Genomic DNA, 144,179 nt, shown 5'->3' with positions numbered 1-144,179 from the left:
CTTGTTTTAAAACTGAATGCAGCATGACCGACTTGATCCTCAGCTGGAGCTTTTCTGTCTGTTTTCTATTTTGATTTTGTGTTCGGCCTGGTCTTCAAATTTACTGATGTTTATTTGTGTTAATCAGTTTGTAATTTGTGCAGATTTTTGTAAATAAACAAAGAAGATGAAGAAATTTTAATCTGGATCACCGTTCACAGACTGCTCCTTTCTAGTTACATTTTACTGTACAAACACCTGCTGCACACAAACAAACTCATTCTCCACTTCAGCAACAACAAGTTCATGTTATTTTCATCACAAAACAGTCACTGCAGACCACTTATGAGCACATATTTCAACATATTGTCAACATGTACAGATGAATCCAGTCTTTTCACAGTGTGTGAAATGTGAGATCATCTTGGTGTTTTCCGTGTCTCTTACCTGGTTGACTTGAGGATCCTGACAACTGCTGATGTTCGCTTTGGATGCTTGAAACAGACATATTTAAATGCCAAAGTGGTTGAATCAACGTAGTCGATTAGCAGATGAACAACGGTGTTGTTGCCTCTGGTGTGATCAGATGAAAGTGAAATGATTTCTGACTGAGACTGTTAAACTTGTTAGCTTCATTCCATTCAGTTCGAACAGTTTGCAGCAAAAAAAAAACAATTTCAAATCAAAACAATGTCAGGCTGGCTGCAGCCAGGCCTATAGTGCTCTCTCCTCTCATGTCCTTATTTGGCGTTTCCTGCAGCAGGGCAGCAGGTGAAACAATTTAAATGAAAACAATGAGAGAAATACATTTTGACATTGAAATATACTCTACCAGGGCTGTCAAACATGTGGCCTGTGGGCCAAAACCGTCCCAGCAGAGGGTCCAATACGGCCCTAAACTGTAAAAATTACAGAGAAGAAATGAACTGCAAATTATGAATTGTAAAACTATAAATTTGAAATAATTTCTAGACCATGACAAGTTGTTTTGATCATAAAGTAAAATACTAGACTACTCATTGTTCTTGTGTCATATTGTGTCTCATTTTTGGAATATTTTGCCTTTTTTTGTTGTTTTTAGTCTTTTTTGTCTGAATGGACGCATGTGCACGCTGCGACCGGCTGTAGGTTTCTCGGCGTCCTAACTTTTGAGCTGTGCAAGACGGGACATCAGCGTTTAGTTTACTTGTGGAAACTGTCCCGTTTTAATATTGATAGATCTATGCTGAACCTGTTTTATCATGCTTTTATTGAGTCGGTATTATCTTTTTGCCCTGTTACCTGTTTGGAAATTTGCCTATACAGGACAAAATTTCCTTCAAACCAAATTATCAAGGGGCTGTCGGTTAATTGGGAAGCCTCAACTCACTATGTCAGCCTTGTATGGCACACAGCTGCAGAGCAAAAGCCAGCTCCATTTTAAAAGACTGCTCACATCCCCTGAATGGGGAGTTCCAGCTCCTTCGTTCAGGCTGCCAGCTTGTGGTCCCTAAGAGACGGACAAAACGCTATAGGTGCAGTTTTGTACCTTCAGCTATTTTAATGCTTAACTGCAAGTCCACCAGGGTGGACACTCTTGTGCAGATTGTTTTTAGGTAGATCAGGATATGTTGGAGCAGTTTCCCCTTCCCTTTTCTGATTTATGATGCTTTTTGTTGTGATTTGTCTGGCATGAATGTTTGTTGGGTGTTTTTGACATTTCATTTGTTGTTGGGATCACTGAGTTCCTTTTTGCACAACAATTTTACCATCTGGTAAAATAAAGAAACCTTCAACCTTCAACCTTCAACCTTGATTTGCTCATTTGTCTCAAGTTTTATTGTTTTGGATTTCCTTGTTGTCTCATTTTTTGTCGTTTGTCCATTTTTTTTTGTGCCATTTTGTGGTTCACTTTATTGTTGTTTTAAGCATCGTTTTTGTTGTTTTGTGTTTTTTGTCTTGCTTGTCTATTTTTTGTTGTTTTGTTTCTCACTTTTTGTCATTTTTTGTCTCATTTGTGTCCTGTATGTAAGTTTTGACTTGTTTTGTCCTTTGTCTCATTTTTTTGTTGCTTTGGAATGTTTTTGTCTCATTTTTTGTCTCATTTTTGTTGTTTCGTGTCATTGTCTTTTTTGTCATTTTGTCTCTCGCTTTTTTCACTTTGTGTATCATTTTTGTAATTTTTTTGTCTTCTTTTAATTGTTTTTTTGTTTTTTGTCTGACTTTTGTCATTTTGATCAAATAGTAAAATACGATATCATTCAGTTCCAAGTACCTGTGACTACATTTTTTATGTCTTTGTAGAAACACTTTGATCTGTAATTTGCAATGTGTAAATGACAAACTGAGGCATAATATTGGTGAAATTGAACTTGTTTTTCTTCAGAAATTCCAGGTTGTTCATAATGTTTTGTAAAAAGATAATTCCTTAAATGTGAACATTTTCAGAATGTGGTTTTTTGCATTAAAACAAAGGGAACATTTGGAGTTGTGGTTATTTATATTTATGCTGTGATTTTACTGGTCCAGCCCACTGGAGATCAGATTGGGCAGAATGTGACCCCTGAACTAAAATGAGTTTGAACCACTGCTTTACCTTCTAAACATCCTTCATTATATCTGTAAACTCATCTCCACCTTCATCGTCACCTGCACATCCAATACACACATCTGCACATTTTGTCAGTCATATTCTGTGGATTTTTTTTACATTATATTTAATACATTTTTATTTTATTTATTTCATTTCATTGTATCTCTTCTTTTAATTTGATCTTCACTTTGTTCCCAAATATTCTGTGTTGTCTTATTGCTTACCCTTTTATTGATGATCAGTGCTGCTGTAACAACTTCATTTCCCTCCGCGGATTACCAAGGAAAGCAAAAATTCAACTTTAAAACTGAGTTTATATTGAGTTCTTATTCCAATATTGTCTTTTTGACTTTGTTAAAGCAACTTTTTATTATCAGATGTTTCTAAAAATCAAACGTCGAGTTTGTCAAGTAAGATGCAGATGTGAGGTCTCAGAGGAGAACTCAGGCTCATTACGGCCCTAAGGTAACAAGGTTTTGAAGCAGACAAATAAAGATCTTAAAGAAGAAACATTATAAGTTAATCATATGATTATGCTTGCTAAATATACACATATATTTTTTGAAGTGTTGATTTAATTAAAGTAATGATTCAGATGATTATTATGTTCAGATTGAGAAGAATGATTTAAGAAGTGATTCTGTGTGGAAGTAATCCTGGTTGGCTCTGTGTGTGCGTACAGGCCTCATAAGCTTGTGTGTCCAGGCCTTAAAAAAGCAGAAATGCAGTAAACAACAGTCACCATGACTCGGCAGCCACAATGACATTGCAGCCTCCTCAGAAAAAAGGGAAGTTTGGGGAAAAACCCAAAAGGGTGGGCTGAAATGTGTGTGTGCTAAACAGAATGTGGACACTGTGTATTTGCTGTAACAACATGACTTCTGTATTACTGCTGTATGTGATGACAAGTTGATTGCATAAGTTAGACGGTGTCAGAGGGCGTACCTAGCCAGTTTGTGTGTCTAGAGAAAGTATAAGAATGGGAGAGCAGAGACATTACGGGGGAGTTGTTCGCCGGAGCCGCCAGAAGAGCAGCAAAGGGAACTTGGCCAGAGTTCTGAAGAATCATTCACCTCCCTCTTTGCCCGGAGACGGGAAGACGACGCGGGACTTAGGCTCCAGAGATCGCTGAGGACATCGTTGGAAGCAAAGTCTTTTTCTGACTTTGTTCAACAAGCGAAGACCACACTCTGCCAAACGGAGAGTCCTAAGAGGTTTCTGCAGTTATCCAGAAGAAACCAATAGAGGGAAGAACCGGACTACACCCGAAGAGGCAAAGGAGGCAACAGCACCGGGCTGTTCCCCTCCCCGGGGCTGGGAGACCCAGTGACCCACTACAGCCTGAACAGACGAGGGTTTTCCATCACCACCATACCACAGAGAAGACAGCTGGGGCGTAAGCACTAACGTTCCAGCCAATTCCAGAGATAACTGCCAGACCACGATTGGCTTACGGGACTCCTCCGCTCTCCCCCCTGCCGAGGGATAAGATCCTTTTGTCCACAAAGAAGACATCGTACCGAGTCCTCCGGACAACTGAGTGCTTTTCACAGACGCAAGACAAGACCGAGTGATACGGTAGTGGCCACGCTGTTCGCTCTCTCTCCTAAATTTAATAATTAGAGAAGATTGTCAGGTACGCTCAATTTATTAACTTTAGTCTCATTTTTAATCAGAAATAATTAATTGTTTTAATCATGAATTGATGCTGTGCTCTTGCTAAAATTTGCTTAATAAAAAGCTGTATTGCATTTAAAGAGAAGCCTAATGAATTATTATAAATCACTGAAAATCTGCATAGTGGTAAAAAGTTAAGTTGATTGTGTGCATTCAAACCAATGGTTCTTAAGGTTACTTAGTCCAAAGTGAGAGTGTTTAAACATTACCCCTGAGGTTAGTTCTTTCCAAACCTCTAAAACGAACCCAGGAATAGCACCAAGTGCAGGCAAGTCCTTATGAGAGAAGCTGACCGATAACGAATGTGAATGATAGATCAATTCTACTACTTAGAAAGGCTGCTTGGTGGGATAGCATTTATCAGATAAGAGGGGTGAGACATTCGGATGTAAGGCAGTTAGAACCTGGGCGAGTGTCTCTCGATTCCAGCTTAATTTATTCTGCTGAAACCTGTTAGGTGAATACTAATAGGCAGATAGAAATCTAACCCTTTAAACGGAGAGCTGGACCAATTTTAACCTGAGGCAAGGGTTAAAAAAGGCTAGACTGGCGAACAAGTTCTACAGTTCCTTTATTAGGTGCTTTTATCCAATGCAACGTATATCTGAGAGTAGATACAACAAAACCAAGGATTCTAAATCAGGAGAAAACAAACCTGGATAAGTGCCATAAAACAAGTAATGGATACAACATCACACCAGAAAAAGAATTAGAAGACAACAGTGAAGCTGACGAATCTTTTCTGTGGCTGTTTCTTCACTATGTGTCATTTAAAATGACTTGAGGACATGGATTTGCATAAATTTGTCTTGTTGATACAAGCAAACATATTGAGGAAGGCCTACAGGTTGAGAAAACCAGGCTCGAAGTGTACACCAAATTTGTTGAAAGTGTTCATGATAAAAAACAAACAAACTGTGTTTTCTGAATTTCTCTCAACAGCAGTGTAAAGACCAATGGAAAAGATGGTTCTGTCCGATGGTCATGACTCAGTAGCTGAAGCTGAGGTGGTTTCTGTTGTTCTAAGTGTCATTTAAATCACTTTGAGGGTGCAACTTACATGGCTGTGTTTTGTTTTCACCATGGTACCATTAAACCAAAGAACAATTTCAATGACTCTCACCAGCACACTTTTTACTTTTATCCAAAGCAATGTACACTACAGTCAAAGTGTGGGGTCACCCAGGAATGTCATGTTTTCCATGAAACTCACACTATTATTGATTGATGGGTTCAAGGTTTTCTAATAATCAATGAGCCTTTTAACACCATTAGCTAATACAATGTAGCATTAGAACACAGGAGTGATGGTTGCTGGAAATGTTCCTCTGTACTCCTATGGAGATATTCCATTAAAAACCAGCTGTTTCCAGCGAGCTAGAACAGTCATTTACACAATACTAATGTTAGACTGTATTTCTGATTCATTTAATATCTTCATTGAAAAAATGCTTTACTTCAAAATCAGGACATTTCTGCGTGACCCAAACTTTTGAACAATATATACCGTCTGAGAGTAGATACGACAAAAGCAAGGATCCAGTCAGGAGAAAACTACCTGGATAAGTGCCATAAAGTAAGTACTGAATATAACATCACACCAGAAAAAGAAACAGAAAACAAAAGTTGAGATTCACCTCTATAGTACATATATCATGGGATCTCTTAAGAATGTGTCAGATACAGAAGAAGTTGAGTTTCTCTTGGCAGTCCCAGTTCTCCCACAGTCCGTCTTTGTTAAAAGCTCCACAGCGTTTCCATATCGGACACTGGTGGTCCTGACCTTCTTCTTTGGACCAAACCTCATATTCCCAGAGGGTCACCGTTCACCCACAGCCAGCGGTCACCCAGGAAACGCAGGCCGATCCACACCCGCTCCGTGATGTTGTTGTGCTGGATCTCAGTCTGGGCCGGAAGCTGATCGGTCTCAGAGAGCAGATTGGGGAGATCAGTTTGTTTCTCTCTGCAGTGGCTCAGAGCGTTTTCCCAGGACATCTTCATCTCGATAGTCACATCGACGCAGTAAAAATCGTGGGAGTCTCCCTCAAAGCGATCAAACCATTTACCATCAGATGCGATGAATCCGCTGTTCTGATTGCCCCCATGATTATCTGGTTGATTATGACCCCAGTTCTGGTATGTAATGTGACTCCCTATTGACCACTTCCAAGCAGAATAGTTGTTGGGATCTCGCTGAAGGCCGATCCATCCATCAGACATCTGTCCACCTGCGGCTTTTCGGAGCTTGTCCATATCACTCTGGCTGTTAAGAAAAGAAAGATCAGTGTGATGTCGCGACAGTAAGCCTGAGCTTCAGTCCAGTTCTTGTCTGACGGATATAAACATGTTTTCCTAAATCTCCTTCAACAGCAGTGAAAAGAAAGACAAAAAGAATGGTTCTTTCCATGGTCACTGCTCTGTAGCTGAACCTTTGAATGTTTTCTGTGGCTGTTTCCTCTGCAAGTGTCATTTAAATAACTTGAGGATATGATTTTGCATGAGTTTGTCTGTGTTCATAGAAGCAAAACATTTTCATAGTCGACTTCTGGGTCGAGAAATCCGGCTTCGAAATGTAAACCGCAATTGTTTAAAATGTACATATTGTGTTTTTCTGTATTTCTCTCAACAGCAGTGTCAAGAAAATTGAAGAAGATGATTCTTTCCATGGTCATGAATCAGTGGCTGAAGCTGAGGTGGTTTTCTGTTCTTCTAAGTGTCATTTAAATCACTTGAGGATGTAACTTTGCATGGCTGTGTTTTGTTTACACCATGGTGACACCACCAAACCAAATAGTCGTACAATGACTCTCACAAGCACAGAGCACTGAAGAAGCTGACAGAACAAACGATGGATACATCTGATTAAATTACAGTTCTACAATTTCATTTAGCAGACACTTTTATCCAAAGTGATGTACATCTAAGAGTAGATACAACAAAAGCAAAGATCTAGTCAGGAGAAAACAACCTGGATATGTCTCATATAATAAATTCAAACAGGAGGCATTCAATGAAGAGCAAGTTTTTAGTCTTTTCTTAATAGATCAGATTTTTACAGCCATAAGTCCTAGTTTAACAAGTCCTAAAAGTAGAAAAGAGAAACCAATTATAAAGAGAAGACAATTATAAAAAACAAAACACCTTGGTCATTTATTTATTGAGGGAAATGACCCTTTATTACATATCCATGAGGGAAAAAAGTATGTGAATCTTTGCGTTAGTATCAGGTGTATTATTACTTCCTCTTGAGATTCAGGTTACAGATGAATGTCTTTACATTTTTCTTGACACTTTGCTGGTTGTGGGCTTTCAGCGATGTCGAGGGAGGATGAGGAGGCAGACACAGAGACACTCTGGAGACTCAGATGGCTTGGTTGACAGTAAGGTTTACTGATATCAGGAGAAGTGAGACAACAAAGCAGCACATTCATGTGAGCATTGCCAGCATCGATTCTGAGGACTCTCTTCGATCTTTGGTTATATTGGGATTGGGTTGGGAGAAATGTCAGATTTACATTACAACCTAACATGGGGACAGCTCGTCTCCTCAGGCATGTCAGATTAGACAATATTCAATCTTGACCAGGTAAGGGAGTCCAGACATATCTTCTTTTTACAGCAGTTGTCTTTGAATCTATCTTCTTCTCTTTCTCATGGCCATATTAAAAGGAGAGAAGGCCTGAAGGTGCTCACAACCTGAGTTCAGGAGAAGTAAATTAGAACAGGGTTCACTTGAAGTGTCTGATAGGATCTACAGGATGATTTGAGGTGACTGCAGTTGACAGATGCAAGCTGTATGATATTCTGAGATGACTTCAGCTAACAGCTGCAAGGAAATTCCTTAGTAGAGGGAAAGAGAGTCGTTTTTCCTTCACACTGGTAAAATTCTAAATTCTTGTTCCATCAATGTAGACAAGTCATTTTGTTCTAGTTGTAGCTAAACAGGCTCAAACCATGAAGCTACCACTACCACGTTTCTCAAAAACTTACACATAATATTTGATCAAATTTGATCTTATTAGTAAAAAATACAACAACCATGTCTTATAGCTATTGTGTCATTTATTTGATTGACTTTAACTGCTTTAATCACTTCTTTTTTTAACAGCTTTTTTTGGCCTTATTGCCTTTATTATATAAAAGGACAGTGAAGAGAGAGATGGGAAGCCCATGTAGAAGAGTGGGGAATGACATGCAGTAAATGGTCATGGGCTGGATTCACATCTCCTGTTAACAGGTCGCCGGCTCAGTCAGCTTTAGTCGTTTGAAATGATTTAATTATTAAACAGTTATTTATTTTCTGTTTGAGGAAGATTCAGTTTCAAGGCACTTGTCCATTGATAGTTTGTGAAGTTGTAAAGTGTCTGTAGTATTTCATGATGCAAAGTTTCACATAAAATCGTTTTCTGTCAGTCAAAACAAGCACAGCAGTGTGGTTGTGTCAAGTTACGTGAAGTTACATGTATTTGTTGTCATTTTTGAGTTTTAAACTTCAACTTAGATTCAGGATGTAAAGTTATTGAGGGCTGAAGGCTGATAAGTGGAACTGTGTCTTATAAAAACAGAGTTCAGTCATGATTTATTCCATTAAAGGTTACTAAGTTGAATATATTTTCCTTTTTCTCTCATTAATTTGAAGATATTCATAACCTGATGACAAAGATGAATGAATCAAGCTTCTTTAAACAAAATTCTAAATCCAATTTGTTTTCTTAAACTGCTGCTGAAACTCCAACTCCACTGCCATTTCTGTGGTTCATACCACTGCTGCTCCTTCTACAGCTGTGATCCCTGCTGAAAGTCTCACTGCTTTCCAGCTGACAGTCAGACCACTGAGGACATTTCATTCAGCTGCTGTTTTTGTTTATTTTGCAAGGAAGTAAAAAATAAATGAAAGGAAAATGAAATAGCAAAAAATAATGAAATAATGAAGAATAAATGAAACAGAAAACAATAAACAAAATGGAAAAATAAAAGAAATAAACAATAAATGAAAAAATAAACAATAAAAGTGAGTTACTCCATAACTTGTACAGAGCAACAACAGCACAGAGATCTGAACACTCTGCCAAAAAATCTCCTCATTCTTTCAGAGGCCTCCTCGGAGCCTTTCTGGTGTCAGGAGCTTCAGCCACCATTTCATCTTTCAGTTCAGCAGTAGTGGGAGTTTCTGCTGGACCTTGATCAGCTGAAACAGCGTCATTCAGGTCAGTCTGAACGGTGATGGGTGAAGCAGAGGAGACTGCAGCCTCATTCAGATCTGCTTCTGGAGACTCTGCTGGATCTTCTTCTGCACGAGTTGTCTCGGTGTCCAGTACGGCAGAGCTCTCTGAAACCTCATCAGGAGGTGAAACAGTGTCACAAGAAGAGGAGGCGGCATCATCTGCCGAAACAGCAGCTTCATCTGAGGCAGAGCTCCCTGAAGTCTCATCAGGAGGTGAAACAGCGTCATCCGAAGAGGAGGCGGCAGCGTCGGCCGAAACAGAGAGAGCTGAGACCATGTCACTGAAAGAAGAACCACAACAAAGAATGAATCAAATATTCAACTAATCCATCAACTAGTGGAACATTCCATCAAAAAAAGCATCCAGCTTCCATCCAGCCATCACTTACTGAGAGCTGTTGTCCTCCTTGCTGAAGCACAGAAACGGGTGTTGCAGAGCCTCACTTGGTGAAATTCGGCTCTCTGGATTCAGATGCAGCATCTTCTTTAGGAGGCTGACGAACAGTTTGATCTCATCAACGTCCACATCTGGATCCAGCTGCATTTGGAAAAAAAGATTTAATGGTTGTTTTAAACAGCACACATGTTTGAAATCAGCATTTCCATGTTCAGACAATCAACAAGAGAATGCATTTGATATGTTAAAAGCAGAAAAACAACTTCATTCATTTTGGCTAAATGTCAAAGAACTCTGTGCAGGACAGGCTTCCATACCATCAGTGTCCATGTGTGCTCCGTGGACCTGAAGTAGAGCTGGTTGTTGGGGCCTTCACTAAGCAGCTCATTCTCTGGGTTAGCCAGAGTCTCCACCAAAATCTTCATCTAAACAGAGAATATCAGCTACATCAGCATAAAAGGCACTCCTGCATCTATTTGACTTCCAACATGAAGCTGTGCTTTTAAATCCTAGAAGACTGGAGGACATACCAGGCGATACCGACACCTCTGAGGGAACAGCGGGCTGCCGAGGAACAAGGTGGACAGAACAGCACCCACTGACCACATATCCACTGCCTCAGAGATGGGTAGACCCACAAGAACATCAGGACACCTGAGGAAGGAAGACAACAGTCAGTGATTGCAGTGACTTCCTGCTCACTTTTACATGTTCATGATTTTTGGTGACATCAGATCAGATGAGTCAAAGAAGAGCAGCAGTACATGATGCTGGAAGACAGATCTTCCAACCTACCTGTATCCAACAAGCTGATTGACGGAGCTGCTCTTCACTTCAGCAACTGGGATGGCTGAGTTGAAGCTAGTAAGTTTCACTGTGAAGGGCTGCTGGTCTTCCTGTTTCATCAACATCACAGTATGTGGGTTGATGCTTCTGTGAACGATGCCAGCAGTCTTCAGAGTGTGGAGAGCTGAGAGCAGCTGCAGGACCAGAAGAAGAAACAAAGACTGAATCTGGTTGTTCAGATGTTGGTGATATGTTGGCTTGATATGTTCTGTAAATCAGTAGACATCGTTTGGTGATGGAATCATCAAATCCACGTACCTGCTGTGTAATGGGTCTGATTGCTCGAATTGAGAGAGGTTCTCCACGTCTCTCTCTCAACAGCTGGTGAAGGCTCTTGTCCAGCGTTTCAAAAACTAGACAAGTTTGTCCTTTATAGTCAAAGTCATCAATTAACTTGACAATGTGGAGGGGGTCAAGTTCTCGGATCCTCTTCAGAACGTCCAGCTGGAGAGGAAACAGAAGACATCAGACAGATGAATCATCTGAGAGACAGTTTGTGTTAACAACGTGATGAAATGTGTGAGACTAAGACTGAGGCTCTACCTCTCTGTTGGTCTGCTGCGAGTCTGTGGCCGTCTTCTTGAAGATCTTGATAAATACTGGGTGTTCGGTATCCAGCCGTCTGCACTGAGCCACGTCACAAAAGACGCCCCGATACTTGAAGCTTCCAAACCGGTAATCAGTGATGCTGCCAGACAGCAGGTCCATGGGATGGAAGTCATCGTTGTCAGATCCTGATCCACAAACATGGAGAGAAAAACGTGTTCAATCAGTGCATTCAGTCAACACATCAGGGACAAACACACAACTAATACTGATGATTTCTAGACCATTTAAATGAGGAGCGTATGTCAGAAAATCACAGATATAACAGTGATGAGTTAAAACAACATTAGATTCAAAGTGCATCATTGACACGTTATCAATATTTAATTAAACTTTGTCTTGTTTTAAAACTGAATGCAGCATGACCGACTTGATCCTCAGCTGGAGCTTTTCTGTCTGTTTTCTATTTTGATTTTGTGTTCGGCCTGGTCTTCAAATTTACTGATGTTTATTTGTGTTAATCAGTTTGTAATTTGTGCAGATTTTTGTAAATAAACAAAGAAGATGAGAAATTTTAATCTGGATCACCGTTCACAGACTGCTCCTTTCTAGTTACATTTTACTGTACAAACACCTGCTGCACACAAACAAACTCATTCTCCACTTCAGCAACAACAAGTTCATGTTATTTTCATCACAAAACAGTCACTGCAGACCACTTATGAGCACATATTTCAACATATTTCAACATGTACAGATGAATCCAGGTCTTTTCACAGTGTGTGAAATGTGAGATCATCTTGGTGTTTTCGTGTCTCTTACCTGGTTGACTTGAGGATCCTGACAACTGCTGATGTTCGCTTTGGATGCTTGAAACAGACATATTTAAATGCCAAAGTGGTTGAAATCAACGTAGTCGATTAGCAGATGAACAACGGTGTTGTTGCCTCTGGTGTGATCAGATGAAAGTGAAATGATTTCTGACTGAGACTGTTAAACTTGTTAGCTTCATTCCATTCAGTTCGAACAGTTGCAGCAAAAAAAAAACAATTTCAAATCAAAACAATGTTAGACTGGCTGCAGCCAGGCCTATAGTGCTCTCTCCTCTCATGTCCTTATTTGGCGTTTCCTGCAGCAGGGCAGCAGGTGAAACAATTTTAAATGAAAACAATGAGAGAAATACATTTTGACATTGAAATATACTCTACCAGGGCTGTCAAACATGTGGCCTGTGGGCCAAAACCGTCCCAGCAGAGGGTCCAATACGGCCCTAAAGTGTAAAAATTACAGAGAAGAAATGAACTGCAAATTATGAATTTGTAAAACTATAAATTTGAAATAATTTCTAGACCATGACAAGTTGTTTTGATCATAAAGTAAAATACTAGACTACTCATTGTTCTTGTGTCATATTGTGTCTCATTTTTGGAATATTTTGCCTTTTTTTGTTGTTTTTAGTCTTTTTTGTCTGAATGGACGCATGTGCACGCTGCGACCGGCTGTAGGTTTCTCGGCGTCCTAACTTTTGAGCTGTGCAAGACGGGACATCAGCGTTTAGTTTACTTGTGGAAACTGTCCCGTTTTAATATTGATAGATCTATGCTGAACCTGTTTTATCATGCTTTTATTGAGTCGGTATTATCTTTTGCCCTGGTTACCTGGTTTGGAAATTTGCCTATACAGGACAAAAATTCCTTCAACCAAATTATCAAGTGGGCTGGTCGGTTAATTGGGAAGCCTCAACTCACTATGTCAGCCTTGTATGGCACACAGCTGCAGAGCAAAGCCAGCTCCATTTTAAAAGACTGCTCACATCCCCTGAATGGGGAGTTCCAGCTCCTTCGTTCAGGCTGCCAGCTTGTGGTCCCTAAGAGACGGACAAAACGCTATAGGTGCAGTTTTGTACCTTCAGCTATTTTAATGCTTAACTGCAAGTCCACCAGGTGGACACTCTTGTGCAGATTGTTTTTAGGTAGATCAGGATATGTTGGAGCAGTTTCCCTTTCCCTTTTTCTGATTTATGATGCTTTTTGTTGTGATTTGTCTGGCATGAATGTTTGTTGGGTGTTTTGACATTTCATTTGTTGTTGGGATCACTGAGTTCCTTGTTGCACAACAATTTTACCATCTGGTAAAATAAAGAAACCTTCAACCTTCAACCTTCAACCTTGATTTGTCTCATTTGTCTCAAGTTTTATTGTTTTGGATTTCCTTGTTGTCTCATTTTTGTCGTTTGTCCATTTTTTTGTGCCATTTTGTGGTTCACTTTATTTGTTGTTTTAAGCATCGTTTTTGTTGTTTTGTGTTTTTTGTCTTGCTTGTCTATTTTTTGTTGTTTTGTTTCTCACTTTTGTCATTTTTTGTCTCATTTGTGTCCTGTATGTAAGTTTTTGACTTGTTTTTGTCCTTTGTCTCATTTTTTTGTTGCTTTGGAATGTTTTTGTCTCATTTTTTGTCTCATTTTGTGTTGTTTCGTGTCATTTGTCTTTTTTGTCATTTTGTCTCTCGCTTTTTTCACTTTGTGTATCATTTTTGTAATTTTTTGTCTTCTTTTAATTGTTTTTTTGTTTTTTGTCTGACTTTTGTCATTTTGATCAAATAGTAAAATACGATATCATTCAGTTCCAAGTACCTGTGACTACATTTTTTATGTCTTTGTAGAAACACTTTGATCTGTAATTTGCAATGTGTAAATGACAAACTGAGGCATAATATTGGTGAAATTGAACTTGTTTTTCTTCAGAAATTCCAGGTTGTTCATAATGTTTTGTAAAAAGATAATTCCTTAAATGTGAACATTTTCAGAATGTGGTTTTTTTGCATTAAAACAAAGGGAACATTTGGAGTTGTGGTTATTTATATTTATGCTGTGATTTTACTGGTCCAGCCCACTGGAGATCAGATTGGGCAGAATGTGACCCCTGAACTAAAATGAGTTTGAACCACTGCTTTACCTTCTAAACATCCTTCATTATATCTGTAAACTCATCTCCACCTTCATCGTCACCTGCACATCCAAGTACACACATCTGCACATTTTGTCAGTCATATTCTGTGGATTTTTTTACATTATATTTAATACATTTTTATTTTATTTTATTTCATTTCATTGTATCTCTTCTTTAATTTGATCTTCACTTTGTTCCCAAATATTCTGTGTTGTCTTATTGCTTACCCTTTTATTGATGATCAGTGCTGCTGTAACAACTTCATTTCCCTCCGCGGATTACCAAGGAAAGCAAAAATTCAACTTAAAACTGAGTTTATATTGAGTTCTTATTCCAATATTGTCTTTTTGACTTTGTTAAAGCAACTTTTTATTATCAGATGTTTCTAAAAATCAAACGTCGAGTTTGTCAAGTAAGATGCAGATGTTGAGGTCTCAGAGAGAACTCAGGCTCATTACGGCCCTAAGGTAACAAAGGTTTTGAAGCAGACAAATAAAGATCTTAAAGAAGAAACATTATAAGTTAATCATATGATTATGCTTGCTAAAATATACACATATATTTTTTTGAAGTGTTGATTTAATTAAAGTAATGATTCAGATGATTTATTATGTTCAGATTGAGAAGAATGATTTAAGAAGTGATTCTGTGTGAAGTAATCCTTGGTTGGGCTCTGTGTGTGCGTACAGGCCTCATAAGCTTGTGTGTCCAGGCCTTAAAAAAGCAGAAATGCAGTAAACAACAGTCACCATGACTCGGCAGCCACAATGACATTGCAGCCTCCTCAGAAAAAAGGGAAGTTTGGGAAAAACCCAAAAGGGTGGGCTGAAATGTGTGTGTGCTAAACAGAATGTGGACACTGTGTATTTGCTGTAACAACATGACTTCTGTATTACTGCTGTATGTGATGACAAGTTGATTGCATAAGTTAGACGGTGTCAGAGGGCGTACCTAGCCAGTTTTGTGTGTCTAGAGAAAGTATAAGAATGGGAGAGCAGAGACATTACGGGGGAGTTGTTCGCCGGAGCCGCCAGAAGAGCAGCAAAGGGAACTTGGCCAGAGTTCTGAAGAATCTTCACCTCCCTCTTTTGCCCGAGAGACGGGAAGACGACGCGGGACTTAGGCTCCAGAGATCGCTGAGGACATCGTTGGAAGCAAAGTCTTTTTCTGACTTTGTTCAACAAGCGAAGACCACACTCTGCCAAACGGAGAGTCCTAAGAGGTTCTGCAGTTATCCAGAAGAAACCAATAGAGGGAAGAACCGACTACACCCGAAGAGGCAAAGGAGGCAACAGCACCGGGCTGTTCCCCTCCCCGGGGCTGGGAGACCCAGTGACCCACTACAGCCTGAACAGACGAGGGTTTTCCATCACCACCATACCACAGAGAAGACAGCTGGGGCGTAAGCACTAACGTTCCAGCCAATTCCAGAGATAACTGCCAGACCACGATTGGCTTACGGGACTCCTCCGCTCCCCCCTGCCGAGGGATAAGATCCTTTTGTCCACAAAGAAGACATCGTACCGAGTCCTCCGGACAACTGAGTGCTTTTCACAGACGCAAGACAAGACCGAGTGATACGGTAGTGGCCACGCTGTTCGCTCTCTCTCCTAAATTTAATAATTAGAGAAGATTGTCAGGTACGCTCAATTTATTAACTTTAGTCTCATTTTTAATCAGAAATAATTAATTGTTTTAATCATGAATTGATGCTGTGCTCTTGCTAAAATTTGCTTAATAAAAAGCTGTATTGCATTTAAAGAGAAGCCTAATGAAATTATTATAAATCACTGAAAATCTGCATAGTGGTAAAAAGTTAAGTTGATTGTGTGCATTCAAACCAATGGTTCTTAAAGGTTACTTAGTCCAAAGTGAGAGTGTTTAAACATTACCCCTGAGGTTAGTTCTTTCCAAACCTCTAAAACGAACCCAGGAATAGCACCAAGTGCAGGCAAGTCCTTATGAGAGAAGCTGACCGATAACGAATGTGAATGATAGATCAATTCTACTACTTAGAAAGGCTGCTTGGTGGGATAGCATTTATCAGATAAGAGGGGTGAGACATTCGGATGTAAGGCAGTTAGAACCTGGGCGAGTGTCTCTCGATTCCAGCTTAATTTATTCTGCTGAAACCTGTTAGGTGAAATACTAATAGGCAGATAGAATCTAACCCTTTAAACGGAGAGCTGGACCAATTTTAACCTGAGGCAAGGGTTAAAAAAGGCTAGACTGGCGAACAAGTTCTACAGTTTCCTTTATTAGGTGCTTTTATCCAATGCAACGTATATCTGAGAGTAGATACAACAAAACCAAGGATCTAATCAGGAGAAAACAACCTGGATAAGTGCCATAAAACAAGTAATGGATACAACATCACACCAGAAAAAGAATTAGAAGACAACAGTGAAGCTGAGAATCTTTTCTGTGGCTGTTTCTTCACTATGTGTCATTTAAATGACTTGAGGACATGGATTTGCATAAATTTGTCTTGTTGATACAAGCAAAACATATTGATGGAAGGCCTACAGGTTGAGAAACCAGGCTTCGAAGTGTACACCAAATTTGTTGAAAGTGTTCATGATAAAAAACAAACAAACTGTGTTTTCTGAATTTCTCTCAACAGCAGTGTAAAGACCAATGGAAAAGATGGTTCTGTCCATGGTCATGACTCAGTAGCTGAAGCTGAGGTGGTTTCTGTTGTTCTAAGTGTCATTTAAATCACTTGAGGGTGCAACTTTACATGGCTGTGTTCTGTTTTCACCATGGTACCATTAAACCAAAGAACAATTCAATGACTCTCACCAGCACACTTTTTACTTTTATCCAAAGCAATGTACACTACCAGTCAAAAGTGTGGGGTCACCCAGGGAATGTCATGTTTTCCATGAAAACTCACACTATTATTGATTGATGGGTTCAAGGGTTTTCTAATAATCAATGAGCCTTTTAACACCATTAGCTAATACAATGTAGCATTAGAACACAGGAGTGATGGTTGCTGGAAATGTTCCTCTGTACTCCTATGGAGATATTCCATTAAAAACCAGCTGTTTCCAGCGAGCTAGAACAGTCATTTAACACAATACTAATGTTTAGACTGTATTTCTGATTCATTTAATATCTTCATTGAAAAAATGCTTTACTTCAAAAATCAGGACATTTCTGCGTGACCCCAAACTTTTGAACAATATTATACGTCTGAGAGTAGATACGACAAAAGCAAGGATCCAGTCAGGAGAAAACTACCTGGATAAGTGCCATAAAGTAAGTACTGAATATAACATCACACCAGAAAAAGAAACAGAAAACAACAGTTGAGATTCACCTCTATAGTACATATATCATGGGATCTCTTAAGAATGTGTCAGATACAGAAGAAGTTGAGTTTCTCTTGGCAGTCCCAGTTCTCCCACAGTCCGTCTTTGTTAAAAGCTCCACAGCGTTTCCATATCGGACACTGGTGGTCCTGACCTTCTTCTTTGGACCAAACCTCATATTCCAGAGGGTCACCGTTCACCCACAGCCAGCGGTCACCCAGGAAACGCAGGCCGATCCACACCCGCTCCGTGAAGTTGTTGTGCTGGATCTCAGTCTGGGCCGGAAGCTGATCGGTCTCAGAGAGCAGATTGGGGAGATCAGTTTGTTTCTCTCTGCAGTGGCTCAGAGCGTCTTCCCAGGACATCTTCATCTCGATAGTCACATCGACGCAGTAAAAATCGTGGGAGTCTCCCTCAAAGCGATCAAACCATTTACCATCAGATGCGATGAATCCGCTCTTCTGATTGCCCCCATGATTATCTGGTTGATTATGACCCCAGTTCTGGTATGTAATGTGACTCCCTATTGACCACTTCCAAGCAGAATAGTTGTTGGGATCTCGCTGAAGGCCGATCCATCCATCAGACATCTGTCCACCTGCGGCTTTTCGGAGCTTGTCCGTATCACTCTGGCTGTTAAGAAAAGAAAGATCAGCGTGATGTCGTCGACAGTAAGCCTGAGCTTCAGTCCAGTTCAGAGTCTGACGGATATAAACGTTTTTTCCTAAATCTCCTTCAACAGCAGTGAAAAGAAAGACAAAAAGAATGGTTCTTTCCATGGTCACTGCTCTGTAGCTGAACCTTTGAATGTTTTCTGTGGCTGTTTCCTCTGCAAGTGTCATTTAAATAACTTGAGGATATGATTTTGCATGAGTTTGTCTGTGTTCATAGAAGCAAAACATTTTCATAGTCAACTTCTGGGTCGAGAAATCCGGCTTCAAAATGTAAACCGCAATTGTTTAAAATGTACATATTGTGTTTTTCTGTATTTCTCTCAACAGCAGTGTCAAGAAAATTGAAGAAGATGATTCTTTCCATGGTCATGACTCAGTGGCTGAAGCTGAGGTGGTTTTCTGTTCTTCTAAGTGTCATTTAAATCACTTGAGGATGTAACTTTGCATGGCTGTGTTTTGTTTACACCATGGTGACACCACCAAACCAAATAGTCGTACAATGACTCTCACAAGCACAGAGCACTGAAGAAGCTGACAGAACAAAACGATGGATACATCTGATTAAATTACAGTTCTACAATTTCATTTAGCAGACACTTTTATCCAAAGTGATGTACATCTAAGAGTAGATACAACAAAAGCAAAGATCTAGTCAGGAGAAAACAACCTGGATATGTCTCATATAATAAATTCAAACAGGAGGCATTCAATGAAGAGCAAGTTTTTAGTCTTTTCTTAATAGATCAGATTTTTACAGCCATAAGTCCTAGTTTAACAAGTCCTAAAAGTAGAAAAGAGAAACCAATTATAAAGAGAAGACAATTATAAAAAACAAAACACCTTGGTCATTTATTTATTGAGGGAAATGACCCTTTATTACATATCCATGAGGGAAAAAAAAGTATGTGAATCTTTGCGTTAGTATCAGGTGTATTATTACTTCCTCTTGAGATTCAGGTTACAGATGAATGTCTTTACATTTTTCTTGACACTTTGCTGGTTGTGGGCTTTCAGCGATGTCGAGGGAGGATGAGGAGGCAGACACAGAGACACTCTGGAGACTCAGATGGCTTAGGTTGACAGTAAGGTTTACTGATATCAGGAGAAGTGAGACAACAAAGCAGCACATTCATGTGAGCATTGCCAGCATCGATTCTGAGGACTCTCTTCGATCTTTGGTTATATTGGGATTGGGTTGGGAGAAATGTCAGATTTACATTACAACCTAACATGGGGACAGCTCGTCTCCTCAGGCATGTCAGATTAGACAATATTCAATCTTGACCAGGTAAGGGAGTCCAGACATATCTTCTTTTTACAGCAGTTGTCTTTGAATCTATCTTCTTCTCTTTCTCATGGCCATATTAAAAGGAGAGAAGGCCTGAAGGTGCTCACAACCTGAGTTCAGGAGAAGTAAATTAGAACAGGGTTCGCTTGAAGTGTCTGATAGGATCTACAGGATGATTTGAGGTGACTGCAGTTGACAGATGCAAGCTGTATGATATTCTGAGATGACTTCAGCTAACAGCTGCAAGGAAATTCCTTAGTAGAGGGAAATAGAGTCGTTTTTCCTTCACACTGGTAAAATTCTAAATTCTTGCTCCATCAATGTAGACAAGTCATTTTGTTCTAGTTGTAGCTAAACAGGCTCAAACCATGAAGCTACCACTACCACGTTTCTCAAAAACTTACACATAATATTTGATCAAATTTGATCTTATTAGTAAAAAATACAACAACCATGTCTTATAGCTATTGTGTCATTTATTTGATTGACTTTAACTGCTTTAATCACTTCTTTTTTTAACAGCTTTTTTTGGCCTTTTTGCCTTTATTATATAAAAGGACAGTGAAGAGAGAGATGGGAAGCCCATGTAGAAGAGTGGGGAATGACATGCAGTAAACGGTCATGGGCTGGATTCACATCCCCTGTTAACAGGTCGCCGGCTCAGTCAGCTTTAGTCGTTTGAAATGATTTAATTATTAAACAGTTATTTATTTTCTGTTTGAGGAAGATTTAGTTTCAAGGCACTTGTCCATTGATAGTTTGTGAAGTTGTAAAGTGTCTGTAGTATTTCATGATGCAAAGTTTCACATAAAATCGTTTTCTGTCAGTCAAAACAAGCACAGCAGTGTGGTTGTGTCAAGTTACGTGAAGTTACATGTATTTGTTGTCATTTTTGAGTTTTAAACTTCAACTTAGATTCAGGATGTAAAGTTATTGAGGGCTGAAGGCTGATAAGTGGAACTGTGTCTTATAAAAACAGAGTTCAGTCATGATTTATTCCATTAAGGTTACTAAGTTGAATATATTTTCCTTTTTCTCTCATTAATTTGAAGATATTCATAACCTGATGACAAAGATGAATGAATCAAGCTTCTTTAAACAAAATTCTAAATCCAATCTGTTTTCTTAAACTGCTGCTGAAACTACAACTCCACTGCCATTTCTGTGGTTCATACCACTGCTGCTCCTTCTACAGCTGTGATCCCTGCTGAAAGTCTCACTGCTGTTCCAGCTGACAGTCAGACCACTGAGGACATTTCATTCAGCTGCTGTTTTTGTTTATTTTGCAAGGAAGTAAAAAATAAATGAAAGGAAAATGAAATAGCAAAAAATAATGAAATAATGAAGAATAAATGAAACAGAAAACAATAAACAAAATGGAAAAAATAAAAGAAATAAACAATAAATGAAAAAATAAACAATAAAAGTGAGTTACTCCATAACTTGTACAGAGCAACAACAGCACAGAGATCTGAACACTCTGCCAAAAAATCTCCTCATTCTTTTCAGAGGCCTCCTCGGAGCCTTTCTGGTGTCAGGAGCTTCAGCCACCATTTCATCTTTCAGTTCAGCAGTAGTGGGAGTTTCTGCTGGACCTTGATCAGCTGAAACAGCGTCATTCAGGTCAGTCTGAACGGTGATGGGTGAAGCAGAGGAGACTGCAGCCTCATTCAGATCTGCTTCTGGAGACTCTGCTGGATCTTCTTCTGCACGAGTTGTCTCGGTGTCCAGTACGGCAGAGCTCTCTGAAACCTCATCAGGAGGTGAAACAGTGTCACAAGAAGAGGAGGCGGCATCATCTGCCGAAACAGCAGCTTCATCTGAGGCAGAGCTCTCTGAAACCTCATCAGGAGGTGAAACAGCGTCATCCGAAGAGGAGGCGGCAGCGTCGGCCGAAACAGCAGCTTCATCTGAGGCAGAGCTCCCTGAAACCTCATCAGGAGGTGAAACAGCGTCATCCGAAGAGGAGGCGGCAGCGTCGGCCGAAACAGAGAGAGCTGAGACCATGTCACTGAAAGAAGAACCACAACAAAGAAATGAATCAAATATTCAACTAATCCATCAACTAGTGGAACATTCCATCAAAAAAGCATCCAGCTTCCATCCAGCCATCACTTACTGAGAGCTGTTGTCCTCCTTGCTGAAGCACAGAAACGGGTGTTGCAGAGCCTCACTTGGTGAAATTCGGCTCTCTGGATTCAGATGCAGCATCTTCTTTAGGAGGCTGACGAACAGTTTGATCTCATCAACGTCCACATCTGGATCCAGCTGCATTTGGAAAAAAAGATTTAATGGTTGTTTTAAACAGCACACATGTTTGAAATCAGCATTTCCATGTTCAGACAATCAACAAGAGAATGCATTTGATATGTTAAAAGCAGAAAAACAACTTCATTCATTTTGGCTAAATGTCAAAGAACTCTGTGCAGGACAGGCTTCCATACCGTCAGTGTCCATGTGTGCTCCGTGGACCTGAAGTAGAGCTGGTTGTTGGGGCCTTCACTAAGCAGCTCATTCTCTGGGTTAGCCAGAGTCTCCACCAAAATCTTCATCTAAACAGAGAATATCAGCTACATCAGCATAAAAGGCACTCCTGCATCTATTTGACTTCCAACATGAAGCTGTGCTTTTAAATCCTAGAAGACTGGAGGACATACCAGGCGATACCGACACCTCTGAGGGAACAGCGGGCTGCCGAGGAACAAGGTGGACAGAACAGCACCCACTGACCACATATCCACTGCCTCAGAGATGGGTAGACCCACAAGAACATCAGGACACCTGAGGAAGGAAGACAACAGTCAGTGATTGCAGTGACTTCCTGCTCACTTTTACATGTTCATGATTTTTGGTGACATCAGATCAGATGAGTCAAAGAAGAGCAGCAGTACGTGATGCTGGAAGACAGATCTTCCAACCTACCTGTATCCAACAAGCTGATTGACGGAGCTGCTCTTCACTTCAGCAACTGGGATGGCTGAGTTGAAGCTAGTAAGTTTCACTGTGAAGGGCTGCTGGTCTTCCTGTTTCATCAACATCACAGTATGTGGGTTGATGTTTCTGTGAACGATGCCAGCAGTCTTCAGAGTGTGGAGAGCTGAGAGCAGCTGCAGGACCAGAAGAAGAAACAAAGACTGAATCTGGTTGTTCAGATGTTGGTGATATGTTGGCTTGATATGTTCAGTAAATCAGTAGACATCGTTTGGTGATGGAATCATCAAATCCACGTACCTGCTGTGTAATGGGTCTGATTGCTCGAATTGAGAGAGGTTCTCCACGTCTCTCTCTCAACAGCTGGTGAAGGCTCTTGTCCAGCGTTTCAAAAACTAGACAAGTTTGTCCTTTATAGTCAAAGTCATCAATTAACTTGACAATGTGGAGGGGGTCAAGTCCTCGGATCCTCTTCAGAACGTCCAGCTGGAGAGGAAACAGAAGACATCAGACAGATGAATCATCTGAGAGACAGTTTGTGTTAACAACGTGATGAAATGTGTGAGACTAAGACTGAGGCTCTACCTCTCTGTTGGGCTGCTGCGAGTCTGTGGCCGTCTTCTTGAAGATCTTGATAAATACTGGGTGTTCGGTATCCAGCCGTCTGCACTGGGCCACGTCACAAAAGACGCCCCGATACTTGAAGCTTCCAAACCGGTAATCAGTGATGCTGCCAGACAGCAGGTCCATGGGATGGAAGTCATCGTTGTCAGATCCTGATCCACAAACATGGAGAGAAAAACGTGTTCAATCAGTGCATTCAGTCAACACATCAGGGACAAACACACAACTAATACTGATGATTTCTAGACCATTTAAAAGGGGAGCGTATGTCAGAAAATCACAGATATAACAGTGATGAGTTAAAACAACATTAGATTCAAAGTGCATCATTGACACGTTATCAATATTTAATTAAACTTTGTCTTGTTTTAAAACTGAATGCAGCATGACCGACTTGATCCTCAGCTGGAGCTTTTCTGTCTGTTTTCTATTTTGATTTTGTGTTTGGCCTGGTCTTCAAATTTACTGATGTTTATTTGTGTTAATCAGTTTGTAATTTGTGCAGATTTTTGTAAATAAACAAAGAAGATGAGAAATTTTAATCTGGATCACCGTTCACAGACTGCTCCTTTCTAGTTACATTTTACTGTACAAACACCTGCTGCACACAAACAAACTCATTCCAATATTGGAATAAGAACTCAATATAAACTCAGTTTTAAGTTGAATTTTTGCTCTCCTTGGTAATCCGCGGAGGGAATTGAAGTTGTTACAGCAGCACTGATCATCAATTAAAGGGTAAGCAATAAGACAACACAGGATATTTGGGAACAAAGTGAAGATCAAATAAAGAGAAAAGATTCAATGAAATGGACTTCAGCAACAACAAGTTCATGTTATTTTCATCACAAAACAGTCACTGCAGACCACTTATGAGCACATATTTCAACATATTTCAACATGTACAGATGAATCCAGGTCTTTTCACAGTGTGTGAAATGTGAGATCATCTTGGTGTTTTCGTGTCTCTTACCTGGTTGACTTGAGGATCCTGACAACTGCTGATGTTCGCTTTGGATGCTTGAAACAGACATATTTAAATGCCAAAGTGGTTGAAATCAACGTAGTCGATTAGCAGATGAACAACGGTGTTGTTGCCTCTGGTGTGATCAGATGAAAGTGAAATGATTTCTGACTGAGACTGTTAAACTTGTTAGCTTCATTCCATTCAGTTCGAACAGTTGCAGCAAAAAAAAAACAATTTCAAATCAAAACAATGTCAGGCTGGCTGCAGCCAGGCCTATAGTGCTCTCTCCTCTCATGTCCTTATTTGGCGTTTCCTGCAGCAGGGCAGCAGGTGAAACAATTTTAAATGAAAACAATGAGAGAAATACATTTTGACTTTGAAATATACTCTACCAGGGCTGTCAAACATGTGGCCTGTGGGCCAAAACCGTCCCAGCAGAGGGTCCAATACGGCCCTAAAGTGTAAAAATTACAGAGAAGAAATGAACTGCAAATTATGAATTTGTAAAACTATAAATTTGAAATAATTTCTAGACCATGACAAGTTGTTTTGATCATAAAGTAAAATACTAGACTACTCATTGTTCTTGTGTCATATTGTGTCTCATTTTTGGAATATTTTGCCTTTTTTTGTTGTTTTTAGTCTTTTTTTGTCTGAATGGACGCATGTGCACGCTGCGACCGGCTGTAGGTTTCTCGGCGTCCTAACTTTTGAGCTGTGCAAGAAGGGACATCAGCGTTTAGTTTACTTGTGGAAACTGTCCCGTTTTAATATTGATAGATCTATGCTGAACCTGTTTTATCATGCTTTTATTGAGTCGGTATTATCTTTTGCCCTGGTTGCCTGGTTTGGAAATTTGCCTATACAGGACAAAAATTCCTTCAACCAAATTATCAAGTGGGCTGGTCGGTTAATTGGGAAGCCTCAACTCACTATGTCAGCCTTGTATGGCACACAGCTGCAGAGCAAAGCCAGCTCCATTTTAAAAGACTGCTCACATCCCCTGAATGGGGAGTTCCAGCTCCTTCGTTCAGGCTGCCGGCTTGTGGTCCCTAAGAGACGGACAAAACGCTGTAGGTGCAGTTTTGTACCTTCAGCTATTTTAATGCTTAACTGCAAGTCCACCAGGTGGACACTCTTGTGCAGATTGTTTTTAGGTAGATCAGGATATGTTGGAGCAGTTTCCCTTTCCCTTTTTCTGATTTATGATGCTTTTTGTTGTGATTTGTCTGGCATGAATGTTTGTTGGGTGTTTTGACATTTCATTTGTTGTTGGGATCACTGAGTTCCTTTTTGCACAACAATTTTACCATCTGGTAAAATAAAGAAACCTTCAACCTTCAACCTTCAACCTTGATTTGTCTCATTTGTCTCAAGTTTTATTGTTTTGGATTTCCTTGTTGTCTCATTTTTGTCGTTTGTCCATTTTTTTTTGTGCCATTTTGTGGTTCACTTTATTTGTTGTTTTAAGCATCATTTTTATTGTTTTGTGTTTTTTGTCTCGCTTGTCTATTTTTTGTTGTTTTGTTTCTCACTTTTGTCATTTTTTGTCTCATTTGTGTCCTGTATGTAAGTTTTTGACTTGTTTTTGTCCTTTGTCTCATTTTATTGTTGCTTTGTAATGTTTTTGTCTCATTTTTTGTCTCATTTTTGTGTTGTTTCGTGTCATTTGTCTTTTTTGTCATTTTGTCTCTCGCTTTTTTCACTTAGTGTATCATTTTTGTAATTTTTTTGTCTTCTTTTAATTGTTTTTTTGTTTTTTGTCTGACTTTTGTCATTTTGATCAAATAGTAAAATACGATATCATTCAGTTCCAAATACCTGTGACTACATTTTTTATGTCTTTGTAGAAACACTTTGATCTGTCATTTGCAATGTGTAAATGATAAAGTGAGGCATAATATTGGTGAAATTGAACTTGTTTTTCTTCAGAAATTCCAGGTTGTTCATAATGTTTTGTAAAAAGATAATTCCTTAAATGTGAACATTTTCAGAATGTGGTTTTTTGCATTAAAACAAAGGGAACATTTGGAGTTGTGGTTATTTATATTTATGCTGTGATTTTACTGGTCCAGCCCACTGGAGATCAGATTGGGCAGAATGTGACCCCTGAACTAAAATGAGTTTGAACCACTGCTTTACCTTCTAAACATCCTTCATTGTATCTGTAAACTCATCTCCACCTTCATCGTCACCTGCACATCCAAGTACACACATCTGCACATTTTGTCAGTCATATTCTGTGGATTTTTTTTACATTATATTTAATACATTTTTATTTTATTTCATTTCATTTCATTGAATCTTTTCTTTTAATTTGATCTTCACTTTGTTCCCAAATATTCTGTGTTGTCTTATTGCTTACCCTTTTATTGATGATCAGTGCTGCTGTAACAACTTCATTTCCCTCCGCGGATTACCAAGGAAAGCAAAAATTCAACTTAAAACTGAGTTTATATTGAGTTCTTATTCCAATATTGTGTTTTTGACTTTGTTAAAGCAACTTTTTATTATCAGATGTTTCTAAAAATCAAACGTCGAGTTCTACAGTTTCCTTTATTACGTGCTTTTATCCAATGCAACGTATATCTGAGAGTAGATAGAACAAAACCAAGGATCTAATCAGGAGAAAACAACCTGGATAAGTGCCATAAAACAAGTAATGGATACAACATCACACCAGAAAAAGAATTAGAAGACAACAGTGAAGCTGAGAATCTTTTCTGTGGCTGTTTCTTCACTATGTGTCATTTAAATGACTTGAGGACATGGATTTGCATAAATTTGTCTTGTTGATACAAGCAAAACATATTGATGGAAGGCCTACAGGTTGAGAAACCAGGCTTCGAAGTGTACACCAAATTTGTTGAAAGTGTTCATGATAAAAAACAAACAAACTGTGTTTTCTGAATTTCTCTCAACAGCAGTGTAAAGACCAATGGAAAAGATGGTTCTGTCCATGGTCATGACTCAGTAGCTGAAGCTGAGGTGGTTTCTGTTGTTCTAAGTGTCATTTAAATCACTTGAGGGTGCAACTTTACATGGCTGTGTTCTGTTTTCACCATGGTACCATTAAACCAAAGAACAATTCAATGACTCTCACCAGCACACTTTTTACTTTTATCCAAAGCAATGTACACTACCAGTCAAAAGTGTGGGGTCACCCAGGGAATGTCATGTTTTCCATGAAAACTCACACTATTATTGATGGGTTCAAGGGTTTTCTAATAATCAATGAGCCTTTCAACACCATTAGCTAATACAATGTAGCATTAGAACACAGGAGTGGTGGTTGCTGGAAATGTTCCTCTGTACTCCTATGGAGATATTCCATTAAAAACCAGCTGTTTCCAGCGAGCTAGAACAGTCATTTAACACAATACTAATGTTTAGACTGTATTTCTGATTCATTTAATATTATCTTCATTGAAAAAATGCTTTACTTCAAAAATCAGGACATTTCTGCGTGACCCCAAACTTTTGAACAATATTATACGTCTGAGAGTAGATACAACAAAAGCAAGGATCCAGTCAGGAGAAAACTACCTGGATAAGTGCCATAAAGTAAGTACTGAATATAACATCACACCAGAAAAAGAAACAGAAAACAAAAGTTGAGATTCACCTCTATAGTACATATATCATGGGATCTCTTAAGAATGTGTCAGATACAGAAGAAGTTGAGTTTCTCTTGGCAGTCCCAGTTCTCCCACAGTCCGTCTTTGGTAAAAGCTCCACAGCGTTTCCATATCGGACACTGGTGGTCCTGACCTTCTTCTTTGGACCAAACCTCATATTCCAGAGGGTCACCGTTCACCCACAGCCAGCGGTCACCCAGGAAACGCAGGCCGATCCACACCCGCTCCGTGATGTTGTTGTGCTGGATCTCAGTCTGGGCCGGAAGCTGATCGGTCTCAGAGAGCAGATTGGGGAGATCAGTTTGTTTCTCTCTGCAGTGGCTCAGAGCGTCTTCCCAGGACATCTTCATCTCGATAGTCACATCGACACAGTAAAAATCGTGGGAGTCTCCCTCAAAGCGATCAAACCATTTACCATCAGATGCGATGAATCCGGTCTTCTGATTGCCCCCATGATTATCTGGTTGATTATGACCCCAGTTCTGGTATGTAATGTGACTCCCTATTGACCACTTCCAAGCACAATAGTTGTTGGGATCTCGCTGAAGGCCGATCCATCCATCAGACATCTGTCCACCTGCGGCTTTTCGGAGCTTGTCCGTATCACTCTGGCTGTTAAGAAAAGAAAGATCAGTGTGATGTCGGCGACAGTAAGCCTGAGCTTCAGTCCAGTTCTTGTTCTGACGGATATAAACGTTTTTTCCTAAATCTCCTTCAACAGCAGTGAAAAGAAAGACAAAAAGAATGGTTCTTTCCATGGTCACTGCTCTGTAGCTGAACCTTTGAATGTTTTCTGTGGCTGTTTCCTCTTCAAGTGTCATTTAAATAACTTGAGGATATGATTTTGCATGAGTTTGTCTGTGTTCATAGAAGCAAAACATTTTCATAGTCGACTTCTGGATCGAGAAATCCGGCTTCAAAATGTAAACCGCAATTGTTGAAAGTGTAGAAATTGTGTTTTTCTGTATTTCTCTCAACAGCAGTGTCAAGAAAATTGAAGAAGATGATTCTTTCCATGGTCATGACTCAGTGGCTGAAGCTGAGGTGGTTTTCTGTTCTTCTAAGTGTCATTTAAGTCACTTGAGGATGTAACTTTGCATGTCTGTGTTTTGTTTTCACCATGGTGACACCACCAAACCGAATAGTCGTACAATGACTCTCACAAGCACAGAGCACTGAAGAAGCTGACAGAACAAAACGATGGATACATCTGATTAAATTACAGTTCTACAATTTCATTTAGCAGACACTTTTATCCAAAGTGATGTACATCTAAGAGGAGATACAACAAAAGCAAAGATCTAGTCAGGAGAAGACAACCTGGATATGTCTCATATAATAAATTCAAACAGGAGGCATTCAATGAAGAGCAAGTTTTTAGTCTTTTCTTAATAGATCAGATTTTTACAGCCATAAGTCCTAGTTTAACAAGTCCTAAAAGTAGAAAAGAGAAACCAATTATAAAGAGAATCCAATTATAAAAAACAAAACACCTTGGTCATTTATTTATTGAGGGAAATGACCCTTTATTACATATCCATGAGGGAAAAAAGTATGTGAATCTTTGCGTTAGTATCGGGTGTATTATTACTTCCTCTTGAGATTCAGGTTACAGATGAATGTCTTTACATTTTTCTTGACACTTTGCTGGTTGTGGGCTTTCAGCGATGTCGAGGGAGGATGAGGAGGCAGACACAGAGACACTCTGGAGACTCAGATGGCTTAGGTTGACAGTAAGGTTTACTGATATCAGGAGAAGTGAGACAACAAAGCAGCACATTCATGTGAGCATTGCCAGCATCGATTCTGAGGACTCTCTTCGATCTTTGGTTATATTGGGATTGGGTTGGGAGAAATGTCAGATTTACATTACAACCTAACATGGGGACAGCTCGTCTCCTCAGGCATGTCAGATTAGACAATATTCAATCTTGACCAGGTAAGGGAGTCCAGACATATCTTCTTTTTACAGCAGTTGTCTTTGAATCTATCTTCTTCTCTTTCTCATGGCCATATTAAAAGGAGAGAAGGCCTGAAGGTGCTCACAACCTGAGTTCAGGAGAAGTAAATTAGAACAGGGTTCACTTGAAGTGTCTGATAGGATCTACAGGATGATTTGAGGTGACTGCAGTTGACAGATGCAAGCTGTATGATATTCTGAGATGACTTCAGCTAACAGCTGCAAGGAAATTCCTTAGTAGAGGGAAAGAGAGTCGTTTTTCCTTCACACTGGTTAAAATTCTAAATTCTTGCTCCATCAATGTAGACAAGTCATTTTGTTCTAGTTGTAGCTAAACAGGCTCAAACCATGAAGCTACCACTACCACGTTTCTGAAAAACTTACACATAATATTTGATCAAATTTGATCTGATTAATCAAAAAAACAACAACCATGTCTTATAGCTATTGTGTCATTTATTTGATTGACTTTAACTGCTTTTATCACTTCTTTTTTTAACAGCTTTTTTGGCCTTATTGCCTTTATTATATAAAAGGACAGTGAAGAGAGAGATGGGAAGCCCATGTAGAAGAGTGGGGAATGACATGCAGTAAATGGTCATGGGCTGGATTCACATCTCCTGTTAACAGGTCGCCGGCTCAGTCAGCTTTAGACGTTTGAAATGATTTAATTATTAAACAGTTATTTATTTTCTGTTTGAGGAAGATTCAGTTTCAAGGCACTTGTCCATTGATAGTTTGTGAAGTTGTAAAGTGTCTGTAGTATTTCATGATGCAAAGTTTCACATAAAATCGTTTTCTGTCAGTCAAAACAAGCACAGCAGTGTGGTTGTGTCAAGTTACATGAAGTTACATGTATTTGTTGTCATTTTTGAGTTTTAAACTTCAACTTAGATTCAGGATGTAAAGTTATTGAGGGCTGAAGGCTGATAAGTGGACCTGTGTCTTATAAAAACAGAGTTCAGTCATTATTTATTCCATTAAAGGTTACTAAGTTGAATATATTTTTCCTTTTTCTCTCATTAATTTGAAGATATTCATAACCTGGTGTCAAAGATGAATGAATCAAGCTTCTTTAAACAAAATTCTAAATACAATCTGTTTTCTTAAACTGCTGCTGAAACTACAACTCCACTGCCATTTCTGTGGTTCATACCACTGCTGCTCCTTCTACAGCTGTGATCCCTGCTGAAAGTCTCACTGCTTTTCCAGCTGACAGTCAGACCACTGAGGACATTTCATTCAGCTGCTGTTTTTGTTTATTTTGCAAGGAAGTAAAAAATAAATGAAAGGAAAATGAAATAGCAAAAAATAATGAAATAATGAAGAATAAATGAAACAGAAAACAATAAACAAAATGGAAAAAATAAAAGAAATAAACAATAAATGAAAAAATAAACAATAAAAGTGAGTTACTCCATAACTTGTACAGAGCAACAACAGCACAGAGATCTGAACACTCTGCCAAAAAATCTCCTCATTCTTTTCAGAGGCCTCCTCGGAGCCTTTCTGGTGTCAGGAGCTTCAGCCACCATTTCATCTTTCAGTTCAGCAGTAGTGGGAGTTTCTGCTGGACCTTGATCAGCTGAAACAGCGTCATTCAGGTCAGTCTGAACGGTGATGGGTGAAGCAGAGGAGACTGCAGCCTCATTCAGATCTGCTTCTGGAGACTCTGCTGGATCTTCTTCTGCACGAGTTGTCTCGGTGTCCAGTACGGCAGAGCTCTCTGAAACCTCATCAGGAGGTGAAACAGTGTCACAAGAAGAGGAGGCGGCATCATCTGCCGAAACAGCAGCTTCATCTGAGGCAGAGCTCTCTGAAACCTCATCAGGAGGTGAAACAGCGTCATCCGAAGAGGAGGCGGCAGCGTCGGCCGAAACAGCAGCTTCATCTGAGGCAGAGCTCCCTGAAACCTCATCAGGAGGTGAAACAGCGTCATCCGAAGAGGAGGCGGCAGCGTCGGCCGAAACAGAGAGAGCTGAGACCATGTCACTGAAAGAAGAACCACAACAAAGAAATGAATCAAATATTCAACTAATCCATCAACTAGTGGAACATTCCATCAAAAAAGCATCCAGCTTCCATCCAGCCATCACTTACTGAGAGCTGTTGTCCTCCTTGCTGAAGCACAGAAACGGGTGTTGCAGAGCCTCACTTGGTGAAATTCGGCTCTCTGGATTCAGATGCAGCATCTTCTTTAGGAGGCTGACGAACAGTTTGATCTCATCAACGTCCACATCTGGATCCAGCTGCATTTGGAAAAAAAGATTTAATGGTTGTTTTAAACAGCACACATGTTTGAAATCAGCATTTCCATGTTCAGACAATCAACAAGAGAATGCATTTGATATGTTAAAAGCAGAAAAACAACTTCATTCATTTTGGCTAAATGTCAAAGAACTCTGTGCAGGACAGGCTTCCATACCGTCAGTGTCCATGTGTGCTCCGTGGACCTGAAGTAGAGCTGGTTGTTGGGGCCTTCACTAAGCAGCTCATTCTCTGGGTTAGCCAGAGTCTCCACCAAAATCTTCATCTAAACAGAGAATATCAGCTACATCAGCATAAAAGGCACTCCTGCATCTATTTGACTTCCAACATGAAGCTGTGCTTTTAAATCCTAGAAGACTGGAGGACATACCAGGCGATACCGACACCTCTGAGGGAACAGCGGGCTGCCGAGGAACAAGGTGGACAGAACAGCACCCACTGACCACATATCCACTGCCTCAGAGATGGGTAGACCCACAAGAACATCAGGACACCTGAGGAAGGAAGACAACAGTCAGTGATTGCAGTGACTTCCTGCTCACTTTTACATGTTCATGATTTTTGGTGACATCAGATCAGATGAGTCAAAGAAGAGCAGCAGTACGTGATGCTGGAAGACAGATCTTCCAACCTACCTGTATCCAACAAGCTGATTGACGGAGCTGCTCTTCACTTCAGCAACTGGGATGGCTGAGTTGAAGCTAGTAAGTTTCACTGTGAAGGGCTGCTGGTCTTCCTGTTTCATCAACATCACAGTATGTGGGTTGATGTTTCTGTGAACGATGCCAGCAGTCTTCAGAGTGTGGAGAGCTGAGAGCAGCTGCAGGACCAGAAGAAGAAACAAAGACTGAATCTGGTTGTTCAGATGTTGGTGATATGTTGGCTTGATATGTTCAGTAAATCAGTAGACATCGTTTGGTGATGGAATCATCAAATCCACGTACCTGCTGTGTAATGGGTCTGATTGCTCGAATTGAGAGAGGTTCTCCACGTCTCTCTCTCAACAGCTGGTGAAGGCTCTTGTCCAGCGTTTCAAAAACTAGACAAGTTTGTCCTTTATAGTCAAAGTCATCAATTAACTTGACAATGTGGAGGGGGTCAAGTCCTCGGATCCTCTTCAGAACGTCCAGCTGGAGAGGAAACAGAAGACATCAGACAGATGAATCATCTGAGAGACAGTTTGTGTTAACAACGTGATGAAATGTGTGAGACTAAGACTGAGGCTCTACCTCTCTGTTGGGCTGCTGCGAGTCTGTGGCCGTCTTCTTGAAGATCTTGATAAATACTGGGTGTTCGGTATCCAGCCGTCTGCACTGGGCCACGTCACAAAAGACGCCCCGATACTTGAAGCTTCCAAACCGGTAATCAGTGATGCTGCCAGACAGCAGGTCCATGGGATGGAAGTCATCGTTGTCAGATCCTGATCCACAAACATGGAGAGAAAAACGTGTTCAATCAGTGCATTCAGTCAACACATCAGGGACAAACACACAACTAATACTGATGATTTCTAGACCATTTAAAAGGGGAGCGTATGTCAGAAAATCACAGATATAACAGTGATGAGTTAAAACAACATTAGATTCAAAGTGCATCATTGACACGTTATCAATATTTAATTAAACTTTGTCTTGTTTTAAAACTGAATGCAGCATGACCGACTTGATCCTCAGCTGGAGCTTTTCTGTCTGTTTTCTATTTTGATTTTGTGTTTGGCCTGGTCTTCAAATTTACTGATGTTTATTTGTGTTAATCAGTTTGTAATTTGTGCAGATTTTTGTAAATAAACAAAGAAGATGAGAAATTTTAATCTGGATCACCGTTCACAGACTGCTCCTTTCTAGTTACATTTTACTGTACAAACACCTGCTGCACACAAACAAACTCATTCCAATATTGGAATAAGAACTCAATATAAACTCAGTTTTAAGTTGAATTTTTGCTCTCCTTGGTAATCCGCGGAGGGAATTGAAGTTGTTACAGCAGCACTGATCATCAATTAAAGGGTAAGCAATAAGACAACACAGGATATTTGGGAACAAAGTGAAGATCAAATAAAGAGAAAAGATTCAATGAAATGGACTTCAGCAACAACAAGTTCATGTTATTTTCATCACAAAACAGTCACTGCAGACCACTTATGAGCACATATTTCAACATATTTCAACATGTACAGATGAATCCAGGTCTTTTCACAGTGTGTGAAATGTGAGATCATCTTGGTGTTTTCGTGTCTCTTACCTGGTTGACTTGAGGATCCTGACAACTGCTGATGTTCGCTTTGGATGCTTGAAACAGACATATTTAAATGCCAAAGTGGTTGAAATCAACGTAGTCGATTAGCAGATGAACAACGGTGTTGTTGCCTCTGGTGTGATCAGATGAAAGTGAAATGATTTCTGACTGAGACTGTTAAACTTGTTAGCTTCATTCCATTCAGTTCGAACAGTTGCAGCAAAAAAAAAAACAATTTCAAATCAAAACAATGTCAGGCTGGCTGCAGCCAGGCCTATAGTGCTCTCTCCTCTCATGTCCTTATTTGGCGTTTCCTGCAGCAGGGCAGCAGGTGAAACAATTTTAAACTAGACAATTCCCGCTCGCGGAAATCGTGGGAGGGGCTCGGGATGTGTGCATGTCCGGAGCAGCATGGGATAGGCATATTTACTCTGAAGGCTGTGTGAAGCTGAGAGGTTTAACTGGCAAATTGTGCTGTAAAGTAATTTTGAAAGGCAGAGACCTGAAGATCTCACCTGGTCAAAATTTGGATTGGAGTTACTCTAAAGGCTGTGTGAAGCTGAGAGGTTTAACTGGCGTTTTCCAGTCTGTCATAGGCTTTTATTTTGAAATTGTGCTGTGCTTTTATTTTGAAAGGCAGAGACAGGAAGATCTCACCTGGTCAACATTTGGATTGGAGTTACTGTAAAGCAGGGGTGTCAAACTCAGTTCCCGGAGGACCACTATCCTCTGTGTTCGAGATGTTTCCTTCTTACAACACACCTGATTCAAATGATTAGCTATCATGAAGCTCAGCAGAAGTCTGATAACGAGCCCGATCATTTGAATCAGGTGTGTTTGAACTGAGTTTGACACCCCTGCTCTAAAGGCTGTGTGAAGCTGAGAGGTTTAACTGGTGTTTTCAGGCCCATCTCAGGCTTTTATTTTGAAATTGTGCTGTGCTTTTATTTTGAAAGGGAAAGACAGGAAGATCTCATCTGGTCAACATTTGGATTGGAGTTACTCTAAAGCAGGGGTGTCAAACTCAGTTCATGGAGGTCCACTATCCTCTATGTTTTAGATGTTTCCCTCTTCCAACACACCTGATTCAAATGATCAGCTCATCATCAAGCTCAGCAGAAGCCTGATAACGAGCCTGATGATTTGAATCAGGTGTGTTGGAACTGAGTTTGACACCCCTGCTGTAAAGGCTGTGTGAAGCTGAGAGGTTGAACTGATTTTCAGGCTGAAATGCAGCTCCTGTGTAGGTATTGGGTGTGAAGGTGGGTGTGGCACTCCAATGAGTCTGTGTGTGTACGTGGGACCATGCCTGCGCGTGTGTAAGAGCGGTTGCTATGGCCCCCATAGCAACGGTGCCTGCCACAGACAGCAAAAAAGTGCTTCTCAGGAGCAGCGCGCAATGTCTCGTTCTGGCGCTAATTGTGGGCTAACCGTGAATGGTAGCTGAAAACTAAAATGACCGTGAGCGAGAGGAAGGCTGTGGCTTTCCATAAATGTAATTATTTTCCACATATTGTGAGAAATGACCGAGTTACAGCGATTTAAAAAACACTGTCCCTCCATAAGGCAGATGATTCAGTTTACATTGGTTCTAATGGGGAGAACGGTGCGACTTTGGTCTAAACTGCTGCCTGCCATTTCCCTTCAGAAAGAGATAGGTCTTCAAACATGGATTCATTTGAATCCCAAGAAATTTGTCTACAATCTGACCAAATTTCATTCCCCTAACATTTATCGTTTGGTCGTGAGGGCGATGCGATCGTGAAATTTTCAGGCGGATTTCTCTCCTCTCCTCCACTCTACCAACTGACATGCCGCACTCTAACCAGAGCAGATTTTGAGAATTTTCACTTTTTTGAGGACTCACTGATCAAAAACTGTAAATCTCAGCCTGACATAAAATACATTCCTGCGGAGACAAGAAAAATCACTGCGTTTTGATGGTTAAATGAAGTTTCTAGGTGAACGTATGGCGAAGCAGTGGCGTTTGGAAAAAAGTGGATTTTTTGAGCCGATTTTTTTCGCTCCCCATTCATTTCCTATGGGACTTTTTTCGCAGTTTTTTGCGAATAATTCTGCGATAAAATGACGAATTTCTTAGAAAAGTCATAGCACACTATTCCCGATGAAGCCGCACGTTTTGATATATAATTTGTTTTGGTTTTCTCAAAGGCCTAGGACGAGTTAGCGACCGAAAAACGGCGGAAACGTGAAGAAAAAAAGACTAGACAATTCCCGCACGCGGAAATCGTGGGAGGGGCTCGGGATGTGTGCATGTCCGGAGCTGGGCAGGAGAGGGGTATTTTTTGGTCCATCACAGGCTTTTATTTTGAAATTGTGCTGTGCTTTTATTTTGAAAGGAAGAGACAGGAAGATCTCACCTGGTCAAAATTTGGATTGGAGTTACTGTAACGGCTGTGTGAAACTGAGAAGTTTACCTGGCAAATTGTGCTGTGCTTTTATTTTGAAAGGCAAAGACAGGAAGATCTCACCTGGTCAAAATTTAGATTGGAGTTACTGTGAAGGCTGTATGAAGCTGAGAGGTTTAACTGGCGTTTCCAGTCCGTCGCAGGCTTTTATTTTGAAATTGTTCTGTGCTTTTATTTTGAAAGGCAAAGACAGGAAGATCTCACCTGGTCAACATTTTAATTGGAGTTACTGTGAAGGCTGTGTGAAGCTGAGCGGTTTAACTGGAGTTTCCAGTGTGTTACAGGCTTTTATTTTTGAAATTGTGCTGTGCTTTTATTTTAAAAGGCAAAGACAGGAAGATCTCAGCTGGTCAATATTTGGATTGGAGTTACTCAAAAGGCTGAGTGAAGCTGAGAGGTTTCACTGGCGTTTCCAGTCTGTCACAGGCTTTTATTTTGCAATTGTGCTGTGCTTTTATTTTGAAAGGCAAAGACAAGAAGATCTCACCTGGTCAAACAACATTTGGATTGGAGTTACCCCAAAGCAGGGATGTCAAACTCAGTTCCTGGAGGTCCACTACCCTCTGTGTTCCAGATGTTTCCGTCTTACAACACACCTGATTCAAATAATCAGCTCATCATCAAGCTCAGCAGAAGCCTGATAACGAGCCTGATCATTTGAATCAGGTGTGTTGGAACTGAGTTTGATACCCCTGCTCTAAAGGCTGTGTGAAGCTGAGAGGTTGAACTGATTTTCAGGCTGAAATGCAGCATCTGTGGAGGTATTGGGCGTGAAGGTGGGTGTGGCACACCAATGAGTCTGTGTGTGTGCGTGCGACCATGCCTGCGCGTGTGTAAGGGCGGTTGCTATGGGCCCCCATAGCAACGGTGCCTGCCACAGACAGCAGAAAAGTGCTTCTCAGTAGCAGCGCGCAACGTCTCGTTCTGGCGCTAACTGTGGGCTAACCGTGAGTGCTAGCTGAAAACCAAAATGACCGTGAGCGAGAGGAAGGCTGTGGCTAACCAGAAATGTAATTATTTTCCAAATATTGTGAGAAATGACCGAGTTACAGCGATTTAAAAAACACTGTCCCTCCATGAGGCAGATGATTCAGTTTACATTGGTTCTTATGGAGAGAACGGTGCGACTTTGGTCTAAACTGCTGCCTGCCATTTCACTTCAGAAAGAGGTAGGTCTTCAAACTTGGATTCATTTGAATCCCAGGAAAATTGTTTACGATCTGACCAAATTTCATTCCCCTAACTTTTATGGTTTGGTCGTGAGGGCGATGCGATTGGGAAATTTTCAGGCGGATTTCTCTCCTCTCCTCCACTCTACCAACTGACATGCCGCACTCTAACCAGAGCAGATTTTGAGAATTTTCACTTTTTTGAGGACTCACTGATCAAAAACTGTAAATCTCAGCCAGACATAAAATACATTCCTGCGGAGACAAGAAAAATCACTGCGTTTTGATGGTTAAATGAAGTTTCTAGGTGAACGTATGGCGAAGCAGTGGCGTTTGGAAAAAAGTGGATTTTTTCAGCCGATTTTTTTCCGTCCCCATTCATTTCCTATGGGAGTTTTTTCACAGTTTTTTGCGAATAATTCTGCGATAAAATGACGAATTTCTTAGAAAAGTCATAGCCCGCTATTCCCGATGAAGCCGCACGTTTTGATGTATAATTTGTTTTGGTTTTCTCAAAGCCCTAGGACGAGTTAGCGACCGAAAAACGGCGGAAACGTGAAGAATAACTAGACAATTCCCGCTCGCGGAAATCGTGGGAGGGGCTCGGGATGTGTGCATGTCCGGAGAGGCGTATTTCCGCGTTTTCCAGCCCATAACAGGCATTTATTTTGAAGTTGTTCCGTGCTTTTATTTTGAAAGCAAGAGACAGCAAGATCTCACCTGGTCAAAATTTGGATTGGAGTTACTGTAAAGGCTGTGTGAAGCTGAGAGGATTAACTGGCGTTTTCCAGTCCGTCCATCGCAGGCTTTTATTTTGAAATTGTGCTGTGCTTTTATTTTGAAAGGAAGAGATGGGAAGATCTCACCTGGTGAACATTTGGATTTAAGTTACTGTAAAGGCTGTGTGAAGCTGAGAGGTTTAACAGGCATTTCCAGTACCTTGCAGGCTTTTATTTTGACATTGTGCTGTGCTTTTATTTTGAACGGCAGAGACAGGAAGATGTCACCTGGTCAAAATTTAGATTGGAGTTACTCAAAAGGCTGTGTGAAGCTGAGAGGTTTAACTGGCGCTTTCAGTCCGTCGAAGGCTTTTATTTTGAAATTGTGCTGTGCTTTTATTTTGAAAGGCAAAGACAGGAAGATCTCACCTGGTCAACATTTGGATTGGAGTTACTCTAAAGCAGGTGTGTCAAAGTCAGTTCCTGGAGGTCCACTATCCTCTATGTTCTAGATGTTTCCTTCTTACAACACACCTGATTCAAATAAGCAGCTCATCATCAAGCTCAGCAGAAGCCTGATAACGAGCCTGATCATTTGAATCAGGTGTGTTGGAACTGAGTTTGACACCCCTGCTCTAAAGGCTGTGTGAAGCTGAGAGGTTTAACTGGTGTTTTCAGGCCCATCGCAGGCTTTTATTTTGAAATTGTGCTGTGCTTTTATTTTGAAAGGGAAAGACAGGAAGATCTCACCTGGTCAACATTTGGATTGGAGTTACTCTAAAGCAGGGGTGTCAAACTCAGTTTCTGGAGGACCACTATCCTCTATGTTTTAGATGTTTCCTTCTTACAACACACCTGATTCAAATGATACACTATCATTAAGCTCAGCAGAAGCCTGATAACGAGCCTGATCATTTGAATCAGGTGTGTTGGAAGTGAGTTTGACACCCCTGCTGTAAAGGCTGTGTGAAGCTGAGAGGTTGAACTGATTTTCAGGCTGAAATGCAGCTCCTGTGGAGGTATTGGGTGTGAAGGTGGGTGTGGCACACCAATGAGTCTGTGTGTGTGCGTGCGACCATGCCTGCGCGTGTGTAAGAGCGGTTGCTATGGGCCCCCATAGCAACGGTGCCTGCCACAGACAGCAAAAAAGTGCTTCTCAGCAGCAGCGCGCAACATCTCGTTCTGGCGCTAATTGTGGGCGAACCGTTAATGGTAGCTGAAAACTAAAATGACCGTGAGCGAGAGGAAGGCTGTGGCTTTCCATAAATGTAATTATTTTCCAAATATTGTGAGAAATGACCGAGTTACAGCGATTTAAAAAACACTGTCCCTCCATGAGGCAGATGATTCAGTTTACATTGGTTCTTATGGAGAGAACGGTGCGACTTTGGTCTAAACTGCTGCCTGCCATTTCACGTCAGAAAGAGCTAGGTCTTCAAACTTGGATTCATTTGAATCCCAGGAAAATTGTTTACAATCTGACCAAATTTCATTCCCCTAACATTTATAGTTTGGTCGTGAGGGCGATGCGATCGTGAAATTTTCAGGCGAATTTTTCACCTCTCCTCCACTCTACCAACTGACATGCCGCACTCTAAACAGAGCAGATTTTGAAAATTTTCACTTTTTTGAGGAGTCACTGATCAAAAACTGTAAATCTCAGCCTGACAGAAAATACATTCCTGCGGAGACAAGAAAAATTACTGCGTTTTGATGGTTAAATGAAGTTTCTAGGTGAACGTATGGCGAAGCAGTGGCGTTTGGAAAAAAGGGGATTTTTTGAGCCGATTTTTTTCGGTCCCCATTCATTTCCTATGGGACTTTTTTGGCAGTTTTTTGCGAATAATTCTGCGAAAAAATGACGAATGTCTTAGAAAAGTCATAGCCCGGGATTCCCGATGAAGCCGCACGTTTTGATATATAATTTGTTTTGATTTTCTCAAAGCCCTAGGACGAGTTAGCGACCGAAAAACGGCGGAAACGTGAAGAAAATATAATAACTAGACAATTCCCGCTGGTGCGGAAATCGTGGGAGGGGCTCGGGATGGGTGCATGTCCGGAGCAGCGCAGGAGAGGCAAGAAGATCTCACCTGGTCAAAATTTGGATTGGAGTTACTGTAAAGGCTGTGTGAAGCTGAGGGGTTTAACTGGTGGTTTCAGGCCCATCGCAGGCTTTATTTTGAAATTGTGCTGTGCTTTTATTTTGAAAGGCACAGACAGGAAGATCTGACCTTGGATTGGAGTTACTGTAAAGCAGGGGTGTGAAACTCAGTTCCTGGAGGTCCACTATACTCTATGTTTTAGATGTTTCCTTCTTACAACACACCTGATTCAAATGATTCGCTATCATTAAGCTCAGCCGAAGCCTGATAACGAGCCTGATCATTCGAATCAGGTGTGTTGGAACTGAGCTTGACACCCCTGCTGTAAAGGCTGTGTGAAGCTGAGAGGTAGAACTGATTTTCAGGCTGAAATGCAGCTTCTGTGTAGGTATTGGGTGTGAAGGTGGGTGTGGCACTCCAATGAGTCTGTGTGTGTGCGTGGGAGCATGCCTGCGCGTGTGTAAGGGCGGTTGCTATGGGCCCCCATAGCAACGGTGCCTGCCACAGACAGCAAAAAAGTGCTTCTCAGCAGCAGCGCGCAACGTCTCGTTCTGGCGCTAACTGTGGGCTAACCGTGAATGCTAACTGAAAACCGACATGATCGTGAGCGAGAGGAAGGCTGTGGCTTTCCATGAATGTAATTATTTTCCAAATATTGTGAGAAATGACCGAGTTACAGCGATTTAAAAAAACACTGTCCCTCCATGAGCCAGATGATTCAGTTTACATTGGTTCTAATGGGGAGAACGGTGCGACTTTGGTCTAAACTGCTGCCTGCCATTTCCCTTCAGAAAGAGATTGGTCTTCAAACTTGGATTCATTTGAATCCCAGGAAAATTGTCTACAATCTGACCAAATTTCATTCCCCTAACATTTATGGTTTGGTCGTGAGGGCGATGCGATCGGGAAATTTTAAGGCGGATTTTTCTCCTCTCCTCCACTCTACCAACAGACATACCGCACTCTAACCAGAGCAGATTTTGAGAATTTTCACTTTTTTGAGGACTCACTGATCAAAAACTGTAAATCTCAGCCTGACATAGAATACATTCCTGCGAAGACAAGAAAAATCACTGCGTTTTGATGGTTAAATGAAGTTTCTAGGTGAATGTATGGCGAAGCAGTGGCGTTTGGAAAACAGTGGATTTTTCAAGCCGATTTTTTTCATTCCCCATTCATTTCCTATGGGACTTTCGTCGTAGTTTTTTGCGAATAATTCTGCGAAAAAATGACGAATTTCTTAGAAAAGTCATAGCACACTATTCCCGAAGAAGCCGCACGTTTTGATGTATAATTTGCTTTGGTTTTCTCAAAGCCCTAGGACGAGTTAGCGACCGAAAATCGGCGGAAACGTGAAGAAAAAATGATATTGGGGTAGTAATGGAAATACTAGACAATTCCCGCTCGCGGAAATCGTGGGAGGGGCTCGGGATGTGTGCATGTCCGGAGCTGGGCAGGAGAGGGGTATTTTTTGGTCCGTCACAGGATTTTATTTTGAAATTGTGCTGTGCTTTTATTTTGAAAGGAAGAGACAAGAAGATCTCACCTGGTCAAAATTTGGATTGGAGTTACTGTAAAGGCTGTGTGAAACTGAGAAGTTTCACTGGAGTTTTCAGTCCGTCGCAGGCCTTTATTTTGAAATTGTGCTGTGCTTTTATTTTGAAAGGGAGAGACAGGAAGATCTCACCTGGTCAAAATTTGGATTGGAGCTACTGTAAAGGCTGTGTGAAACTGACAAGTTTAACTGGCAAATTGTGCTGTGCTTTTATTTTGAAAGGCAGAGACAGGAAGATCTGACCTGGTGAACATTTGGATTGGAGTTACTGTAAAGGCTGTTTCAAGCTGAGAGGTTTAACTGGCGTTTCCAGTACCTTGCAGGCTTTTATTTTGAAATTTTGCTGTGTTTTTATTTTGAAAAGAAGAGACAGGAAGATCTCACCTGGTCAAAATTTGGAATGGAGTTACTGTAAAGCAGTCGTGTCAAATTCAGTTCCTGGAGGACCACTATCCTCTGTGTTCTAGATGTTTCCTTCTTACAACACACCTGCTTTAATCCCAGCAGAAGCCTGATAACGAGCCCGATCATTTGAATCAGGTGTGTTGGAACTGAGTTTGACACCCCTGCTCTAAAGGCTGTGTGAAGCTGGGAGGTTGAACTGATTTTCAGGCTGAAATGCAGCTCCTGTGGAGGTATTGGGTGTGAAGGTGGGTGTGGCACTCCAATGAGTCTGTGTGTGTGCGTGCAGCATGCCTGCGCGTGTGTAAGGGCGGTTGCTATGGGCCTCCATAGCAACGGTGCCTGCCACAGACAGCAGAAAAGCGCTTCTCAGCAGCAGCGCACAACATCTCGTTCTGGCGCTAATTGTGGGCTAACCGTGAATGCTAGCTGAAAACCGAAATGACCGTGAGCGAGAGGAGGGCTGTGGCTTTCCATAAATGTAATTATTTTCCAAATATTGTGAGAAATGACCGAGTTACAGCGATTTAAAAAACACTGTCCCTCCGTGAGGCAGATGATTCAGTTTACATTGGTTCCTATGGAGAGAACGGTGCAACTTTGGTCTAAACTGCTGCCTGCCATTTCACTTCAGAAAGAGGTAGGTCTTCAAACTTGGATTCATTTGAATCCCAGGAAATTTGTTTACAATCTGACCAAATTTCATTCCCCTAACATTTATCGTTTGGTCGTGAGGGCGATGCGATGGGGAAATTTTCAGGCGGATTTTTCTCCTCTCCTCCACTCTACCAACTGACATGCCGCACTCTAACCAGAGCAGATTTTGAGAATTTTCACTTTTTGAGGACTCACTGATCAAAAACTATAAATCTCAGCCTGACATAAAATACATTCCTGCGAAGACAAGAAAAACCACTGCATTTTGATGGTTAAATGAAGTTTCTAGGTGAACGTATGGCGAAGCAGTGGCGTTTGGAAAAAAGTGGATTTTTTAAGCCGATTTTTTTCACTCCCCATTCATTTCCTATGGGACTTTTTTCGCAGTTTTTTGCGAATAATTCTGCGATAAAATGACGAATTTCTTAGAAAAGTCATAGCCCGGGATTCCCGATGAAGCCGCACGTTTTGATATATAATTTGCTTTGGTTTTCTCAAAGGCCTAGGACGAGTTAGCGACCGAAAAACGGCGGAAACGTGAAGAATAATAAAAGAGAATAATAATAAACGCCACAGGAGAACAATAGTGGCTCGTGGCTTCGCCACGAGCCACTCTCCTCCCATTGCTTTGCAATGGAGAGGAGAGTGGCTCGTGTCGAAGCCCGAGCCCCTAACTAGACAATTCCCGCTCGCGGAAATCGTGGGAGGGGCTCGGGATGTGTGCATGTCCGGAGCGGCGTATTTATTCTAAACACTGTGTGAAGCTGAGAGGTTCAACTGGCATTTTCCGGTCCGTCGCAGGCTTTTATTTTAAAATTGTGCTGTGCTTTTATTTTGAAAGATTGAGACAGGAAAATGTCACCTGTTCAAAATTGAGATTGGAGTTACTCTAAAGGCTGTGTGAAGCTGAGAGGTTTAACTGGCATTTTCCGGTCTGTGGCAGGCTTTTATTTAGAAATTTTGCTGTGCTTTTATTTTGAAAGGCAGAGACAGGAGGATCTCACCTGGTCAAAATTTGGATTGAAGTCACTCTTAAGGATGTGTGAAGCTGAGAGGTTTACCTGGCGTTTTCCGGTCTGTCGCACCACTGCCAGGTGAAATGTATGCAGAGTGGGGGAAAATCGTTTCTTCTGGCCATTGAGGGATGATCTTCATTGGTATCCCTTTGAGGATGTGCTGTCCCTCATTCCTCCTCCAGAGAATGTTACCTCACGTCATATGGCCATTGCAAGAGAGGTGTGGGATGCTCTGGCCAGCCACGAAATTTAAACCTGGACATCAGCTTTCTATGACATTGATCAGTTCATGACAACTTTTGACATCCTCATTCATTTTTATAATTTTCTGCCTACAGTACTACTGTTTTCATGTTTGACTATTGAATATTTGATCAGATCCAGTTGTGGTCTTAGTGACATGTTGATGTATCATTCCTACTCACTGATCCTCTATTGAAAATATGTTCATATCATACATTCCAGCTTGTTATAGTTACACCTATATGAAAGAGAAAGCACCAAAACCTAATATTTGAAATATGAGAGAAATTGAATGATAGGCATTGCAGGTTAATACACAGCATAAGATGTTATGAAACAACATTCCTGTGGTCCTGAGTATTTGTCAAATTTATGTTATGATCTATAATAAGAAGTAATGGATCCATTCAACCCTGTTACACTAATTTCAACCGTTACCAAATAATTTTTATCAAAATAATCTTAAATGATTTTCCCAAACTCATGAGGGTTTGACCTATTGTGCTTTTAGTGGTTTGAATGATTTGTGATAGATTTGAGCAAATATTTGCAATTTAATACAAAAAAACAAGCAAATATTGAAAAGTTGGGCATGCCAGAGTTCTTTACTTAATGGTAAAGGATTTATTAAACATTTTTGAAAAAAAAAAAAAACTTTTTCAGGTTCCTGAGTATTCATAACAGGATTGTACTATGCATGGCGCACATCAAATAAAACATTTCATAAAAAGTGTAACTTTAATGCCTGAGCTGGCTGAATCACATTATTTGATGGCTTAGTACCTGGTTTTCCTAAATACATAACAGAAAAATATGAAATAAAGGGTAGATTTTTCAAAGGTTAGGATGCCTAAATTGTCCTCCAATTCTGGAATGACCCATATACATAGAGAGAAAGACCGATATAACAATACAATACAAAATACTGTACATGTAGTACTATTATAGCAACCAAAGAAGACACTTCAGACTTGAAAAATTTTCATATACTATACATTTTTTATTTACAACATTCATGTGAAGTCCCATTCAGCCTTTTCTTTCAGCCTTCTGGAGGTCTTCTGTGTTGTCTGTGGGTGTTAAAAGATCAAAATTAACTGGGAAAATTGAAATGTAAAACAAGTGCAAATCTGTACTGCGGTTTTTACCTGAGGCATGTCCCGTCGTAGCAGGCCGTGGAAGCAGATGTGGAGCTGCAGCCGTTACCGGACCTATACAGGCCGTCGGCCGACACTGCACACTACACACCCCGCTCCCTGGACCACAGGAAGCCAAGTCCAAATTCTAAAAGGTGAACAATCAAGAGTGGCAAATTAAAATCAATTAGTTTGACATTTTTCAACAATTAAGTAAAGTGATGTGCACGATTAGAACGAATATCTATTGAACACTTGTTCCTACCTGAGACATGCCTATGGGGAGGCTGTAGAAGACTTCCAAAAGGAATGGGCGTCCGAGAGGAGGGGACTTGTGGGAGGACGTCTGATCTCACCACTGCACCTCCTGGACCCCCTCAGGCCTGGAACTCAAAGAACAAATCAGAGCAAGAACAAAACACAGCAGAACAATGTGCCACATGAAAAACGTGTGACACAACTGTAAAATCGGACAGCACAACACGCTGATGTGTCACAAAGTGAGTGTGTGACACAAAATCAGTGTTGGCTGGTGAGGCTTTAGCCAGTCAAAATGCAATAGACCGGGCTGTGATAGCTATAATACGTTTGGAGAACACCTGACTGAACACATTTCTCAGGTTGGGAAATGTAAATGTGATCAATCACAGTGTTCTTGTCTGTGGTAGACTCTGTGATCAATTGGTTGTAGCCTCTGGACAGAAGTGCATCTCTTATGCTTTTTTTGCCTCTCGAGAGGAGGTCTTCATTGAAGTCACCACAAACAACAATGGGGTGGTGATTCAACAGTTCCAATGTGTCCAAGAGAGCGTTGAGGTTTGGCAGAAACTTTTGCAAACCAAAATCTGGAGGTCTATACACAGTTGCTATTAGCACTTTGACTGGGACCTCAACCTTCACGACCAGACATTCGAGATCTGTGACACGTCCCATGCAGCTCGGCGCCTCCGCCATCAGAGCGCTCCTGCAGTACACGGCAACTCCACCCCCGGCCTTTGACGCCATGTCCCTGCACGTGGTGTAACACGCCTGTCTGCTGCGGTGAAACACAGTGTATCCCTCCAGATCAAAGGAGGAGGATACAGAGGACCCTGACAGATGTGTCTCGGTGAGACAAAGCACATCTGCCAACCTGAGTTCGTGATGCAACTTCAGGTCCACCATGTGAGATGGAAGCCCTTGGGTGTTATGATGGACGATTGTCACCTCTGCATCTGGTCGCTCCGTCCGGTTGAAGCGGTGCAACAGCGGAGTAACACTCTGGAAACTCGCGCTGCGCATGTCTTCCAAAGCTGTCGTAATGGCAGGGTCAGCATAGATTTTTGTCTCATCAAAATCGGTGATGGTGAGACCCTGAAGCGAAGTGGTGCGACTAAGCGCCACATACGCCATGCCTGGCTGAAACATGCGTTTCAGGCTCACGACAGCCGACGTCACCGTCATTCCCTGAACTTTGTGGGCTGTACACGCAAAGGCCAGCTTGACGGGGAACTGACGTCTCACGACTCCGCCCTTGCGACCGATGCTCTCCTCGGATCTCTCGACGTACACCAAGTCGTCCGAGGGGCCCAGAAGCTTTTTGCGGAGAGTCTGTCCTGCTGTGGTATTATCCAGTTTAAGTCCAAGAAAGCTCACGACTTTAGGGTCACGTCTGTCAGGCAGAATGGTGGAGATGGTCCCAAAGGTTCCATTGACAAGGCCATCCTCCACGTTGAGATTCCTGATCAGCATAACTCTTGCTCCTTCAGCTGCCATTATGCTGTCAGGCAAATCTCTCTTGGTGCCTTTGATGTTGGGCACAGGCACCTTCCTGCCGGTAGCGACATCCTTCCTGTAGTCCTCGGCCGCTATTTTGACGTCCCCTTTAAGCAGGGAGGCCACGGTGGCTGCGTTGTGACCATCTACCTGCTTGTTGGTGGCAAAGACGTGCAGCGTTCCTGGCGGGCAATCTTTGCCGTCAGAGACGGCTCTCATGAGCAAGCCTCTGTCCGCAGCGCACAGAGGATCTTGCTTGCGCTTGACACGCAGTCGATTGAGGAGTTCGGCGAACGCTCGGTCATCCTTCTGGCGCATGATCTCAGTGAGGTTGACCATGGTGAAGCGCTCTCTCCAGAGATCGAACTCTGTCTCCTCGTAGACACAGAGCGGCTTGGCCCTGCCCAGCGGCGGCAGCTGGTAAAAGTCGCCGACTGCAAGAACGGAAATGCCGCCAAAAGGTCTTCGGTTTCCTTTGAGCTGCTGGAATCGCCAGTTGACGTAGGCAAACAGCTTCTTGGAAACCATGGAAATCTCATCGATGATGAGAATTTCCACCGAAGACAAACTTGCTCTAAGTTCATCAAGTGCATTGCCCAGGCCCTGGTACGGCGGTTCCAGGGACCTGGGAAGCTTAAGGACAGAGTGCAACGTTTTGCCCGCGATGTTAAAGGCTGCCGTGCCCGTGAAGGCAGTCAGAAGGACAGTGGGCTGGGACATGTCAGCTGCGTCCCGGAATCTCGGGAGCTGCCGCAGAATCCTCGTTGCTTCCTCATGAATGCACTTGATGACGTGGGACTTACCGCAACCAGCTCCACCAGAGACAAAGTAGTGGAACGGTTCTGGATCTTGGCCCCACACACGCCGAAGGCACCACTGGCGCACAGCGTAGAAGACGCACGCCTGGGTCTCGTTCAGACTCTGAAACATCTTGCGGACAAAGTCTGGACTTAACCGAGGCGCCTCGATTCGGGGAACGGGTTCACCGACATTCAGGTCTTCAAAGTCGGGCACGGCGTCTTCGTCCTGCTCCTCTGGGATCTTTTCACGGAGCTCAAGACACTCCTGCCGTTCCGCCTCAACCTCGGGTGCGAACGTGTTCCAAGCGTTGAGGACCGGACCGAACTGGACGTTCTGGAGTGCCTTATCCATGCCTGCGCCTCGTCCCTCGAATCGCTTCCTGTTGTGCTCCACGATGTCCTTGACGTTGCGTCGGGATTTGTAGAACTCTTCGTACGAGGTGCGACCCCCGTCGTTGAGTTCGTCGTCAGATCGGTGGGGGAGGTACAGCTTTAGCAGTCGTCTGAAATGTTTCTCTGGCGCCTTGGTCTCAGAGAAGCGCGCATATCGAATGACTGCTGGTTTTCCGGCTGTCCTCTTGGCAATATGTCCTTTGTCACACAAAAGGGCAATGGCACTGGGGCCCTGTGCTTGTTCGCCATAGACTACCCGGTAGTCTGATGCAAATTCGGCCAGGCACATCCCCTGAAACTCGGGAGTCTTTGGTCTGAACAGGTACTTCTCAGGTACCCCCAACATCCAGACCTCTTCAGACTCGGGTGCCATGTCCTTCAGGCGACTCATAGGAAGACTCATCTTCATGGCTTCCTCGTCCGTCGAGAGGAAAATCACAGACCGCGAGCACTTTTTCAGGGGCAAGCTGCACGTGCGAGCCACTGCCTCCTGGGCGCTGACCTCTCGGTGCTTCGCATAGGCCTGCATGATCTTTCTCATTTCCTCACTTTGGTTGAAAGCAGACTCTCTGCTGGTCTTCACGACCGAGTTCAGGATCTCGGTCATCTCATGCTCCGGCTTGGTGATGTACGACATCATGTACATGGCACAGCAGTACTCGTCCAGGACGTACTGGATGTCCATGTTTGCGTTCCAAGCGCGGAGAAGGTCTGGGTTATACGCGTTAACCCAACACTCCTTCGGCTGCCGCTTCAGCATGACCACGCTCCCGCTTGTCAGATTTTCGGCACACTTCATATAGGCGTCGTGTTCCAAGTCGCATCGACGGAGGAGATCTGACAAGCTCTCAAAGGAGGCCTTCGGATCCATGAGGAGCTCTCTCAGGTGCCGAAGCTTTTCCTTTGCGTCCCTTTGCTGCCGACGGATCTGCTCCCTCCGTTCCTTCATCACCTCTTCCTGGTCTTGACCATCTTCCATTTCCACATCGGCAGCAAAGGGCTCTGTGATCCAGGTGATATCAAACGGCAGCTTGGGGAAGCCATAACGACACACCACGTTTCCCTTTCGGCAAGAGCCGGTGTGGCTCCTGCTGTGTACCTGAACCTCCGAGACGATTTTGTGGAGCTCCGGGTCCTTCTCGGGGTCAGGCATCTGGCAGGAAATGTGGCGGTCAATGAACCTGCATACGGTGTGGTCCAAGTCCTCGCCGTACACAGGGGCGTCTTTGACCCACACTAGCATGTGAATGTGTGGGCTTCCGCGGGCCTGAAATTCAACGCGGTAAAAATAATCCTCCACCTCGCCGATGGGCCGCGCTGGTGAGAGGATCAACTTTGCCATAAGGGCATCCACGCGTTTTTCAAACATGCGCATTACGGTGACAGGGTTACTGCGCAAAATGTCACACTTGGCTTTCCAGTCCAGTTCGGAAAAGTCACCAAGTGTTTGTCCTTGCTGAGATTTGATGACCCCAATTATTTCAGGCCATCTCATCTCAGCTGCCGAAAAAGTCAAAAAGAACGTCGGTTTGCCGAGTTGCCTGAGCATAGCATGCAAATCTCTCAGGCTTTTATTCCAATATGCGGGCGTGCCTCTCAGAGGCTGCATAAATCGCATGGCCTCTTTGGCCTGAATTAATCTCTCCACCTCCTCTTTGTCCTGGAGCATGGAGTTTTTGATGGCACGCCCGTCTTTTGTGCGCATCTTTCCTTTGCGCATTTGTATCGACATACTTCCTCTCGCGAGGTTCGTCTCCGTTACAAACTGCGCAAAGAAAAGGTAAGTCTGGTCCTCGGCAAACCGCGTGTCTGCCCCGAAAAGCCTGGCGTTAAAGTATCTGCTGGGTGAAAGTTTGATGGGACGGTCTTCATCCAGCGTGTTCTCTCCCGTGGGAAACTGCACAGGGAACGCCATGGCTTCCAGTTTGGGGATTGCAAAAAATCCCACAGGTTTGTTGCCTTGGGCGGGGGCAACGCTGAAAATGCCATCTCCATAGGAAAGTATTTCCTGCGCAATGTCTGGTGGCTGCATGCAGGTGTCCAGAGCAAGTCCAGGTCTTAGCTCCTCCTGCTGTTCGGTGGGTATGTCTGCAGCTAAATTGGTCTGGTAGCTGTCAGACACTTGTAGCAGCTCTTGGTCCAAGATGTCTTCTCCCCACTGGGCAGCATCCATGCTGTCGTGCTGAGAGTCTATGTCATCAGCAGACTCCTCCAAGAGGGTTTCTGTCGTGACATCATTGGACCGGTTTTCCAGCTCAGTGCTTGGTGATGGCATGTCAGTATTGCGTCTTTGGTCGTCTTCTGGCCGACTCGTTCCTGCGGCTGACACAAAATCGGCCAAGACTGGCTCAGTGTAGCTATCAGCCGCCTCCAGCAGCTCCTCGTCGAGCATGCTGTCTTCTCCCCACTGCGCATCATCCGTGCACTCGTTGTCTGAGTCGTGGAGGAGATTTTGGAACGTGGCCTGTTCATCAATGGTCACATCGGAATACTCAGAGTGCTGCTCTCTGAGTTTTTCCAGGGCTACCAGCACATTCTTCATGTTGACAGTGTAGAAGTGCTGGTAACCTTTGAATCGAATGTGACGCTTTAATTTCACCTGCAGTAGCTGTGCTTCTGGGAGGGGACGTGGAAGACTGTTGACAACGCTTTCCACTTCCGATGGAACGCACACAACAGCTCCATGGACTGCTCGCTGCTGTCCTTTCGGTAAGGCGATGATCTTCGCAAACGGGAGGATTTTTGCGATGAGCTGTCTCTCCAGCACGTTGAGTTGGGCCAACTCCGGGGGAATGGGTGCCAACTCTAAATTGTTCGCTACTGCATGTGTTGGCATCCTCCCACGGCTGAGGTGGCTGTCACAGTTGTGGCAGATCCACTCCTGCAGTCTCTCTGGTGGCATTGAGCAAGGGGAGGAGCACTCAGCGTCACAGACATGCACATATGTTCCAGTCAAGCAAGCCTGTGCCACGTCGATGTTGGTGGAGTATTTAACTCTCTTGCATGACTTGACTTGATTTGGAAACATAGTCCTGTGGCAGACGGTACAGACGTATGTTGGTCCATGGCTGATGGTCTCACGGAATGCTGCTATTGCCGCTGCCATCACTGAAGTGAGCACTGGCTGGCGAGAGGTTCCGAGCTGTCGGTATTTCCGCCTGATGCTCAGTGCTCTCCACAACTTCTGACGCATGTCAGGATTGGCAGCCAACCTGCGTCTTCTGAGCAGGCTACAGCGTTGAATATGATGTAGCCTGAACTCTGGATCCTTCCTGTACCTGTGGACAACATACTTTTTCTGCCTGTTCAGAATGGCTGGATCCGTGCTGTACCTCTTGAGAACATTATTTTTTTGCCTGTTCCGAAAGGCTGGATCCATTCTGTACCTCTTGACAACATAATTTTTTTGCCTGCTCCGAAAAGCAGAATCTGTCATGTATTTGTTTTTTAAGCTGTCTCGCATTTTGACATTGAACTTCGCATAGTATTTTTTGGAAGACAAGAGCCGTTGTTCATGGTTCTTTTGCACACACTTACTGTGTGCCTGAATTTTCTTCCTGCGAAATTCAGCACAGCTGGCATACCTGAGTCTCTCACCAGTTTTTTTCCCAAGTTTTTCTTTCACTTTTTCCTTTTTTTCACATGCTCTCCTCTTGGCTTTTCGCCTCCGATCTTTGTCCAATTTAGAGAGCTTTCTTGCTTGTGGGACAGCTGAGGAACCTTTAACGTCCTCCTCAATTTTGACAGCCGTCCCACTGTCTGCCTGCAATGCGAGGAGAGCAGGTTCAGACACTTCATCTTGAACCTCAGTTTCTGGGGATTGTTGAGGATGTTCACTGGGGCTGTCAGTCTGAAAAGAAACCGGGACAAACTCGTAACTTGCAGAGTCTCCACGGTCTCTAAAGAGTGTGTGCAGGTGGTTAGCCAGGTCACTGAGTTCCGCAAAAGTCATGACGATCGCCTTCCCGGAATGAGAGGGTAATCCTCTTGAGTCTCTGGAGTGGGAATCAAACACTCCATACCTCCCGGACTGATCACGGAAAACAGCAATAACCTCGGGTGAAATGATGATTAAAGCCTGATTAACCTCTGCTGAAAGACACTCCAGCTGGGTGGCAAGCGGAAGCCACCACTGCCGTCTTCCAGGGCTCGAGACTTGAGTTTTTAAAAAGCCACACCTGATCTCAGACATGTTGACATTATACAAATGTCTGTCTGTGAGGACTTGTTTTGGCATCTCCTCGACTGCCAGGTGATTGCTCTGGAAGGTCTTGTCGCGAATCAACTGCTGTTTGACTCCGACATACAGCGCGTCTCCCTGAGCCAGGACTCTATCGAGTGTAGTCCTGGTGAACTGACAGCCCTCAGTGTGGTATGCCAGAAATGTCAATGCATTACAGCTACACTGATGGTTGCGGGAAAATACCTTGTACCTCTTATCATTCTGAGAATGACTGGCCCGGACTGACTCCACACGGTGACTCTCGCTCCTGGTTTTATCCTGAAATTATGACAAATTGTGATCAGTAATTATTATATTTTCATTATTTATTCAGACAGCTTAATTTTTTTCCAGTTCGGCATTAGTACTAGCTTCTTCAGTTAAAGGATCATATGATTTAATGTTTCAGTAACAACTTTCATTGTTCCAACATTATGAACATCCTCTCACCAATTTATGGAAATCTTGTATTATTTTAGCGTATTATTGCTTACTATTACCTTAGCTAGTTTAATATACATATTTGTACGTTTATTGCAATCATGCATAATATGTATATGTGTATATGAAATATATATATATATATATATATATATATATATATATATTATATTGTGTGTGTGTACATAGATATGTATGTGTCTGTGTGTTTTGTTGTATTATTGTATTATTTGTAGAATTTCCCTCCGGGATTTTTTTCCAGGGCATTGCAACATATTTTCTTTTTTTCTTGAAATTGCATTTGAATAGATCATAATGACTTACATTTTTTTCTAAAACCATGAACACATAATAACCCTATGTCACCTAATTTAATTTACTGGTTAGCTCCTATTCTGTAGACATCAACATGACATTACTATTTTAATGTAATGGGACTTGCTCCAATGTTTGTGAGGAGGCTTAAGGAGGGTGCTTTGAGCAGACAACTTATGACTGCAGCATCAGAGTTGTTTCATGTAACAGACAGTTGATGGTCATGGAATCAACATTACTGTACAGACTGAAGGCTACTGAAGACTGCCTGGACCACATACTTTTCCTGTTTGTGTGAAATGCAATTACATAGCAAAGTCAGTATTCCATTGACTTTTTTCCACCATGCCAATGGCAAGTGATGTAAATATTTTATTCACCAAAACCTTTTCTACATGAATTTTGCCAGTGGCTAGTGCTAATGTAAAACCCTGATTAGAAGCAAGAGTTACTTTGTGAAAGCAATGGCACACAACACAGCATTACAGGTAGCTTATTGTATTGTGACCAGCGTAATAACAGTTCTCTCAATTGCCAAAAAATATTTTTAACTGCAGTAAACCAAAAAAAACAAACAATCATGACTTTACAAAAAAAAAAATACTTGTGTATTGTCTAACATGTCTATCATAGAGGAATAAACTTACATTGTCTGTTGGTGCATCAGCTGAGGTGGATGCAGCTGTCATGAACCAGGGCCACTTGGTTTGTGATGGAGTCAGTGTTCGGGTCATCTGATAAATGACAATAACAGTGACACGTAAAAAATAAAGCAACACGATAGCTAGATAGTTGGCTAACGACTAAATAGCATCAGTTGTCTAAAAGCTAGCTATCTAGCTATCCAAAAGCTATGTATCTAGCTAACGGCTAGCTAGCCTTTGAATAAGCTAGATTGCTAGCTGCCAGCTAGCTAGCCAGTAGTTTCAGTTGTCCCAAAGCTAGCTACCCGAAAGATAGCAAGCTAACAAATAAGCTAGATTGGTAGCTGATAGCTAGCTAGTAGTTTCAATTTTCCTAATGCTAGCGATTCATTGGAATTGTGATTATACAGTAAATGTGCCAGAAAAAAACAGGAACGACAAAAATGGCCACAAATGGAGATGCCTGCTTTGTAATGTTCTTTTAATTGATTATAGAGAGGTAAATATACCTTCTCAGGAGAAGGAGGCTTGCAGCCCGCATCATCAGCTGTCCAGGCCTGTCCATTCGGTGAGGGGGTCATCATCTTGGCCATCTAAACACAGAACAACAAAACTTCAGTGAAATGACGATGATTTTCAGTCAGATGATACATATTGATGAGAAGAGGACTAATCCTTACCTTTGCAATGGGAGAACAAACAGGGGTTTCTGTCTTGCCCCAACTGCAGGACAATCTGGCCGGGGGTGAGTCAAACAGCTGATGACAGATGAGAAAAAACATAGCAAGTGTCAGTGTGGACAATGTAGATGCCTGTGGAATGGAGTCAGCAGCAACCAAATGAGATACCAATTAAATGGAGTTGAACAGCTATCCAACAATTTACAACTACATTTCTGTGTAGCTGATTCAAGTCTGTTATTATTTGTGGCTGTTGTTATGAACTAGTTTTACTTAATTGCAGATGACACTAAAAAAAAAAAAACATCTGCAGAATTAACTGTCAGGAATTACACGTTTGAGCATTCATACAATCCTTCCGCGGGAGATAAAATTTTAATCAATCAACTTACCTTCTTTGGCTTAGGAGAAGCCTTGAAATCCGCCAGGCAAGACTTATGGGAGGGAGACACTTTCTCCATGGCACTGAAATCCGCCAGGCAAGACATATGTGAGGGAGACACTTTCTCCATGGCACTTAGGGCTGTGCTGCTGAACCAGACGGGGTTCAGTGGAAGAAAGCTCTCCTCCACCTGTAAAACACAAAGCAGACACTACTAATTACAGTTTGTCCTGTCAAAAAACAACCAATAGCATCTGAAAGAAATATCTGAAGAATCACAAACCTGCTGTTGAGCCATCCTGGGCTTTGGTGAACCTCTGGACCGGGGAGGTTCCCGAGGATGGCTCGTCTGCAATCACAGAAAGCGTCACAGTGAATTATAACTAATGTTTTTTACCACAGTACACATATTATTACCATTATTATCACAATACATGATGTCACAGTTGTCTAAAAAAAAAGTCTAAAAAACATAAAGCAATTTATCAATTACCTTGCCGCCCTGACCAATTTTCCTCCGTTCACGGGGTTTCGGGCTGGGTGGAGCAGGGGATCTCTCTCTCACTGTAGCTTTCCGAACTGGAGGCTGAGGAGAGATCCGGGGCGAAGGAGGTGGTGTCACCAGTTGCTCGCTGGCAGCGGACCAGAACAACTGGACGAGGATCCCCATCCCCTCACGATCACTCAGATGGACCTGCATAAATAAGAAATAAAAAAAAAACACACATACAAACAGTTTTAATGTCAGTGAACATCTGCCGTGAACCAAACTTGTCCAATCAACAACTTTTTTTCACAACATACTACACTTACACCATCCTTGCTCCACAGCACCAAATCACTCAGGGGGAAGTGCTCTGCAGTGTTGAAGAACTTTACACCTTGAAAAACAATTGAAAAAAAAAAGTCATCATTGTACCAAAATATCCATTGATACTTGAGAATTGTTAAAATGTAGGTCACGTCTTTCTAGTTTGTTCATTCAGTGAATGGAATGGATGAAAACAATCTTTTTCCTCTTACCCATACGAGCAGCCACACGTCTGTATTCCTGCCGAAGCAGGTCCTGGTGTTGGACGTCAACGACCAGGCGGGGAGGAAAGTCGACCACAAAAACCTTGGACCAGCGGTTGCCACAAGTGGTGAGGAGATTGGCAAAATCCACACCGGCCTTCTCAACAGTGGTGCTGGTCAGGTTGTTGCCAGGGGCCATGACGCAGACGGCATCAGGTGCACGAGGAACTGCAGCGTGCAGAACCTCAGTGCGAATTTCAGAAGCAGACGCCCCCGGGATCGACAGGAAGCCAAAGCTCAGCCGAGACTCTGGCATCCGAATAAAGCCATCTACAAGAGCACGTAGATGGGAGTCCCCGACAAGAAGAATGAACTGCAAAAGAAATACCACAGTTTTAGTATGAAAGTCAAAAGAACTTTTTAAGAAAACGAACAGCAACAATTAATAATTATACCTTCTTTCCAGGGAGCTCAGGAGGAATGACCAACTTGTGGTTGCGCCCAGTAAAGGGTGAAGTTGGCCATTTTTAAACCTTGTGGCGGTAACCGGTGCCACGGCCTGTTCACAAGAAGACAGAGCAAAAGAGGATTTAAAACGGATTTCAAACAAAGAGAGCTCATACAACAATCACCATTTTCTATTATTGTATGAGAACAGCAGAATCTGTGTTCAACGGGTAATTGTTGGTGGTACACTAAATATGATTTGTGAAGATATTTCATGATAAAAACAGCTGAGTACTTACGTGCAATAAAGTTTGCACGCGCCTGCCGCTCTTCCCAGAACCGTCCGGCTGGCAAGGTGGAACCAACCTTCTGTGAGCAAATAATACACTTATTTAATTCAACATCGTGCGGATGCCATGAATGTGTCCAACTTAGCACATTCTGTATTGCACAAGTGAGCATGTCAGTTCAGGTGTAAACATACCTTGTACTGGGGAGAGCGGGAGCAGTGGGGTGCGTCGACAGGAGGGGTGGGCATCTCAGACGCGTCCAGCTTCCTCCAGCGCTGCTTCTGGGCCTGGGAGCGTCTCCCCTTCCGAGGCATCCTGGAAGACAGCACAAGAGCACAACAGAGACAGACAAACACAGGAGAGAGAGAGAAGAGAGAGAGAGAGAAACAAGGCACACAAAACGGATGGATGGATGAAGGATGGATGGATGGATGGATGAAAGGATACGAGGTGATGCAGAGGTGGTTGACCAAAGGATGTCCAAGGGCAATCCAGAGGCTCTCCAAAAGGCTGTCCAAAGGCTGGTGAAAAAAAAAACCCAGTTATCTAAAAGCACTGCTATGAAACAGTAAGCACCAATATGAGCAGCAAAACATGCATGTACAAGACACATCTAATGTCCTCACTATGTATTTTTCATCAGAGGGAAAAATCTACTTACACTGCTGACTCAAACTGAAACAACTAATTCAAAACACAAAAGGGCTAAAGACCAGACAATGGCTACTAAATTAAAGCACTACTGCATGTTTTCTCAGAAAGAAGAAGAATCTCAACATGTCTGCAGCAAAAGTAGCTGAACTGGTCTTTAACACAGCACAGAGAATTAATATGACACTGTAATTAATGGTATGTTAACATTTCCTCATGCAACATGTCTTAAATAAACGATATTATACTCATCATGATGTCCTAATTGACTGATAGAACTGATTGTAAGATAATGGAACAAAGCACTAACACCTTAATTAATTTTAACATCAAAATTGCTAGAAAATGTAGTCAATGTTACATTTAACCACACTACTTTTTAAGCAAACACTACAAGGTACAAGAGATATTTCATCTGTCAGAGCACTATTTTACAGAGACAAATGTATAAACACAGTATAAACTAAGGCTTCAACATAGTGAAGAAATGATAAATCCTTTGTGTATTTTCTGTGTTTTAAAAAGCTGAAAAGGCAGAAATAATCCCACATCAGCAGATGCATGTACTGCTGCTGCTGCTACTATAACTGCCTGTATACAATTATTCAGCTGGAGTGGCAGTACTTTTAAACAGATTTAATGGTGATATTCTGGAAACCAAAGCTTCAAACAAAGGCTGCTGGATCATTTAGTTTTGAAGGTGGATGATTTGATGTCTATCATTTGTAATGTTTATGGACCAAACAGAGCATCGCAAGCAAAGGACATGTTTACTGAACTCTCTTCAGCTTTGGACGATTTAAAGGAAAAATACAAAGATTCTACTATTATCATAGGAGGAGACTTTAATGATGCTCCAGATGATTACATGGACAGACATCCTCCAAGATCTGCATCATTACTGGGCTTTAAACCCACCTCATTTATAAGTGATCATCTTTTGTTAACAGATGTGTGGAGATTTATGAACCCCAATGTCACAGACTGCACGTGGTCTAACACCAGCAGAAGTTTACAGTCAAGAACTGACCTTTGGTTCATCTCATCACAGAGTTTACAGTTTGTTTTAGACATTTCTCATACTCATGCTCCACTGTCTGATCATAAATTAATAAGTTTAAGATTAACAGGATCAAAAGAGAATTCTAACATAAGAGGCTATTGGAAATTAAACAATAATATATTAGATGATAAACAATTTAAAGAAGGGGTACAATTACTTGCTAAGGATATATTCAGTAATAGAGAAATGAATCCAATTCAAAAATGGGAATACTTTAAATTTAAAATTAGAGAAGTTGCAATTAAACGTAGTAAAGAAATAAAAAAGTAAAAGATGAAAAAATGAATTTTCTAATAAACCAGCTACAGTTAAGTTCCAAACATGATCTATCTGAAGAAGACCTAAGCACACTAAAAAACCTCAGAGAAGAGCTTGACAGAATGTACGTGAACTTAGCGAAAGGCGCTTTCATCAGATCTAGAGCTAAGTGGTTAGAAGAAGGCGAGAAAAACTCAAGTTACTTTTTTTGCATTAGAGAAAAGAAACAGAAAAAGAAATAATATTACATCTGAACTCCTATTCTTAAATATTTCCTGCAACCCAAATATTCAAGGTTTAGTCAGTTTTCAATCGTGAGATAAAGATTTCACAGCTAGCTAATGACACAGTTTTATTCCTCAAAGATAAATCACAGATACAAACTGCACTGCAAGTAACTGGTGAATTTTCTGAAGCCTCAGGGAGTACAACATGGCTCACAAAAATTCATTTTTTCCTGTTCTCTTCCTGTTCCTGTATACAGTTGTGCCATTTATTCTGAATTTACAGACTTTGTCATTTATTTTTGGGCCGAGTTAATAAGTTATTCATTCATTTAGTCCTGGGTTTAGTCCATGATACCCTGCTCCTGTGACGTCTAGTCAGACCTGGTTTGGTTCTGATATTAGTCCATGTAACCCTGCTCCTGTGGGACAGAGTTTAGTGTCTGATTGTAATTCTGTTCAGTGAATAGATAATGTAAGTTATAAAGAGGTTTTGTTTTTGCTTAAGCACTTTTCATTCTTTCGTTGGCTGATGTGGTCAACTTGAAGCTGTTGAGTGCATTAGAATCCTATAAAGACAAATGTTACAAAGTGGTTGATGGAGTTATTTCAATTATGCATATATTTATGGAAAATACTGAAATGTGTTGTGTACATCCAGCCACAGAACCTTCATCCATATTTTACATGAAGAAACATTTTCAATATTGCCTGCTGTTGCTCTGTTTTTTTTCAGTTTTTTAAATCTCAATGTTTTTTTTTTTTATTTGTCTCTATAATAAGATTTTAACAAAATGCTATTAAAATACACCAGAATGCAGGAAATAGGACAAATAATTTTCAAAATTTTCTGGGGGAGGGACCCCAGACCCCCCATCAGCATCTCACATAAACCAAATCTCACTCTGAGGTCTGATCACAAGTTGGCAGCCCTGAATTATTGTGTTGTGAGCAAAAGTCATGGCCACTGTGGCCTAAAACATTTACACAGTAAAGTATCTCTGAAAAAAATCTAAATCGGTCCAAAAAGTGGAAAAGCAATTTCTCATGGGGGCTAAGCCTACCCTGTCCTTAAAACCTAGTGACACCCCTGTGTGAGCCTGGCAGCTGGTCGCCATGGTGACCGCACCAGCTGAAGATAAGTTAGCAGTATAAAGTACATTTTACAAGACTAAGACACTTACAGCATAGTGAAAATCTTAAAAGAAAAACAAACAAACACTGTGACTTGTCTGAAACCACTGCTATAAAACATTTATCACCAATATGAGCAGAAAAACATGTACACACAACACATCGAATGTCCTCGCAATGTATTTTTTTAATCAAAGAAAAAAAAATCTACTGTCACTGCTGACTGAGAAACTGAAACAACGATTTTAAAACACAACAAGGGTAAAGATCAGACAATGGCTGCTGAATGGAAGCACTGAAACATTTAATCATGCAACATGCCATAAATAAATGATATTATACCATCATGATGTCCTAAATGACTGATAGAACTGATTCTAACATGATGGAACAAAGCACTGGCACCTTAATTAATTTAAACATCAAAATTCCTGGGAAGGTGCACACAGCACCATTTTGCAAGACTAAAACACTTATAGCAAAGCTCCTGTTTAACCACACTATTTTACAGAAAACACAATGAGGTAGAAGAGATATCACAGCACCATTTTACTAAGACAACCGTTGTACATAGATGCAAATTAAAACGTCTCAAAGCACATATAGGAACTTGAACATGACCAAAGCAAATACTGCTACATCTTCTTTAATCATCATTTCTACACATCAGTGTGAAGTTTACATTTTTCTGCTCTGACCGTCAGCATCCCTATTCATTTAGAGCACAAAACTGAACTGTGCAACTCAAGTTTACAGTCAAACAAAGCTAGAAGAAGTTGAGGGAGAAAGGCGCTTCACACTCCCTCACCAAAAGACTGGAAAAATGCATAAACTCTCCAGTTTAACCACGCTATTTTCCAAACAAACATTATGAGGCAGAAAAGGCTATTTTCTCCGTTGCAGCAACATTTTACAAAGCCAAAGACAAAGCTATCTAGCTATCCAAAAGCTATCTATCTAGCTAACGGCTAGCTAGCCTTTGAATAAGCTAATAATAGCAACTTGAACATGACCAATGCAGACATTGAAATATACCAAAAGTATTGTCGTTTGTTTTTCAACTTCAGCATTCAGTATGCATTTCTACTGTTACCCTTAGCATTTAGATTCAGTTGGAGCATAATATTTAATAGGATATAGTGCAGAATCAGCCTATGCTAAAGCTAGCAGGGAGGAGAAAAGTACGCAGCCTTACCTCTGAATGGAACCGAAGAAAGGGCGTTGGCGGCCAGCGGCCAGCGGCTTTATTTGAAAGAAGTGCCAATGAACGTGCACCGGAGCCTCAATGCCATCGCTGATTGGTGTTGCCAGGCTGTTGCCGTGCGCCCGTTGGGAGAGGCGTTTTTTCCAGAAGGTTCTGTCTGCAGTGTGTGTGTGTCAGTCGATAGCCGTACTTCCGGTTTTTGTCTTGGAGGTTTGAAATGCATTATGGGAAACGTAGTATTATGCTCCAGTGTGAACGGTTGGCATTCTAATCATACTTAGAGTACTTAGTATACAGTATATACTCATTGAGTCTGTAGCATGTAGTATGTTAGTATGCCATTTCGGACACAGCCAAAGAGTCATAGAAAGAGAGTATTACAACCATGTGTGAACAGAAGAGGATAAAATTAACTAATGACTAATAATAGGAACATGTTTATATCTGGTCTCTGTGGTGCAATTGGTTAATGTGTTTGGCTACTCATCAAAAGGTTGGTGGTTCAAGGATGACAGCTTTGCTTTTCATAGTCTTATTTGTAACTTGCATGCTCTCATGTTTTTTGTTTTTGTTTTTTTTTCTTCTTACCTTTCATGCTGCTGGAACTGTGAATTTCTCTTTGGAGATTAATAAAGTATCTATCTATCTATCTATTAATAATATGAATAATATGTTCAAAATTAATTGGTTATGTTGCCTCATCAGAGAAAATGTTAAAATGTGGAATGCAATACCAAATTATGTATTCAAAAAAATAGGAGGAATTCATTTTTTACTTAAATGTAATTATAAAATTGACAAAAATACCAATTCAATCATCAAACTTCCATAAACAGGGGTTGCTCTCCTGGGGGCTGATCTAACACATTTAACTTCACCTTTTGTTTTCAGATTTACTTTATTATTATTTTAATTAAGTGTATTTTTATTTATTAATGTTATTATTTTGATACATTTTATTTACTTTACCATTTTTGTTGTTTTATTTAATGATTAATTTAATTACATTTTTAAAAATATTTAATTAATATTTAGCATTTATATTTTTTGCTTTAATTTTACTCTTTACATTTTTCATTTTATTTTTTGTGATTTAATATTTGACTTTTGGATTTTTAATTTTACTATTTTTTATTTTATTGTGAATATTTTATTGTTGTTATTTTTAATTACAAAAGTAATTAGTATTTTTATTTTGCACTATTGTGTTTTTTAAAGTGTTTCTTACTTTAATTTTGTGTATTGTTGTGATTTTTATAAAACTTATTTTATTTTCAGCTTTATTTTATTTCATTTCTGTTATATGCATTTTGGATTTGTTTTATCATTTTAATATATTTTATTTATTTATGTATTTTGTGATTGTATTTATGATGGAAATTAATATTTAGCATTTATATTTCAGTTTTATTCATTAGATTTATTTTTCTTTGCAGTTTAACATTTTTGTGTTTCAGATTTTTATTTAATTCTTTTTTATTTTATCATGAATATTTTGTTGTTTTTTTAAGTTTTAAAATAATTTTCGTTTTGTTTTGCATTATTGTTATTTTTATGTCATTTTAATGATATTTCTAATGAAGAACATTAAATTTAGCATTTTTACTTTTAAATTATTTTTGAATTTTTCACTTAGTTTGCCTGAATTATATTTTGTTTATCATTGTTTTCATTTACTTATTTTAAGCATTATTATATTATTATTTTTAACTACAAGTATTTTTGATTCATTAAATATATTTTATTTACTTATTTTATTGTATTTTACAATTATTTCGATCAATTAATATTCATTTATTTGACAAACAGGCAAAGACAGAGGTAACAGTCTTCAAGATTGCATTACTTCATCAGAAGATACAACTGCATTTATGGGAATCAAGTGTCCTCTGTTGCTGTGTCCCAAAAAGACGGTGGCCTGCAGTGAATATTGTAACTATTTTGCTCAAACCTTTTTTAGTGTTAATATACACCCCCATATAAACTGACTTGGCCCATCAAAGCAATATCATGATACCATGCTTTTTAAAATGAATTGTATTAGATACATTTTGATATTTGTTCTACTATCGTGGTGCAGGGGCTTCCGAGACAGACACATGCAAATGACTGTGGCATTTTTATGATAATGGTAAGCTTTCAAACATGGAACTTTCAAATTAGCTGAACATATTTTCAGTACCTTAACCTGTTTAATGTTTCTGACACAGTACGCCTGGTACCTCATTCTTGGTGCTCCATTTGACTTCACTGTTGTAAGTTGAACCGATAATTTGATCGTTACAGTTCCTGTAAGTTTGACAAACTAGTGTGGATATTTAAAGTAACAGCAACATACATGTACATGAAGTTAATCATTGTGGATTTGTGGATTGTGCTCTTCCTATAAGGACGACATCCCAGTTCTGCGTAGATGGTGGTGTTCTGTTATTATGGAAAACCTAATCCTGGAAGGGTATGATTGATTTAACCTTTGTTAGATCAAAGAGATCAAACAAAGGAGAATAGATTTCTTTGTTAGATAAAAAATATTGTTATATTGTATCCCTAGCTAGCCCTTTCAGCATTATGACTATTTTTCTGATTGCTGGCCGTCTTTCACCTGTTTTCTGACAGAAGTGGAAAAGAACAGATGATGAAGACACAGATGTAAGAATATGTGACCACAACACAATGAGTGATATAATATGGCGACTTTACATGTATGTGTAATTAAGACCTTCTTCAAGGACAGTGTTGTCACCAATAACCCTAACAGGCAGCCTTGGTTTAAGGCCCACTGAATGGTCTCACTAGGAAGTACATCATAGTATTTGTCATGTTTGTCCTTTGTTTCATTTTATTAGTAAGTTTGAACCGTACATCGGCATTGCATATCAGAGACCAAGGGCTATCTAGAAATAATATCAGAACTAACTGAGATCTAGATTTTGATAAAAGAAAATCCCCACAGTTGAACAGAGACAGAGATGCATATTATAATAGATGATATTTGAAGAGATATTAAGTGTTTTCTTTTTCCAAATTTCACTTATTATCACCATGAACTTGTGAAACTCTTGCTGCTTGCATCAGCAGCATCCTTTACAAACTGACAAAAAATGGACATTTGGAAGACCACCGACTATATCAATAAACATTTAGTGTAGTTTTGATATGTTTATCTTGGGACGTTCCATGTATTTAGAATCATGACTGGGAAGACAATGAGGTGCTGAAGGTTGGTGAAAAGCCACCCAAGATATATTGACCCACATTTTGTAGAATTATTTGTGAAAAACGAATTTAGAAATTACAGGAGGAAGTGAAAGAGGTACAGAGGGTGCGCCAGCTTCACTGTGCTGATCTAATTGACTGCATGAAGGGAAGATCTCACCTGGTCAAAATTTGGATTGGAGTTACTCTAAAGGCTGTGTGAAGCTGAGAGGTTTAACTGGCAAATTGTGCTGTGCTTTTATTTTGAAAGGCAGAGACAGGAAGATCTCACCTGGTCAAAATTTGGATTGGAGTTACTCAAAAGGCTGTGTGAAGCTGAGAGGTTTAACTGGCGTTTCCAGTCCGTCGCAGGCTTTTATTTTGAAATTGTGCTGTGAATTGGAGTTACTCTAAAGCAGGGGTGTCAAACTCAGTTCCTGGAGGTCCACTATCCTCTGTGTTCTAGATGTTTCCCTCTTCCAACACACCTGATTCAAACAATCAGCTCATCATCAAGCTCAGCAGAAGCCTGATAACGAACCTGATCATTTGAATCAGGTGTGTTGGAACTGAGTTTGACACCCCTGCTGTAAAGGCTGTGTGAAGCTGAGAGGTTGAACTGATTTTCAGGCTGAAATGCAGCTCCTGTGGAGGTATTGGGTGTGAAGGTGGGTGTGGCACACCAATGAGTCTGTGTGTGTGCGTGGGAGCGTGCCTGCGCGTGTGTAAGGGCGGTTGCTATGGGCCCCCATAGCAACGGTGCCTGCCACAGACAGCAGAAAAGTGCTTCTCAGCAGCAGCGCGCAACGTCTCATTCTGGCGCTAATTGTGGGCTAACCGTGAATGCTAGCTGAAAACCGAAATGACCGTGAGAGAGAGGAGGGCTGTGGCTTTCCATGAATGTAATTATTTTCCAAATATTGTGAGAAATGACCGAGTTACAGCGATTTAAAAAACACTGTCCCTCCATGAGGCAGATGATTCAGTTTACATTGGTTCTTATGGAGAGAACGGTGCGACTTTGGTCTAAACTGCTGCCTGCCATTTCACTTCAGAAAGAGGTAGGTCTTCAAACTTGGATTCATTTGAATCCCAGGAAAATTGTTTACAATCTGACCAAATTTCATTCCCCTAACTTTTATGGTTTGGTCGTGAGGGCGATGCGATCGGGAAATTTTCAGGCGGATTTCTCTCCTCTCCTCCACTCTACCAACTGACATGCCGCACTCTAACCAGAGCAGATTTTGAGAATTTTCACTTTTTTGAGGACTCACTGATCAAAAGCTGTAAATGTCAGCCTGACATAAACTACATTCCTGCGGAGACAAGAAAAATCACTGCGTTTTGATGGTTAAATGAAGTTTCTAGGTGAACGTATGGCGACGCAGTGGCGTTTGGAAAAAAGTGGATTTTTTGAGCCGATTTTTTTCACTCCCCATTCATTTTCAATGGGACTTTTTTCGCAGTTTTTTGCGAATAATTCTGCGATAAAATGACGAACTTCTTAGAAAAGTCATAGCACACTATTCCCGATGAAGCCGCACGTTTTGATATATAATTTATTTTGGTTTTCTCAAAGCCCTAGGACTAGTTAGCGACCGAAAAACGGCGGAAACGTGAAGAAAAAGAAAAGACTAGACAATTCCCGCTGGTGCGGAAATCGTGGGAGGGGCTCGGGATGTGTGCATGTCCGGAGCAGCGCAGGAGAGGCAAGAAGATCTCACCTGGTCAAAATTTGGATTGGAGTTACTGTAAAGGCTGTGTGTGTGTGTGTCAGTACCTGATCAGCAATTCTTCTTTTTTTAATTTAACACAAAGAGGTTATACAGGGTATTAACTTAGAATGATCATAGAAAATAACACAAAATGGTGACAAGAACTTATTGATATTACAGTATAAACACAAAGAGCCATAGAAAGAGATTATTACAACCATATGTGAACAGAAGAGGATGAAATTAACTCATAACTAATAAAATAAACAAATTTATATAAATAATATGAATAATATGTTCAAAATTAATTGGTTATGTCGCCTCATAAGAGAAAATGTTAAAATGTGGAATGCAATACCAAATTATGTATTCAAAAAATTAGGAGGAATTCATTTTTTACTGAAATGCAATTATAAAATTGACAAAAATACCAATTCAATTATCAAACTTCCATAAACAGGCGTTGCTCTCCTGGGGGCTGATCTACAAATGCAGCTTCTCACCAACCAGCTGCGACATATGGAACAACCAAAATATACAGCACAGAAACAAAACCATATTTTACAAATCTTGGTTTGATCAGGGAGTATTATGGGTCAATCAGTTAATGGATGAACAAGTACAAATCTTACCGTACAACCAATTCATTAACAAATACCATCTCACAATCTCACAAACAGAATACAATTTCCAACGCAATACCAATAGAAGTTCTGCAGCTCCTGAAAAGTTTCCAATTCCACCCTCTTATTTGTGACTTATATTTTATTTGTGAAAACGTTAAAGGGGATATTTCACCGTTTTTGCTTTATAACCAGTCCTTATTAGACCAGGTCCAGATTGAAAACCAATGTACCTAGACTCCTCAAATCTGTACTCAACTGTTCTACAGAGCCTGAACATTCATAAAAACATAGTCTCTGATTTGTGAAAACTTTATTCTATGTATGAAAATGCAATAAAGGCACATTTTACTGTTTTTTTCTCATCCAGACCACATTAGACCAGGTCCAGGTCAAAAACCGCTACACTTAGACTGCTGAAATCTGGACTGAATTATTCTACAGAGCCTGTAGATTCATAAAAACATAGTCTCTGATTTGTGAAACCTTTATTATATTTGTGAAAAAGCAATTTAGGCACATTTTACTGTTTTTTTGTCATCCAGACCACATTAGACCAGGTCCAGGTCGAGAACCACCACACTTAGACTCTTCAAATCTGGACTGAATTATTCTACAGAGCCTGTAGATTCATAAAAACATCGTCTCTGATTTGTGAAACTTTTATTGTATTTGTGAAAATGTGATAAATGCACATTTTACTGTTTTTTTTCCTCATCCAGACCACATTAGACCAGGTCCAGGTCGAGAACCGCTACACTTAGACTCTTCAAATCTGGACTGAATTATTCTAAAGAGCCTGTAGATTCATAAAAACATAGTCTCTGATTTGTGAAACTTTTATTCTATTTTCAAAAAAGCAATTTATGCACATTTTACTGTTTTTTTTGTCATCCAGACCACATTAGACCAGGTCCAGGTCGAGAACCGCTACACTTAGACTCTTCAAATCTGGACTGAAGTATTCTACAGTGCCTGTAGATTCATAAAAACATAGTCTCTGATTAGTGAAACCTTTATTCTATTTGTGAAAATGTGATAAATGCACATTTTACCGTTTTTTTCTCATCCAGACCACATTAGACCAGGTCCAGGTCGAGAACTTCTGCACTTAGACTCTTCAAATCTGGACTGAATTATTCTACAGAGCCTGTAGATTCATAAAAACATAGTCTCTGATTTGTGAAGCCTTTATACTTTCTTTTATTCATTCATTCATTTCAACCTTCATTCTTTCTTCCAACACACCTGATTCAAATGATCATCAAGCTCAGCAGAAGCCTGATCATTTGAATCAGGTGTGTTGGAACTGAGTTTGACACCCCTGCTCTAAAGGCTGTGTGAAGCTGAGAGGTTGAACTGATTTTCAGGCTGAAATGCAGCTCCTGTGGAGGTATTGGGTGTGAAGGTGGGTGTGGCACACCAATGAGTCTGTGTGTGTGCGTGCGACCATGCCTGCGCGTGTGTAAGGGCGGTTGCTATGGGCCCCATAGCAACGGTGCCTGCCACAGACAGCAGAAAAGTGCTTCTCAGCAGCAGCGCGCAACGTCTCGTTCTGGCGCTAATTGTGGGCTAACCGTGAATGCTAGCTGAAAACTAAAATGACCGTGAGCGAGAGGAAGGCCGTGGCTATCCATAGATATGATTATTTTCCAAATATTGAGAGAAATGACCGAGTTACAGCGATTTAAAAAACACTGTCCCTCCATGAGGCAGATGATTCAGTTTACATTGGTTCTTATGGAGAGAACGGTGCGACTTTGGTCTAAACTGCTGCCTGCCATTTCACGTCAGAAAGAGCAAGATCTTCAAACTTGGATTCATTTGAATTCCAGGAAAATTGTTTACAATCTGACCAAATTTCAATCTCCTATCTCTTATCGTTTGGTCATGAGGGCGATGCGATCGGGAAATTTTCAGGCGGATTTTTCTCCTCTCCTCCACTCTACCAACTGACATGCCACACTCTAACCAGAGCAGATTTGGAGAATTTTCACTTTTTTGAGGACTCACTGATGAAAAACTATAAATCTCAGCCTGACATAAAATACATTCCTGCGGAGACAAGAAAAATCCCTGCGTTTTGATGGTTAAATGAAGTTTCTAGGTGAACGTATGGCGAAGCAGTGGCGTTTGGAAAAAAGTGGATTTTTTCAGCCGATTTTTTTCACTCCCCATTCATTTTCTATGGGACTTTTTTCGCAGTTTTTTGCGAATAATTCTGCGATAAAATGACGAATGTCTTAGAAAAGTCATAGCACACTATTCCCGATGAAGCCGCACGTTTTGATGTATAATTTGCTTTGGTTTTCTCAAAGGCCTAGGACGAGAAGCGAATCGAAAAACGGCGGAATGTTGAAGAAAATATAAAAGATAAACGCCTTTTTCACAGGAGAACAATAGTGGCTCGTGGCTTCGCCACGAGCCACTCTCCTCCCATTGCTTTGCAATGGAGAGGAGAGTGGCTCGTGTCGAAGCCCGAGCCCCTAATAAACGCAGCAGGAGAACAATAGTGGCTCGTGGCTTCGCCACGAGCCACTCTCCTCCCATTGCTTTGCAATGGAGAGGAGAGTGGCTCGTGTCGAAGCCCGAGCCCCTAACTAGACAATTCCCGCTCGCGGAAATCGTGGGAGGGGCTCGGGATGTGTGCATGTCCGGAGAGGCGTATTTATTCTAACGGCTGTGTGAAGCTGAGAGGTTTTGGTGATATTTTCTGGTCCGTCACAGACTTTTATTTTAAAATTGTGCTGTGCTTTTATTTTCAAAGGCAGAGACATGAAGATCTCACCTGGTCAAAATTTGGATTGGAGATACTCTAAAGGCTGTGTGAAGCTGAGAGGTTGAACTGGCAAATTGTGCTGTGCTTTTAATTTGAAAGGCAGAGACAGGAAGATCTCACCTGGTCAAAATTTGGATTGGAGTTACTGTAAAGCTGGGGTGTCAAACTCAGTTCCTGGAGGACCACAATCCTCTGTGTTCTAGATGTTTCCTTCTTACAACACACCTGATTCAAATGATTAGCTATCATTAAGCTCAGCAGAAGCCTGATAACGAGCCTGATCATTTGTATCAGGTGTGTTGGAACTGAGTTTGACACCCCTGTTCTAAAGGCTGTGTGAAGCTGAGATGTTGAACTGGCATTTCCAGTCTGTCGCAGGCTTTTATTTAGAAATTGTGCTGTGCTTGTATTTTGAAAGGCAGAGACAGGAAGATCTCACCTGGTCAAAATTTGGATTGGAGTTATTGTAAAGGCTGTGTGAAGCTGAGAGGTTTAACTGGTGTTTTCAGGCCCATAGCTGGCTTTTATTTTGAAATTGTGCTGTGCTTTTATTTTGAAAGGTAAAGAAAGGAAGATCTCACCTGGTCAACATTTGGATTGGAGTTACTCTAAAGCAGGGGTGTCAAACTCAGTTCCTGGAGGTCAACTATCCTCTATGTTCTAGATCTTTCCCTCTTCCAACACACCTGTTTCAAATAATCAGCTCATCATCAAGCTCAGCAGAAGCCTGATAACGAGCCTGATCATTTGAATCAGGTGTGTTGGAACTGAGTTTGACACCCCTGCTCTAAAGGCTGTGTGAAGCTGAGAGGTTGAACTGATTTTCAGGCTGAAATGCAGCTCCTGTGGAGGTATTGGGTGTGAAGGTGGGTGTGGCACACCAATGAGTCTGTGTGTGTGCGTGGGAGCATGCCTGCGCGTGTGTAAGGGCGGTTGCTATGGGCCACCATAGCAACGGTGCCTGCCACAGACAGCAGAAAAGTGCTTCTCAGCAGCAGCGCGCAACGTCTCGTTCTGGCGCTAATTGTGGGCTAACCGTTAATGCTAGCTGAAAACCGAAATGACCGTGAGCGAGAGGAAGGCCGTGGCTTTCCATAAATGTAATTATTTTCCAAATATTGTGAGAAATGACCGAGTTACAGCGATTTAAAAAACACTGTCCCTCCATGAGGCAGATGATCCAGTTTACATTGGTTCTTATGGAGAGAACGGTGCGACTTTGCTTTAAACTGCTGCCTGCCATTTCCCTTCAGAAAGAGCTTGGTCTTCAAACTTGGATTCATTTGAATCCCAGGAAAATTGTTTACAATCTGACCAAATTTCATTCCCCTAACATTTATCGTTTGGTCGTGAGGGCGATGCGATCGGGAAATTTTCAGGCGGATTTTTCTCCTCTCCTCCACTCTACCAACTGACATGCCGCACTCTAACCAGAGCAGATTTTGAGAATTTTCACTTTTTTGAGGACTCACTGATCAAAAACTGTAAATGTCAGCCTGACATAAAATACATTCCTGCGGAGACAAGAAAAATCACTGCGTTTTGATGGTTAAATGAAGTTTCTAGGTGAACGTATGGCGAAGGAGTGGCGTTTGGAAAAAAGTGGATTTTTTGAGCCGAATTTTTTCACTCCCCATTCATTTTCAATGGGACTTTTTTCGCAGTTTTTTGCGAATAATTCTGCGAATAAATGACGAATTTCTTAGAAAAGTCATAGCACACTATTCCCGATGAAGCCGCACGTTTTGATATATAATTTATTTTGGTTTTCTCAAAGCCCTAGGACAAGAAGCGAATCGAAAAACGGCGGAAACGTGAAGAAAATATAACTAGACAATTCCCGCTCGCGGAAATCGTGGGAGGGGCTCGGGATGTGTGCATGTCCGGAGCTGGGCAGGAGAGGGTTATTTTTTGGTCCATCACAGGCTTTTATTATGAAATTGTGCTGTGCTTTTATTTTGAAAGGCAGAGACAGGAAGATCTCACCTGGTCAAAATTTGGATTGAAGTTACTGTAAAGGCTGTGTGAGGCTGAGATTTTTAACTGGCATTTCCAGCCTTTCGCAGGCTTTTATTTTGAAATTGTGCTGTGCTTTTATTTTGAAAGGCAAAGACAAGAAGATCTCACCTGGTCAAAATTTCAATTGGAGTTACTGTAAAGGCTGTGTGAAGGTGAGAGGTTTAAGTGGTGTTTCCAGTCTGTCGCAGGCCTTTATTTTGAAATTGTGCTGTGCTTTTATTTTGAAAGGCAGAGACAAGAAGATCTCACCTGGTCAAAATTTGGATTGGAGTTACTCAAAAGGCTGTGTGAAGCTGAGAGGTTTAACTGGCATTTTTTGGTCTGTTGCAGGCTTTTATTTTGAAATTGTGCTGTGCTTTTATTTTGAAAGACAGAGACAGGAAGATCAGACCTGGTTAAACTTTGGATTGGAGTAAAGGCTGTGTGAAGCTGAGAGGTTTAACTGGAGTTTTCAGTCCGTCACAGGCTTTTATTTTGAAATTGTGCTGTGCTTTTATTTTGAAAGGCAGAGACAAGAAGATCTCACCTGGTCAAAATTTGGATTGGAGTTACTCTAAAGCAGGGGTGTCTAACTCAGTTCCTGGAGGTCCACTATCCTCTATGTTCCAGATGTTTCCTTCTTACAACACACCTGATTCAAATGATTAGCCATCATTAAGCTCAGCAGAAGCCTGATAACGAGCCTGATCATTTGAATCAGGTGTGTTGGAACTGAGTTTGACACCCCTGCTCTAAAGGCTGTGTGAAGCTGAGAGGTTGAACTGATTTTCAGGCTGAAATGCAGCTCCTGTGGAGGTATTGGGTGTGAAGGTGGGTGTGGCACTCCAATGAGTCTGTGTGTGTGCGTGGGAGCATGCCTGCGCGTGTGTAAGGGCGGTTGCTATGGGCCCCATAGCAACGGTGCCTGCCACAGACAGCAGAAAAGTGCTTCTCAGCAGCAGCGCGCAACGTCTCGTTCTGGCGCTAATTGTGGGCTAACCGTGAATGCTAGCTGAAAACTAAAATGACCGTGAGCGAGAGGAAGGCCGTGGCTTTCCATAAATGTAATTATTTTTCAAATATTGTGAGAAATGACCGAGTTACAGCGATTTAAAAAACACTGTCCCTCCATGAGGCAGATGATTCAGTTTACATTGGTTCTTATGGAGAGAAGGGTGCAACTTTGGTCTAAACTGCTGCTTGCCATTTCACTTCAGAAAGAGCTAGGTCTTCAAACTTGGATTCATTTGAATCCCAGGAAAATTGTCTACAATCTGACCAAATTTCATTCCCCTGACATTTATCGTTTGGTCGTGAGGGCGATGCGATCGGGAAATTTTCAGGCGGATTTTTCTCCTCTCCTCCACTCTACCAACTGACATGCCGCACTCTAACCAGAGCAGATTTTGAGAATTTTCACTTTTTTGAGGACTCACTGACGAAAAACTATAAATCTCAGCCTGACATAAAATACATTCCTGCGGAGACAAGAAAAATCACTGCGTTTTGATGGTTAAATGAAGTTTCTAGGTGAACGTATGGCGAAGCAGTGGCATTTGGAAAAAAGTGGATTTTTGGAGCCGATTTTTTTCGCTCCCCATTCATTTTCAATGGGACTTTTTGCGCAGTTTTTTGCGAATAATTCTGCGATAAAATGACGAATGTCTTAGAAAAGTCATAGCACACTATTCCCGATGAAGCCGCATGTTTTGATGTATAATTTGCTTTGGTTTTCTCAAAGGCCTAGGACGAGAAGCGAATCGAAAAACGGCGGAATGTTGAAGAAAATATAAAAGATAAACGCCTTTTTCACAGGAGAACAATAGTGGCTCGTGGCTTCGCCACGAGCCACTCTCCTCCCATTGCTTTGCAATGGAGAGGAGAGTGGCTCGTGTCGAAGCCCGAGCCCCTAATAATAAACGCAGCAGGAGAACAATAGTGGCTCGTGGCTTCGCCACGAGCCACTCTCCTCCCATTGCTTTGCAATGGAGAGGAGAGTGGCTCGTGTCGAAGCCCGAGCCCCTAACTAGACAATTCCCGCTCGCGGAAATCGTGGGAGGGGCTCGGGATGTGTGCATGTCCGGAGCTGGGCAGGAGAGGGGTATTTTTTGGTCCGTCGCAGGCTTTTATTTTGAAATTGTGCTGTGTTTTTATTTTGAAAGTCAGAGACAGGAAGATCTCACCAGGTCAAAATTTGGATTGGAGTTACTCAAAAGGCTGTGTGAAGCTGAGAGGTTTAACTGGCAAATTGTGCTGTAAAGTAATTTTGAAAGGCAGAGACAGATAGATCTCACCTGGTCAAAATTTGGATTGGAGTTACTCTAAAGGCTGTGTGAAGCTGAGATGTTTAACTGGCATTTCCAGTCTGTTGCAGACTTTTATTTTGAAATTGTGCTGTGCTTTTATTTTGAAAGGCAGAGACAGCAAGATCTCACCTGGTCAAAATTTGGATTGGAGTTACTGTCAAGGCTGTGTGAAACTGAGAAGTTTAACTGGCAAATTGTGCTGTGCTTTTATTTTGAAAGACAGAGACAGGAAGATCTCACCTGGTCAAAATTTGGATTGGAGTTATTGTAAAGGCTGTGTGAAGCTGAGAGGTTTAATAGGTGTTTCATTCCCATCGCAGGCTTTTATTTTGAAATCGTGCAGTGCTTTTATTTTGAAAGGGAAAGACAGGAAGATCTCACCTGGTCAACATTTGGATTGGAGTTACTCTAAAGCAGGGGTGTCAAACTCAGTTCCTGGAGGTCCACTAGCCTCTATATTCTCGATGTTTCCCTCTTCCAACACACCTCATTCAAATGATTAGCTATCATCATGCTCAGCAGAAGCCTGATAACGAGCCTGATCATTTGAATCAGGTGTGTTGGAACTGAGTTTGACACCCCTGCTCTAAAGGCTGTGTGAAGCTGAGAGGTTGAACTGATTTTCAGGCTGAAATGCAGCTCCTGTGGAGGTATTGGGTGTGAAGGTGGGTGTGGCACTCCAATGAGTCTGTGTGTGTGCGTGGGACCATGCCTGCGCGTGTGTAAGGGCGGTTGCTATGGGCCCCATAGCAACGGTGCCTGCCACAGACAGCAAAAAAGTGCTTCTCAGCAGCAGCGCGCAACATCTCGTTCTGGCGCTAATTGTGGGCTAACCGTGAATGGTAGCTGAAAACTAAAATGACCGTGAGCGAGAGGAAGGCCGTGGCTTTCCATAAATGTAATTATTTTCCAAATATTGTGAGAAATGACCGAGTTACAGCGATTTAAAAAACACTGTCCCTCCATGAGGCAGATGATTCAGTTTACATTGGTTCTTATGGAGAGAACGGTGCGACTTTGGTCTAAACTGCTGCCTGCCATTTCACTTCAGAAAGAGCTAGGTCTTCAAACTTGGATTCATTTGAATCCCAGGAAAATTGTTTACAATCTGACCAAATTTCATTCCCCTAACTTTTATGGTTTGGTCGTGAGGGCGATGCGATCGTGAAATTTTCAGGCGGATTTCTCTCCTCTCCTCCACTCTACCAACTGACATGCCGCACTCTAACCAGAGCAGATTTTGAGAATTTTCACTTTTTTGAGGACTCACTGATGAAAAACTGTAAATCTCAGCCTCACATAAAATACATTCCTGCGAAGACAAGAAAATCACTGCGTTTTGATGGTTAAATGAAGTTTCTAGGTGACCGTATGGCGAAGCAGTGGCGTTTGGAAAAAAGTTGATTTTTTGAGCCGATTTTTTTCACTCCCCATTCATTTCCTATGGGACTTTTGTCGCAGTTTTTTGCGAATAATTCTGCGAAAAAATGACGAATTTCTTAGAAAAGTCATAGCCCGGGATTCCCGATGAAGCCGCACGTTTTGATATATAATTTGTTTTGATTTTCTCAAAGCCCTAGGACGAGTTAGCGACCGAAAAATGGCGGAAACGTGAAGAAAATATAATAACTAGACAATTCCCGCACGCGGAAATCGTGGGAGGGGCTCGGGATGTGTGCATGTCCGAAGCTGGGCAGGAGAGGGGTATTTTTTGGTCCGTTATAGGCTTTTATTTTGAAATTGTGCTGTGCTTTTATTTTGAAAGGCAAAGACAGGAAGATCTGACCTGGTCAAAATTTGGATTGGAGTTACTGTAAAGCAGGGGTGTCAAACTCAGGTCCCGGAGGACCACTATCCTCTGTGTTCTAGATGTTTCCTTCTTGCAACACACCTGATTCAAATGATTAGCTGTCATGAAGCTCAGCAGAAGCCTGATAACGAGCCTGATCATTTGAATCAGGTGTGTCGGAATTGAGTTTTACACCCCTGCTATAAAGGCTGTGTGAAGCTGAGAGGTTTAACTGGTGTTTTCAGGCCAATCGCAGGCTTTTATTTTGAAATTGTGCTGTGCTTTTATTTTGAAAGGCAGAGACAGGAAGATCTCATCTGGTCAACATTTGGATTGGAGTTACTGTAAAGCAGGGGAGTCAAACTCAGTTCCTGGAGGTCCACTATCCTCTATGTTCTAGATGTTTCCTTCTTCCAACACACCTGTTTCAAATAATCAGCTCATCATCAAGCTAGACAGAAGCCTGATAACGACCCCAATCATTTGAATCAGGTGTGTTGGAACTGAGTTTGACACCCCTGCTCTAAAGGCTGTGTGAAGCTGAGAGGTTAAACTGGCGTTTTCGGGTTCATCGCAGGCTTTTATTTTGAAATTGTGCTGTGCTTTTATTTTGAAAGGCCGAGACAGAAAGATCTGACCTGGTCAAAATTTGGATTGGAGTTACTCTAAAGCAGGGGTGTCAAACTCAGTTCCTGGAGGACCACTATCCTCTGTGTTCTAGATGTTTCCTTCTTACAACACACCTGATTCAAATGATTAGTTATCATTAAGCTCAGCAGAAGCCTGATAACGAGCCTGATCATTTGAATCAGGTGTGTTGGAACTAAGTTTGACACCCTTGCTCTAAAGGCTGTGTGAAGCTGAGAGGTTGAACTGATTTTCAGGCTGAAATGCAGCTCCTGTGGAGGTATTGGGTGTGAAGGTGGGTCTGGCACACCAATGAGTCTGTGTGTGTGCGTGAGACCATGCCTGCGCGTGTGTAAGGGCGGTTGCTATGGGCCCCCATAGCAACGGTGCCTGCCACAGACAGCAGAAAAGTGCTTCTCAGCAGCAGTGCGCAACGTCTCGTTCTGGCGCTAATTGTGGGTTAACCTTTAATGGTAGCTGAAAACTAAAATGACCGTGAGCGAGAGGAAGGCTGTGGCTATCCATACATATGATTATTTTCCAAATATTGTGAGAAATGACCGAGTTACAGCGATTTAAAAAACACTGTCCCTCCATGAGCCAGATGACTCAGTTTACATTGGTTCTAATGGGGAGAACGGTGCAACTTTGGTCTAAACTGCTGCCTGCCATTTCACTTCAGAAAGAGCTTGGCCTTCAAACTTGGATTCATTTGAATTCCAGGAAATTTGTCTACAATCTGACCAAATTTCATTCCCCTAACATTTATGGTTTGGTCGTGAGGGCGATGCGATCGGGAAATTTTCAGGCGAATTTTTCACCTCTCCTCCACTCTACCAACTGACATGCCGCACTCTAACCAGAGCAGATTTTGAGAATTTTCACTTTTTTGAGGACTCACTGATCAAAAACTATAAATCTCAGCCTGACATAAATACATTCCTACGAAGACAAGAAAAACCACTGCATTTTGATGGTTAAATGAAGTTTCTAGGTGAACGTATGGCGAAGCAGTGGCGTTTGGAAAAAAGTGGATTTTTCAAGCCGATTTTTTTCACTCCCCATTCATTTCCTATGGGACTTTTTTCGCAGTTTTTTGCAAATAATTCTGCGAAAAAATGACGAATTTCTTAGAAAAGTCATAGCACACTATTCCCGATGAAGCCGCACGTTTTGATGTATAATTTGCTTTGGTTTTCTCAAAGCCCTAGGACGAGTTAGCGACCGAAAATCGGCGGAAACGTGAAGAAAAAATGATATTGGGGTAGTAATGGAAATACTAGACAATTCCCGCTGGTGCGGAAATCGTGGGAGGGGCTCGGGATGTGTGCATGTCCGGAGAGGCGTATTTATTCTAACGGCTGTGTGAAGCTGAGAGGTTTTGGTGACATTTTCCGGTCCGTCACAGACTTTTATTTTAAAATTGTGCTGTGCTTTTATTTTCAAAGGCAGAGACAGGAAGATCTCACCTGGTCAAAATTTGGATTGGAGTTACTGTAAAGCTGGGGTGTCAAACTCAGTTCCTGGAGGACCACTATCCTCTGTGTTCTAGATGTTTCCTTCTTACAACACACCTGATTCAAATGATTAGCTATCATTAAGCTCAGCAGAAGCCTGATAACGAGCCTGATCATTTGAATCAGGTGTGTTGGAACTGAGTTTGACACCCCTGCTGTAAAGGCTGTGTGAAGCTGAGAGGTTTAACTGGCATTTCCAGTCTGTCGCAGGCTTTTATTTAGAAATTGTGCTGTGCTTGTATTTTGAAAGGCAGAGACAGGAAGATCTCACCTGGTCAAAATTTGGATTGGAGTTATTGTAAAGGCTGTGTGAAGCTGAGAGGTTTAACTGGTGTTTTAAGGCCCATCGCTGGCTTTTATTTTGAAATTGTGCTGTGCTTTTATTTTGAAAGGGAAAGAAAGGAAGATCTCACCTGGTCAACATTTGGATTGGAGTTACTCTAAAGCAGGGGTGTCAAACTCAGTTCCTGGAGGTCCACTATCCTCTATGTTCTCGATCTTTCCCTCTTCCAACACACCTGATTCAAATGATTAGCTATCATGAAGCTCAGCAGAAGCCTGATAACGAGTCTGATCATTTGAATCAGGTGTGTTGGAACTGAGTTTGACACCCCTGCTCTCAAGGCTGTGTGAAGCTGAGAGGTTGAACTGATTTTCAGGCTGAAATGCAGCTCCTGTGGAAGTATTGGGTGTGAAGGTGGGTGTGGCACACCAATGAGTCTGTGTGTGTGTGGGACCATGCCTGCGTGTGTGTAGGGGCGGTTGCTATGGGCCCCCATAGCAACGGTGCCTGCCACAGACAGCAGAAAAGTGCTGCTCAGCAGCAGCGCGCAACGTCGCGTTCTGGCGCTAATTGTGGGCTAACCGTGAATGCTAGCTAAAAACTGAAATGACCGTGAGTGAGAGGAAGGCTGTGGCTAAACATAAATGTAATTATTTTCCAAATATTCTGAGAAATGACCGAGTTACAGCGATTTAAAAAACACTGTCCCTCCATGAGGCAGATGATTCAGTTTACATTGGTTCTTATGGGGAGAACGGTGCGACTTTGCTCTAAACTGCTGCCTGCCATTTCACTTAAGAAAGAGCTAGGTCTTCAAACTTGGATTCATTTGAATCCCAGGAAAATTGTTTACAATCTGACCAAATTTCATTCCCCTAACATTTATGGTTTGGTCGTGAGGGCGATGCGATCGGGAAATTTTCAGGCGGATTTTTCACCTCTCCTCCACTCTACCAACTGACATGCTGCACTCTAACCAGAGCAGATTTTGAGAATTTTCACTTTTTTGAGAACTTACTGATCAAAAACTGTAAATGTCAGCCTGACATAAACTACATTCCTGCAGAGACAAGAAAAATCACTACGTTTTGATGGTTAAATGAAGTTTCTAGGTGAACGTATGGCGAAGGAGTGGCGTTTGGAAAACAGTGGATTTTTCAAGCCGATTTTTACACTCCCCATTCATTTCCTATGGGACTTTTCTCGCAGTTTTTTGCGAATAATTCTGCGAAAAAATGACGAATTTCTTAGAAAAGTCATAGCACACTATTCCCGATGAAGCCGCACATTTTGATATATAATTTGTTTTGGTTTTCTCAAAGCCCTAGGACGAGTTAGCGACCGAAATTCGGTGGAAACGTGGAGAAAAAATGATATTGGGGTAGTAATGGAAATACTAGACAATTCCCGCTGATGCGGAAATCGTGGGAGGGGCTCGGGATGTGTGCATGTCCGGAGCTGGGCAGGAGAGGGTAATTTTTTGGTCCGTCACAGGCTTTTATTTTGAAATTGTCCTGTGCTTTTATTTTGAAAGGCAGAGACAGGAAGATGTCACCTGGTCAAAATTTGGATTGAAGTTACTGTAAAGGCTGTGTGAAGCTGAGATGTTTAACTGACATTTCCAGTCTGTCGCAGGCTTTTATTTTGAAATTGTTCTGTGCTTTTATTTTGAAAGGCAGAGACAGGAAGATCTCACCTGGTCAAAATTTGGATTGGAGTTATTGTAAAGGCTGTGTGAAGCTGAGAGGTTTAACTGGTGTTTTCAGGCCCATCGCAGGCTTTTATTTTGAAATTGTGCTGTGCTTTTATTTTGAAAGGGAAAGAAAGGAAGATCTCACCTGGTCAACATTTGGATTGGAGTTACTCTAAAGCAGGGGTGTCAAACTCAGTTCCTGGAGGTCCACTATCCTCTGTGTTCTGGATGTTTCCTTCTTGCAACACACCTGATTGAAATAATCAGCTCATCATTAATCCCAGCAGAAGCCTGATAACGAGCCCGATCATTTGAATCAGGTGTGTTTGAACTGAGTTTGACACCCCTGCTGTAAAGGCTGTGTGAAGCTGAGAGGTTGAACTGATTTTCAGGCTGAAATGCAGCTCCTGTGGAGGTATTGGGTGTGAAGGTGGGTGTGGCACACCAATGAGTCTGTGTGTGTGCGTGCGACCATGCCTGCGCGTGTGTAAGGGCGGTTGCTATGGGCCCCCATAGCAACGGTGCCTGCCACAGACAGCAGAAAAGTGCTTCTCAGCAGCAGCGCGCAACATCTCGTTCTGGCGCTAACTGTGGGCTAACCGTGAATGCTAGCTGAAAACTAAAATGACCGTGAGCGAGAGGAGGGCTGTGGCTTTCCATAAATGTAATTATTTTCCAAATATTGTGAGAAATGACAGAGTTACAGCGATTTAAAAACCACTGTCCCTCCATGAGGCAGATGATTCAGTTTACATTGGTTCTAATGGAGAGACCGGGGCGACTTTGGTCTAAACTGCTGCCTGCCATTTCACTTCAGAAAGAGCTAGGTCTTCAAAGTTGGATTCATTTGAATCCCAGGAAATTTGTCTACAATCTGACCAAATTTCATTCCCCTAACATTTATGGTTTGGTCGTGAGGGCGATGCGATCGTGAAATTTTCAGGCGGATTTTTCTCCTCTCCTCCACTCTACCAACTGACATGCCGCACTCTAACCAGAGCAGATTTTGAGAATTTTCACTTTTTTGAGGACTCACTGATGAAAAACTGTAAATCTCAGCCTGACATGAAATACATTCCTGCGGAGATGAGAAAAATCACTGCGTTTTGATGGTTAAATGAAGTTTCTAGGTGACCGTATGGCGAAGCAGTGGCGTTTGGAAAAAAGTGGATTTTTTGAGCCGATTTTTTTCACTCCCCATTCATTTTCAATGGGACTTTTTGCGCAGTTTTTTGCGAATAATTCTGCGATAAAATGACGAATTTCTTAGAAAAGTCATAGCACACTATTCCCGATGAAGCCGCACGTTTTGATATATAATTTGTTTTGGTTTTCTCAAAACCCTAGGACGAGTTAGCGACCGAAAATTGGCGGAAACGTGAAAAAAAGATAATAATAAACGCTTTTTTCACAGGAGAACAATAGTGGCTCGTGGCTTCGCCACGAGCCACTCTCCTCCCATTGCTTTGCAATGGAGAGGAGAGTGGCTCGTGTCGAAGCCCGAGCCCCTAACTAGACAATTCCCGCACGCGGAAATCGTGGGAGGGGCTCGGGATGGGTGCATGTCCGGAGCGGTGCAGGAGAGGGGTATTTTCCGGTCCGTCACAGGCTTTTATTTTGAAATTATGCTGTGCTTTTATTTTGAAAGGCAGAAACAGGAAGATCTCACCTGGTCAAAATTTGAATCGGAGTTACTCTAAAGGCTGTGTGAAGCTGAGAGGTTTAACTGGCAAATTGTGCTGTGCTTTTATTTTGAAAGGCAGAGACAGGAAGATCTCACCTGGTCAAAATTTGGATTGGAGTTATTGTAAAGGCTGTGTGAAGCTGAGAGGTTTAATAGGTGTTTTCAGGCCCATCGCAGGCTTTTATTTTGAAATCGTGCAGTGCTTTTATTTTGAAAGGGAAAGACAGGAAGATCTCACCTGGTCAACATTTGGATTGGAGTTACTCTCAAGCAGGGGTGTCAAACTCAGTTCCTGGAGGTCCACTAGCCTCTATGTTCTCGATGTTTCCCTCTTCCAACACACCTCATTCAAATGATCAGCTCATCATCATGCTCAGCAGAAGCCTGATAACGAGCCTGATCATTTGAATCAGGTGTGTTGGAACTGAGTTTGACACCCCTGCTCTAAAGGCTATGTGAAGCTGAGAGGTTGAACTGGCGTTTCCAGCCTGTCGCAGGCTTTCATTTTGAAATTGTGCTGTGCTTTTATTGTGAGAGGCAGAGACAGGAAGATCTCACCTGGTCAACATTTGGATTGGAGTTACTGTAAAGTCTGTGTGAAGCTGACAGGTTAAACTGGCGTTTTCTGGCCCGTCACAGACTTTTTTTTTGAAATTTTGCTGTGCTTTTATTTTGAAAGGGAAAGACAGGAAGATCTCACCTGGTCAACATTTGGATTGGAGTTACTCTAAAGCAGGGATGTCAAACTCAGTTCCTGGAGGTCCACTATTCTCTATGTTTTAAATGTTTCCCTCTTCCAACACACCTGTTTCAAATAATCAGCTCATCATCAAGCTCAGCAGAAGCCTGATAACGAGCCTGATCATTTGAATCAGGTGTGTTGGAACTGAGTTTGACACCCCTGCTCTAAAGGCTGTGTGAAGCTGAGAGGTTTCAGTGATTTTCAGGCTGAAATGCAGCTCCTGTGGAGGTATTGGGTGTGAAGGTGGGTGTGGCACACCAATGAGTCTGTGTGTGTGCGTGCGAACATGCCTGCGCGTGTGTAAGGGCGGTTGCTATGGGCCCCCATAGCAACGGTGCCTGCCACAGACAGCAAAAAAGTGCTTCTCAGCAGCAGCGCGCAACGTCTCGTTCTGGCGCTAACTGTGGGCTAACCGTGAATGGTAGCTGAAAACTAAAATGACCGTGAGCGAGAGGAAGGCCGTGGCTTTCCATAAATGTAATTATTTTCCAAATATTGTGAGAAATGACCGAGTTACAGCGATTTAAAAAACACTGTCCCTCCATGAGGCAGATGATTCAGTTTACATTGGTTCCTATGGAGAGAACGGTGCGACTTTGGTCTAAACTGCTGCCTGCCATTTCACTTCAGAAAGAGCATGGTCTTCAAACTTGGATTCATTTGAATCCCAGGAAAATTGTTTACAATCTGACCAAATTTCATTCCCCTAACATTTATGGTTTGGTCGTGAGGGCGATGCAATCGGGAAATTTTCAGGCGGATTTTTGACCTCTCCTCCACTCTACCAACTGACATGCCGCACTCTAACCAGAGCAAATTTTGAAAATTTTCACCATTTTGAGGACTCACTGATGAAAAACTGTAAATCTCAGCCTGACATAAACTACATTCCTGCGAAGACAAGAAAAATCACTACGTTTTGATGGTTAAATGAAGTTTCTAGGTGAACGTATGGCGAGGCAGTGGCGTTTGGAAAACAGTGGATTTTTCAAGCCGATTTTTTTCGGTCCCCATTCATTTCTATGGGATTTTTTGCGCTGTTTTTTGCGAATAATTCTGCGAAAAAATGACGAATTTCTTAGAAAAGTCATAGCACACTATTCCCGATGAAGCCGCACGTTTTGATATATAATTTATTTTGGTTTTCTCAAAGCCCTAGGACTAGTTAGCGACCGAAAATGTGAAGAAAAATTGATATTGGGGTAGTAATGGAAATACTAGACAATTCCCGCTCGCGGAAATCGTGGGAGGGGCTCGGGATGTGTGCATGTCCCGAGAGGCATATTTCGGCGTTTTCGTGGTCAAAATTTGGATTGGAGTTATTGTAAAGGCTGTGTGAAGCTGAGAGGTTTAACTGGCGTTTTCTGGTCCGTCGCAGGCTTTTATTTTGAAATTTTGCTGTGCTTTTACTTTGAAAGGCAGAGACAGGAAGATCTCACCTGGTCAAAATTTGGATTGGAGTAAAGGTTGTGTGAAACTGAGCGGTTTCACTGGCCTTTTTCCGGTCTGTCGCAGGCTTTTATTTTGAAATTGTGCTGTGCTTTTATTTTGAAAGGCAGAGACAGGAAGATCTCACCTGGTCAAAATTTGGATTGGAGTTATTGTAAAGCAGGGGTGTCAAATTCAGTTCCTGGAGGACCACTATCCTCTATGTTCTCGATGTTTCCTTCTGACAACACACCTGATTCAAATGATAGGCTATCATAAAGCTCAGCAGAAGCCTGATAACGAGCCTGATCATTTGTATCAGGTGTGTTGGAACTTAGTTTGACACCCCTGCTTTAAAGGCTGTGTGAAGCTGAGAGGTTTAACTGGTGTTTTCAGGCCCATCGCAGGATTTTATTTTGAAATTGTGCTGTGCTTTTATTTTGAAAGGGAAAGACAGGAAGATCTCACCTGGTCAACATTTGGATTGGAGTTACTCTAAAGCAGGGGTGTCAAACTCAGTTCCTGGAGGTCCACTATCCTCTATGTTTTAGATGTTTCCCTCTTCCAACACACCTGTTTCAAATAATCAGCTCATCATCAAGCTCAGCAGAAGCCTGATAACGAGCCTGATCATTTGAATCAGGTGTGTTGGAACTGAGTTTGACACCCCTGCTCTAAAGGCTGTGTGAAGCTGAGAGGTTGAACTGATTTTCAGGCTGAAATGCAGCTCCTGTTGAGGTATTGGGTGTGAAGGTGGGTGTGGCACTCCAGTGAGTCTGTGTGTGTGCTTGGGAGCATGCCTGCGCGTGTGTAAGGGCGGTTGCTATGGGCCCCCATAGCAACGGTGCCTGCCACAGACAGCAGAAAAGTGCTTCTCAGCAGCAGCGCGCAACGTGTCGTTCTGGCGCTAATTGTGGGCTAACCGTTAATGCTAGCTGAAAACCGAAATGACCGTGAGCGAGAGGAAGGCTGTGGCAAACCATCAATGTAATTATTTTCCAAATATTGTGAGAAATGACCGAGTTACAGCGATTTAAAAAACACTATCCCTCCATGAGGCAGATGATCCAGTTTACATTGGTTCTTATGGAGAGAACGGTGCGACTTTGGTCTAAACTGCTGCCTGCCATTTCACTTCAGAAAGAGCTAGGTCTTCAAACTTGGATTCATTTGAATCCCAGGAAAACTGTTTACAATCTGACCAAATTTCAATCTCCTATCTCTTATCGTTTGGTCATGAGGGCGATGCGATCGAGAAATTTTCAGGCGGATTTTTCTCCTCTCCTCCACTCTACCAACTGACATGCCGCACTCTAACCAGAGCAGATTTTGAGAATTTTCACTTTTTTGAGGACTCACTGATCAAAAACTGTAAATCTCAGCCTGACATAAAATACATTCCTGCGGAGACAAGAAAAATCCCTGCGTTTTGATGGTTAAATGAAGTTTCTAGGTGAACGTATGGCGAAGGAGTGGCGTTTGGAAAAAAGTGGATTTTTCAGCCGATTTTTTTCACTCCCCATTCATTTTCAATGGGACTTTTTGCGCAGTTTTTTGCGAATAATTCTGCGATAAAATGACGATTTTCTTAGAAAAGTCATAGCACACTATTCCCGATGAAGCCGCACGTTTTGATATATAATTTGCTTTGGTTTTCTCAAAGCCCTAGGACGAGTTAGCGACCGAAAATTGGCGGAAACGTGAAAAAAAGATAATAATAAACGCTTTTTTCACAGGAGAACAATAGTGGCTCGTGTCGAAGCCCGAGCCCCTAACTAGACAATTCCCGCACGCGGAAATCGTGGGAGGGGCTCGGGATGTGTGCATGTCCGGAGCTGGGCAGGAGAGGGGTATTTTTTGGTCCGTCACAGGCTTTTATTTTGAAATTGTGCTGTGCTTTTATTTTGAAATGAAGAGACAGGAAGATCTCACCTGGTCAAAATTTGGATTGGAGTTACTCAAAAGGCTGTGTGAAGCTGAGAGGTTTAACTGGCAAATTGTGCTGTGCTTTTATTTTGAAAGGCAAAAACAGGAAGATATCACCTGGTCAAAATTTGGATTGGAGTTACTGTAAAGGCTGTGTGAAGCTGAGAGGTTTAACTGGCGTTTTCCACTCCGTCGCAGGCTTTTATTTTGAAATTGTGCTGTGCTTTTATTTTGAAAGGCAAAGACGGGAAGATCTCACCTGGTCAAAATTTGGATTGGAGTTACTACAAAGATGGGGTGTGAAACTGAGTTCCTGGAGGTCCACTATCCTCTATGTCAGGGGTGTCAAGATCCGTTCCTGGAGGGCCACTATCCTGCATGTTTTAGATGTTTCCCTCTTCCAACACAGCTGATTCAAATGATAAGGCTCGTTATCAGGCTTCTGCTGAGCTTGATGATGAGCTGATCATTTGAATCAGGTGTGTTGGAAGAGGGAAACATCTAAAACATGCAGGATAGTGGCCCTCCAGGAACTGAGTTTGACACCCCTGCTCTATGTTCTAGATGTTTCCTTCTTACAACACACCTGATTCAAATGATTAGCTCATCATGAAGCTCAGAGGAAGCCTGATAACGAGCCTGATCATTTGAATCAGGTGTGTTGGAACTGAGTTTTGCACCCCTGCTCTCAAGGCTGTGTGAAGCTGAGAGTTTGAACTGATTTTCAGGCTGAAATGCAGCTCCTGTGTAGATAATGGGTGTGAAGGTGGGTGTGGCACTCCAATGAGTCTGTGTGTGTGCGTGGGAGCATGCCTGCGCGTGTGTAAAGGCGGTTGCTATGGGCCCCCATAGCAACGGTGCCTGCCACAGACAGTAGAAAAGTGCTTCTCAGCAGCAGCGCGCAACGTCTCGTTCTGGCGCTAACTGTGGGCTAACCGTGAATGCTAGCTGAAAACCGAAATGACCGTGAGCGAGAGGAAGGCTGTGGCTAACCATAAATGTAATTATTTTCCAAATATTGTGAGAAATGACCGAGTTACAGCGATTTAAAAAACACTGTCCCTCCGTGAGGCAGATGATTCAGTTTACATTGGTTCCTATGGAGAGAACGGTGCGACTTTGGTCTAAACTGCTGCCTGCCATTTCACTTCAGAAAGAGCTAGGTCTTCAAACTTGGATTCATTTGAATCCCAGGAAATTTGTCTACAATCTGACCAAATTTCATTGTCCTATCTCTTATGGTTTGGTCGTGAGGGCGATGCGATCGTGAAATTTTCAGGCGGATTTTTCTCCTCTCCTCCACTCTACCAACTGACATGCCGCACTCTAACCAGAGCAGATTTTGAGAATTTTCACTTTTTTGAGGACTCACTGATCAAAAACTGTAAATCTCAGCCTGACATAAACTACATTCCTGCGAAGACAAGAAAAATCACTGCATTTTGATGGTTAAATGAAGTTTCTAGGTGAACGTATGGCGAAGCAGTGGCATTTGGAAAAAAGTGGATTTTTTGAGCCGAATTTTTTCACTCCCCATTCATTTTCTATGGGACTTTTTTCGCAGTTTTTTGCGAATAATTCTGCGAAAAAATGACGAATGTCTTAGAAAAGTCATAGCACACTATTCCCGATGAAGCCGCACGTTTTGATATATAATTTGTTTTGGTTTTCTCAAAGCCCTAGGACTAGTTAGCGACCGAAAAACGGCGGAAACGTGAAAAATAAAACGGAATAATAAACGCAACAGGAGAACAATAGTGGCTCGTGGCTTCGCCACGAGCCACTCTCCTCCCATTGCTTTGCAATGGAGAGGAGAGTGGCTCGTGTCGAAGCCCGAGCCCCTAACTAGACAATTCCCGCTGGTGCGGAAATCGTGGGAGGGGCTCGGGATGTGTGCATGTCCGGAGCAGCGCGGGATAGGCATATTTACTCTAAAGGCTGTGTGAAGGTGAGAGGTTTAACTGGCGTTTCCAGTCTGTCGCGGGCTTTTATTTTGAAATTGTGCTGTGCTTTAATTTTGAAAGGCAGAGACAAGAAGATCTCACCTGGTCAAAATTTCGTTTGGAGTTACTCTAAAGGCTGTGTGAAGCTGAGAGGTTTAACTGGCAAATTGTGCTGTAAAGTAATTTTGAAAGGCAGAGACAGGAAGATCTCACCTGGTCAAAATTTGGATTGGAGTTACTCAAAAGGCTGTGTGAAGCTGAGAGGTTCAATTGGCGTTTGTAGTCCGTCACAGGCTTTTATTTTGAAATCGTGCTGTGCTTTTATTGTGAAAGGCAGAGACAGGAAGATCTCACCTGGTGAAAATTTGGATTGGAGTTACTGTAAAGCAGGGGTGTCAAACCCAGTTCCTGGAGGACCACTATACTCTATGTTTTAGATGTGTCCCTCTTCCAACACTCCTGATTAAAATGATCAGCTTATTATTAAGCTCAGCAGAAGCCTGATAACGAGCCTGATCATTTGAATCAGGTGTGTTGGAAGAGGTAAACATGTAAAACATAGAGGATTGGAGTTACTCTAAAGGCTGTGTTAAGCTGAGAGGTTTAACTGGCAAATTGTGCTGTGCTTTCATTTTGAAAGGCAGAGACAGGAAGATTTCACCTGGTCAAAATTTGGATTGGAGTTACTCAAAAGGCTGTGTGAAGCTGAGAGGTCTAACTGGCCTTTCCAGTCCTTCACAGGCTTTTATTTTGAAATTCTGCTGTGCTTTTATTTTGAAAGGCAGAGAAAGGAAGATTTCACCTGGTCAAAATTTGGATTGGAGTTACTCAAAAGGCTGTGTTAAGCTGAGAGGTTAAACTGGCGTTTTCGGGTTCATCGCAGGCTTTTATTTTGAAATTGTGCTGTGCTTTTATTTTGAAAGGCAGAGACAGGAAGATCTCACCTGGTCAAAATTTGGATTGGAGTTACTCTAAAGGCTGTGTCAAGCTGAGAGGTTTAACTGGCATTTTTTGGTCTGTTGCAGGCTTTTATTTTGAAATTTTGCTGTGCTTTTATTTTGAAAGGCAGAGACAGGAAGATCAGACCTGGTTAAAATTTGGATTGGAGTAAAGGCTGTGTGAAGCTGAGAGGTTTAACTGGAGTTTTCAGTCCGTCGCAGGCTTTTATTTTGAAATTGTGCTGTGCTTTTATTTTGATAGGCAAAGACAGGAAGATCTCACCAGGTCAAAATTTGGATTAGAGTTACTCTAAAGCAGGGGTGTCTAACTCAGTTCCTGGAGGTCCACTATCCTCTATGTTCTAGATGTTTCCTTCTTACAACACACCTGATTCAAATAATCAGCTCATCATCAAGCTCAGCAGAAGCCTGATAACGAGCCTCATCATTTGAATCAGGTGTGTTGGAACTGAGTTTGACACCCCTGCTCCTAAAGGCTGTGTGAAGCTGAGAGGTTGAACTGATTTTCAGGCTGAAATGCAGCTCCTGTGGAGGTATTGGGTGTGAAGGTGGGTGTGGCACACCAATGAGTCTGTGTGTGTGCGTGGGAGCATGCCTGCGCGTGTGTAAGGGCGGTTGCTATGGGCCCCCATAGCAACGGTGCCTGCCACAGACAGCAGAAAAGTGCTTCTCAGCAGCAGCGCGCAACGTCTCGTTCTGGCGCTAATTGTGGGCTAACCGTGAATGCTAGCTGAAAACCGAAATGACCGTGAGCGAGAGGAAGGCCGTGGCTTTCCATAAATGTAATTATTTTCCAAATATTGTGAGAAATGACCGAGTTACAGCGATTTAAAAAACACTGTCCCTCCTTGAGCCAGAGGATTCAGTTTACATTGGTTCCTATGGAGAGAACGGTGCGACTTTGGTCTAAACTGCTGCCTGCCATTTCACTTCAGAAAGAGCTTGGTCTTCAAACTTGGATTCATTTGAATCCCAGGAAAATTGTTTACAATCTGACAAAATTTCATTCCCCTAACATTTATGGTTTGGTCGTGAGGGCGATGCGATCGTGAAATTTTCAGGCGGATTTTTCTCCTCTCCTCCACTCTACCAACTGACATGCCGCACTCTAACCAGAGCAGATTTTGAGAATTTTCACTTTTTTGAGGACTCACTGATCAAAAACTGTAAATCTCAGCCTGACATAAAATACATTCCTGCGGAGACAAGAAAAATCCCTGCGTTTTGATGGTTAAATGAAGTTTCTAGGTGAACGTATGGCGAAGGAGTGGCGTTTGGAAAAAAGTGGATTTTTTCAGCCGATTTTTTTCACTCCCCATTCATTTTCAATGGGACTTTTTGCGCAGTTTTTTGCGAATAATTCTGCGATAAAATGACGATTTTCTTAGAAAAGTCATAGCACACTATTCCCGATGAAGCCGCACGTTTTGATATATAATTTGCTTTGGTTTTCTCAAAGCCCTAGGACGAGTTAGCGACCGAAAATTGGCGGAAACGTGAAAAAAAGATAATAATAAACGCTTTTTTCACAGGAGAACAATAGTGGCTCGTGGCTTCGCCACGAGCCACTCTCCTCCCATTGCTTTGCAATGGAGAGGAGAGTGGCTCGTGTCGAAGCCCGAGCCCCTAACTAGACAATTCCCGCTGGTGCGGAAATCGTGGGAGGGGCTCGGGATGTGTGCATGTCCGGAGCAGCGCACGAGAGGCAAGAAGATCTCACCTGGTCAAAATTTGGATTGGAGTTACTGTAAAGGCTGTGTGAAGCTGAGAAGTCTAACAGGCAAATTGTGCTGTGCTTTTATTTTGAGAGGAAGAGAAAAGAAGATCAGACCTGGTCAAAATTTAGATTGGAGTTACTCTACAGGCTGTGTGAAGCTGAGAGGTTGAACTGGCGTTGTCAGCCTGTCGCAGGCTTTTATTTTGAAATTGTGCTGTGCTTTTATTTTGAAAGGCAGAGAGAGGAAGATCTGACCTGGTGAACATTTGGATTGGAGTTACTGTAAAGGCTGTGTGAAGCTGAGAGGTTTAACAGGCGTTTCCAGTACATTGCAGGCTTTTATTTTGACATTGTGCTGTGCTTTTATTTTGAAAGGCAGAGACAGGAAGATGTCACCAGGTCAAAATTTGGATTGGAGTTACTCTGAAGGCTGTGTGAAGCTGACAGGTTTAACAGGCGTTTCCAGTACATTGCAGGCTTTTATTTTGACATTGTGCTGTGCTTTTATTTTGAAAGGCAGAGACAGGAAGATGTCACCAGGTCAAAATTTAGATTGGAGTTATTCAAAAGGCTGTGTGAAGCTGAGAGGTTTAACTGGCGTTTCCATTCCGTCGAAGGCTTTTATTTTGAAATTGTGCTGTGCTTTTATTTTGAAAGGGAAAGACAGGAAGATCTCACCTGGTCAAAATTTGGATTGGAGTTACTCTAAAGCAGGGGTGTCAAACTCAGTTCCTGGAGGTCCACTATACTCTATGTTCCAGATGTTTCAATCTTACAACACACCTGATTCAAATAATCAGCTCATCATTAAGCTCAGCAGAAGCCTGATAACGAGCCTGATCATTTGAATCAGGTGTGTTGGAACTGAGTTTGGCACCCCTGCTCTAAAGGCTGTGTGAAGCTGAGAGGTTGAACTGATTTTCAGGCTGAAATGCAGCTCCTGTGGAGGTATTGGGTGTGAAGGTGGGTGTGGCACTCCAATGAGTCTGTGTGTGTGCGTGGGAGCATGCCTGCGCGTGTGTAAGGGCGGTTGCTATGGGCCCCATAGCAACGGTGCCTGCCACAGACAGCAGAAAAGTGCTTCTCAGCAGCAGCGCGCAACGTCTCGTTCTGGCGCTAATTGTGGGCTAACCGTGAATGCTAGCTGAAAACTAAAATGACCGTGAGTGAGAGGAAGGCCGTGGCTTTCCATAAATGTAATTATTTTCAAATATTGTGAGAAATGACCGAGTTGCAGCGATTTAAAAAACACTGTCCCTCCATGAGGCAGATGATTCAGTTTACATTGGTTCTTATGGAGAGAACGGTGCAACTTTGGTCTAAACTGCTGCCTGCCATTTCACTTCAGAAAGAGCTAGGTCTTCAACTTGGATTCATTTGAATCCCAGGAAAATTGTTTACAATCTGACCAAATTTGATTCCCCTAACATTTATAGTTTGGTCGTGAGGGCGATGCGATCGGGAAATTTTCAGGTAGATTTTTCTCCTCTCCTCCACTCTACTAATTGACATGCCGCACTCTAAACAGAGCAAATTTTGAAAATTTTCACTTTTTTGAGGACTCACTGATCAAAAACTGTAAATCTCAGCCTGACACAAACTACATTCCTGCGGAGACAAGAAAAATCACTGCGTTTTGATGGTTAAATGACGTTTCTAGGTGAACGTATGGCGAAGCAGTGGCGTTTGGAAAACAGTGGATTTTTTGAGCCGATTTTTTTCACTCCCCATTCATTTTCTATGGGACTTTTTTCGGCAGTTTTTTGCGAATAATTCTGCGAAAAAATGACGAATGTCTTAGAAAAGTCATAGCCCGGGATTCCCGATGAAGCCGCACGTTTTGATATATAATTTGTTTTGGTTTTCTCAAAGCCCTAGGACGAGTTAGCGACCGAAAAACGGCGGAAACGTTAATAATAATAAAAGATAAACGCAGCAGGAGAACAATAGTGGCTCGTGGCTTCGCCACGAGCCACTCTCCTCCCATTGCTTTGCAATGGAGAGGAGAGTGGCTCGTGTCGAAGCCCGAGCCCCTAACTAGACAATTCCCGCTCGCGGAAATCGTGGGAGGGGCTCGGGATGTGTGCATGTCCGGAGCTGGGCAGGAGAGGGGTATTTTTGGTCCGTCACAGGATTTTATTTTGAAATTGTGCTGTGCTTTTATTTTGAAAGGGAGAGACAGGAAGATCTGACCTGGTGAACATTTGGATTGGAGTTACTGTAAAGGCTGTTTCAAGCTGAGAGGTTTAACTGGCGTTTCCAGTACCTTGCAGGCTTTTATTTTGAAATCGTGCAGTGCTTTTATTTTGAAAGGGAAAGACAGGAAGATCTCACCTGGTCAACATTTGGATTGGAGTTACTCTCAAGCAGGGGTGTCAAACTCAGTTCCTGGAGGTCCACTAGCCTCTATGTTCTCGATGTTTCCCTCTTCCAACACACCTCATTCAAATAATCAGCTCATCATCATGCTCAGCAGAAGCCTGATAACGAGCCTGATCATTTGAATCAGGTGTGTTGGAACTGAGTTTGACACCCTTGCTCTAAAGGATGTGTGAAGCTGAGAGGTTGAACTGGCGTTTCCAGCCTGTCGCAGGATTTTATTTTGAAATTGTGCTGTGCTTTTATTGTGAGAGGCAGAGACAGGAAGATCTCACCTGGTCAACATTTGGATTGGAGTTACTGTAAAGTCTGTGTGAAGTTGACAGGTTAAACTGGCGTTTTCTGGTCCGTCACAGACTTTTATTTTGAAATTTTGCTGTGCTTTTATTTGAAAGGCAGAAACAGGAAGATCTCACCTGGTCAAAATTTGGATTAGAGTTACTCTATAGCAGGGGTGTCTAACTCAGTTCCTGGAGGTTCACTATCCTCTATGTTCCAGATGTTTCAATCTTACAACACACCTGATTCAAATAATCAGCTCATCATTAAGCTCAGCAGAAGCCTGATAACGAGCCTGATCATTTGAATCAGGTGTGTTGGAACTGAGTTTGGCACCCCTGCTCTAAAGGCTGTGTGAAGCTGAGAGGTTGAACTGATTTTCAGGCTGAAATGCAGCTCCTGTGGAGGTATTGGGTGTGAAGGTGGGTGTGGCACTCCAATGAGTCTGTGTGTGTGCGTGGGAGCATGCCTGCGCGTGTGTAAGGGCGGTTGCTATGGGCCCCATAGCAACGGTGCCTGCCACAGACAGCAGAAAAGTGCTTCTCAGCAGCAGCGCGCAACGTCTCGTTCTGGCGCTAATTGTGGGCTAACCGTGAATGCTAGCTGAAAACTAAAATGACCGTGAGTGAGAGGAAGGCCGTGGCTTTCCATAAATGTAATTATTTTCAAATATTGTGAGAAATGACCGAGTTGCAGCGATTTAAAAAAACACTGTCCCTCCATGAGGCAGATGATTCAGTTTACATTGGTTCTTATGGAGAGAACGGTGCAACTTTGGTCTAAACTGCTGCCTGCCATTTCACTTCAAGAAAGAGCTAGGTCTTCAAACTTGGATTCATTTGAATCCCAGGAAAATTGTTTACAATCTGACCAAATTTGATTCCCCTAACATTTATAGTTTGGTCGTGAGGGCGATGCGATCGGGAAATTTTCAGGTAGATTTTCTCCTCTCCTCCACTCTACTAATTGACATGCCGCACTCTAAACAGAGCAAATTTTGAAAATTTTCACTTTTTTGAGGACTCACTGATCAAAAACTGTAAATCTCAGCCTGACACTAAACTACATTCCTGCGGAGACAAGAAAAATCACTGCGTTTTGATGGTTAAATGACGTTTCTAGGTGAACGTATGGCGAAGCATGGCGTTTGGAAAACAGTGGATTTTTTGAGCCGATTTTTTTCACTCCCCATTCATTTTCTATGGGACTTTTTTCGCAGTTTTTTGCGAATAATTCTGCGAAAAAATGACGAATGTCTTAGAAAAGTCATAGCCCGGGATTCCCGATGAAGCCGCACGTTTTGATATATAATTTTGTTTTGGTTTTCTCAAAGCCCTAGGACGAGTTAGCGACCGAAAAACGGCGGAAACGTTAATAATAACTAGACAATTCCCGCTCGCGGAAATCGTGAGAGGGGCTCGGGATGTGTGCATGTCCGGAGCTGGACAGGAGAGGGTTATTTTTTGGTCCGTCACAGGCTTTTATTTTGAAATTGTGCTGTGCTTTTATTTTGAAAGGCAGAGACAGGAAGACCTCACCTGATCAAAATTTGGATTGGAGTTATTGTAAAGGCTGTGTGAAGCTGAGAGGTTTAACTGGCGTTTCCAGTACGTCACAGGCTTTTATTCTGAAATTGTGCTGTGCTTTATTTTGAAAGGCAGAGACAGGAAGATCTCACCTGGTCAAAATTTGGATTGAAGTTACTGTAAAGGCTGTGTGAAGCTGAGAGGTTTAACTGGTGTTTCCAGTCCGTCGCAGGGTTTTATTTTGAAATTGTGCTGTGCTTTTATTGTGAAAGGCAGAGACAGGAAGATCTCACCTGGTCAAAAATTTGGGATTGGAGTTACTCAAAGGCTGTGTGAAGCTGAGAGGTTTAACTGGCAAATTGTGCTGTAAAGTATTTTGAAAGGCAGAGACAGGAAGATCTCACCTGGTCAAAATTTGAATTGGAGTTACTCTAAAGCAGGGGTGTCAAACTCAGTTCCTGGAGGTCAACTATCCTGTATGTTTTAGATGTTTCCCTCTTCCAACACACCTGTTCAAATAATCACCTCATCATCAAGCTCAGCAGAAGCCTGATAACGAGCCCTGATCATTTGAATCAGGTGTGTTGGAACTGAGTTTGACACCCCTGCAACAATGGCTGTGTGAAGCTGAGAGGTTGAACTTTATTTCAGGCTGAAATGCAGCTCCTGTGGAGGTATTGGGTGTGAAGGTGGGTGTGGCCACACCAATGAGTCTGTGTGTGTGCGTGAGACTCTGCCTGAGTCCTGCTCGCTGCGTGTGTAAGGGCCGTTGCTATGGGCCTGCATAGCAACGGTGCCTGCCACAGACAGCAGAAAAGTGCTTCTCAGCAGCAGCGTGCAACGTCTCGTTCTGGCGCTAAATTGTGGGCTAACCATTAATGGTAGCTGAAAACTAAAATGCCGTGAGCGAGAGGAAGGCTGTGGCTTTCCATAAATGTAATTATTTCCAAATATTGTGAGAAATGACCGAGTTACAGCGATTTAAAAAACACTGTCCCTCCATGAGCCAGATGATCCAATTTACATTGGTTCCTATGGAGAGAAGGGTGCGACTTTGCTCTACAACTGCTGCCTGCCATTTCCTTCAGAAAGAGATAGGTCTTCAAACTTGGATTCATTTGAATCCCAGGAAATTTGTGTACAATCTGACCAAATTTCATTCCCTAACATTTTATCGTTTGGTCGTGAGGGCGATGCGATCGGGAAATTTTCAGGCGAATTTTCACCTCTCCTCCACTCTACCACTGACATGCCGCACTCTAAACAGAGCAGATTTTGAGAATTTTCAACTTTTTTGAGGACTCACTGATGAAAACTGTAAATCTCAGCCTGACATAAAATCATTCCTGTGGAGACAAGAAAAATCACTGCGTTTTGATGGTTAAATGAAGTTTCTAGGTGAACCGTATGGCGAAGCAGTGGTGTTTGGAAAAAGTGGATTTTTGAGCCGATTTTTTTTCGCTCCCCATTCATTTCCTATGGGACTTTTTTCGCAGTTTTTTTGCGAATAATTCTGCGAAAAAATGACAAATTTCTTAGAAAAGTCATAGCCCGGGATTCCCGATGAAGCCCGCACGTTTTGATATATAATTTGTTTTGGTTCTCTCAAAGCCCTAGGACTAGTTAGCGACCGAAAACGGCGGAAACGTGAATAAAAGAAACTAGACAATTCCCGCTGTGCGGAAATCGTGGGAGGGGCTCGGGATGGGTGCATGTCCTGAGCGGCGTATTTATTCTAAACACTGTGTGAAGCTCAGAGGTTCAACTTCCATTTCCGGTCGTCGCGAGGCTTTTATTTTAAAATTGTGCTGTGCTTTTATTTTGAAAGATTGAGACAGCAAAATTTCACCTGTTCAAAATTGAGATTGGAGTTACTCTGAGGCTGTGTGAAGCTGAGAGTTTAACTGGCGTTTCCGGTCCGTCACAGGCTTTTATTTTGAAATTGTGCTGTGCTTTTATTTTGAAGGCAGAGACAGAGATGATCCACCTAGTCAAACTTTCGATTCGAGTTACTCAAAAGGCTTTCTAAAGCTTAGAGGTTTAACTGGCAAATTTTTGCTGTGCTTTTATTTTGAAAAGGCAAAGACGGGAAAGACTCACCTGGTCAAAATTTGGATTGGAGTTACTATAAGACTGTGTGAAGCTGAGAGGTTTAACTGGTGTTTTCAGGCCCATCACAGGCTTTTATTTGAATTTTGCTTTACTTTATTTTGAAAAGTGAAACACATGAAGATCTCACCTGTCAAACATTTGATTGGAGTTACTCTACAAGCAGGGGTGTCAAACCAGTTCCTGAGGTCCACTATCCTCTATGTTTTAGATGTTTCCCTCTTCCAACACACCTGTTTCAAATAATCAGCTCATCATCAAGCTCAGCAGAAGCCTGATAACGAGCCTGATCATTTGAATCAGGTGTGTTCGAACTGAGTTTTACACCCCTGCTATGAAGGCTCTGTTAAGCTGAGAGGTTTTAACTGGCGTTTCCAGTCCGTCACAGGTTTTTATTTTTTGAAATTGTGCTGTGCTTTTTATTTTGAAAGGCAAAGACAGAAGATCTCACCTGGTCAACATTTGGATTGGAGTTACTGTAAAGCAGCGGTGTGAAACTCAGTTCCTGGAGGTCCACTATCCTCTATGTTCTAGATCTTTCCTTCTTCCAACACACCTGATTTCAAATAATCAGCAGAAGCCTGATAACGAGCCTGATCATTTGAATCAGGTGTGTTGGAACTGAGTTTGACACCCCTGCTGTAAAGGGCTGTGTGAAGCCGAGAGGTTGAACTGATTTTCAGGCTGAAATGCAGCTCCTGTGGAGGTATTGGGTGTGAAGGTGGGTGTGGCAGTCCACTGAGTCTGTGTGTGTGCGTGCGACCATGCCTGCGCGTTGTGTAAGGGCGGTTGCTATGGGCCCCCATAGCAACGGTGCCTGCCACAGACAGCAGAAAAGTGCTTCTCAGCAACAGCGCGCAACGTCTTCGTTCTGGCGCTAATTGTGGGCTAACCGTGAATGATAGCTGAAAACCGAAATGACCGATGAGCGAGAGGAAGGCTGTGGCAACCATAAATGTAATTATTTTCCAAATATTGTGAGAAATGACCGAGTTACAGCGATTTTAAAAAACACTGTCCCTCCATGAGCCAGATGATTCAGTTACATTGGTTCTAATGGGGAGACGATGCGACTTTGTCAAACTGCTGCCTGCCATTTCCCTTCAGAAAGAGATAGGTCTTCAAACTTGGATTCATTTGAATTCCCAGGAAAAATTGTCTACAATCTGACCAAATTTCATTCCCCTAACATTTTATCGTTTGTCGTTAGGCGATGCGATCGTGAAATTTTCAGCGAATTTTTCACCTCTCCTCCACTCTACCAACTGACATGCCGCAACTCTAACCAGAGCAGATTTTGAGAATTTTCACTTTTTTGAGGACTCACTGATCAAAAACTGTAAATCTCAGCCTGACATAAAATACATTCCTACGAAGACAAGAAAAATCACTGCGTTTGATGGTTAAATGAAGTTTCTAGGGTGAACGTATGGCGAAGCAGTGGCGTTTGGAAAACAGTGGATTTTTTGAGCCGATTTTTTCACTTCCCATTCATTTTCTATGGACTTTTGCGCAGTTTTTGCGAATAATTCTGCGAAAAAATGACGAATGTCTTAGAAAAGTCATAGCACACTGGATTCCCGATGAAGCCGCACGTTTTGATATATAATTTGTTTGGGTTTTCTCAAAGCCCTAGGACGAGTTAGCGACCGAAAAACGGCGGAACGTTAATAATAAAGATAAACGCAGCAGGAGAACAATAGTGGCTCGTGGCTTCGCCACGAGCCACTCTCCTCCCATTGCTTTGCAATGGAGAGGAGAGTGGCTCGTGTCGAAGCCCGAGCCCCTAATAAAAGATAAACGCAGCAGGAGAACAATAGTGGCTCGTGGCTTCGCACGAGCCACTCTCCTCCCATTGCTTTGCAATGGAGAGGAGAGTGGCTCGTGTCGAAGCCCGAGCCCCTAACTAGACAATTCCCGCTGGTGCGGAAATCGTGGGAGGGGCTCGGGATGTGTGCATGTCCGGAGCTGGGCAGGAGAGGGGTATTTTTTGGTCCGTCACAGGCTTTTATTTTGGAAATTGTCCTGTGCTTTCATTTTGAAGGCAGAGGACAGGAAGATGTCACCTGGTAAAATTTGGATTGAAGTTACTGTAAAGCAGGGGTGTCAAACTCAGTTCCTGGAGGACCACTATACTCTATGGTTTTAGATATGTCCCTCTTCCAACACTCCTGATTAAAATGATCAGCTTATTATTAAGCTCAGCAGAAGCCTGATAACGAGCCTGATCATTTGAATCAGGTGTGTTGGAAGAGGGAAACATGTAAAACATAGAGGATTGGAGTTACTCTAAAGGCTGTGTTAAGCTGAGAGGTTTAACTGGCAAATTGTGCTGTGCTTTCATTTTGAAAGGCAGAGACAGGAAGATTTCACCTGGTCAAAATTTGGATTGGAGTTACTGTAAAGGCTGTGTGAAGCTGAGAAGTTTTAACTGGCGTTTCCAGACCGTTGCAGGCTTTATTTTGAAATTGTGCTGTGCTTTTATTTTGAAAGGCAGAGATGGGAAGATCTCACCTGGTCAAAATTTGGATTGGAGTTACCCCAAAGCAGTCATGTCAAGCTGGGAGGTTTGAACTGGCGTTGCCAGGCCTGGTCGCAGGCTTTTATATTTGAAATGTGCTGGCTTTTATTTTCAAAGACAATGACAGGAAGATCTCAGGTAGTTCAAAATTTGGATTGGAGTTACTGTAAGGGCCTGTGTTGAAGCTGAGAGGGTTTAAACGGCGCCTTTCCAGTCTTGTTCATAGGCTTTTATTTGGAAATTTGCTGGCTGCTTTTCGTTTGAAAGGCAGAAGACAGGAGATTCAGACCTGGTTTAACTTTGGATTGGAGTTACTCTAAAGCAGACGGTGTTCAAATTAGTTCCTGGAGGACCAGCGATCCTCTATGTTCTAGATGTTTCCTTCTTACAACACACCTGATTCAAATAATCAGCTCATCATTAAGCTCAGCAAAAGCCTGATAACGAGCTGATCATTTGAATCAGGTGTGTTGGAACTGAGTTTGACACCCCTGCTATGAAGGCTGTGTGAAGCTGAGAGGTTTAACTGATTTTTCAGGCTGAAATGCAGCTCCTGTGGAGGTATTGGGTGTGAAGGTGGGTGTGGCACTCGAATGAGTCTGTGTGTGTGCGTGGAGCATGCCTGCGCGTGTGTAAGGGCGGTTGCTATGGGCCCCATAGCAACGGTGCCTGCCACAGACAGCAAAAAAGTGCTTCTCAGCAGCAGGGCGCAACGTCTCGTTCTGGCGCTAACTGTGGGCTAACCGTGAAAGCTAGCTGAAAACCGAAATGACCGTGAGCGAGAGGAAGGCTGTGGCTAACCAGAAATGTAATTATTATCCAAATATTGTGAGAAATGACTGAGTTACAGCGATTTAAAAATACTGTCCCTCCATGAGGCAGATGATTCAGTTTACATTGGTTCTTATGGGGAGAACGGTGCAACTTTGCTCTAAACTGCTGCCTGCCATTTCACTTCAGAAAGAGCTAGACCTACAAACTTGGATTCATTTGAATCCCAGGAAAATTGTCTACAATCTGACCAAATTTCATTCCCCTACCATTTATGGTTTGGTCGTGAGGGCGATGCGATCGGGAAATTTTCAGGCGGATTTTTCTCCTCTCCTCCACTCTACCAACTGACATGCCGCACTCTAACCAGAGCAGATTTTGAGAATTTTCACTTTTTTGAGGACTCACTGATGAAAAACTGTAAATCTCAGCCTGACATAAAATACATTCCTGCGGAGACAAGAAAAATCACTGCGTTTTGATGGTTAAATGAAGTTTCTTGGTGAACGTATGGCGAAGGAGTGGCGTTTGGAAAACAGTGGATTTTTCAAGCCGATTTTTTCACTCCCCATTCATTTTCAATGGGACTTTTTGCGCAGTTTTTTGCGAATAATTCTGTGATAAAATCACGAATGTCTTAGAAAAGTCATAGCACACTATTCCCGATGAAGCCGCACGTTTTGATATATAATTTGCTTTGGTTTTCTCAAAGCCCTAGGACGAGTTAGCGACCGAAATTCGGCGGAAACGTGATGAAAAAATGATATTGGGGTAGTAATGGAAATACTAGACAATTCCCGCTCGCGGAAATCGTGGGAGGGGCTCGGGATGTGTGCATGTCCGGAGCTGGGCAGGAGAGGGTTATTTTTGGTCCGTCATAGGCTTTTATTTTGAAATTGTGCTGTGCTTTTATTTTGAAAGGCAGAGACAAGAAGATCTCACCTGGTCAAAATTTGGATTGGAGTTACTGTAAAGGCTGTGTGAAGCTGAGAGGTTTAACTGGCATTTTTTGGTCTGTTGCAGGCTTTTATTTAGAAATTGTGCTGTGCTTTTATTTTGAAAGGCAGAGACAGGAAGATCAGACCTGGTTAAACTTTGGATTGGAGTAAAGGCTGTGTGAAGCTGAGAGGTTTAACTGGTGTTTTCAGGCCCATCGCAGGCTTTTATTTAGAAATTGTGCTGTGCTTTTATTTTGAAAGGCAGAGACAGGGAGATCTCACCTGGTCAAAATTTGGATTGGAGTTATTGTAAAGGCTGTGTGAAGCTGAGAGGTTTAACTGGTGTTTTCAGGCCCATCACAGGCTTTTATTTTGAAATTGTGCTGTGCTTTTATTTTGAAAGGGAAAGACATGAAGATCTCACCTGGTCAACATTTGGATTGGAGTTACTCTAAAGCAGGGGTGTCAAACTCAGTTCCTCGAGGTCCACTATCCTCTATGTTTTAGATGTTTCCCTCTTCCAACACACCTGATTCAAATAATCAGCTCATCATTAAGCTCAGCAGAAGCCTGATAACGAGCCTGATCATTTGAATCAGGTGTGTTGGAACTGAGTTTGACACCCCTGCTCTCAAGGCTGTGTGAAGCTGAGAGGTTTCAGTGATTTTCAGGCTGAAATGCAGCTCCTGTGGAGGTATTGGGTGTGAAGGTGGGTGTGGCACACCAATGAGTCTGTGTGTGTGCGTGCGAGCATGCCTGCGCGTGTGTAAGGGCGGTTGCTATGGGCCCCATAGCAACGGTGCCTGCCACAGACAGCAGAAAAGTGCTTCTCAGCAGCAGCGTGCAACGTCTCGTTCTGGCGCTATCTGTGGGCTAACCGTGAATGCTAGCTGAAAACCGAAATGACCGTGAGCGAGAGGAAGGCTGTGGCTTTCCATAAATGTAATTATTTTCCAAATATTGTGAGAAATGACCGAGTTACAGCGATTTAAAAAACACTGTCCCTCCATGAGCCAGATGATTCAGTTTACATTGGTTCCTATGGAGAAAACGGTGCGACTTTGGTCTAAACTGCTGCCTGCCATTTCACTTCAGAAAGAGCTAGGTCTTCAAACTTGGATTCATTTGAATCCCAGGAAAATTGTCTACAATCTGACCAAATTTCATTCTCCTAACATTTATCGTTTGGTCGTGAGGGCGATGCGATCGTGAAATTTTCAGGCGGATTTTTCTCCTCTCCTCCACTCTACCAACTGACATGCCGCACTCTAACCAGAGCAGATTTTGAGAATTTTCACTTTTTTGAGGACTCACTGACGAAAAACTATAAATCTCAGCCTGACATAAAATACATTCCTGCGGAGACAAGAAAAATCCCTGCGTTTTGATGGTTAAATGAAGTTTCTAGGTGAACGTATGACGAAGCAGTGGCGTTTGGAAAAAGTGGATTTTTTCTGGCGATTTTTTTCACTCCCCATTCATTTTCTATGGGACTTTTTTCGCAGTTTTTTGCGAATAATTCTGCGAAAAAATGACGAATGTCTTAGAAAAGTCATAGCACACTATTCCCGATGAAGCCGCACGTTTTGATATATAATTTGTTTTGGTTTTCTCAAAGCCCTAGGACTAGTTAGCGACCGAAAAACGGCGGAAACGTGAATAAAAGACTAGACAATTCCCGCTCGCGGAAATCGTGGGAGGGGCTCGGGATGTGTGCATGTCCGGAGCTGGGCAGGAGAGGGTTATTTTTTGGTCCGTCATAGGCTTTTATTTTGAAATTGTGCTGTGCTTTTATTTTGAAAGGCAGAGACAAGAAGATCTCACCTGGTCAAAATTTGGATTGGAGTTACTCTCAAGGCTGTGTGAAGCTGAGAGGTTTAACTGGCATTTTTTGGTCTGTTGCAGGCTTTTATTTTGAAATTGTGCTGTGCTTTTATTTTGAAAGGCAGAGACAGGAAGATCAGACCTGGTTAAACTTTGGATTGGAGTAAAGGCTGTGTGAAGCTGAGAGGTTTAACTGGTGTTTTCAGGCCCATCGCAGGCTTTTATTTAGAAATTGTGCTGTGCTTTTATTTTGAAAGGCAGAGACAGGGAGATCTCACCTGGTCAAAATTTGGATTGGAGTTATTGTAAAGGCTGTCTGAAGCTGAGAGGTTTAACTGGTGTTTTCAGGCCCATCACAGGCTTTTATTTTGAAATTGTGCTGTGCTTTTATTTTGAAAGGGAAAGACATGAAGATCTCACCTGGTCAACATTTGGATTGGAGTTACTCTAAAGCAGGGGTGTCAAACTCAGTTCCTCGAGGTCCACTATCCTCTATGTTTTAGATGTTTCCCTGTTCCAACACACCTGATTCAAATAATCAGCTCATCATTAAGCTCAGCAGAAGCCTGATAACGAGCCTGATCATTTGAATCAGGTGTGTTGGAACTGAGTTTGACACCCCTGCTCTCAAGGCTGTGTGAAGCTGAGAGGTTTCAGTGATTTTCAGGCTGAAATGCAGCTCCTGTGGAGGTATTGGGTGTGAAGGTGGGTGTGGCACACCAATGAGTCTGTGTGTGTGCGTGCGAGCATGCCTGCGCGTGTGTAAGGGCGGTTGCTATGGGCCCCCATAGCAACGGTGCCTGCCACAGACAGCAGAAAAGTGCTTCTCAGCAGCACCGCGCAACGTCTCGTTCTGGCGCTAATTGTGGGCGAACCGTTAATGCGAGCTGAAAACTAAAATGACCGTGAGCGAGAGGAAGGCTGTGGCTATCCATAGATATGATTATTTTCCAAATATTGAGAGAAATGACCGAGTTACAGCGATTTAAAAAACACTGTCCCTCCATAAGGCAGATGATTCAGTTTACATTGGTTCTAATGGGGAGAACGGTGCGACTTTGGTCTAAACTGCTGCCTGCCATTTCCCTTCAGAAAGAGCTAGGCCTTCAAACTTGGATTCATTTGAATCCCAGGAAAATTGACTACAATCTGACCAAATTTCATTCCCCTAACATTTATGGTTTGGTCGTGAGGGCGATGCGATCGTGAAATTTTCAGGCGAATTTTTCACCTCTCCTCCACTCTACCAACTGACATGCCGCACTCTAACCAGAGCAGATTTTGAGAATTTTCACTTTTTTGAGGACTCACTGATCAAAAACTGTAAATCTCAGCCTGACAAAAACTACATTCCTGTGGAGACAAGAAAAATCACTGCGTTTTGATGGTTAAATGAAGTTTCTAGGTGAACGTATGGCGAAGCAGTGGCGTTTGGAAAAAAGTGGATTTTTTGAGCCGATTTTTTTCGCTCCCCATTCATTTTCAATGGGACTTTTTGCGCAGTTTTTTGCGAATAATTCTGCGATAAAATGACGATTTTCTTAGAAAAGTCATAGCACACTATTCCCGATGAAGCCGCACGTTTTGATATATAATTTGCTTTGGTTTTCTCAAAGCCCTAGGACGAGTTAGCGACCGAAAATTGGCGGAAACGTGAAAAAAAGATAATAATAAACGCTTTTTTCACAGGAGAACAATAGTGGCTCGTGGCTTCGCCACGAGCCACTCTCCTCCCATTGCTTTGCAATGGAGAGGAGAGTGGCTCGTGTCGAAGCCCGAGCCCCTAACTAGACAATTCCCGCTCGCGGAAATCGTGGGAGGGGCTCGGGATGTGTGCATGTCCGGAGCTGGGCAGGAGAGGGTTATTTTTTGGTCCGTCACAGGCTTTTATTTTGAAATTGTGCTGTACTTTTATTTTGAAAGGCAGAGACAGGAAGATCTCACCTGGTCAAAATTTGGATTGGAGTTATTGTAAAGGCTGTGTGAAGCTGAGAGGTTTAACTGGTGTTTTCAGGCCCATCACAGGCTTTTATTTTGAAATTGTGCTGTGCTTTTATTTTGAAAGGCAAAGACAGGAAGATCTCACCTGGTCAATATTTGGATTGGAGTTACTCTAAAGCAGGGGTGTCAAACTCAGTTCCTGGAGGTCAACTATCCTGTATGTTTTAGATGTTTCCCTCTTCCAACACACCTGTTTCAAATAATCACCTCATCATCAAGCTCAGCAGAAGCCTGATAACGAGCCTGATCATTTGAATCAGGTGTGTTGGAACTGAGTTTGACACCCCTGCAACAATGGCTGTGTGAAGCTGAGAGGTTGAACTGATTTTCAGGCTGAAATGCAGCTCCTGTGGAGGTATTGGGTGTGAAGGTGGGTGTGGCACGCCAATGAGTCTGTGTGTGTGCGTGAGACTCTGCCTGAGTCCTGCTCGCGCGTGTGTAAGGGCCGTTGCTATGGGCCTGCATAGCAACGGTGCCTGCCACAGACAGCAGAAAAGTGCTTCTCAGCAGCAGCGTGCAACATCTCGTTCTGGCGCTAATTGTGGGCTAACCATTAATGGTAGCTGAAAACTAAAATGACCGTGAGCGAGAGGAAGGCTGTGGCTATCCATACATATGATTATTTTCCAAATATTGTGAGAAATGACCGAGTTACAGCGATTTAAAAAACACTGTCCCTCCATGAGGCAGATGATCCAGTTTATATTGGTTCTAATGGAGAGAACGGTGCGACTTTGGTCTAAACTGCTGCCTGCCATTTCCCTTCAGAAAGAGCTAGGTCTTCAAACTTGGATTCATTTGAGTCCCAGGAAAATTGTTTACAATCTGACCAAATTTCATTCTCCAATCTCTTATCGTTTGGTCGTGAGGGCGATGCGATCGTGAAATTTTAAGGCGGATTTTTCTTCTCTCCTCCACTCTACCAACAGACATGCCGCACTCTAACCAGAGCAGATTTTGAGAATTTTCACTTTTTTGAGGACTCACTGATCAAAAACTGTAAATCTCAGCCTGACATAGAATACATTCCTGCGAAGACACGAAAAATCACTGCGTTTTGATGGTTAAATGAAGTTTCTAGGTGAATGTATGGCGAAGCAGTGGCGTTTGGAAAACAGTGGATTTTTCAAGCCGATTTTTTTCATTCCCCATTCATTTCCTATGGGACTTTCGTCGTAGTTTTTTGCGAATAATTCTGCGAAAAAATGACGAATTTCTTAGAAAAGTCATAGCACACTATTCCCGAAGAAGCCGCACGTTTTGATGTATAATTTGGTTTAGTTTTCTCAAAGCCCTAGGACGAGTTAGCGACCGAAAATCGGCGGAAACGTGAAGAAAAAATGATATTGGGGTAGTAATGGAAATACTAGACAATTCCCGCTGGTGCGGAAATCGTGGGAGGGGCTCGGGATGTGTGCATGTCCGGAGCAGCGCGGGATAGGCATATTTACTCTAAAGGCTGTGTGAAGGTGAGAGGTTTAACTGGCGTTTCCAGTCTGTCGCGGGCTTTTATTTTGAAATTGTGCTGTGCTTTAATTTTGAAAGGCAGAGACAAGAAGATCTCACCTGGTCAAAATTTCGTTTGGAGTTACTCTAAAGGCTGTGTGAAGCTGAGAGGTTTAACTGGCAAATTGTGCTGTAAAGTAATTTTGAAAGGCAGAGACAGGAAGATCTCACCTGGTCAAAATTTGGATTGGAGTTACTCAAAAGGCTGTGTGAAGCTGAGAGGTTCAATTGGCGTTTGTAGTCCGTCACAGGCTTTTATTTTGAAATCGTGCTGTGCTTTTATTGTGAAAGGCAGAGACAGGAAGATCTCACCTGGTGAAAATTTGGATTGGAGTTACTGTAAAGCAGGGGTGTCAAACTCAGTTCCTGGAGGACCACTATACTCTATGTTTTAGATGTGTCCCTCTTCCAACACTCCTGATTAAAATGATCAGCTTATTATTAAGCTCAGCAGAAGCCTGATAACGAGCCTGATCATTTGAATCAGGTGTGTTGGAAGAGGTAAACATGTAAAACATAGAGGATTGGAGTTACTCTAAAGGCTGTGTTAAGCTGAGAGGTTTAACTGGCAAATTGTGCTGTGCTTTCATTTTGAAAGGCAGAGACAGGAAGATTTCACCTGGTCAAAATTTGGATTGGAGTTACTCAAAAGGCTGTGTGAAGCTGAGAGGTCTAACTGGCCTTTCCAGTCCTTCACAGGCTTTTATTTTGAAATTCTGCTGTGCTTTTATTTTGAAAGGCAGAGAAAGGAAGATTTCACCTGGTCAAAATTTGGATTGGAGTTACTCAAAAGGCTGTGTTAAGCTGAGAGGTTAAACTGGCGTTTTCGGGTTCATCGCAGGCTTTTATTTTGAAATTGTGCTGTGCTTTTATTTTGAAAGGCAGAGACAGGAAGATCTCACCTGGTCAAAATTTGGATTGGAGTTACTCTAAAGGCTGTGTCAAACTGAGAGGTTTAACTGGCATTTTTTTGGTCTGTTGCAGGCTTTTATTTTGAAATTTTGCTGTGCTTTTATTTTGAAAGGCAGAGACAGGAAGATCAGACCTGGTTAAAATTTGGATTGGAGTAAAGGCTGTGTGAAGCTGAGAGGTTTAACTGGAGTTTTCAGTCCGTCGCAGGCTTTTATTTTGAAATTGTGCTGTGCTTTTATTTTGATAGGCAAAGACAGGAAGATCTCACCAGGTCAAAATTTGGATTAGAGTTACTCTAAAGCAGGGGTGTCTAACTCAGTTCCTGGAGGTCCACTATCCTCTATGTTCTAGATGTTTCCTTCTTACAACACACCTGATTCAAATAATCAGCTCATCATCAAGCTCAGCAGAAGCCTGATAACGAGCCTGATGATTTGAATCAGGTGTGTTGGAACTGAGTTTGACACCCCTGCTCCTAAAGGCTGTGTGAAGCTGAGAGGTTGAACTGATTTTCAGGCTGAAATGCAGCTCCTGTGGAGGTATTGGGTGTGAAGGTGGGTGTGGCACACCAATGAGTCTGTGTGTGTGCGTGGGAGCATGCCTGCGCGTGTGTAAGGGCGGTTGCTATGGGCCCCCATAGCAACGGTGCCTGCCACAGACAGCAGAAAAGTGCTTCTCAGCAGCAGCGCGCAACGTCTCGTTCTGGCGCTAATTGTGGGCTAACCGTGAATGCTAGCTGAAAACCGAAATGACCGTGAGCGAGAGGAAGGCCGTGGCTTTCCATAAATGTAATTATTTTCCAAATATTGTGAGAAATGACCGAGTTACAGCGATTTAAAAAACACTGTCCCTCCTTGAGCCAGAGGATTCAGTTTACATTGGTTCCTATGGAGAGAACGGTGCGACTTTGGTCTAAACTGCTGCCTGCCATTTCACTTCAGAAAGAGCTTGGTCTTCAAACTTGGATTCATTTGAATCCCAGGAAAATTGTTTACAATCTGACAAAATTTCATTCCCCTAACATTTATGGTTTGGTCGTGAGGGCGATGCGATCGTGAAATTTTCAGGCGGATTTTTCTCCTCTCCTCCACTCTACCAACTGACATGCCGCACTCTAACCAGAGCAGATTTTGAGAATTTTCACTTTTTTGAGGACTCACTGATCAAAAACTGTAAATCTCAGCCTGACATAAAATACATTCCTGCGGAGACAAGAAAAATCCCTGCGTTTTGATGGTTAAATGAAGTTTCTAGGTGAACGTATGGCGAAGGAGTGGCGTTTGGAAAAAAGTGGATTTTTTCAGCCGATTTTTTTCACTCCCCATTCATTTTCAATGGGACTTTTTGCGCAGTTTTTTGCGAATAATTCTGCGATAAAATGACGATTTTCTTAGAAAAGTCATAGCACACTATTCCCGATGAAGCCGCACGTTTTGATATATAATTTGCTTTGGTTTTCTCAAAGCCCTAGGACGAGTTAGCGACCGAAAATTGGCGGAAACGTGAAAAAAAGATAATAATAAACGCTTTTTTCACAGGAGAACAATAGTGGCTCGTGGCTTCGCCACGAGCCACTCTCCTCCCATTGCTTTGCAATGGAGAGGAGAGTGGCTCGTGTCGAAGCCCGAGCCCCTAACTAGACAATTCCCGCACGCGGAAATCGTGGGAGGGGCTCGGGATGGGTGCATGTCGAGAACTCACCAGGTCAAAATTTGGATTGGAGTTACTGTAAAGGCTGTGTGAAGCTGAGAGGTTTAACTGGCAAATTGTGCTGTGCTTTTATTTTGAAAGGCAGAGACAGGGAGATCTCACCTGGTCAAAATTTGGATTGGAGTTATTGTAAAGGCTGTGTGAAGCTGAGAGGTTTAACTGGTGTTTTCAGGCCCATCACAGGCTTTTATTTTGAAATTGTGCTGTGCTTTTATTTTGAAAGGGAAAGACATGAAGATCTCACCTGGTCAACATTTCGATTGGAGTTACTCTAAAGCAGGGGTGTCAAACTCAGTTCCTGGATGTCAACTATCCTCTATTTTTTAGATGTTTCCCTCTTCCAACACACCTGATTCAAATAATCAGCTCATCATTAAGCTCAGCAGAAGCCTGATAACGAGCCTGATCATTTGAATCAGGTGTGTTGGAACTGAGTTAGACACCCCTGCTCTCAAGGCTGTGTGAAGCTGAGAGGTTGAACTGATTTTCAGGCTGAAATTCAGCTTCTGTGTAGGTATTGGGCGTGAAGGTGGGTGTGGCACTCCAATGAGTCTGTGTGTGTGCGTGGGAGCATGCCTGCGCGTGTGTAAGGGCGGTTGCTATGGGCCCCATAGCAACGGTGCCTGCCACAGACAGCAAAAAAGTGCTTCTCAGCAGCAGCGCGCAACGTGTCGTTCTGGCGCTAATTGTGGGCTAACCGTGAATGCTAGCTGAAAACCGAAATGACCGTGAGTGAGAGGAAGGCTGTGGCTTTCCATAAATGTAATTATTTTCCAAATATTCTGAGAAATGACCGAGTTACAGCGATTTAAAAAACACTGTCCCTCCATGAGGCAGATGATTCAGTTTACATTGGCTCTTATGGAGAGAACGGTGCAACTTTTGTCTAAACTGCTGCCTGCCATTTCACTTCAGAAAGAGCGAGGTCTTCAAACTTGGATTCATTTGAATCCCAGGAAATTTGTCTACAATCTGACCAAATTTCATTCCCCTACCATTTATGGTTTGGTCGTGAGGGCGATGCGATCGTGAAATTTTCAGGCGGATTTTTCACCTCTCCTCCACTCTACCAACTGACATGCCGCACTCTAACCAGAGCACATTTTGAGAATTTTCACTTTTTTGAGGACTCACTGATCAAAAACTGTAAATCTCAGCCTGACATAAACTACATTCCTGCGGAGACAAGAAAAATCACTGCGTTTTGATGGTTAAATGAAATTTCTAGGTGAACGTATGGCGAAGGAGTGGCGTTTGGAAAAAAGTGGATTTTTTGAGCCGATTTTTTTCAGTCCCCATTCATTTTCTATGGGACTTTTGTCGCAGTTTTTTGCGAATAATTCTGCGAAAAAATGACAAATTTCTTAGAAAAGTCATAGCCCGGGATTCCCGATGAAGCCGCACGTTTTGATATATAATTTGTTTTGATTTTCTCAAAGCCCTAGGACGAGTTAGCGACCGAAAAATGGCGGAAACGTGAAGAAAATATAATAATAAACGCAGCAGGAGAACAATAGTGGCTCGTGGCTTCGCCACGAGCCACTCTCCTCCCATTGCTTTGCAATGGAGAGGAGAGTGGCTCGTGCCGAAGCCCGAGCCCCTAACTAGACAATTCCCGCACGCGGAAATCGTGGGAGGGGCTCGGGGTGTGTGCATGTCCGGAGCTGGGCAGGAGAGGGGTATTTTTTGGTCCGTCACAGGCTTTTATTTTCAAATTGTGCTGTGTTTTTATTTTGAAAGGCAGAGACAAGAAGATCTCACCTGGTCAAAATTTGGATTGGAGTTACTCAAAGGGCTGTGTGAAGCTGAGAGGTTTAACTGGCAAATTGTGCTGTAAAGTAATTTTGAAAGGCAGAGACAGGAAGATCTCACCTGGTCAAAATTTGGATTGGAGTTACTCAAAAGGCTGTGTGAAGCTGAGAGGTTTAACTGGCAAATTGTGCTGTAAAGTAATTTTGAAAGGCAGAGACAGGAAGATCTCACCTGGTCAACATTTTAATTGGAGTTACTGTAAAGACTGTGTGAAGCTGAGAGGTTTAGCTGGCGTTTTCCACTCCGTCGCAGGCTTTTGTTTAGAAATTGTGCTGTGCTTTTATTTTGAAAGGCAGAGACAGGAAGATCTCACCTGCTCACAATTTTGATTGGAGTTACTGTATAGGCTGTGTGAAGCTGAGAGGTTTAATTGGTGTTTTCAGGCCCATCGCAGGCTTTAATTTTGAAATTGTGCTGTGCTTTTATTTTGAAAGGGAAAGGCAGGAAGATCTCACTTGGTCAACATTTGGATTGGAGTTACTCTAAAGCAGGGGTGTCAAACTCAGTTCCTGGAGGTCCACTATCTATGTTCTAGATGTTTCCCTCTTCCAACACACCTGATTCAAATGATCAGCTCATCATCACGCTCAGCAGAAGCCTGATAACAAGCCTGATCATTTGAATCAGGTGAGTTGGAACTGAGTTTTACAGCCCTGCTCTAAAGGCTGTGTGAAGCTGAGAGGTAGATCTGATTTACAGGCTGAAATGCAGCTCCTGTGGAGGTATTGGGTGTGAAGGTGGGTGTGGCACACCAATGAGTCTGTGTGTGTGCGTGGGACCATGCCTGCGCGTGTGTAAGGGCGGTTGCTATGGGCCCCCATAGCAACGGTGCCTGCCACAGACAGCAGAAAAGTGCTTCTCAGCAGCAGCGCGCAATGTCTCGTTCTGGCGCTAACTGTGGGCTAACCGTGAATGCTAGCTGAAAACCGAAATGACCGTGAGCGAGAGGAAGGCTGTGGCTTTCCATAAATGTAATTATTTTCCAAATATTGTGAGAAATGACCGAGTTACAGCGATTTAAAAAACACTGTCCCTCCGTGAGGCAGATGATTCAGTTTACATTGGTTCCTATGGAGAGAACGGTGCGACTTTGGTCTAAACTGCTGCCTGCCATTTCCCTTCAGAAAGAGATAGGTCTTCAAACTTGGATTCATTTGAATCCCAGGAAATTTGTCTACAATCTGACCAAATTTCATTCCCCTAACGTTTATCGTTTGGTCGTGAGGGCGATGCGATCGTGAAATTTTCAGGCGAATTTTTCTCCTCTCCTCCACTCTACCAACTGACATGCCGCACTCTAACCAGAGCAGATTTTGAGAATTTTCACTTTTTTGAGGACTCACTGATGAAAACTGTAAATCTCAGCCTGACATAAACTACATTCCTGCGGAGACAAGAAAAATCACTGCGTTTTGATGGTTAAATGAAGTTTCTAGGTGAACGTATGGCGAAGCAGTGGCATTTGGAAAAAAGTGGATTTTTTGAGCCGATTTTTTTCGGTCCCCATTCATTTTCTATGGGAATTTTTGGCAGTTTTTTGCGAATAATTCTGCGAAAAAATGACGAATTTCTTAGAAAAGTCATAGCACACTATTCCCGATGAAGCCGCACGTTTTGATATATAATTTGCTTTGATTTTCTCAAAGCCCTAGGACTAGTTAGCGACCGAAAAACGGCGGAAACGTGAAGAAAAGAGAATAAACGCAGCAGGAGAACAATAGTGGCTCGTGGCTTCGCCACGAGCCACTCTCCTCCCATTGCTTTGCAATGGAGAGGAGAGTGGCTCGTGTCGAAGCCCGAGCCCCTAACTAGACAATTCCCGCTCGCGGAAATCGTGGGAGGGGCTCGGGATGTGTGCATGTCTGTAGAGGCGTATTTCGGCGTTTACCTGGTCAAAATTTGGATTGGAGTTACTGTAAAGGCTGTGTGAATCAGAGAGGTTTAACTGGCGTTTCCAGTCCGTCACAGGCTTTTATTTTGAAATTGTGCTGTGCTTTTATTTTGAAAGGCAAAGACAGGAAGATCTCACCTGGTCAAATTTTGATTGGAGTTACTCTAAAGGCTGTGTGAAGCTGAGAGTTTTAACTGCCATTTTTTGGTCTGTTGCAGGCTTTTATTTTGAAATTTTGACGTGCTTTTATTTTGAAAGGCAGAGACAGGAAGATCTGACCTGGTCAAAATTTGGATTGGAGTTACTCAAAAGGCTGTGTGAAGCTGAGAGGTTTAACTGGCGTTTTCCGGTTCATCGCTGGCTTTTATTTTGAAATTTTGGTGTGCTTTTATTTTGAAAGGCAGAGACAGGAAGATCTCACCTGGTCAAAATTTGGATTGGAGTTACTGTAAAGCAGGTGTGTCAAAGTCAGTTCCTGGAGGTCCACTATCTTCTATGTTCTAGATCTTTCCTTCTTCCAACACACCTGATTCAAATAATCAGCTCATCATCAAGCTCAGCAAAAGCCTGATAACGAGCCCGATCATTTGAATCAGGTGTGTTGGAACTGAGTTTGACACCCCTGCTCTAAAGGCTGTGTGAAGCTGAGAGGTTGAACTGATTTTCAGGCTGAAATGCAGCTTCTGTGGAGGTACTGGGCGTGAACGTGGGTGTGGCACACCAATGAGTCTGTGTGTGTGCGTGCGACCATGCCTGCGCGTGTGTAAGAGCGGTTGCTATGGCCCCCATAGCAACGGTGCCTGCCACAGACAGCAAAAAAGTGCTTCTCAGCAGCAGCACGCAACGTCTCGTTCTGGCGCTAATTGTGGGCTAACCGTTAATGCTAGCTGAAAACCGAAACGACCGTGAGCGAGAGGAAGGCCGTGGCTTTCCATAAATGTAATTATTTTCCAAATATTGTGAGAAATGACCGAGTTACAGCGATTTAAAAAACACTGTCCCTCCATGAGCCAGATGATTCAGTTTACATTGGTTCCTATGGAGAGAACGGTGCGACTTTGCTCTAAACTGCTGCCTGCCATTTCACTTCAGAAAGAGCTAGGTCTTCAAACTTGGATTCATTTGAATCCCAGGAAATTTGTCTACAATCTGACCAAATTTCATTCCCCTAACATTTATCGTTTGGTCGTGAGGGCGATACGATCGGGAAATTTTCAGGCGAATTTTTCACCTCTCCTCCACTCTACCAACTGACATGCCGCACTCTAACCAGAGCAGATTTTGAGAATTTTCACTTTTTTGAGGACTCACTGATCAAAAACTATAAATCTGAGCCTGACATAAAATACATTCCTACGAAGACAAGAAAAATCACTGCGTTTTGATGGTTAAATGAAGTTTCTAGGTGAACGTATGGCGAAGCAGTGGCGTTTGGAAAAAAGTGGATTTTTTGATCCGATTTTTTTCGGTCCCCATTCATTTTCTATGGACTTTTTTCGCAGTTTTTTGCGAATAATTCTGCGAAAAAATGACGAATTTCTTAGAAAAGTCATAGCACACTATTCCCGATGAAGCCGCACGTTTTGATATATAATTTGTTTTGGTTTTCTCAAAGCCCTAGGACTAGTTAGCGACCGAAAAACGGCGGAAACGTGAAGAATAAAAGACTAGACAATTCCCGCAAGCGGAAATCGTGAGAGGGGCTCGGGATGTGTCCATGTCCTAGAGGCGTATTTCGGCGTTTTCCGGTCCGTTGTAGGCTTTTATTTTGAAATTGTGCTGTGATTTTATTTTGAAAGGCAGAGACAAGAAGATCTCACCTGGTCAAAAGTTGAATTGGAGTTCCTCTAAAGGCTGTGTGAAGCTGAGAGGTTAAATTGGCGTTTTCCGGTCAGTCACCAGCTTTTATTTTGAAATTGTGCTGTGCTTTTATTTTGAAAGGCAGAGACAGGAAGATCTCACCTGGTCAAAATTTGGATTGGAGTGATTGTAAAGCAGGGGTGTCAAATTCAGTTCCTGGAGGACCACTATCCTCTATGTTCTCGATGTTTCCTTCTGACAACACACCTGATTCAAATGATAGGCTATCATAAAGCTCAGCAGAAGCCTGATAACGAGCCTGATCATTTGTATCAGGTGTGTTGGAACTTAGTTTGACACCCCTGCTTTAAAGGCTGTGTGAAGCTGAGAGGTTTAACTGGTGTTTTCAGGCCCATCGCAGGATTTTATTTTGAAATTGTGCTGTGCTTTTATTTTGAAAGGGAAAGACAGGAAGATCTCACCTGGTCAACATTTGGATTGGAGTTACTCTAAAGCAGGGGTGTCAAACTCAGTTCCTGGAGGTCCACTATCCTCTATGTTTTAGATGTTTCCCTCTTCCAACACACCTGTTTCAAATAATCAGCTCATCATCAAGCTCAGCAGAAGCCTGATAACGAGCCCGATCATTTGAATCAGGTGTGTTGGAACTGAGTTTGACACCCCTGCTCTAAAGGCTGTGTGAAGCTGAGAGGTTGAACTGATTTTCAGGCTGAAATGCAGCTCCTGTGGAGGTATTGGGTGTGAAGGTGGGTGTGGCACACCAATGAGTCTGTGTGTGTGCGTGCGACCATGCCTGCGCGTGTGTAAGAGCGGTTGCTATGGACCCCCATAGCAACGGTGCCTCCCACAGACAGCAGAAAAGTGCTTCTCAGCAGCAGCGCGCAACGTGTCGTTCTGGCGCTAATTGTGGGCTAACCGTTAATGCTAGCTGAAAACCGAAATGACCGTGAGCGAGAGGAAGGCTGTGGCAAACCATCAATGTAATTATTTTCGAAATATTGTGAGAAATGACCGAGTTACAGCGATTTAAAAAACACTATCCCTCCATGAGGCAGATGATCCAGTTTACATTGGTTCTTATGGAGAGAACGGTGCGACTTTGGTCTAAACTGCTGCCTGCCATTTCACTTCAGAAAGAGCTAGGTCTTCAAACTTGGATTCATTTGAATCCCAGGAAAACTGTTTACAATCTGACCAAATTTCAATCTCCTATCTCTTATCGTTTGGTCATGAGGGCGATGCGATCGAGAAATTTTCAGGCGGATTTTTCTCCTCTCCTCCACTCTACCAACTGACATGCCGCACTCTAACCAGAGCAGATTTTGAGAATTTTCACTTTTTTGAGGACTCACTGATCAAAAACTGTAAATCTCAGCCTGACATAAACTACATTCCTGCGGAGACAAGAAAAATCACTGCATTTTGATGGTTAAATGACGTTTCTAGGTGAACGTATGGCGAAGGAGTGGCGTTTGGAAAAAAGTGGATTTTTTCAGCCGATTTTTTTCACTCCCCATTCATTTTCAATGGGACTTTTTTCGCAGTTTTTTGCGAATAATTCTGCGATAAAATGACGAATTTCTTAGAAAAGTCATAGCACACTATTCCCGAAGAAGCCGCACGTTTTGATGTATAATTTGCTTTAGTTTTCTCAAAGCCCTAGGACGAGTTAGCGACCGAAAATCGGCGGAAACGTGAAGAAAAAATGATATTGGGGTAGTAATGGAAATACTAGACAATTCCCGCTCGCGGAAATCGTGGGAGGGGCTCGGGATGTGTGCATGTCCGGAGAGGCGTATTTCCGCGTTTTCCAGCCCATAACAGGCATTTATTTTGAAGTTGTTCCGTGCTTTTATTTTGAAAGCAAGAGACAGCAAGATCTCACCTGGTCAAAATTTGGATTGGAGTTACTGTAAAGGCTGTGTGAAGCTGAGAGGATTAACTGGCGTTTTCCAGTCCGTCCCATCGCAGGCTTTTATTTTGAAATTGTGCTGTGCTTTTATTTTGAAAGGAAGAGATGGGAAGATCTCACCTGGTGAACATTTGGATTTAAGTTACTGTAAAGGCTGTGTGAAGCTGAGAGGTTTAACAGGCATTTCCAGTACCTTGCAGGCTTTTATTTTGACATTGTGCTGTGCTTTTATTTTGAACGGCAGAGACAGGAAGATGTCACCTGGTCAAAATTTAGATTGGAGTTACTCAAAAGGCTGTGTGAAGCTGAGAGGTTTAACTGGCGCTTTCAGTCCGTCGAAGGCTTTTATTTTGAAATTGTGCTGTGCTTTTATTTTGAAAGGCAAAGACAGGAAGATCTCACCTGGTCAACATTTGGATTGGAGTTACTCTAAAGCAGGTGTGTCAAAGTCAGTTCCTGGAGGTCCACTATCCTCTATGTTCTAGATGTTTCCTTCTTACAACACACCTGATTCAAATAAGCAGCTCATCATCAAGCTCAGCAGAAGCCTGATAACGAGCCTGATCATTTGAATCAGGTGTGTTGGAACTGAGTTTGACACCCCTGCTCTAAAGGCTGTGTGAAGCTGAGAGGTTGAACTGGCTTTTCCAGCCTGTCGCAGGCTTTTATTTTGAAATTGTGCTGTGCTTTTATTTTGAAAGTCAATGACAGGAAGATCTCACCTGCTCAAAATTTGGATTGGAGTTACTGTAAAGGCTGTGTGAAACTGAGAAGTTTAACTGGCGTTTTCCGGTCCATCGCAGGCTTTTATTTTGAAATTGTGCTGTGCTTTTATTTTGAAAGGCACAGACAGGAAGATCTGACCTTGGATTGGAGTTACTGTAAAGCAGGGGTGTGAAACTCAGTTCCTGGAGGTCCACTATACTCTATGTTTTAGATGTTTCCATCTTACAACACACCTGATTCAAATGATAGGCTATCATTAAGCTCAGCAGAAGCCTGATAACGAGCCTGATCATTTGAATCAGGTGTGTTGGAACTGAGTTTGACACCCCTGCTGTAAAGGCTGTGTGAAGCTGAGAGGTTGAACTGATTTTCAGGCTGAAATGCAGCTTCTGTGTAGGTATTGGGTGTGAAGGTGGGTGTGGCACACCAATGAGTCTGTGTGTGTGCGTGGGAGCATGCCTGCGCGTGTGTAAGGGCGGTTGCTATGGGCCCCCATAGCAACGGTGCCTGCCACAGACAGCAAAAAAGTGCTTCTCAGCAGCAGCGCGCAACGTCTCGTTCTGGCGCTAACTGTGGGCTAACCGTGAATGCTAGCTGAAAACCGACATGACCGTGAGCGAGAGGAAGGCTGTGGCTTTCCATGAATGTAATTATTTTCCAAATATTGTGAGAAATGACCGATTTACAGCGATTTAAAAAAACACTGTCCCTCCATGAGCCAGATGATTCAGTTTACATTGGTTCTAATGGGGAGAACGGTGCGACTTTGGTCTAAACTGCTGCCTGCCATTTCCCTTCAGAAAGAGATAGGTCTTCAAACTTGGATTCATTTGAATCCCAGGAAAATTGTCTACAATCTGACCAAATTTCATTGTCCTATCTCTTATGGTGTGGTCGTGAGGGCGATTCGTTCGGGAAATTTTCAGGCGGATTTTTCTCCTCTCCTCCACTCTACCAACTGACATGCCGCACTCTAACCAGAGCAGATTTTGAGAATTTTCACTTTTTTGAGGACTCACTGATGAAAAACTGTAAATCTCAGCCTGACATAAAATACATTCCTGCGAAGACAAGAAAAATCCCTGCGTTTTGATGGTTAAATGAAGTTTCTCGGTGAACGTATTGCGAAGGAGTGGCGTTTGGAAGACAGTGGATTTTTCCAGCCGATTTTTTTCAGTCCCCATTCATTTCCAATGGGAATTTTTGCGCACTTTTTTGCGAATAATTCTGCGAAAAAATGACGAATTTCTAAGAAAAGTCATAGCACACTATTCCCGATGAAGCCGCACGTTTTGATATATAATTTTCTTTGGTTTTCTCAAAGCCCTAGGACGAGTTAGCGACCGAAAATCGGCGGAAACGTGAAGAAAAAATGATATTGGGGTAGTAATGGAAATACTAGACAATTCCCGCTCGCGGAAATCGTGGGAGGGGCTCGGGATGTGTGCATGTCCGGAGCAGAGCACGAGAGGCAAGAAGATCTCACCTGTTCAAAATTTGGATTGGAGTTACTGTAAAGGCTGTGTGAAGCTGAGAAGTCTAACAGGCAAATTGTGCTGTGCTTTTATTTTGAGAGGAAGAGACAAGAAGATTGGACCTGGTCAAAATTTGGATTGGAGTTACTGTAAAGGCTGTGTGAAACTGAGAAGTTTAACTGGCAAATTGTGCTGTGCTTTTATTTTGAAAGACAGAGACAGGAAGATCTCACCTGGTCAAAATTTGAATTGGAATTACTCAAAAGGCTGTGTGAAGCTGAGAGGTTTAACTGGCGTTTCCAGTCCGTCACAGGCTTTTATTTTAAAATTGTGCTGTGCTTTTATTTTGAAAGGCAGAGATGGGAAGATCTCACCTTGTCAAAATTTGGATTGGAGTTACCCAAAGCAGAGGTGTCAAACTCAGTTCCTGGAGGTCCACTATCCTCTATGTTCTAGATGTTTCCTTCTGACAACACACCTGATTCAAATAATCAGCTCGTCATTAAGCTCAGCAGAAGCATTATAACGAGCCTGATCATTTGAATCAGGTGTGTTGGAACTGAGTTTGACACCCCTGCTCTAAAGGCTGTGTGAAGCTGAGAGGTTGAACTGATTTTCAGGCTGAAATGCAGCTCCTGTGGAGGTATTGGGTGTGAAGGTGGGCGTGGCACACCAATGAGTCTGTGTGTGTGCGTGCGAACATGCCTGCGCGTGTGTAAGGGCGGTTGCTATGGGCCCCCATAGCAACGGTGCCTGCCACAGACAGCAGAAAAGTGCTTCTCAGCAGCAGCGCGCAACGTCTCGTTCTGGCGCTAACTGTGGGCTAACCGTGAGTGCTAGCTGAAAACCGAAATGACCGTGAGCGAGAGGAAGGCTGTGGCTAACCAGAAATGTAATTATTTTCCAAATATTGTGAGAAATGACCGAGTTACAGCGATTTAAAAAACACTGTCCCTCCATGAGGCAGATGATTCAGTTTACATTGGTTCCTATGGGGAGAACGGTGCGACTTTGGTCTAAACTGCTGCCTGCCATTTCACTTCAGAAAGAGCTAGGTCTTCAAACTTGGATTCATTTGAATCCCAGGAAATTTGTCTACAATCTGACCAAATTTCATTCCCCTAACATTTATCGTTTGGTCGTGAGGGCGATGCGATCGTGAAATTTTCAGGCGGATTTTTCTCCTCTCCTCCACTCTACCAACTGACATCACGCACTCTAACCAGAGCAGATTTTGAGAATTTTCACTTTTTTGAGGACTCACTGATCAAAAACTGTAAATCTCAGCCTGACATAAAATACATTCCTGCGAAGACAAGAAAAATCACTGCGTTTTGATGGTTAAATGAAGTTTCTAGGTGAACGTATGGCGAAGCAGTGGCGTTTGGAAAAGAGTGGATTTTTTTTTTCAGTCCCCATTCATTTCTATGGGAATTTTTTCTCAGTTTTTTGCGAATAATTCTGCGATAAAATGACGAATTTCTTAGAAAAGTCATAGCACACTATTCCCGATGAAGCCGCACGTTTTGATATATAATTTGTTTTGGTTTTCTCAAAGCCCTAGGACGAGTTAGCGACCGAAAAACGGCGGAAACGTGAAGAAGTATAATAATAAACGCCAACAGGAGAACAATAGTGGCTCGTGGCTTCGCCACGAGCCACTCTCCTCCCATTGCTTTGCAATGGAGAGGAGAGTGGCTCGTGTCGAAGCCCGAGCCCCTAACTAGACAATTCCCGCTCGCGGAAATCGTGGGAGGGGCTCGGGATGTGTGCATGTCCGGAGCAGAGCAGGAGAGGCAAGACGATCTCACCTGGTCAGAATTTGGATTGGAGTTACTGTAAAGGCTGTGTGAAGCTGAGAAGTCTAACAGGCAAATTGTGCTGTGCTTTTATTTTGAGAGGAAGAGACAGGAAGACCAGACCTGGTCAAAATTTGGATTGGAGTTACTGTAAAGGCTGTGTGAAGCTGAGAGGTTGAACTGGCGTTTCCAGTCTTTCACAGCCTTTTATTTTGAAATTGTGCTGTGCTTTTATTTTGAAAGGCAGAGACAGAAAGATCTCACCTGGTCAAAATTTGGATTGGAGTTACTGTAAAGGCTGTGTGAAACTGAGAAGTTTAACTGGCGTTTCCAGTCCGTCACAGGCTTTTATTTTGAAATTGTGCTGTGCTTTTATTTTGAAAGTCAATGACAGGAAGATCTCACCTGCTCAAAATTTGGATTGGAGTTACTGTAAAGGCTGTGTGAAACTGAGAAGTTTAACTGGCGTTTCCAGTCCGTCACAGGCTTTTATTTTGAAATTGTGCTGTGCTTTTATTTTGAAAGGCAATGACAGGAAGATCTCACCTGGTCAACATTTGGATTGGACTTACTCTAAAGCACGGGTGTCAGACTCAGTTCCTGGAGGTCAACTATCCTCTATGTTCTAGATCTTTCCTTCTTCCAACACACCTGATTCAAATAATCAGCAGAAGCCTGATAACGAGCCTGATCATTTGAATCAGGTGTGTTGGAACTGAGTTTGACACCCCTGCTGTAAAGGCTGTGTGAAGCTGAGAGGTTTAACTGATTTTCAGGCTGAAATGCAGCTCCTGTGGAGGTATTGGGTGTGAAGGTGGGTGTGGCACACCAATGAGTCTGTGTGTGTGCGTGCGACCATGCCTGCGCGTGTGTAAGGGCGGTTGCTATGGGCCCCCATAGCAACGGTGCCTGCCACATACAGCAAAAAACTGCTTCTCAGCAGCAGCGCGCAACGTCTCGTTCTGGCGCTAATTGTGGGCTAACCGTGAATGCTAGCTGAAAACCGAAATGACCGTGAGCGAGAGGAGGGCTGTGGCTTTCCATAAATGTAATTATTTTCCAAATATTGTGAGAAATGACCGAGTTACAGCGATTTAAAAAACACTGTCCCTCCATGAGCCAGATGATTCAGTTTACATTGGTTCTAATGGGGAGAACGGTGCAACTTTGGTCTAAACTGCTGCCTGCCATTTCACTTCAGAAAGAGATAGGTCTTCAAACTTCGATTCATTTGAATCCCAGGAAAATTGTCTACAATCTGACCAAATTTCATTCCCCTAACGTTTATCGTTTGGTCGTGAGGGCGATGCGATCGTGAAATTTTCAGGCGGATTTTTCTCCTCTCCTCCACTCTACCAACTGACATCACGCACTCTAACCAGAGCAGATTTTGAGAATTTTCACTTTTTTGAGGACTCACTGATCAAAAACTGTAAATCTCAGCCAGACATAAACTACATTCCTGCGGAGACAAGAAAAATCACTGCGTTTTGATGGTTAAATGAAGTTTCTAGGTGAACGTATGGCGAAGCAGTGGCATTTGGAAAAAAGTGGATTTTTTGAGCCGATTTTTTTCGGTCCCCATTCATTTTCTATGGGAATTTTTTGGCAGTTTTTTGCGAATAATTCTGCGAAAAAATGACGTATTTCTTAGAAAAGTCATAGCCCGGGATTCCCGATGAAGCCGCACGTTTTGATGTATAATTTGTTTTGGTTTTCTCAAAGCCCTAGGACTAGTTAGCGACCGAAAAACGGCGGAATGTTGAAGAAGAAAAGATAAACGCAGCAGGAGAACAATAGTGGCTCGTGGCTTCGCCACGAGCCACTCTCCTCCCATTGCTTTGCAATGGAGAGGAGAGTGGCTCGTGTCGAAGCCCGAGCCCCTAACTAGACAATTCCCGCTCGCGGAAATCGTGGGAGGGGCTCGGGATGTGTGCATGTCTGGAGCTGGGCAGGAGAGGGGTATTTTTTGGTCCGTCACAGGCTTTCATTTTCAAATTGTGCTGTGCTTTTATTTTGAAAGGCAGAGACAAGAAGATCTGACCTGGTCAAAATTTGGATTGGAGTTACTCAAAAGGCTGTGTGAAGCTGAGAGGTTTAACTGGCAAATTGTGCTGTAAAGTAATTTTGAAAGGCAGAGACAGGAAGATCTGACCTGGTCAAAATTTGGATTGGAGTTACTCTAAAGGCTGTGTGAAGCGGAGATGTTTAACTGGCATTTCCAGTCTGTCGCAGGCTTTTATTTTGAAATTGTGCTGTGCTTTTATTTTGAAAGGCAGAGACAGGAAGATCAGACCTGGTTAAACTTTGGATTGGAGTAAAGGCTGAGTGAAGCTGAGAGGTTTAACTGGAGTTTTCAATCCGTCGCAGGCTTTTATTTTGAAATTGTGCTGTGCTTTTATTTTGAAAGGCAAGGACAGGAAGATCTCACCAGGTCAAAATTTGGATTGGAGTTACTCTAAAGCAGGGGTGTCTAACTCAGTTCCTGGAGGTCAACTATCCTCTATGTTCTAGATGTTTCCTTCTTACAACACACCTGATTCAAATGATTAGCCATCATTAAGCTCAGCAGAAGCCTGATAACGAGCCTGATCATTTGAATCAGGTGTGTTGGAACTGAGTTTGACACCCCTGCAACAATGGCTGTGTGAAGCTGAGAGGTTGAACTGATTTTCAGGCTGAAATGCAGCTCCTGTGGAGGTATTGGGTGTGAAGGTGGGTGTGGCACTCCAATGAGTCTGTGTGTGTGTGTGGGAGCATGCCTGCGCGTGTGTAAGGGCGGTTGCTATGGCCCCCATAGCAACGGTGCCTGCCACAGACAGCAGAAAAGTGCTCCTCAGCAGCAGCGCGCAACGTCTCGTTCTGGCGCTAATTGTGGGCTAACCGTGAATGCTTGGTGAAAACCGAAATGACCGTGAGCGAGAGGAGGGCTGTGGCTTTCCATAAATGTAATTATTTTCCAAATATTCTGAGAAATGACCGAGTTACAGCGATTTAAAAAACACTGTCCCTCCATGAGGCAGATGATTCAGTTTACATTGGTTCTTATGGAGAGAACGGTGCGACTTTTGTCTAAACTGCTGCCTGCCATTTCACTTCAGAAAGAGCGAGGTCTTCAAACTTGGATTCATTTGAATCCCAGGAAATTTGTCTACAATCTGACCGAATTTCATTCCCCTACCATTTATGGTTTGGTCGTGAGGGCGATGCGATCGGGAAATTTTCAGGCGGATTTTTCTCCTCTCCTCCACTCTACCAACTGACATGCCGCACTCTAACCAGAGCAGATTTTGAGAATTTTCACTTTTTTGAGGACTCACTGATCAAAAACTGTAAATCTCAGCCTGACATAAACTACATTCCTGCGAAGACAAGAAAAATCACTGCATTTTGATGGTTAAATGAAGTTTCTAGGTGAACGTATGGCGAAGCAGTGGCATTTGGAAAAAAGTGGATTTTTTGAGCCGAATTTTTTCACTCCCCATTCATTTTCTATGGGACTTTTTTCGCAGTTTTTTGCGAATAATTCTGCGAAAAAATGACGAATGTCTTAGAAAAGTCATAGCACACTATTCCCGATGAAGCCGCACGTTTTGATATATAATTTGTTTTGGTTTTCTCAAAGCCCTAGGACTAGTTAGCGACCGAAAAACGGCGGAAACGTGAAAAATAAAACGGAATAATAAACGCAACAGGAGAACAATAGTGGCTCGTGGCTTCGCCACGAGCCACTCTCCTCCCATTGCTTTGCAATGGAGAGGAGAGTGGCTCGTGTCGAAGCCCGAGCCCCTAACTAGACAATTCCCGCACGCGGAAATCGTGGGAGGGGCTCGGGATATGTGCATGTCCGGAGCTGGGCAGGAGAGGGGTATTTTTTGGTCCGTCACAGGTTTTATTTTCAAATTGTGCTGTGCTTTTATTTTGAAAGGCAGAGACAAGAAGATCTCACCTGGTCAAAATTTGGATTGGAGTTACTCAAAGGGCTGTGTGAAGCTGAGAGGTTTAACTGGCAAATTGTGCTGTAAAGTAATTTTGAAAGGCAGAGACAGGAAGATCTCACCTGGTCAAAATTTGGATTGGAGTTACTCAAAAGGCTGTGTGAAGCTGAGAGGTTTAACTGGCAAATTGTGCTGTAAAGTAATTTTAAAAGGCAGAGACAGGAAGATCTCACCTGGTCAAAAATTGGATTGGAGTTACTCTAAAGGCTGTGTGAAGCTGAGATGTTTAACTGGCATTTCCAGTCTGTCGCAGGCTTTTATTTTGAAATTGTGCTGTGCTTTTATTTTGAAAAGCAGAAACAGGAAGATCTCACCGAGTCAAACTTTGGATTGGAGTTACTGTAAAGGCTGTGTGAAGCTGAGAGGTTGAACTGGCGTTGCCAGCCTGTCGCAGGCTTTTATTTTGAAATTGTGCTGTGCTTTTATTTTGAAAGGCAACGACAGGAAGATCTCACCAGGTCAAAATTTGGATTGGAGTTACTCTAAAGCAGGGGTGTCTAACTCAGTTCCTGGAGGTCCACTATCCTCTGTGTTCTAGATGTTTCCTTCTTACATCATAAAGCTCAGCAGAAGCCTGATAACGAGCCTGATCATTTGAATCAGGTGTGTTGGAACTGAGTTTGACACCCCTGCTCTCAAGGCTGTGTGAAGCTGAGAGTTTGAACTGATTTTCAGGCTGAAATGCAGCTTCTGTGGAGGTATTGGCTGTGAAGGTGGGTGTGGCACTCCAATGAGTCTGTGTGTGTGCGTGGGACCATGCCTGCGCGTGTGTAAGAGCGGTTGCTATGGGCCCCATAGCAACGGTGCCTGCCACAGACAGCAAAAAAGTGCTTCTCAGCAGCAGCGCGCAACGTCTCGTTCTGGTGCTAACTGTGGGCTAACCGTGAATGCTAGCTGAAAACCAAAATGACCGTGAGCGAGAGGAAGGCTGTGGCTAACCAGAAATGTAATTATTTTCCAAATATTGTGAGAAATGACCGAGTTACAGCGATTTAAAAAACACTGTCCCTCCATAAGGCAGATGATTCAGTTTACATTGGTTCTAATGGGGAGAACGGTGCGACTTTGGTCTAAACTGCTGCCTGCCATTTCCCGTCAGAAAGAGCGAGGTCTTCAAACTTGGATTCATTTGAATCCCAGGGAATTTGTCTACAATCTGACCAAATTTCATTCCCCTAAGATTTATCGTTTGGTCGTGAGGGCGATGCGATCGTGAAATTTTCAGGCGGATTTTTCACCTCTCCTCCACTCTACCAACTGACATGCCGCACTCTAACCAGAGCAGATTTTGAGAATTTTCACTTTTTTGAGGACTCACTGATCAAAAACTGTAAATCTCAGCCTGACATAAACTACATTCCTGCGGAGACAAGAAAAATCACTGCGTTTTGATGGTTAAATGAAGTTTCTAGGTGAACGTATGGCGAAGCAGTGGCGTTTGGAAAAAAGTGGATTTTTTGAGCCGATTTTTTTCACTCCCCATTCATTTTCAATGGGACTTTTTGCGCAGTTTTTTGCGAATAATTCTGCGAAAAAATGACGAACTTCTGAGAAAAGTCATAGCACACTATTCCCGATGAAGCCGCACGTTTTGATGTATAATTTGCTTTGGTTTTCGCAAAGCCCTAGGACGAGAAGCGAATCGAAAAACGGCGGAATGTTGAAGAAAAGATAATAATAAACGCAGCAGGAGAACAATAGTGGCTCGTGGCTTCGCCACGAGCCACTCTCCTCCCATTGCTTTGCAATGGAGAGGAGAGTGGCTCGTGTCGAAGCCCGAGCCCCTAACTAGACAATTCCCGCACGCGGAAATCGTGGGAGGGGCTCGGGATGTGTGCATGTCCAAAGCTGGGCAGGAGAGGGTTATTTTTTGGTCCGTCACAGGCTTTTATTTTGAAATTGTGCTGTGCTTTTATTTTGAAAGGAAGAGACAGGAAGATCTCACCTGGTCAAAATTTGGATTGGAGTTACTCTAAAGGCTGTGTGAAGCTGAGAGGTTTAACTGGCAAATTGTGCTGTGCTTTTATTTTGAAAGGCAAAGACAGGAAGATCTCACCTGGTCAACATTTGGATTGGAGTTACTGTAAAGGCTGTGTGAAGCTGAGGGGTTTAACTGGTGTTTTCCGGTGTGTGGAAGGCTTTTGTTTTCAAAGTGTGCTGTTATTTTATTTTGAAAGACAGAGAAAGGAAGATCTGACCTGGTCAATATTTGGATTGGAGTTACTCTATGGCAGGGGTGTCTAATTCAGTTCCTGGAGGTCCACTATCCTCTGTGTTGTACATGTTTCCTTCTTCCAACACACCTGATTCAAATGATTAACTATCATTAAGCTCAGCAGAAGCCTGATAACGAGACTGATCATTTGAATCAGGTGTGTTGGAACTGAGTTTGACACCCCTGCTCTAAAGGCTGTGTGAAGCTGAGAGGTTGAACTGATTTTCAGGCTGAAATGCAGCTCCTGTGGAGGTATTGGGTGTGAAGGTGGGTGTGGCACACTAATGAGTCTGTGTGTGTGCGTGGGAGCATGCCTGCGCGTGTGTAAGAGCGGTTGCTATGGCCCCCATAGCAACGGTGCCTGCCACAGACAGCAAAAAAGTGCTTCTCAGCAGCAGCACGCAACGTCTCGTTCTGGCGCTAATTGTGGGCTAACCGTTAATGCTAGCTGAAAACCGAAACGACCGTGAGTGAGAGGAAGGCCGTGGCTTTCCATAAATGTAATTATTTTCCAAATATTGTGAGAAATGACCGAGTTACAGCGATTTAAAAAACACTGTCCCTCCATGAGCCAGATGATTCAGTTTACATTGGTTCCTATGGAGAGAACGGTGCGACTTTGCTCTAAACTGCTGCCTGCCATTTCACTTCAGAAAGAGCTAGGTCTTCAAACTTGGATTCATTTGAATCCCAGGAAATTTGTCTACAATCTGACCAAATTTCATTCCCCTAACATTTATCGTTTGGTCGTGAGGGCGATACGATCGGGAAATTTTCAGGCGAATTTTTCACCTCTCCTCCACTCTACCAACTGACATGCCGCACTCTAACCAGAGCAGATTTTGAGAATTTTCACTTTTTTGAGGACTCACTGATCAAAAACTGTAAATCTCAGCCTGACATAAACTACATTCCTGCGGATACAAGAAAAATGACTGCGTTTTGATGGTTAAATGAAGCTTCTCGGTGAATGTATGGCGAAGCAGTGGCGTTTGGAAAACACTGGATTTTTCAAGCAGATTTTCATCAGTCCCCATTCATTTCCTATGGGACTTTTTGCGCAGTTTTTTGCGAATAATTCTGCGAAAAAATTACGAATTTCAAAGAAAAGTCATAGCACACTATTCCCGATGAAGCCGCACGTTTTGATGTATAATTTGCTTTGGTTTTCTCAAAGCCCTAGGACGAGTTAGCGACCGAAAATCGGCAGAAACGTGAAGAAAAAATGACATTGGGGTAGTAATGGAAATACTAGACAATTCCCGCTGGTGCGGAAATCGTGGGAGGGGCTCGGGATGGGTGCATGTCCGGAGCGGCGTATTTATTCTAAACGCTGTGTGAAGCTGAGAGGTTTAACTGGCATTTTCCGGTCCGTCGCAGGCTTTTATTTTAAAATTGTGCTGTGCTTTTATTTTGAAAGGCAGAGACAGGAGGATCTCACCTGGTCAAAATTTGGATTGAAGTCACTCCTCAGGATGTGTGAAGCTGAGAGGTTTACTGTGATGACCCTGGGTCATTTTGTGCAGTGTTCATGTTGAGAAACTTGGTCTCCTCTCCTCCTCCTGTGTGTGTGTGTGCGTGTGAGTGGGTGTGGCTGTCCAGCAGAGTCAGTAGCTGTGACTAGTTCCTGGTGCTGAGGCTGATTGGGCTGCTGGGAGGATTGCTGCCACCTGAGAGTCTGCCTGGAGGCTACAAAAACCAGCTGCTGCAACCTGCTCACTCTCTCCTGATCCGGCCACCCTCGATGAAGCAGTCTGTTGTCAGCTCTGTGTGTTCATGTGATAGTTGGAGACTGATCCTGTGGTAGGGGCAGGAAGCCCAAAGACCTGTTAGTGACTAAGTTTGTTAATTGTTTATTCGGGAAACCCCAGTTTATAGTTTGCTTTATAAAATTAGAATTTTTATGTTACTGGGAGTTTTAAGTTACCTTTGTTTGTTTTGTTTAAAGAATAAACCTTTTGTGCACCTTTTGAGAATTTTTCCAGGCTGGCTTCATTGGGGGTGGCTGAGTCCAGAGCATTATCATGTTGCGTTCATGTTTCCCCTAGACTAGGGACGTAACATACCTGATGTTTTCCGGTCTGTCGCACCACTACCAGGTGAAATGTATGCAGAGTGGGGGAAAATCGTTTCTTCTGGCCATTGAGGGATGATCTTCATTGGTATCCCTTTGAGGATGTGATGTCCCTCATTCGTCCTCCAGAGAATGTTACGTCACGTCATATGGCCATTGCAAGAGAGGTGTGGGATGCTCTGGCCAGCCACGGAATTTAAACCTGGACATCAGCTTTCTATGACATTGATCAGTTCATGACTACTTTTGACATCCTCATTCATTTTTATAGATGTCTGCCTACAGTACTACTGTTTTTCATGTTTGACTATTGAATATTTGATCAGGTCCAGTTGTGGTCTTAGTGACATGATGTATCATTCCTACTCACTGATCCTTTATTGAAAATATGTTCATATCATACATTCCAGCTTGTTATAGTTACACCTATATGAAAGAGAAAGCCCCAAAACCTAATATTTGAAATATGCAAGAAATTGAATGATAGGCATTGCAGGTTAATACACAGCATAAGATGTTATGAAACAACATTCCTGTGGTCCTGAGTATTTGTCAAATTTATGTTATGATCTATAATAAGAAGTAATGGAGCCATTCAACCCTGTTACTCTAATTTCAACCGTTACCAAATAATTTTTATCAAAATAATCTTAAATGATTTTCCGAAACTCATGAGGGTTTGACCTATTGTACTTTTAGTGGTTTGAATGATTTAATTTGAAATAGATTTGAGCAAATATTTGCAATTTAATTAAAAAAAACAAGCAAATACTGAAAAGTTGGGCATGCCAGAGTTCAAAAGTTGTTTAAATTAATCGAGGTCAAGTCTTAACTGAAATTAATTGATTATGCAATGTGCATGTGGCCTTCTTTACTTAATGGTAAAGGATTTATTAAACATTTTTGAAAAAAATATACTTTTTCAGGTTCCTGAGTATTCATAACAGGATTGTACTATGCATGGCGCACATCAAATAAAACATTTCATAAAAAGTGTAACTTTAATGCCTGAGCTGGCCGAATCACATTATTTGATGGCTTGCTATCTGGTTTTCTTAAATATATGACAGAAAAATATGAGATTTTTCAAAGGTTAGGATGCCTAAATTGTCCTCCAATTCTGGAATGACCCATATACATAGAGAGAAGGACCAATGTAACAATGCAATACAAAATACTGTACATGTAGTACTATTATAGCAACCAAAGAAGACACTTCAGACTTGAAATATTTTCATATACTATACATTTTTTATTTACAACATTCAGCCTTTTCTTTCAGCCTTCTGGAGGTCTTCTGTGTTGTCTGTGGGTGTTAAAAGATCAAAATTAACTGGGGAAATTGAAATGTGAAACAAGTGCAAATCTGTACTGCGGTTTTTACCTGAGGCATGTCCCGTCGTAGCAGGTCGTGGAAGCAGATGTGAAGCTGCAGCCGTTACCGGACCTATACAGGCCGTCGGCCGACACTGCACACTACACACCCCGCTCCCTGGACCACAGGAAGCCAAGTCCAAATTCTAAAAGGTGAACAATCAAGAGTGGCAAATTAAAATCAATTAGTTTGACATTTTTCAACAATTAAGTAAATTAATGTGCACGATTAGAACGAATATCTATTGAACACTTGTTCCTACCTGAGACATGCCTATGGGGAGGCTGTAGAAGACTTCCAAAAGGACTGGGCGTCCGAGAGGAGGGGACTTGTGGGAGGACGTCTGATCTCACCACTGCACCTCCTGGACCCCCTCAGGCCTGGAACTCAAAGAACAAATCAGAGCAAGAACAAAACACAGCAGAACAATGTGCCACATGAAAAACGTGTGACACAACTGTAAAATCGGACAGCACAACACGCTGATGTGTCACAAAGTGAGTGTGTGACACAAAATCAGTGTTGGCTGGTGAGGCTTTAGCCAGTCAAAATGCAATAGACCGGGCTGTGATAGCTATAATACGTTTGGAGAACACCTGACTGAACACATTTCTCAGGTTGGGAAATGTAAATGTGATCAATCACAGTGTTCTTGTCTGTGGTAGACTCTGTGATCAATTGGTTGTAGCCTCTGGACAGAAGTGCATCTCTTATGCTTTTTTTGCCTCTCGAAAGGAGGTCTTCGTTGAAGTCACCACAAACAACAATAGGGTGGTGATCCAACAGTTCCAATGTGTCCAAGAGAGCGTTGAGGTTTGGCAGAAACTTTTGCAAACCAAAATCTGGAGGTCTATACACAGTTGCTATTAGCACTTTGACTGGGACCTCAACCTTCACGACCAGACATTCCAGATCTGTGACACGTCCCATGCAGCTCGGCGCCTCCGCCATCAGAGCGCTCCTGCAGTACACGGCAACTCCACCCCCGGCCTTTGACGCCATGTCCCTGCACGTGGTGTAACACGCCTGTCTGCTGCGGTGAAACACAGTGTATCCCTCCAGATCAAAGGACGAGGATACAGAGGACCCTGACAGATGTGTCTCGGTGAGACAAAGCACATCTGCCAACCTGAGTTCGTGATGCAACTTCAGGTCCACCATGTGAGATGGAAGCCCTTGGGTGTTATGATGGACGATTGTCACCTCTGCGTCTGGTCGCTCCGTCCGGTTGAAGCGGTGCAACAGCGGAGTAACACTCTGGAAACTCGCGCTGCGCATGTCTTCCAAAGCTGTCGTAATGGCAGGGTCGGCATAGATTTTTGTCTCATCAAAATCAGTGATGGTGAGACCCTGAAGCGAAGTGGTGCGACTAAGCGCCACATACGCCATGCCTGGCTGAAACATGCGTTTCAGGCTCACGACAGCCGACGTCACCGTCATTCCCTGAACTTTGTGGGCTGTACACGCAAAGGCCAGCTTGACGGGGAACTGACGTCTCACGACTCCGCCCTTGCGACCGATGCTCTCCTCGGATCTCTCGACGTACACCAAGTCGTCCGAGGGGCCCAGAAGCTTTTTGCGGAGAGTCTGTCCTGCTGTGGTATTATCCAGTCTAAGTCCAAGAAAGCTCACGACTTTAGGGTCACGTCTGTCAGGCAGAATGGTGGAGATGGTCCCAAAGGTTCCATTGACAAGGCCATCCTCCACGTTGAGATTCCTGATCAGCATAACTCTTGCTCCTTCAGCTGCCATTATGCTGTCAGGCAAATCTCTCTTGGTGCCTTTGATGTTGGGCACAGGCACCTTCCTGCCGGTAGCGACATCCTTCCTGTAGTCCTCGGCCGCTATTTTGACGTCCCCTTTAAGCAGGGAGGCCACGGTGGCTGCGTTGTGACCATCTACCTGCTTGTTGGTGGCAAAGACGTGCAGCGTTCCTGGCGGGCAATCTTTGCCATCAGAGACGGCTCTCATGAGCAAGCCTCTGTCCGCAGCGCACAGAGGATCTTGCTTGCGCTTGACACGCAGTCGATTGAGGAGTTCGGCGAACGCTCGGTCATCCTTCTGGCGCATGATCTCAGTGAGGTTGACCATGGTGAAGCGCTCTCTCCAGAGATCGAACTCTGTCTCCTCGTAGACACAGAGCGGCTTGGCCCTGCCCAGCGGCGGCAGCTGGTAAAAGTCGCCGACTGCAAGAACGGAAATGCCGCCAAAAGGTCTTCGGTTTCCTTTGAGCTGCTGGAATCGCCAGTTGACGTAGGCAAACAGCTTCTTGGAAACCATGGAAATCTCATCGATGATGAGAATTTCCACCGAAGACAAAGTTGCTCTAAGTTCATCAAGTGCATTGCCCAGGCCCTGGTACGGCGGTTCCAGGGACCTGGGAAGCTTAAGGACAGAGTGCAACGTTTTGCCCGCGATGTTAAAGGCTGCCGTGCCCGTGAAGGCAGTCAGAAGGACAGTGGGCTGGGACATGTCAGCTGCGTCCCGGAATCTCGGGAGCTGCCGCAGAATCCTCGTTGCTTCCTCATGAATGCACTTGATGACGTGGGACTTACCGCAACCAGCTCCACCAGAGACAAAGTAGTGGAACGGTTCTGGATCTTGGCCCCACACACGCCGAAGGCACCACTGGCGCACAGCGTAGAAGACGCACGCCTGGGTCTCGTTCAGACTCTGAAACATCTTGCGGACAAAGTCTGGACTTAACCGAGGCGCCTCGATTCGGGGAACGGGTTCACCGACATTCAGGTCTTCAAAGTCGGGCACGGCGTCTTCGTCCTGCTCGTCTGGGATCTTTTCACGGAGCTCAAGACACTCCTGCCGTTCCGCCTCAACCTCGGGTGCGAAGGTGTTCCAAGCGTTGAGGACCGGACCGAACTGGACGTTCTGGAGTGCCTTATCCATGCCTGCGCCTCGTCCCTCGAATCGCTTCCTGTTGTGCTCAACGATGTCCTTGACGTCGTGTCGGGATTTGTAAAACTCTTCGTACGAGGTGCGACCCCCGTCGTTGAGTTCGTCGTCAGATCGGTGGGGGAGGTACAGCTTTAGCAGTCGTCTGAAATGTTTCTCTGGCGCCTTGGTCTCAGAGAAGCGCGCATATCGAACGACTGCTGGTTTTCCGGCTGTCCTCTTGGCAATATGTCCTTTGTCACACAAAAGGGCAATGGCACTGGGGCCCTGTGCTTGCTCGCCGTAGACTACCCGATAGTCTGATGCAAACTCAGCCAGGCACATCCCCTGAAACTCGAGAGTCTTTGGTCTGAACAGGTACTTGTCAGGTACCCCCAACATCCAGACCTCTTCAGAGTCAGGTGCCATGTCCTTCAGGCGACTCATAGGAAGACTCATCTTCATGGCTTCCTCGTCCGTCGAGAGGAAAATCACAGACCGCGAGCACTTTTTCAGGGGCAAGCTGCACGTGCGAGCCACTGCCTCCTGGGCGCTGACCTCTCGGTGCTTCGCATAGGCCTGCATGATGTTTCTCATTTCCTCACTTTGGTTGAAAGCAGACTCTCTGCTGGTCTTCACGACCGAGTTCAGGATCTCGGTCATCTCATGCTCCGGCTTGGTGATGTACGACATCATGTACATGGCACAGCAGTACTCGTCCAGGACGTACTGGATGTCCATGTTTGCGTTCCAAGCGCGGAGAAGGTCTGGGTTATACGCGTTAACCCAACACTCGTTTGGCTGCCGCTTCAGCATGACCACGCTCCCGCTTGTCAGATTTTCGGCGCACTTCAGATAGGCGTCGTGTTCCAAGTCGCATCGACGGAGGAGATCTGACAAGCTCTCAAAGGAGGCCTTCGGATCCATGAGGAGCTCTCTCAGGTGCCGAAGCTTTTCCTTTGCTTCCCTTTGCTGCCGACGGATCTGCTCCCTCCGTTCCTTCATCACCTCTTCTTGGTCTTGACCATCTTCCATTTCCACATCGGCAGCAAAGGGCCCCGTGATCCAGGTGATATCAAACGGCAGCTTGGGGAAGCCATAACGACACACCACGTTTCCCTTTCGGCAAGAGCCGGTGTGGCTCCTGCTGTGTACCTGAACCTCCGAGACGATTTTGTGGAGCTCCGGGTCCTTCTCGGGGTCAGGCATCTGGCAGGAAATGTGGCGGTCAATGAACCTGCATACGGTGTGGTCCAAGTCCTCGCCGTACACAGGGGCGTCTTTGACCCACACTAGCATGTGAATGTGTGGGCTTCCGCGGGCCTGAAATTCAACGCGGTAAAAATAATCCTCCACCTCGCCGATCGGCTGCGCTGGTGAGAGGATCAACTTTGCCATAAGGGCATCCACGCGTTTTTCAAACATGCGCATAACGGTGACAGGGTTACTGCGCAAAATGTCACACTTGGCTTTCCAGTCCAGTTCGGAAAAGTCACCAAGTGTTTGTCCTTGCTGAGATCTGATGACCCCAATTATTTCAGGCCATCTCATCTCAGCTGCAGAAAAAGTCAAAAAGAACGTCGGTTTGCCGAGTTGCCTGAGCATAGCATGCAAATCTCTCAGGCTTTTATTCCAATATGCGGGTGTGCCTCTCAGAGGCTGCATAAATCGCATGGCCTCTTTGGCCTGAATTAATCTCTCCACCTCCTCTTTGTCCTGGAGCATGGAGTTTTTGATGGCACGCCCGTCTTTTGTGCGCATCTTTCCTTTGCGCATTTGTATCGACATACTTCCTCTCGCGAGGTTTGTCTCCGTTACAAACTGCGCAAAGAAAAGGTAAGTCTGGTCCTCGGCAAACCGCGTGTCTGCCCCGAAAAGCCTGGCGTTAAAGTATCTGCTGGGTGAAAGTTTGATGGGACGGTCTTCATCCAGCGTGTTCTCTCCCGTGGGAAACTGCACAGGGAACGCCATGGCTTCCAGTTTGGGGATTGCAAAAAATCCCACTGGTTTGTTGCCTTGGGCGGGGGCAACGCTGAAAATGCCATCTCCATAGGAAAGTATTTCCTGCGCAATGTCTGGTGGCTGCATGCAGGTGTCCAGAGCAAGTCCAGGTCTTAGCTCCTCCTGCTGTTCGATGGGTATGTCTGCAGCTAAATTGGTCTGGTAGCTGTCAGACACTTGTAGCAGCTCTTGGTCCAAGATGTCTTCTCCCCACTGGGCAGCATCCACGCTGTCGTGCTGAGAGTCTATGTCATCGGCAGACTCCTCCAAGAGGGTTTCTGTCGTGACATCATTGGACCGGTTTTCCAGCTCAGTGCTTGGTGATGGCATGTCAGTATTGCGTGTTTGGTCGTCTTCTGGCCGACTCGTTCCTGCGGCTGACACAAAATCGGCCAAGACTGGCTCAGTGTAGCTATCAGCCGCCTCCAGCAGCTCCTCGTCGAGCATGCTGTCTTCTCCCCACTGCGCATCATCCGTGCACTCATTGTCTGAGTCGTGGAGGAGATTTTGGAACGTGGCCTGTTCATCAATGGTCACATCGGAATACTCAGAGTGCTGCTCTCTGAGTTTTTCCAGGGCTACCAGCACATTCTTCATGTTGACAGTGTAGAAGTGCTGGTAACCTTTGAATCGAATGTGACGCTTTAATTTCACCTGCAGTAGCTGTGCTTCTGGGAGGGGACGTGGAAGACTGTTGACAACGCTTTCCACTTCCGATGGAACGCACACAACAGCTCCATGGACTGCTCGCTGCTGTCCTTTCGGTAATGCGATGATCTTCGCAAACGGGAGGATTTTTGCAATGAGCTGTCTCTCCAGCACGTTGAGTTGGGCCAACTCCAGGGGAATGGGTGCCAACTCTAAATTGTTTGCTACTGCATGTGTTGGCATCCTCCCACGGCTGAGGTGGCTGTCACAGTTGTGGCAGATCCACTCCTGCAGTCTCTCTGCTGGCACGGAGCAAGGGGAGGAGCACTCAGCGTCACAGACATGCACATACGTTCCAGTCAAGCAAGCCTGTGCCACGTCGATGTTGGTGGAGTATTTAACTCTCTTGCATGACTTGACTTGATTTGGAAACATAGTCCTGTGGCAGACGGTGCAGACGTATGTTGGTCCGTGGCTGATGGTCTCACGGAATGCTGCTATTGCCGCTGCCATCACTGAAGTGAGCACTGGTTGGCAAGAGGTTCCGAGCTGTCGGTATTTCCGCCTGATGCTCAGTGCTCTGCGCAACTTCTGACGCATGTCAGGATTGGCAGCCAACCTGCGTCTTCTGAGCAGGCTACAGCGTTGAATATGATGTAGCCTGAACTCTGGATCCTTCCTGTACCTGAGGACAACATACTTTTTCTGCCTGTTCCGAAAGGCTGGATCCGTGTTGTACTTCTTGACAACATATTTTTTTGCCTGTTCCGAAAGGCCAGATTCATGCTGTACCTCTTGACAAGATATTTTTTCTGCCTGTTCAGAATGTCTGGATCCGTGTTGTACCTCTTGACAGCATAATTTTTTGCCTGCTCCGAAAAGCAGAATCTGTCATGTATTTGGTTTTTATTCGGTCTCGCATTTTGATATTGAACTTGGCATAGTATTTTTTAGAAGACAAAAGCCGTTGTTCACGGTTCTTTTGCACACACTTAATCTGTGCCTGAATTTTCTTCCTGCGAAATTCAGCACAGCTGGCATACCTGATTCTCTCACAAGTTTTTTTCCCAATTTTTTCTTGGACTTGTTCCTTTTTGTCACATGCTCTCCTCTTGGCTTTTCGTCTCCGATCTTTGTTGAATTTAGAGAGCCTTGTTTCTTGTGGGACAGCTGAGGAACCTTTAACGTCCTCAATTTTGACAGCCGTCCCACTTTCTGCCTGCAATGTGAGGAGAGCAGGTTCAGACACTTCATGTTGAACCTCGGATTCCGGAGATTGTTGAGGATGTGAGGCACTGGGGCTGTCAGTCTGAAAAGAAACCGGGACAAACTCGTAACTTGTGGAGTCTCCACGGTCTCTAAAGAGTGTGTGCAGGTGGTTAGCCAGGTCACTGAGTTCCGCAAAAGTCATGACGATCGCCTTTCCGGAATGAGAGGGTAATCCTCTTGAGTCTCTGGAGTGGGAATCAAACACTCCATACCTCCCGGACTGATCACGGAAAACAGCAATAACCTCGGGTGAAATGATGATTAAAGCCTGATTAACCTCTGCTGAAAGACACTCCAGCTGGGTGGCAAGCGGAAGCCACCACTGCCGTCTTCCAGGGCTCGAGACTTTAGTTTTCAAAAAGCCACACCTGATGTCACACATGTTGACATTATACAAATGTCTGTCTGTGAGGACTTGTTTTGGCATCTCCTCAACTGCCAGGTGATTGCTCTGGAAGGTCTTGTCGCGAATCAACTGCTGTTTGACTCCGACATACAGCGCGTCTCCCTGAGCCAGGACTCTGTCGAGTGTAGTCCTGGTGAACTGACAGCCCTCAGTGTGGTATGCCAGAAATGTCAACGCATTACAGCTACACTGATGGTTGCGGGAAAATACCTTGTACCTCTTATCATTCTGAGAATGACTGGCCCGGACTGACTCCACACGGCGACTCTCGCTCCTGGTTTTATCCTGAAATTATGACAAATTGTGATCAGTAATTATTATATTTTCATTATTTATTCAGACAGCTTAATTTTTTCCAGTTCGGCATTAGTACTAGCTTCTTCAGTTAAAGGATCATATGATTTAATGTTTCAGTAACAACTTTCATTGTTCCAACATTATGAACATCCTCTCACCAGTTTATGGAAATCTTGTATTATTTTAGCGTATTATTGCTTACTATTACCTTAGCTAGTTTAATATACATATTTGTATGTTCAATGCAATCATGCATAAGATGTATATGTGTATATGAAATGTGTGTTATATATATATATATATATATATATAGTGTGTGTGTGTACATAGATATATAGGTGTCTTGTGTTTGTTGTATTATTGTAGAATTTCCCTCTGGGATTTTTTTCAGGGCATTGTAACATATTTTCTTTTTTTCTTGAAATTGCATTTGAACAGATCATAATGACTTACATTTTTTCCGAGACCATGAACACATAATAACCCTATGTCACCTAATTTAATTAACTGGGTAGCTCCTATTCTGTAGACATCAACATGACATTACTATTTTAATGTAATGGGACTTGCTCCAATGTTTGTGAGGAGGCTTAAGGAGGGTGCTTTGAGCAGACAACTTATGACTGCAGCATCAGAGTTGTTTCATCTAACAGACAGTTGACGGTCATGGGATCAACATTACTGTACAGACTGAAGGCTACTGAAGACTGCCTGGACCACATACTTTTCCTGTTTGTGTGAAATGCAATTACATAGCAAAGTCAGTATTCCATTGACTTTTTTCCACCATGCCAATGGCAAGTGATGTAAATATTTTATTCACCAAAACCTTTTCTACACGAATTTTGCCAGTGGCTAGTGCTCATGTAAAACCCTGATTAGAAGCAAGAGTTACTTTGTGAAAGCAAAGGCACACAACACAGCATTACAGGTAGCTTATTGTATTGTAACCAGCAAAATAACAGTTCTCTCAATTGCCAAAAAATATTTTTAACTGTAGTAAAAACAAAAAAAAAACAATCATGACTTGACAAAAAAAATACTTGTGTATCGTCTAACAGGTCTATCATAGAGGAATAAACTTACATTGTCTGTTGGTGCATCAGCTGAGGTGGATGCAGCTGTCATGAACCAGGGCCACTTGGTTTGTGATGGAGTTAGTGTTCGGGTCATCTGATAAATGACAATAACAGTGACACTTAAAAAATAAAGCGACACAATAGCTAGATAGTTGGCTAACGACTAAATAGCATCAGTTGTCTAAAACCTAGCTATCTAACTATCCCAAAAGCTATCTATCTAGCTCACGACTAGCTAACCTTTGAATAAGCTAGATTGCTAGCTGCCAGCTAGCTAGTAGTTTCAATTTTCCTAATGCTAGCGATTCATTAGAACTGTGATTATACAGTAAATGTGCCAGAAAAAAACAGGAACAACAAAAATGGCCACAAATGGAGATGCTGCTTTGTAATGTTCTTGTAATTGATTATAGAGAGGTAAATATACCTTCTCAGGAGAAGGAGGCTTGCAGCCCGCATCATCAGCTGTCCAGGCCTGTCCATTCGGTGAGGGGGTCATCATCTTGGCCATCTAAACACAGAACAACAAAACTTCAGTGAAATGACGATGATTTTCAGTCAGATGATACATATTGATGAGAAGAGGACTAATCCTTACCTTTGCAATGGGAGAACAAACAGGGTTTCTGTCTTGCCCCAACTGCAGGACAATCTGGCCGGGGGTGAGTCAAACAGCTGATGACAGATGAGAAAAAAAACATAGCAAGTGTCAGTGTGGACAATGTAGATGCCTGTGGAATGGAGTCAGCAGCAACCAAATGAGATACCAATTAAATGGAGTTGAACAGCTATCCAACAATTTACAACTACATTTCTGTGTAGCTGATTCAAGTCTGTTATTATTTGTGGCTGTTGTTATGAACGAGTTTTACTGAATTGCAGATGACACTTAAAAAAAAAAAAAAAAAACATCTGCAGAATGAACTGTCAGGAATTACACGTTTGAGCATTCATACAATCCTTCCGCGGGAGATAAATTTTAATCAATCAACTTACCTTCTTTGGCTTAGGGAAGCCTTGAAATCCGCCAGGCAAGACTTATGGGAGGGAGACACTTTCTCCGTGGCACTGAAATCCGCCAGGCCAAGACATATGGAGGGAGACACTTTCTCCATGCACTTAGGGCTGTGCTGCTGAACCAGACGGGGTTCAGTGGAAGGAAGCTCTCCTCACCTGTAAACACAAAGCAGACACTACTAATTACAGTTTGTCCTGTCAAAAACAACCAATAGCATCTGAAAGAAATATCTGAAGAATCACAAACCTGCTGTTGAGCCATCCTGGGCTTTGGTGAACCTCTGGACCGGGGAGGTTCCTGAGGATGGCTCGTCTGCAATGCAAAGTGAATTATAACTAATGTTTTTACCACAGTACACATATTATTACCATTATTATCACAATACATGATGTCACAGTTGTCTAAAAAAAAGTCTAAAAAACATAAAGCAATTTATCAATTACCTTGCCGCCCTGACCAATTTTCTCCGCTTCACGGGGTTTCGGGCTGGGTGGAGCAGGGAATCTCTCTCTCACTGTAGCTTTCCAAACTGGAGGCTGAGGAGGGATCCGGGGCGAAGGAGGTGGTGTCAGCAGTTGCTCACTGGCAGCGGACCAGAACAACTGGACGAGGATCCCCATCCCTCACGATCACTCAGATGGACCTGCATAAATAAGAAATAAAAAAACACACATAAACAGTTTTAATGTCAGTGAAACATCTGCCGTGAGCCAAACTTGTCCAATCAACAACTGTTTTTCACAACATACGACACTTACACCATCCTTGCTCCACAGCACCAAATCACTCAGGGGGAAGTGCTCTGCAGCGTTGAAGAACTTTACACCTTGAAAAACAATGGGAAAAAAAAGTCATCATTGTACCAAAATATCCATTGATACTTGAGAATTGTTAAAATGTAGGTCACGTCTTTCTCGTTTGTTCATTCAGCGAATGGAATGGATGAAAACAATCTCTTTCCTCTTACCCATACGAGCAGCCACACGTCTGTATTCCTGACGAAGGAGGTCCTGGTGTTGGACGTCAACGACCAGGCGGGGAGGAAAGTCGACCACAAAAACCTTGGACCAGCGGTTGCCACAAGTGGTGAGGAGATTGGCAAAATCAACACCGGCCTTCTCAACAGTGGTGCTGGTCAGGTTGTTGCCAGGGGCCATGACGCAGACGGCATCAGGTGCACGAGGAACTGCAGCGTGCAGAACCTCAGTGCGAATTTCCGCAGCAGAGGCCCCCGGGATCGACAGGAAGCCAAAGCTCAGCCGAGACTCTGGCATCTGAATAAAGCCATCTACAAGAGCACGTAGATGGGAGTCCCCGACAAGAAGAATGAACTGCAAAAGAAATACCACAGTTTTAGTATGAAAGTCAAAAGAACTTTTTAAGAAAACAAACAGCAACAATTAATAATTATACCTTCTTTCCAGGGCGCTCAGGAGGAATGACCAACTTGTGGTTGCGCCCAGTAAAGGGTGAAGTTGGCCATTTCAAAGCTTTGTGGCGGTAACCGGTGCCACGGCCTGTTCACAAGAAGACAGAGCAAAAGAGGATTTAAAACGGATTTCAAACAAAGAGAGCTCATATAACAATCACCATTTTCTATTATTGTATGAGAACAGCAGAATCTGTGTTCAACGGGTAATTATTGGTGGTACACTAAATATGATTGTGAAGATATTTCATGATAAAAACAGCTGAGTACTTACGTGCAATAAAGTTTGCACGCGCCTGCCGCTCTTCCCAGAACCGTCCGGCTGGCAGGGTGGAACCAACCTTCTGTGAGCAAATAATACACTTATTTAATTCAACATCGTGCAGATGCCATGAATGTGTCCAACTTAGCACATTCTGTATTGCACAAGTGAGCATGTCAGTTCGGGTGTAAACATACCTTGTACTGGGGAGAGCGGAGCAGTGGGGTGCGTCGACAGGAGGGGTGGACATCTCAGACGCGTCCGGCTTCCTCCAGCGCTGCTTCTGGGCCTGGGAGCGTCTCCCCTTCCGAGGCATCCTGGAAGACAGCACAAGAGCACAACAGAGACAGACAAACACAGGGAGAGAGAGAGAGACAGCGAGAGAGAGAACAAGGCACACAAAACGGATGGATGGATGGATGGATGGATGAATGAAAGGATACGAGGTGATGCAGTGGTGGTTGACCAAAGGATGTCCAAGGGCAATCCAGAGGCTCTCCAAAAGGCTGTCCAAAGGCTGGTGAAAAAAAAAAACAACAGTTATCTAAAAGCACTGCTATGAAACAGTAAGCACCAATATGAGCAGCAAAACATGCATGTACAAGACACATCTAATGTCCTCACTATGTATTTTTTCCCCATCAGAGGGAAAAATCTACTTACACTGCTGACTACAACTAACTCAAAACATAAAAGGGCTAAAGACCAGACAATGGATACTAAATTAAAGCACTACTGCATGTTTTCTCAGAAAGAAGAAGAATCTCAACATGTCTGCAGCAAAAGTAGCTGAACTGGTCTTTAACACAGCACAGAGAATTAATATGACACTGTAATTAATGGTATGTTAACATTTCCTCATGCAACATGTCTTAAATAAACGATATTATACTCATCATGATGTCCTAATTGACTGATAGAACTGATTGTAAGATAATGGAACAAAGCACTGGCACCTTAATTAATTTTAACATCAAAATTGCTAGAAAATGTAGACAATGTTACATTTAACCACACTACTTTTTAAGCAAACACTACAAGATACAAGAGATATTTCATCTGTCAGTGCAATATTTTACAGAGACAAATGTTCACCACAGTATAAACTAAGGCTTCAACATAGTGAAGAAATGATAAATCCTTTGTGTATTTTCTGTGTTTTAAAAAGCTGAAAAGGCAGAAATAGTCCCACATCAGCAGATGCATGTACTGCTGCTGCTACTATAACTGCCTGTATACAATTATTCAGCTGGAGTGGCAGTACTTTAAAACAGATTTAATGGTGATATTCTGGAAACCAAAGCTTCAAACAAAGGCCGCTGGATCATTGTAGTTTTGAAGGTGGATGATTTGATGTCTATCATTTGTAATGTTTATGGACCAAACAGAGCATCACAAGCAAAGGACATGTTTACTGAACTCTCTTCAGCTTTGGACGCTTTAAAGGAAAAATACAAAGATTCTACTATTATCATAGGAGGAGACTTTAATGATGCTCCAGATGATTACATGGACAGACATCCTCCAAGATCTGCATCATTACTGGGCTTTAAACCCACCTCATTTATAAGTGATCATCTTTTGTTAACAGATGTGTGGACATTTATGAACCCCAATGTCACAGACTGAACGTGGTCTAACACCAGCAGAGGTTTACAGTCCAGAACTGACCTTTGGTTCATCTCATCACAGAGTTTACAGTTTGTTTTAGATATTTCTCATACTCATACTCCACTGTCTGATCATAAATGAATAAGTTTAAGATTAACAGGATTAAAAGAGAATTCTAACATAAGAGGCTATTGGAAATTAAACAATAATATATTAGACAATCAAAAATTTAAAGAAGGGGTACAATTACTTGCTAAGGATATATTTGGTAAAAGAGAAATGAATCCAATTCAAAAATGGGAATATTTTAAACTTAAAATTAGAGAAATTGCAATTAAACGTAGTAAAGAAATAAAAAAAACTAAAAGACGAAAAAAGAATTTTCTAATAAACCAGCTACAGTTATTAAGTTCCAAACATGATCTATCTGAAGAAGACCTCAGCACACTAAAAAACCTCAGAGAAGAGCTTGACAGAATGTACGTGAACTTAGCGAAAGGCGCTTTCATCAGATCTAGAGCTAAGTGGTTAGAAGAAGGTGAAAAACTCAAGTTACTTTTTTGCATTACAGAAAAGAAACAGAAAAAGAAATATTACATCTCTTAATATAAATGAGCTGTATGCTCGGATCCTAATATCTATGGAGTAACAGGAGTGCCAAATCAAAATATAAATAAATAAATGTGGAAATATAAAGAGAAATAAATAAATAAATGTGGAAATATAAAGAGAAATAAATAAATAAATAAATGTGGAAATATAGAGAGAACTAAATAAATAAAAAGAAAAATTTTGTCTTTGCTTTTACCTTTTCTGTCTTTTTATTTATATCTTTATATTTCGACATTTATTTATTTCTCTTTAGATTTCCACATTTATTTATTTATTTATTTATATTTTGATTTGGCACTCCTGTGACTCCATAAATATCATCTCCAATTATATTACCTTGTTTTATAACAGCCTGTATACATCTGAATTTAATCAAACAAAATGTGATGAATTTATGAAGCACATACAAAATTTTGCACCCTTGATTTCATTTAAAGAGACATGTGAAGCTGACATTCTGGGTTCAGAAATCACTGATGCTGTACATTCAATGAGATTGAGAAAATCACCTGGAAGTGATGGCCTCAGTCGAATTTTACCTTTGCTTCTGGGATTTGATTAAGGAACATCTTTTACTGATGTATAACGAATGCATTAGCAGACAAGAAATGACAACAACCATGAAGCAAGGTCTGATAACCTTGATTCCTAAGCCAGGTAAAGATCCCTTAATGACAGAAAACTGGAGACCTGTTTAACTTTTAAATATTGATTATAAAATCTG

General features: G+C 42.7%; 2 protein-coding genes, 2 long non-coding RNA genes and 1 pseudogene across 6 annotated transcripts; all 5 read right to left on the bottom strand.

The window, feature by feature from the left end:
* Nucleotides 1-45,360: 45,360 nt before the first annotated feature.
* Nucleotides 45,361-137,345, bottom strand: LOC127535519 (serine/arginine repetitive matrix protein 1-like). 3 transcript variants are annotated; one of them, XM_051953768.1, is made up of 15 exons: nucleotides 57,097-57,255; nucleotides 56,912-56,981; nucleotides 56,621-56,724; nucleotides 56,175-56,538; nucleotides 55,965-56,032; nucleotides 55,645-55,845; nucleotides 55,435-55,500; nucleotides 55,162-55,341; nucleotides 54,770-54,847; nucleotides 54,599-54,682; nucleotides 54,093-54,179; nucleotides 52,901-52,968; nucleotides 45,785-45,902; nucleotides 45,532-45,667; nucleotides 45,361-45,453 (listed from the first exon to the last, which is right to left on the bottom strand). In XM_051953768.1, exons 4-13 carry the CDS (start codon nucleotides 56,479-56,481, stop codon nucleotides 45,872-45,874), a joined length of 1,170 nt encoding a protein of 389 aa, XP_051809728.1. In that variant the 5' UTR covers nucleotides 56,482-56,538; nucleotides 56,621-56,724; nucleotides 56,912-56,981; nucleotides 57,097-57,255; the 3' UTR covers nucleotides 45,361-45,453; nucleotides 45,532-45,667; nucleotides 45,785-45,871. The 3 variants fall into 3 exon arrangements, with proteins under 3 accessions (XP_051809728.1, XP_051809726.1, XP_051809727.1); XM_051953766.1 differs by having other exon boundaries at nucleotides 45,785-52,968; XM_051953767.1 differs by lacking the exons at nucleotides 52,901-52,968; nucleotides 54,093-54,179; nucleotides 54,599-54,682; ... (7 more) ...; nucleotides 56,912-56,981; nucleotides 57,097-57,255 and adding an exon at nucleotides 137,110-137,345 and having other exon boundaries at nucleotides 45,785-52,645.
* On the bottom strand, nucleotides 102,360-115,162 carry LOC127535593 (uncharacterized). Its single transcript, XR_007944468.1, has 3 exons — nucleotides 114,822-115,162; nucleotides 108,939-109,080; nucleotides 102,360-102,985 (listed from the first exon to the last, which is right to left on the bottom strand). It is a non-coding gene; the product is annotated as an uncharacterized LOC127535593 (long non-coding RNA).
* Nucleotides 129,789-136,237, bottom strand: LOC127535520 (uncharacterized). Its single transcript, XM_051953769.1, has 3 exons — nucleotides 130,197-136,237; nucleotides 129,944-130,079; nucleotides 129,789-129,865 (listed from the first exon to the last, which is right to left on the bottom strand). The coding sequence occupies exon 1, from the start codon at nucleotides 136,070-136,072 to the stop codon at nucleotides 130,472-130,474; it is 5,601 nt and encodes a 1,866-aa protein (XP_051809729.1). The 5' UTR covers nucleotides 136,073-136,237; the 3' UTR covers nucleotides 129,789-129,865; nucleotides 129,944-130,079; nucleotides 130,197-130,471.
* A 1,184-nt stretch (nucleotides 137,346-138,529) lies between the features above and the next one.
* Nucleotides 138,530-139,146, bottom strand: LOC127535580 (uncharacterized). Its single transcript, XR_007944446.1, has 3 exons — nucleotides 139,122-139,146; nucleotides 138,951-139,034; nucleotides 138,530-138,617 (listed from the first exon to the last, which is right to left on the bottom strand). It is a non-coding gene; the product is annotated as an uncharacterized LOC127535580 (long non-coding RNA).
* Nucleotides 139,147-139,672: 526 nt separating this feature from the next.
* Nucleotides 139,673-143,198, bottom strand: LOC127535485 (uncharacterized; annotated as a pseudogene).
* Nucleotides 143,199-144,179: the final 981 nt, after the last annotated feature.

This window comes from Acanthochromis polyacanthus, chromosome 9 (assembly GCF_021347895.1).
Source record: "Acanthochromis polyacanthus isolate Apoly-LR-REF ecotype Palm Island chromosome 9, KAUST_Apoly_ChrSc, whole genome shotgun sequence".
Lineage (NCBI taxonomy): Eukaryota > Metazoa > Chordata > Actinopteri > Pomacentridae > Acanthochromis > Acanthochromis polyacanthus.
The sequence above is the reverse complement of the archived record's forward strand: the minus strand, read 5'-3'. Positions and strand labels throughout refer to the sequence as shown.

Excerpts from the sequence above, each read along its gene's own strand:
- LOC127535519 (XM_051953766.1), bottom strand. The coding sequence starts at position 56,481 with ATGCCAGAGTCTCGGCTGAGCTTTGGCTTCCTGTCGATCCCGGGGGCG. Across the intron at positions 55,846-55,964 it reads TGCTGTGGAGCAAGGATGGT|GTCCATCTGAGTGATCGTGA; the intron begins GTAAGTGTAGTA and ends TTATTTATGCAG. Across the intron at positions 55,342-55,434 it reads CCAGGATGGCTCAACAGCAG|GTGGAGGAGAGCTTTCTTCC; the intron begins GTTTGTGATTCT and ends TGTGTTTTACAG.
- LOC127535520 (XM_051953769.1), bottom strand. The coding sequence starts at position 136,072 with ATGCGTCAGAAGTTGCGCAGAGCACTGAGCATCAGGCGGAAATACCGA.